Raw genomic sequence first — 144,179 nt, forward strand, 5'->3', positions numbered from 1 at the left:
AATTAGAGCAATTCCGAATATTAGAGGATTATGTTTTAACCAACTACTTTACATTTTAATCACATTTTATTATGAACTATAATATATATTGAGGAAACTGTACAAAGCAGGCATTTACAACTCAATCCTTTCTCATATAATGAACTTCTGTTCAATGATCCTCAAGATCAAGGAATAAATAAAGCCATCAACCTAAAAACCTCATTCAGACTCTGTCATAATCACTACAACTCTCTTCCAAAGAGAATCTGAATTTTATGGTAGTTATTTTCTGCTTTTCTCTATAGCTTTACCTCCTTAGAATGTGTCCTTAAACAGTATGATTTATGTGTACCTGATCTTTTACGTTACTTGGAGTAATGTAGAAGTGTTCTACATTTCTCTTCTCAGCATTGTGTTTATGGGAAACATACATGTAGTTCTAATTCATCCATGTTTATCTTTCATAATATTTCATTGTTTGACTTATCATAATTTATCCATTTTACTTTTCAATGAGTTTGAGATTATTTTCAGTTTGAGATATTACAAATAATGATGCTAAGCATATTTTTGTATATGTTGCTTGCTATATATGTGCCTACACTTTTAGGTAGAGATGTGAGAGTAGAATTGCTGAGTCATAAGGCAAGAATATCTTCAATTTTGGTAGATAATATCAAACTGTATTTCAGAGTACTTTAAACAATTTATATTCTTATCAGTACCTTAATAGAATTCCCATTGCCTACATCCTTGACAATATCGGGTATTTGTGTGTGTGTGTGTGTGCGCTCATGTGCATGTTTCTTAAATTTTAGTGGCATCTCATAATTTTAATTCGCACTCTGTTGATTACTAATGAACTGAGCGTATTTTATATGTTTATAGACTTCTTGGACATCCTTTTCTGGGGAAGGGAAGTTTAAAGGTCTGGCTCAATTTTATCCCCTATTTTCTGTTGGGTTGTCAGGCTTTTTCTTGTTGATTTTTAGTTCTTTATTTTTTCAAGAAGCCAGTTCTGTATCAGCTGTATGTTTTATAAGTGTCTTATACTGCTACATCTCCTTTGCCATTCTTATGATGGCATATTTTGATAAACAACAGTGAAGTAAAAGGTTGACTAAATGAACTACATTAAAATTAGGAACTTTTAGGGCCTCCCTGGTGGCGCAGTGGTTGGGAGTCCGCCTGCCGATGCAGGGGATACGGGTTCGTGCCCCGGTCTGGGAGGATCCCATATGCCGCGGAGCGGCTGGGCCCCTGAGCCATGGCCGCTGGGCCTGCGCATCCAGAGCCTGTGCTCCGCAACGGGAGAGGCCACAACAGTGAGAGGCCCGCATACCGCAAAAAGAAAAAAAAAAAAAAAAATTAGGAACTTTTATTGTCTCAAAAAAATGAATTGGTCAAAAATTCTCACAAAATATTAGCAAATCAAATCCAACAGCATATTAAAAGCATTATTCACCATGACCAAGTAGGATTCATCCCAGGAATGCAAGGGTGGTTCAACATAAGAAAATTAATCAGTGTAATTCATCACATTAATAGAACCGGGGGAAAAACACATGATCATCTCAACTGATGTAGAAAGGTCATTTGATAAAAATCTAACAGGCTTTCATGATAAAAACTCTGAGAAAAGTAGGACTAGAGGGAAAATTTCTTAACATGATAAAGTTTATTTATGAAAAATCCATCATACTCAATGGTGAATAACTAAAAGCTTTCCCTCTAAGATCAGGAATGAGACATGGATTCCTGCTTTCACTGCTGCTAGTTAACATTTTTCTGGAAATTCTAGTCAGAGCTAGTAGACAAGAAAAATAAGTAAAAGGCCTCCAAACTGGGAAGAAAGAGGTAAAACTATCTCTATTTGCAGATTACATGATCCTATTTAGAAAGTCCCAAAGAATCCACAAGAAAGCTACTAGAGCTAATAAATGAATTCAACAAAGGTGTGGGGTACAGGAACAACATATGAAAATCAGCTTTGTTTCTATACACCAGCAGCAAGCAATCTGAAAAGGAAATTATGGAAGCAGTTCTATTTACAGTAGCATCTAAGAGAATTAAATACTTAGGAATAAATATACTAAGGAGGTGAAAGACCTGTACACTGAAAACTACAAAACATTGCTGAAACAAAATAAAGATCTAAATAAATGGAAAGATATCCCATGGTTACAGCTAGGAAGACCAGCATTATAAGATAATAATACTACCTAAAACCATCTACAGATTACATGCATTTCTATCAAATTTCTAACAGCCTTTTTCACAGAAATGGAAAAGCTGAACCTCAAATTCATATGGAATTGCAAAGGGCACTGAATACCCAAAACAATCATGAAAAAGAATGAAGTTGGAGCACTCACACTTCTCGACTTTGAAACTTACTACAAACCTACAGTAATTAAAACAATATGGTACTGGCCTAAGGGAAGATATATAGACCAATGGAAAAGAATAGATAGCCCAGAAGTAAGCCCTCATATATATGGTCAATTGATTTTTGACAAGCGTGCCAAAACCATGCAACAGAGAAAGGACAGTCATTACAAGAAATGGTGCTGGGAAAACTAGATATTCACATCCAAAAGAATGAAGTCGCACCTTTACCTTACACCATATACAAAAATTAACTGAAAATGAATCAAAAACATAAACAAGAGCTAAAACTACAGAAAATCCTGACTTAGAATTTTTTGACTTTACGATGTTATAAAAATGATACTCATTCAGTAGAAACTATACTTCCGATTTTGAATTTTCATCTTTTTCTGGGCTAGTAATATGTGGTACCATACACGTTGCTGGGTAGAAGCAACAAGCTGAAGCTACCAGTCAGCCACAACATCCTGAGGGTAAACAACCAATATACTTACAACCATTCTGTACCCATACAAACATTCTATTTTTTACTTTCAGTACAATATTCAATAAATTACATGAGATATTCAGTACTTTATTATAAAATAGCTTTTGTGTTAGATGATTTTGCCCAACGGTAGGCTAATGTAAGTGTTCTGGGCACGTTTAAGTTAGGCCAGGCTAAGCTATGATGTTCAGTAGGTTTAGGTGTATTAAATGCATCTTCAACTTACAATATTTTAAATTTACAATGGTTTTATTGGGATATAACCCCACCATAAGTCGAAAAAGATCTGTATAAGATTCTTGTAAGAAAACATCAAGGAAAACCATGACATAGGATCTGTCTGTTGATTCCATGAATTTGACACCAAAAGCACAGGCAACAAAAGAAAAAAATATATATATATAGGACTTCATCAAAATTAAGAACTTTGTGCATCAAAGGACACTATCGAGAAAGTAAAAAGACAACCTACAGAATGGAAGAAATTGTAAGTCATTCATTTCATAAGGGATTAATATCCAGAATATATAAAGAACTCCTACAACTCAAGAACAACAAAAATAAACAACCCAATTAAAAAATGGGAAAAAGACTTGAATAGACAGTTTGCTAAAGAAGATATACACATGCCCAATAAGTACACGAAAATATGCTCAACATCATTAGTCATTAGTGAAATATAAATCAAAACCACAATGAGATAACGTGTCATGCATACTAGAATGGCTATAATTTTTTTAATGGAAAATAACATCTGTTGGTGAGGATCTTGAGAAATTGAAACCCTAGTGCATTGCTGGTGGGAAAGTAAAATGGTGAAGCTGCTGTGGAAAAAGGTTTGGCATTTCCTCAAAATATTAATCATAGAACTACCATATAACCCAGCAATTCCACTCCTAGGTATGCATCCAAATACTTTAAAGCACAGACACAAACAGACATTTGTACACCAATGTTCATAGCAGCATTTTTCACAATAGTCAAAAGGAGCAAACAACCCAAGTGTCCATCAACAGATGAGTGCATAAACAAAATGTTGTATATAAAATGGAATATTATTCAGCCATTAAAAAGAATGAAATTTCTCTACAAATAAAAAATGCTGGAGAGGGTATGGAGAAAAGGAAACCCTCCTACACTGTTGGTGGGAATGTAAATTGGTGCAGCCACTGGAAAACAGTATGGAGGTTCCTCAAAAAACTAAAAATAGAGTTGCCATATGATCCAGCAATCCCACTTTTGGATGTATATCTGGACAAAACTATAATTCAAAGATACATGCACTCTTATGTTCATAGCAGCACTATTTACAATAGCCAAGACATGGTCGCAACTTAAATGTCCATTGACAGATGAATGGATAAAGAAGATGTGGTATATATATACAATGAGATACTACTCAGCCATAAAAAAGAATGAAATAATGTCATTTGCAGCAACATGGATGGACCTAGAGATTATCATACTAAGTGAAGTAAGAAAGAGAAAGACAAATACCATATGACATCACTTATATGTGGAATCTAAAATATGACACAAATGAACGTATATACAAAATGGAAACAGACTCACAGACATAGAGAACAGACCTGTGGTTGCCAAGGGGGAGGGGTGGTGGGGGAGAAATGCATTGGGAGTTTGGGATTAGCAGAGGCAAGCTATATATATAGGATGGATACACAACAAGGTCTTACTGTATAGCACAGGCAAGTATATTCAGTATCCTGTGATAAACTATAATGGAAAAGAATATGAAAAAGTATATATATATATATATATATATATATATATATATATAATATATATATATATATATAAAAGACTGAATCACTTTGCTGTACACCAGAAAGTAACACAACATTGTAAATCAACTATACTTCAATGAAAAATAAATGAAAAAAAAGAATGAAATTTCAATATATGCTACAACATGGATGTACCTTGGAAACATTATGGTGAGTGCAAGACTATTCACTTAGACCTATGTGTAGAGGTCTGCCCCTCTGGCATTATGGTTATGAGGTGGAGGGGGCTTAGGGCAGAGGCCAGCTGATCTCCACTGGTTGGGTCAACTTAACCACCTGGTTTTTCACTGTCTTTCTAGTGCTGGATGCTCCCTTATGGGCATGAAAATGAGAAAAAGATCTGCCTACTTCATGACCACCCCAATAGATACATTCATATGCTTATTTCTCAGACCTCCTTGACCATGATCTTCCATTTATGCTCCTTCCAGGCAGCTGTCCAACCAGCCAACATATTCAACACTACACAGGATTCTACACATATTCTAACCTCAGGCTGCTTATTCCTTCACATCAAGTTGACCAAATACACTGTTTAAAGCTATGTCCATTGGGAGGGTTTCCCCTCACCAATGTCTTTAAGGCCCACCCTGGAGTGAGGCTATAATGTAATCTAGTAGTAGTAGCTAACTTTCAGCTTACACCAACATATTGAGCCAACTCATCTGTGAACCAGGCCTATAGGGGATCCCCCATAATGCCATTGGAGAAGTCCTTAGAGCAGCAGCAGTAGGTATAAAATAGGTCTGTGCTACCTATTTGAGTACCTTTCTTGACTGTCCCAGGCCCATTTTGAATATACAACTTTTATCATTTGATGAATTCCTGCTATGCCCTCTTCTGCAATTTTATGACTTGGTGGATCAGACAGTACCTGGTAGTGAAGAATCATTGTTGCCTCTATGATGAAAGGGGTTTGTAGTATTATCACCTTGGACCTGCGTTATGTTCTGCAGAATAGCCACATGATTGGAGTCTCTTGGAATTATGTCGTGACAGAGAGCAGATGAATATATACTGCTCCAAGTGAAAGCGAATCAATTCTCCTCCTTCTTGATGGAGTTAAAATGAATGTATCTGATGTATCAGTAGCCACATGCAAAGTCCAGGGGCCATGTTGATCTGTACTGGTAAATATAGCATATTAGACAATATAACCAATGAAACTTTGATTAGGATTACTATTTCTTGAAGTTTACAGTAGTCTGATATCTGTCATATTATTGATACCTCCATTTTTTTGCATGGAACAGGCTGATGACCCTGCTTCCTTTAATTATTTGAGCACGACTCTAATCTCTTCTTGTCCACTTGGGCTGTGTTATTACTTTTGAATTGCAATTTTTTCTGGATGAGACCATTTCAGGCACTTAGACTTGACCTTTACTACCATCATGACTCTTAAAATGAGTGTTCTGATAAGTTCTGTGTTCACCTAATTTATTCACTCAGGGACTGGTGAAATAACCACAAAGCTGTTACATAGACCCACTGGATCCGCTGTGAAATGGTCTTGGGCCAGAATGCCATCTATGATCTGGCCTCTGTAGCCTCCACTCTAACAAGGGGGTCATAATGTTGTTTTTGAACTGTGTTATTGGTATAAGCTCATACCCTGTATCCAACAGCCTTTGTTCTGAGTATTCTCCTTTCCTCAGTGTATGTAAGGGTAAATGGCCATAGAAGTCTCCTTATGCAATACCTAGGAAAATAGCTACTGTATATACTTACTGTGATATGTCCTCCCCTTCAAACACTGGGCTCTGGGTCTAAAATCTGTCTCAGTTTTGGTAACTGGGCAAAGGATTAGGATTTTGCATTGCAGCAGCTGACCAGCCTCTTGCTCTCCTGATTTTGCCTTTTTGGGGGCAATCATTTAAGTGTTACTTTAGACGTTATACATTTTTTTAACCTTAAATGCTTCACAGTGTCTTTCCTAAGAACAGGAGTCTTATTTTACCCAACTGTAGTACAATTATCAAACCACAAAATTTAATATTGATTCATTACTATTACCTAATCCAGAGTTCATATTCGAATTTCATCAACCTCCCTAATAATGTCCTTTATAGCTCTTTTTTTTTTCTTTCCTAGTTCAAGATTCAAGATTTAAATCAGGGATCACATACTACATTTCATTTTCATGTCTCAGTTCCTCAGCGTTTTGTTTTTGTTTCTTTCATGGCTTTGAAATTTTTGAAGAGTACAGGCCAGTTATTTTGTAGAACGATCCTCATTTTAGATTTGCCAAACTTTTCTTATGATTAGATTGATATTATACATCAATGTGATGGCAGGAACATCACAGAAGTGCTTTTGTGTCCTTCTCAGTACTTCATATCAAGAAGTACATGATTTCTGCTCATCCTGTCATTGATGGTGATGTGAACATCGCTCATTTGGTTAAAGTGGTATCTGCAAGGTTTCCCACTGCTAAGATAACATTTTCCCCTTTGCAATTAGTAAATAATGTACGCAGATTCTTTGAGACTATGTAAATATAGTTTTCCTCATCAAACTTTTACCCACTATTATTAATATCTGTGTTTGATTCTTGCTTGAATCAATTATTACTAAAATAATGATTTTCTAATCTGGTCATTCCTTCTACATTTACTAGTTGGCATTCTACTGTGAGGAAGAGCTTTCCCTCTCCTGTATTTTTTTCAATTATTATTCATATCCTTAAGGACTCAGATTATTGTTTCATTCAGTGGTTTATATTCAGCTATTATTATTATTTTATTATTAATTTTGCTGCTTTAAAATTGTCCCAGATTTGGCCAGAGCAAGCCCTTTTGAACTCATTTATGTGTTCTTCAGACATATCTTTGTCATTCATTGTGGACTTCCTCCTTTCTATTACAACAAAATGTTCCTGGCTCATCTTGAACATTCCCTGACCCAGAGCTAGATTTGCCATTTTTCCAAGAAGTCCAAATTCTTCTAGTAGATAATGCTATTTAAAAACCAATATTTGGTCTCTAAATGTGCTCATTGTTACTTTGAGTGTCATTGCTTTTAGTTCCTCTCAGCTATCTATGTCTATATTTATATCTATACATATATATTTATATGTATAGGTATATCTACATCTGTATCCACATCTATATTCACATCAGTTTTCACATACCTATACCAACATCTATATCATTATCTATATCTTTATCCATGTATTTAAACCATCAGTTCAAACTGTAATTCCATTTTCAGTTCAGTACTACATGGTTCACCCTAGTCCTCTCCTTTACATATTTGTAACTCCCTTTTCCAGCAGTGATAAACATGGCTCTTATTATCTACAATATATTTACTGATTTGCTTGATTCTGGAATGTGCAGGATATAGTTTCAGAATTATACCACTGCAAAAATCAAGCCTACTAACTAGAATTCAATTATTGTTTGAAATTTAATAGTCAAAATACTATACTAAAAAGTTATGTAATTAATCTAAAACATGGGTTCATTTACTTCTATTTTGATTCTATTTTAGAGATTTCTCCACATCCTTGTTTGTTTTATTTTGTTTAATTCATTTCTTTTCATTTTATATTTCCAGTACCTAAAATCTTGACATGGTTCTGAGAGTTAAAACTATACAAAAGGCATACTCAGATAAATTTTACTCACCTTCCACTTCTCCAACTCTTCCATCACTTTCTCATCCCCTGCAGGTAATCAAGTCTCAGTAGTTTCTGCTTTACTTTTTTCTTTTTCCAAAAATAAGGAGATACCTGTATACATGTCTATATTCCTATTTTCTCTTCCTAATGCACAAAAGGGAGCATGCGGTACATATTCTTTTGTATTTGTTTTTTCCCCCTGACAGTGTATCCTGGAAATCACTGTATATCAGTTTAAATATACCTTCCAATAAAGAACTCCACTGTGTGTATGTACCATAAATTATTTATTTAATCTTCTCTATATAGATACATCATTTCCAATGTTGTTGAATAAGAAACAAATGCAATAATGAAAAGACTTGTGCTTTTTTTCTTTTTCCTTTGCTTTTCTCTATCTCCTCCTTCTCCTCCTCCTGGCATTTTTGCAGTGTACCCTCTGGATAAATTTCGGAAAGTGGTACTTCTGAGTCAAAGGGTAAAGACATAAGTACATTTGTTAAATTTCACCAAATTCCCTCCCATAAAGATTGTACTATTCTGCATTCCTACTAGCAGTATATGAGAGTGCCTGTTTTCCACAGTCTTGCCAACAGAGGGTGCGGTCGAGCTCTCAAATTTTTGACAATGTGATATGCAAGAAATTGCCAGTGTGTGGTTTTAAATTACATTTTCCTCATTATATGCAAAATTTAGCATATATTTAGAAGCTTAAGAACTTTTATGTCTCTTTAAAGTTGTTTTGAAATATAAAATTGTTCATGTTTTCTTTCCTGTTTTGTCTGTAATTTTTACTTTGGTGGTGGTTGTTAGACTTCATCATTTAGATTTCTTTATTATAATATTAATAATTTATCTCTAACATATGCTGCAAATATTTTCTTTCAAATAGTAATTTTCCATTAACTTTGCCCATATTTCTTTCTTGCTTGCTATGAAATTTTTATTTAATTTTAAGCGATAGAATTTATCCTGTCTTTTATTGAGTCTGGACTTTGAGTCATAGCTGAGAAAGTTGGTTTTTCAGGAGTTTGGACAGGCTACTAGTGAATCCTTTTCTCAAAGAGTCTTTGTTGGAGAATGGAAGGGAAACAACCATTTTGTAGATGACATATGTTGTTGCTGATCTGCTGACTCACTTCATTGGCAGGAAGCAGCATATAGACCTGCAATCGCTCTACCTTCCTTGAATTTTCCACATTTTTTTCTAACTCCTGGGCCAGCGTGTGTTCATGGGTTTTCCAGCCTGTTTGTGATCTTCCCTCCCTGACTGCCTTCCCTGTGGCCTTCACGTTCTAGCATCAGATATGGAGACACAGACTTAAAAAGATTGTTAATACAGCTCCCACAATTGGGATAGCCAATTCCCTGTAATAAATCTGTCTGTCTATCTATCTATCGATCGATCGCTCGATCTATGTAATCTACTAGTTCTGCTTCTCTGGTTGAACCCTCACTGATTCAGAAATGGCTTCCATTGTAAATTATTTTGAAAAAATGTCACAAGACTTATTCCTGTTTGGAGATTCACAACAGATGTTATATTAAAGTCTCTAAGACAACCTAGAATAAAGAAAACTCATTCTTTTCATCACAGGATTGCCACACTATGTGACTTACTATCAAAACCACTTACCTAAAATTGATTCATATCTCATAGAGCCAGTTTTCCAAATAAAATTTGTGTAGAAAAAAATATATATAATCAAAATGAGATGGGTTTAATCATAAAAGGGTTATTTTCAGTCTTTCCCAACACTGAAACAAAATGGCCATAAATTTTGGATAGTCTTTCTTATTAATAAAAAAACAAAAAACAAAATAAAACTAAGCCTCTCTCTAAAGGTTTATCCCTTTTGGTCTATGATCAATAGAGCTGAAAAATGAATCACTATTAATTTGCCTGTCATTTTCCCATTAGTATTAGCTAAACCCACAGTAACCAAGAGTGCTGGCCCCTGAACGAATGTTCCAGTTGTCCTCTCTCCATAGATAACCAGCAAAGAGGGCAAGTGGGGGTTAAAATCAATTCCAAACTCTTCTAAACATCACTTGCTTCATGGGTCAGAGCTGCATCTGTCTGGAGTAAGGACCATCTTTTCTAATTAACACAAAAGCTCTGTGCTCCAAGATGCATGACTATGGGGATGTGCACACGTGGAGGCATGTCTGTATCTAATCCCAACAAAGATGACATGTTTATTTGTCTCAAATGTACCTAAAAAGTCAATGAAGGTTTTATTATTATTTCCATTTTGCTGGTAAGGAAATTGTGTTTCTGTGAGGATAAATTTTCTGCAGCTAATAAACTAAGTCCAAGCTACATTTATTCTTTTCTAGCCTTTGGTTAATTCTTCTTCCTGATTGGAAATTAGAGTGACATGTGCCTGTCCAGACACCTAGAGCTAGTCTCTCATTGGTTCCCCCTCTTCCCGTTCATCCTCCGGACAAATTGCAAATTTAACGTCCTGTACGAAACAGGAGGTTAAAGGTGCTGATTCTCCAAGTGGGGAGATTGTTAGTAAAGCGGCTGGAATGGCGAACCCGAGCACCAGGAGATGAATAGATGAGGTGCATTTTAGAAACCTTTCCCGATAACACAGTGTACCATCCTCTGGGTTTCCCATGCATGTTTTAGCTGTAGGAAGATTTAATAGACTGTCTTCCTTCACTACGTTGCCCATATGCACTGCATTTCTTCATGTGTTACGTTTTTTAATTCTTTGTAACTTCTTTCTTTCTGGATATCCTCTTTAAAATCTAGATTATTATCCCACTGTGACAAATAGGAAATTAATGTCTTTTATTCTACTGTGTATTGTTCAAATGCTCACTATATATGTGACATGTATGCCCTTCAAAGTTAATTCTGTAATTTTTTTGTGATGTTTATTTACTTCTTTTTTTTAACATCTTTATTGGAGTATAATTGCTTTACAATGTTGTGTTAGCTTCTGCTTTATAACAAAGTGAATCAGCTATACGTATACATATATCCCCATATCTCTTCCCTCTTGCTCCTCTCTCCCACCCTCCCTATCCCACCCCTCTAGGTGGACACAAAGCACCGAGCTGATCTCCCTGTGCTATGTGGCTGCTTCCCACTAGCTATCTATTTTACATTTGGTAGTGTATGTATGTCCATGCCACTCTCTCACTTTGTCCCAGCTTACCCTTCCCCCTCCCCAAGTCCTCAAGTCCATTCTCTATGTCTGAGTCTTTATTCCTGTCCTGCCCCTAGGTTTTTCAGAACCTTTTTTTTTTTTTTTTTTAGATTCCATATATATGTGTTAGCATATGGTATTTGTTTTTCTCTTTCTGACTTACTTCACTCTGTATGACAGACTCTAGGTCCATCCACCTCACTACAAATAACTCAATTTCATTTCTTTTTATGGCTGAGTAATATTCCATTGTATATATGTGCCACATCTTCTTTATCCATTCATCTGTCACTGGACACTTAGGTTGCTTCCATGACCTGGCTATTGTAAATAGAGCTGCAATGAACATTTTGGTACATGACTCTTTGAATTATAGTTTTCTCAGGGTATATGCACAGTAGTGGGATTGCTGGGTCGTATAGTAGTTCTGTTTTTAGTTTTTTAAGGAACCTCCATACTGTTCTCCATAGTGGCTGTATCAATTTACATTCCCACCAACAGTGCAAGAGGGTTCCCTTTTCTCCACACCCTCTCCAGTATTTATTGTTTGTAGATTTTTTGATGATGCCCATTCTGACTGGTGTGAGGTGATATCTCATTGTAGTTTTGATTTGCATTTCTCTAATGATTAGTGATGTTGAGCATCCTTTCATATGTTTGTTGGCAATCTGTATATCTTGTTTGGAGAAATGTCTATTTAGGTTTTCTGTCCATTTTTTGATTGGGTTCTTTGTTTTTTTGTTGTTGAGTTGTATGTGCTGTTTGTGTATTTTGGAAATTAAGCCCTTGTCGGTCGCATCATTTGGTTGATCACCGGAGTTTGATAAGGAGACCATATGTGCGTGGGTTTAAAAATATAAAAAGAATGCTGTTAGACATGTGGGATATGAAGAAAAATGAACGTTCCTAGTGCCATTTATTTTATTATTTATTTCTAAGTTCATAAACTCTTAAGAGGTTTTAATGACATTGTAGATCTTTGAATATTGCAGACTTATGCAAATTAGGATCCTAGATTTTAATATTCTATTCTGATCTATTTTTTTCAGTGATTCTATTCAGAGTTAATTAGAAAAAGCTTAAAAGTGGTAATGAACAAAAGTTTTATTTTTATTAGAATTACACTGAAGAGTTAGCATATAGTGCAGATTTCTTTCATTGCAAAGTCGGGGATCAGTGAATCTATTTCTTAGTCACTTTTTCAAATTAAAATTATATATTAATTGGATTGTGATCTACTATGAAATATTTTATATCTGGGTTTAATCACAATGCAGAGAAAAATTTCAAAAATAGGTATCTTTTTGATAAATATTTCGATTTTGATTATATCTTTGATAAAGTATATTGGCACATCAAAAGTTCGAAAGTGTTCACATGGCACAGCCATTTTTTAACATTTAATATCATGTGGTAAACAATGTTTTTAAAATTATGTTGATTCATTATGTTCAACTGTGTTCTAGAGTTTTAAAAGTGTTCATTGGGGAAAAAAATTAGCCTTTTAGATGTAAACCAACCGAGAATAAGAAATCTTCAAAAAAAAAAAAAAAACTGCAGTGACTACAATAGAGATAAGTTGGATATCTGTTTGTTCTTTCATGTCCAGCATCTTTTCCCTTTTTAGGATAACAGTACTTCAGTTTCCTTTTTGGGGACACTATCTTTCTTCTCTCTCACACAGCAACTTTCCCCACCATTGATACCTCCAACATCATGGGGTCCAGCAAACCATATAGCCCAAAAAGCACAGATGCTTGCACTATAGCTTAGACTTGCTGCAGAAACTTCTTTTTCTCTGGGCCCCACTCAAAGCTGGCAGATTTTTGTGTCACCTAGTATATGGGCTGAAGCAGTACTAGGTATGGAATATGTTTCCTACAGAACCTGAAGAAGGGAAGCACTGCACTTCTCTTTTACTTTGGGGGATATGTCTTGGCACTGGATCTATAAAAATCATTTAGATATTATGGTCCTCTGAATCTTCCTCAGATTTATATCCCATCCCCTGGATTGTACATATCTTACCAAGGTGCCCACTGTGATAGTCACTTCTTTGTTATCCTGCCTGATCAACATATCATTGATGTAATGAATCAATGTGATATTCTGTGGGATATCCAGACAGTGTAGAGCTCTTTAGACTTTATTATAATAGAGAGAGCACTAGAGTTAACATAGCCCTGAGGCAAAACTGCTAATGAATTCATTTGTCTGTTCCACATGAGTTCAAACAGTTACTGATCTTCTTTTCTGATTAAAATAGAAAGAACACATTTTCCAAATCAATGGTCACATACCATGTACCTGAGGCCATATTAATCTACTCTAACAATAATACCATGTCCAACACAGCAGTTGCAATCAAGACTACTACTTGTCGAAATCTGCAATAGTCTACAGTCATCCTCTTGGATCCATTCAGTTTCTGCAGGGTCCAGACTGGTGAATTAAACAGAAATAAAATAGGGGCCACCATCCTTGTAGCCTTTAGATCTTTAAAGGTAGCACTACTTTTCAGCATCCCCTCCAGATACACTGGTGTTTTTGATGTACTCTCTTGGCCAGAAAGGAGAGGCATTTTCAGAAGCTTCTATCTGGTTTTTCCTACTATGATAGCACTTTCCTCAAAAATGTGCTAAACTCAAACCATCAAAGTATGGAAAAATCCCATAAAAAGAAAGATATCATTACAAATAAATAATTGCAGCACTATACACTGATTTTCCCATTAACTCTAAGCATCAAGGTGTATACCTTGTTAAAATAAACATTACATATAGTGTTTATGTGTATATATACCTATATACGTGTGTTTGTATATAATTTCCTTTGCAGAACCTGAACTGGAGACTAAACCCATTATAACATTTGCTATGACACCAACTTTACACAAACAATATTGAGCACTCATTCAAGTAATTTCAGATCCCACATTCAGGCATATAAGTGTAGGTTCTTACATATATTTTTCAAAAATTTCATCTTAAGAGTGAATATTTATTGTTCCATGTGTTTTTTCTCTTATCTGATATTTCAGAACACTTGGAGTAGTCTCATGAAACCTAGAGTCATTCAATGGAGAGTTTTGGATGGTGTGGTATGTGTGACTTGAGACAGTGTTGGAATGCCTGGTCTATGTTGTCCACCCAAACACTTTAATATATATGGCTTAACAATATTGCAAGCCTGATTTCATTTTAATGCTGCATTAGCTGAGTGAGCATGATTTATTATGGCAGAGTGTAAATTCAACTATTGAATCTTTAACAGTAAATAATGAACAGCGTTTGTAATCGAGAACAATAAAGCACTATGTTGATAGAGGCAGAATTGAAATGATGACAAAATATAGCAATCTACTATCAGACAACATAATTAAAGTTTAGCTGTGGGATGCCTGAATTCTGTTATTTTAAGATGATTTGGGTGTGTGAGTGTGTAAGCTAGAAATGATTATTCTCTACTGGACAGCAGTGATTTGGCTTCTTATTATAAAAGAGTAGCTATATAAATTTTGTTTAAAAGCATTGCACATATGTATTAAGCTTTAGCACTAAAACCAAGAGTCATTTGGCAAGGAATCCAGTGACCTGAGAATGGAAATGTTGATGATGGACCATAAGCATTTGAGGGGCCTGCCAGGAGACATGCCTGGAAGACTGTTTTTTGCTTCACCTAAGCTTGCCCTGGACACATAGGAATTCATTTGGGTTATTTTATACCAGCTGTTTTCTAGCTGGCAAATGGGTTGTCATATAGCTAGAATCTGCAGAATAGTCCATTGTCACCAGGGGACCTGAAGGATATAAAACTGCTATGAGAATGACAATGCTAATTCCAGTGGCATTTCCCACAGCTATGCCTGCCTATCAGGAACGTTGGGAGATCTGTAAAATCCTCCCTGGGGTCAGGTACTATCCTGTTTTTCGTAATCATTTGTCTCTTCTCCATTAAATAAATTTACATTCTATAATTTGTGGCATTTTTTCACACCATTCTGAGAGTTTCAGCACAATATTTAGCCACTATTAATTTTTAGTTTCTTCATGGATAAAATAGAGATAAACCATGTGAAGAAAACAGGAAGTAATGGATGAGAGGCTTGACCATAGTTCTTCTGGCACATGGTAGAAGCACAATACATGTTGAATATTCAGTGTCATTACTTCTTCTGATTAACAACTGTAACAATATAGGTATAGTAGTAACTTTTGGGATGTCAGCTCAGTTTAAGAGAATCCCCTTCCTCAACGGAGCATTGCCCCAACCCCTATATCTAGTTGTATGGGCAGCTGAAACATTGGTAACAGTGCATGTTATCTTTCTGTGTACTATTGATTAGACCAGTATTGGACACGGGGCCTGACCTGAGTTAATCAGATTCTCCTAGGAATGTGAAATTCCCATGCAGTTAGGTTCTGTAAACGCTGGAACTGAGAGACTCATAAATCTTAGAGGAGGAGACTTCTTCAGTCTTATTTGCAAAAAGTCACAAAGAAAATGATGTTCAAGATAATATGAATGAAGCAGATGGAGAAGCAGAAAGAATGGAATGGAAGAGGGTCACCCATATGCCTATAACTTTTTAAATTCCCTGTTCTGATTTTCCCTTAGGGGCTGACTCCCTCTGATTTGGGGATAAATCCCAGTATCCATCCTGTAAAGATACATTGTTGCATAATTTTATTTTAATTAATTTATCTTTGGCTGCGTTGGGTCTTCGTTGCTGTGCATGGACTTTCTTTTTAGTTGCGGTGAGCGGGGCCTACTCTTCATTGCCGTGCGCGGGCCTCTCATTGTGGTGGCCTCTTTCGTCTTGGAACACCGGCTCTAGGTGCGCGGGCTGTAGAGCGCAGGCTCAGTAGTTGTGGCGCACGGGCCTAGCTGCTCTGCAGCATATGGGATCTTCCTGAACCAGGGCTCGAACCCATGTCCCCTGCATTGGTAGGCGGATTCCTAACCACTGCGCCACCAGGGAAGCCCCTGTTGCATAATTTAACTGGAGTTATTCCCCATTATGTGCGTTCAAAAGAAATTTAAAGACAGAGAAAGACAAATACTGTATCTTTTCACTTATATGTAGAATCTAAAAAACAAAGCAAACAAACAAATATAATAAAACAGAAACAGACTCACAGATTCAGAGAACAAACTAGTGGTTGCCAGAGGAGATGGGGATTGGGGGATGGGAAAAATAGGGGAAGGTGATTAAGAGGTACAAATTTCCAGTTATAAAACAAATGTCACAAGGATGTAAAGTACCGCACAGGGAATATAGTCAATAATATTATAATAACTTTGTATAGTGTGTAATCTATAAATGTATCAAATCACTATGTTGTACACCTGAAACTCAATTATACTTCAATAAAAAATAAATTAAATGAATAAATTAAAATTTTAAATTTTAAAAATAAAGCAAAAAGTGAAACAATGTCTACCAGATTGTATCATTTACAGCATTAATATTTAAAATTACTTATATTTTACTTTATTACAATATGATATTAAGATCTACATGATCAGTATGTAAAAGACTTAAAACATTTTAGTAACAGTACCTATTTAATTGGTTATATTTTATATCTAAGAAATTAGCAACTGCAGAAAAAGTTGATTGTTTAACTCTGAGACCAAAATAAAGTCTTTTACTTGAAATATAAGTACAAAGTAAAATAGAATTGCTTCAAAATTATGTTAGCACTCTTGTTAAGAGACATATAGTTTTTCATATATTTACTAATGGTAAAATATATAAGGTTTAAATTAAATCATTTTCTGTGACATACAACATATAAGCTATTTTTTCCTTAAAACAAGCAACTTCTTAGCCATATTAATTTGAGATAAATTATTTCTTCAATTCTAACACATTTGTCTGAATTGTATCCATATTCTATCCATTATCTTGGTAAAGTTACTGAAGTATTTAAATGGTGATTAACACAAATCAAAGAGGAAACAAAAACTAAAAATAATTCATTTAAAGCAATAAAGAAATAGGGCTCGAAAAAGTATACCAAAAATAATACAGTGAAAGAAATACTGGAATGGCTCTTCAAAAGAAAATTAAATTCAGTATAGCAAAGAAAATCATGATTATTTGTGAAAATACCTGCAGAAGACGACTTCCACTGAGTTAACACCATGGTTCACATGCAGCAAGAGTGCTGGATCTTGCCTCTGTCATGGTAGGTTAGTATTCAAAGTGAAAACACTGTGAAGCCCAGTTGGAGATTAAATAATTCTCTGTTAAGTAATCATAGATCTTGTTGAAGAGACTCAGCCTATCTTAGAAGACTCTATGAAAAATAATGACAACCACTGAAACCACTGAAGCTCTTTTCTAGAAAATAACAGAACAAATCTCAGAGGAAATTGTGTATTCCATATAGGAAAGGATTCATGAAAAAAATTACTTTGCAGTAAGTCATTCTTCATTAATTCTTGTATCACTCAGGTCTCACAACACTGTATTTTCAGAATTATTGAAGTTTACTTTTATCCAGTACATAAAAACCAAATCCACATTATTTGTTTGCTATTCTGATGTAAGCTGTTCTGAACTGTTTAATTCTTCCTTTTTGCCTTTATAAACAGCATAGTAAGCAGGAGTATTTTGTCATAATTTAAAATACTTTCAGTTGTATTGATTTTACATTGCTCTGTATTTCAAGTTCCTAATGTCTTTTTTCCAGTTTTATTGAGGTATAATTGACCTATTACATTGTATAAGTTTAAGGTGTACCACATAATGATTTGATATATGTATATATTGCAAATTTATTACTACAGTAACTTTAGTTAACATCTGTCATCTTCCATAATTACAAATTTTCTTTCTTGTAATGATAGCTTTTAAGATCTACTTTCTCGAAACTTTCCAATATACAATACATATTGTTAACTATAGTCATCATGCTGCACATCATGTCCCCAGAACTTAATTATCTTATAACTGGAAGTTTGTACCTTTTGACCACCTTCACCCAATTCCCCCACCCTCCACTCTCCCATCTGGCAATCACCAGTTGTTCTCTAGTTATATGAATTTTTTTTTTTAGATTCCATATATAACTGATATCATACAATATTTCTCTTTCTCTATCTGACTTATTTCACTAAGCATAATGCCCTCAAGGCCCATCCATGTTGTCACAAGTGGCAGGATTTCCTTCTTTTTCTGTGGCTGAATAACATTCCATTTTATATTTACCACATTTTCTTTATGCATTCATCAATGGACACTTAGGTTGTTTCCATGTTTTGGTTACTGTAAGTAATGCTGCAATGAACAACTCAATAGCAAAAAACAAACAAACAAAAAAACCAAATAATCCAATTAAAAATTGGTGAAGGACCTGAATAGACATTTTGCCAAAGAAGATATTCAAATGGCCAATAGGGACATGAGAAGATACTCAATATCACTAATCATCAGAGAAATGCAAATCAAAACTACAATAAGGTATCACACTTCCCACCTGTTAGAATAGCTATTATTATAAAGACAAGGGATAGCAAGTGCTGGTGAGGATGTGGAGAAAAGGGAACTCTTGTGCACTGTTGGTGGGAATGTAAATAGTTACAGCGACTATGGAAAACAGTATGGAAGTTCCTCAAAAAATTAAAAATAGAATTACCAAATGATCCAGCAACTCTACTTCTGGGTATACATCCTAATCTCTTTTTTAATATATTTCTGGTCCCCATCCTAGATTTAATATTGCCAAATGACATCATTTTTTATACCTGTGTTCTTGCTGCTCAAAGTCCCTTCATTTTCTCATTTGATGTTTCTAATATACTATAGTTTGGGGAATCAGAAAACCAAATTACTGTCATTAGAATGTTGGGTATGATATGAGGAAATGGACCCTCTTTCAGCATCCAAGAGGTTTTCTAGGGTTAAAGTGCATGAAAGCAGGTAAAAGGGCTATATCTTGACTTCTCAGAAAATTTTTAAATTTAATATTCTTATTGTTGCTTAATTAGGAGTAGTTTTCAAAGGAAAAAAATCACTAGAGAAATGATGTGCTAGTGGAGAAAACAATTTACTGAAATCTAGAGAAAAAATTCACACAACAACATTTGAACTTGGAAGAATATGTTACTGGGAATTGGAAATAGTGTATAGTTCTTATTTGTCAACATCTTAAAGAGTATCTTCTATACCATAATAATGCATGTAATAACTATGACCTCATTAAAGTTGTAGCACAACTAATGCTTCTGTATCTCTTCAAAAATAAGAGCATACTATCTCTTTGTCACTTTGTTTATATCAAGCGCATGCCTGCTTTTCTTTTCTCTGTTGCACAGAGAATTTTCCTCAAGGAACTCAGAAGGTAGTGCCAAATTAAGTCAGTGTCCATCAATCTTAATTCTACCAAATCTAAAGAGATTAGTAAAAGGTTTGGAAAATGCACCTTTGGAAAAGGTTTGGAGGCCCCTGGGACTTCATCCAGTTTCAAGAGTTTGAGATAGATGTGTAACATTCTCTGAACTTAAGTCTGCCCTATCATCTCACTGTTTGCTTGTTTTCCTCAGAGCACTACTCCTCTAGTCTCTCATTCTTCAGTCTTGTTTAGCTCCATCTGTGGTGAGAATTCAGGTTATGTCTCTCTTATTTAAAATGAGGTACAGGATTATTCAGTAAATATTCATTGTGAAACGTGCCTGCAAGAAACTAGTCCATTAGAACCCCTTGCTAATGCCCCATAGCAAGTGTCTTACTGTCCTAGTTATCTTGATCCGAATATACAAGGGCAGTGCTTTGCCATTTTGGTAGATGTACAAGGATGAATTTAACCTACATATTCCAGCTCCAGTGAAGATCTTCCCATAAAGAGGGATATGCTTCAGTGTTTCCAAAATCTACAGGACTCCAAATCCATAAATTTCAAAATACTAGTATAATATATAACATAACAAAATACTAGTACACTGTATAAAATTATATATATATGACTTTAGAAGAAAAATAAATAATTTTCAATCTCACGAAGCATTCACAAAGACTTCCTTAATTTAGTGGCCTCTATACAGCTAAAATTTTTCATCTAGGGCCAAATGGTCTCTTCTTTCAGTTACAAAATATCTTTTGCATATTGGTTGCATCCTATGAAACATAATATTCCAAGTCTGATGAACTCCAGTCATAATAATTTCCTTGCAAGAGGGGATGGTAAGAGTGAATAATGTGGTTTTAGCTCATTTCAATGATTATGATACACTTATGTGCAATGAGATTTTGCAAAGTATGTACAAAATCCCAGACAAGAGCATCCCCAGATAGAACTCAAAAAGAATCAGGTCCAGCTTCACAACCATCTGACTCTAGACACCTTGACCCAATATGTATATCTAATCTAAATTTTCTTAATGGAAGCTGTGTATGAGTTTCCCATAATGCTTCACAAAAAAATTCTCCTAAAACTACTGGTTAAGCATTCTTTCTTCTTCCTAAATTTCCACACTCATTGAAGTTGCTGAGACAAACGACACAACCTCTTTACCTTAGAATCTACTCTTCAATGCTCTCCACTGAATTTGTTCACCATCAGACTGCTTTTTATTTATTCCTCCATTATCCGCTATCTCGCAGAGGCATGTCCAGAATTTATGCCTCTGCTCACCAAGCATGTAATACCATGTAGAATGAATATTTGTGGAGGGACGCAAGGGAAGGTCCCTACACTCACTTTATCAGTTTCTCTTATAATTAATATCATGAAAAAATTGGTGAATAGAATTCTCCACTTTCGGGGCTTCCCTGGTGGCACAGTGGTTGAGAGTCCGCCTGCCGATGCAGGGGACACGGGTTCGTGCCCCAGTCTGGGAGGATCCCACATGCCGTGGAGTGGCTGGGCCTGCGCGTCCAAAGCCTGTGCTCCGCAACGGGAGAGGCCACAGCAGTGAGAGGCCCACGTATAGCAAAAAAAAAAAAAAAAAAAAGAATTCTCCACTTTGTTGTACAATTTAGAGACAAAGATTTTTGTTAAATGATTTTCCTTGTGTTTCTCAAATTATATCACATAGCATTTTTAATTCATTCATTCACAGTATTTTTACAGAGCTTCTGCAATGTGCATACCTTAATGCTAGTCACTGAAGAAGATAGATATAATAAAGTGAAAGATGTGATTGTGGTCTGCATCTTTCAGGCACATATTGCTGAGGTGAAGAAATAATGCTGTCTTGAGTAAGGGCAACTGAAACTGGTAGTTCAGAGTATGAACGTGACATAAAATCAAGAAACAGTCTGCTATTATAGTGTACACTTAGGAAGTTTTCTATTTAGCTAGCACCTTAATGCCCTAAACTGTGCAAATTATTGTTATGCATTGAATTTCATTTCCAAATATAGAATGGAGGAACAGTCTACTATGCATGGAAGTTAAAGACACAAGGTTATGTTTTTTCTACCTTAAGAAAGAGCAGCCCCCAAAACCAATATCTTCATAGTTGATATTATTGTGAGAGTGTGAAAAGCTGAGGGTAGAAAAAACTTGTTGGCTCTATGTGAATGTGAAGAGTAGTATGTTGTTTGAATCTCTGCTGGAAGGGTTCAGTGAAAGTGCTGTCATATAGAAGATATCAGAGAATATCATAAAATATCACTGTGTATAGTTATTAAAAATTTAGCCAATTAATGAGAAATTGGAAAATATCAACCTTCCGTAGCTTTGTGGAAAGGTGTAAATGCCAATCAACACCTGCTTAGTTGTTTTTGTGTTATTGTATGAAAAAAATTCGAGATAAATCTCCCAACATGCAACAAATATAACAAATAAATTCCAAATGGTCACAGAGTGCCTTTAAACTCTTACGGCCTTTAAAGCTATCTAACCCTCTAAGCCCTCAGCTGATAACAGCACACATTTCATATCCACTCATGACAAAATAAAAATGTGTACCTATGGCTATTAATGTTGATTGATATATAGTTGAAATGGTTGTGTTCCAACACACTGTACTTCAGAAATACACTTTATACATGTTGTAAGTCTGTGATATCACTTCTTGTTCTATGATTTCTGCTTCTGGCTCTATGAAAACTTCTTGGTTAAATCTCCACTAAATGATGTAAGACTGGTGTCTTTTTGCTTGAATTAAAGCCTCCAAATATATTTTGTGTGATTTTATATCATGTTGAACTTCATAATGCAGGCTATGAATAATTCACTTTGATTGCATAAAAAGCATCTAAAGGTGAATAAGTGAATAACTAGAATGATGCATTTTAAATATGGTCCCTGGGCACTTTAAATTCCTAGGCTGTCTTTTAGGCCAAAAATAAAGTGTAAAATCGTACACTAAGGTTTGAAAGGTTATCATCCAGATATCAAAAATAAGGACAAAAGTGTGAAAGCAAAGCAGTTAAACAGGAGGTAACCACTCCAAAAAAAATGTACAAAATAATAAATGTAAGGTAATAAAAATGCTAAAATTCACTAATGAGAACATAAAAATTAAAACAAAAAGGCTATATTTCCCTTAAACCAAGAAGAAGGACTGCTGCCCTGGGCCCTACGGAGTCTCAAGTATCACAAAACAAAACATTTCTTAGAGGACACCTAAGTGTCACTGTCACTTGTAAGTTGGTTAGTACAAAAAAATACATTAAAATGTAATTACATTTTCAAAAGTATATCTAAAATTTTACCTGTTTTAAATAATTTTGAGTTTCATTAAATATAAAGTGTGGGTTGTCTTTTACCTTGATAGATAATTTTGAATATACTAGGAGAAAAATATTTTAAATCATAAGAAAATAATTTTAATTGTTTTATTCTTACATTTCATAGCATTCATATTTTCAGTGTAAATATTTCAAATTATTTACACTTTGAATGCAATTACATCTTTTCATTTGGTCATTTAATATAATACAGATTATGTGAAAATTCAGTTATAACACAACTAGTAATTTTGCTGATATAAAGGCAAGACTATATATTTTATAGAATAGATGTAAAAATAACTGATGAATTATTATGTTTTTATTTATTATATTTATTTTAAACATCGCTAAACTTTCTACATGTAACAGTAATAATTACATTTTTATTATCTTTGTTATTTTGTGATTCTTAGTCATATGAAGCCCAGAGCTTAACACAAATTTTTTTGTATTTATATTTTTTAGATTTATTGAGGTAACACTGGTTTATAACATTATATAAGTTTCATGTGTACAACATATATTTCTACTTCTGTGTATACTACAGCATGCTCACCACCGAAAATTTAGTTTCCATGCATCACCATACGGTTGATATTGTGCCATGTGTGACAACGTGGGTGGACCTTGAGGATATTATGCTAAGTGAAATAAGTCAGACACATACTGTATGATTTCCCTCATATGTTTTGTATCTTTTTGAAGTTAAGAGAGCAGCATAGGTTAGCAGTTCTTTTAGCTTGAATATTTAAAAATATTAGGGCATATGGCATTAGTCCTCTATTTATACTCTTGCTCAGGGCTTCACAAATGATAGGGGTGGGGCTGCAAAATGACAATATTTGTTTCCAGGAAAATGGCAAGATTATGGCATGCTTTTCAAAAAAACTGACAGTATCTTCCTGTTTGGCACTTTGGAAATACATAATTTGTATTTAAATATAATTAATCTGCAGAAAACTTTTCAAAACAGTTAAAGAACTTGAGAGGACATATGACAAATATTTACAATTATACTGTCAATTTTTACTTATGAAGTTACTATCATCTATCATCTTTTATTTTCTGTATATTCCTTTATTCTTTTCTGTATTTTCTGGATATTCTACAATAATCATTAAGGGTTTTATTAATATAATTAGAACATGATTCAAATATTCTGCTGTTGTATTACCAATATTTATATAAATCCAAGTATTTCAGTTTCTGTGACCCTAATGGTCTTTATTTATTTGAATAGTTCATTTCCTTAAGCAAGATAGTTAAAACAAAAACAATACTTTAAGCAGTGGTTATATAAAATGTTTTGTTCTCCTTCCATTCCTATTAACTGATCATAAAGAGTATTTGAACAAATTGAATGGAAAAACAACCTTAACTTTATGTTTTCCTTTTCTTCTTTCCACTCCTCTCCTCTCTCTCCTTCAGTGTGTACTAGGATGTCTTCAACAAATTGGTCACAAACCCTTTCTTGACTTTCTTAGAATAAAATAAATACATATATATATATACATATATATATATATATATATATACATACATATATATGTGTGTGTAGATATATATATATATATATATATATATCACATCTTTTTTGTGTTAATAGGAGTCTGATAAAGTAAAAATACATGGAGAAATAAGGTGATTGATTTTGATTTTACAAATTTCTATGACACTTGGAATCATGTTAGATGCTACAGATATATTTTCAAAGATGTTTCTTTAGCTTTAAGATTAGAAAATGTAAAGTTCACATTTCTTAGAAGCTTTCATTCTTAACCAAAAAGCTTTCAACATCACTCAAAACAAAATATCAACGTATGTAACCAACAGTGCAGAATTTAACTGAATATTTGTCATGCCTATGTAACCACAGGGCTTTTGTGATCAAATGTTTTGGTATTTTTATCCATGCCTTTCTTGGGTTATTTCTGCACATAACTAAAAATAAATTGTTAAAACTAAGAAATAATAAAACTGGTTTTCTAATGGTGGTGGTGAGGATGATGCTTATACTGATATTTAGCATGGTAGTATGGAGGAGGAAATTGGAGGTGGTGTGGTAAAAGTAGTGTACGTTTTTGGGTGGGATGATGGACTGTTAGTAACCAGAAGCCCAGTCAAGGCAGATAAGCACAGAATATATGAGTAAGGAGTTGGTGTTTATTTGGCATAACTTCATGGATTATTAGAACTGGAAAGAAAAGTAGTCACCCATCCTAACCATTTCATTTTATTTATACTGCTGTTTTTTTTAACCATAATATAAAAGAAATGTATCCGTAATATAGAAAATAAAGAAAATGATGGGGCTCTAAAAAGGAAAGGAAAATTACACATAATTATATAATCTAAACTTATTATTGTTAATATTTCAATCTAGATTTTTTTCTCTCTGTATGTGTATGAGTGTTTTTTTTAAAGTAGGGCCAAAATGTATATATTTATATCTACATCTATCTATCTATATGTATATAATTGTGTATGTGTTTTTTGGAAACCTGAGCTTTAATTAAAGTCTTGTTGTGGACATTCTTATAATGGACATTTTTACTATTCAACATTTCAGTTGTATGGGTACACTTGGCCTAATATAAATGCTTGCCACCAAAGGTGATGATTACTGAATAAAGAGCTCTACACAATTTACTATATGAAGTTTATAGGTCCTTGATACTGAAACCAGAAAAGAACAACATAAAAAATAATAAAAAATTATTGGTGAAACTCCCTTTTATGATATGTATGCATACAAAAACATTAGTAACTAAAATTGATAACACTGTAAAAATCATGACCTAATAGGATTTATCTCAGAAAGGCAAAGAGAGTTCCATATTTAAAAACCTATCACTGTGATTCACTATATTAATGCATGAAGCAGAAAGACCAAATAATCATTTTTTTCTTTTTCTTTTTTTTTTTTAGAGGTACCAAAGCCTTGGGTCAAGACCAAATAATCTTTTAATAGAAGAAAAGGAAACTTTTGATAACATTATCACATGTATGTTAATTAATGCACTTAGTAAACTAGAAACAAAGAAATTTCCTTAGACTGACAAAAAGGCATTCAAAATATTAGAAAGGCAGTTAAGAGATCAGAGGCATTCTCACTGAACACATGGATAAGTTCAGATTGGTTCCATTACTGCTGGAATCCATCATTATTCTGGATGTCATATGTTAGATAATAACAGGACAAATAAAAATCATTGTCTCCGTGTGTCAGATATTTGCCTATAAAAATTAAAGAAAACCAGTGGAGACATTATTAGAACGAACCAATTACTTCAGCAGGTATGCTGTATTCAAGATCAACTTTAAAAAATCAATACCATTACTTTATATCAAAAATAACCAAGTAGCATTTGTGGTAGGAAAATAAAACCCTTTACAAAAGTAATACATTTTAAAAATCCCCAGGAATTTTAACCTAAAATCTGTAACACTTTTTATATAGAAAACATGTAACATGTTTGAAGTGCATAAAAGAAGGCCTCAATAAATGGAAAACTAGGTTTCCTGGATAAAAAGGCACACTATTTTTAAAATGTCAATTGTCTCTTAATTTCTTCAAAATTCTATGTATGCCCAATCATAAACCCAGCAGAGTACTTAACGAACAGAGTAAGTTTATATGGGGGAGTAAAATTATGTGTTTAGCTATTTTTTTAGTAAAATAAGAACAAATAGAGGAATTCAACCTACAGATAGAAAGGTATTTATAAAGTGATACAAATTAAAATAATGTTTTGTTTCATAGACCATTTAAGGAGAATTATGAGTCAGGAAACACCTATGCATATGTGGACACTTGCTATATGAGAGAGGTGGCATCATAAACATTGTAGAAAGCAAACACTATTCAATAAAGATGTTGGAAGATCTGGCTTTCCATTTGGGAATAAAAAGACATACATTCCAGGTGGATTAAAAAGATGTACATTCTAGGTAGAAAAAAGTTTTAAATAAGTATTTAAAACAGATTAAAAAAATTAAAAATAAAGCAGATGAAAAAATACAAGAACTCTTTTATAACCTCATATTAGGAAGGATTTTTTTATAGACCAACACACACACATACAACCAAATATATTTGAAAAAATAGATAAAATTTAGGTTATTATTTTAAAGATAAAAACTCGGACCTCCCTTCCGAACAGCAAATTCATGTATGAGTTCCCCTATCACACCTCTGCTCAAAACTCTCCAGTATTTCCTGTCTCTCACACAATAAAAGCTAGAGTAAAATGACCTTCTGGCCCTTTATTATGTGGCTCCCTGGTACCTCTCTCACTTCATCTCCTACTGTCATTCCCTTCACAGTATCCATTCCAGCCACACTGGCATTAGATACATTCTCATCAGTGTCATTGCATTTCATGTCCTCTCTCTCCTCCTCTCACTGCCCTCTGCCCAGATACAATTCATTATATATATATAACTATATATGTAATTATATTATATATATAATTCATATAATTCATTTTTCCTCATCCTTTCAGATATTTGACTTTTGTTACATTTGTCCTTCATTAGTTGCCTTTCTTGGCAACTCTATTTAAAATCCCTCTAGGCTATTGTGGATAATGCTGCAGTGAACATGGGTATGCAGGTATCTCTTCAAGATACTGATTCCTTTGGATAGATACCCAAGAGTGAGATTGCTGGATCATATGGTAATTCCATTTTAGATTTCTTGAGGAACCAGTAAACTGTTCTCTATAATAGACTGTATCATTTTACATTCCCACCACCAGTGTTTAAGGGATCCCTTTTCTCCACATCCTCGCCAACATTTGTTAGCTCTTGTCTTTTTTTTTTTTTTTTTTTTTTTTTCTTTTTGCGGTATATGGGCCTCTCACTGTTGTGGCCTCTCCCGTTGCGGAGCACAGGCTCCGGATGCGCAGGCCCAGCGGCCATGGCTCACGGGCCCAGCCGCTCCGCGGCATATGGGATCCTCCCAGACCGGGGCACGAACCCGTATCCCCTGCATCGGCAGGCGGACTCTTAACCACTGCGCCACCAGGGAGGCCCAGCTCTTGTCTTTTTTATTATAGCTATGCTAACACATTCTTGACTGGAGACGTATTATGGCCACAGGTGTTAGTTTCTCCAAAAATCCCCCAGTCAATAATGTGCTAACAGGGCTGGGAGGAGGGGGAAATGGGGTGATGTAGATCAAAGGGTACAAATTATCAGTTATAGGAAGTATAAGCTCTGAAGATTAATGCACAGGATGGTGACTATAGTTTAAAATACCGTATTAGACACTTAGAAGTCACTCACAGTAGATCTTAAGCATTCCCATGGCAAAGAAAGTTAACTGTGTTAATTATGCGAGGTGGTGGATGTGTTAATTATCTTGATCTTTGTAATCATTCTACAGTGTATATGCATATCGAATCATCACATTTTACACCTTAAATATATACAATTATATTTGTCAGTTATTCCTCAATAAAGTTAAAAAATAAATAATTAAATCCCTCCAAATCTCCATATCACTTGCTGTATCCTTTCTATAGCAATTATCGCAATGAATTTTTATATCTTTTATTTTTTTGTATTTTTATTTTCTCTATCCAAACCTCCCTGAGACTGCTGCTAGAGTATAAGCTTCATGAGAGCAGATGTTTTATGATGTTTATTTCCATGTCTCTAGCACCAAAGACAGAGCCTGACAGTGACTCAGTACATTTTTTAAATGAATGAATAAACAAGTATCACTGGGGATATCAGGAGAGAAGTGGGCAGGACATGATGGATAGAATGATTTCTATAAATTGTCTTATTACGTTCAAAAATAGACAAAGTGAATATAAGAAACTGTATTTAGTGGTTAATTTTGTATGGTAAGAAAACAGACTTTTTGTACTTTCTTATACTTTTACAGTTTATAAAAATGAAAAATGACTCAAAAAATGAGATAAAAATCATTACTGGATACCAAGGATATGCACACACTTGAGATTCTTAATCCATATTGACACTCAGCAAATGCAGCAACCTTTACTTCCATCTGGTGCCAGCATTTCTTGCAAACTTATCTTTAAACCAGACCTACATATTTTTCCTCTTCTGTTGTCTAGTCATAAGGAATTTTCCATGACACCATTCTCCATATTGGTTAAGAGTAAGGTAGCAGGATGCTAACGCACATATATGGAATCTAAAAAGACAGTACTGATGAACTTAGTGGCAGGGCACGAATAAAGACGCAGACGTAGAGAACGGACGTGAGGACATGGGGGTCGGGGGAGGGGAAGCTGGGACGAAGTGAGAGAGTAGCAATGACATATATACACTACCAAATGTAAAATGGTTGCCTAGTGGGAAGCTGCTGCATAGCACAGGGAGATCAGCTTGGTGTTTTGTGACGACCTAGAGGAGTGTGATAGGGAGGGTGGGAGGGAGGCTCAAGAAGGAGGGGATAGGGGGATATATGTATACATATAGCTGATTCACTTTGGTGTACAGCAGAAACTAACACAACATTGTAAAGCAATTATACTCCAATAAAGATTTTTTTTTTAAAAGATTAAGGTAGCAAAAAGGCAGGAATGAGCAGTAGAAAAAAAATAAACCTCTCTCCTCTTGCGCTGCAATTTCTTCCTAGTGGCTTCTATTAGCCAAACTCCACCAGAGTGCAGGTAGCCCAGGTGATGAAGTCTGCAGGCATCAGCTTGACAGAGAGGGATGGAAATTTGTTGTGGCGGTGTGTGTGTGTGTGTGTGTGGGGGGGGGGATGAGTGTGAATAACCATCACAAATTGAATCTGTTGAAATTTGGTGTTATATTGACTCAACTCTTGAAACTCTATCAATATAAAGTTAGAGAGTATATATCTTAAATAGCTAATATTATAATAATGTCATTTCTATATCTGTAGTTTGCATAAATTTTCCTTTATTCAAAAATAACTGGCATGTGTGAGGAAGGGTGTGAATTTGAGAATAAGAGGAGTGGAGAAAGAAAGGTTGTTTCACTGATTTCAATCAACTGCTGTCAAAGATACTTAGAAAATAATAAACAAATACCATGTTAAGTTTCCAGAGCACTCTAACCTGGATAGTTATCAGGTTAGAATCAGTGACTCATTAGGTTTCCCAAAGAGCAATGATCTTTCCATGATTGATGTTTCTCCCATGAGACAACATACTTCTTCATCATTTAGTTAAGTACCTGGTCGAAAATACTTAGAACTTTTGGATTTCCATACACTCTAGAAGTTATTTTTAGAGCCCTATAGTTTTTGCTGATGACAAATTATTTCCTGTAATTCTCACAATGCTAAATAAACTTAAATTAATTTTCCTGCAGGATAGTCTGAACAAATAAAACTCTGCACTCTTTCCTTTTCTGAACATTTATCTTGATTTATACTTTCTAGAAAGATTCTTTATGTTATAAACTCTTCCTTTTGAAGATAGTGTTTTCAGAACATGTTCCAGAGATACTTGCTTTAAATCTACTCATTGTCTTGATCTGATATCTATAGCGTGACATTTTTGTTTCATGCAAATTAATCTCTCATGCTATAGTTTATGAAATGCTGAGATGATCATATTTATTTTATAAAACTCAAACAAATTTTCAAGCAACTTTCATTTGGTAACTATTGCCTTGACATAACAGGAAAAGCCAGTTTCTAAAAAGAAGGAACTATAGATTATTTTATCTAATATTGCACATTAGAAAATAAATAACTTATTTTTATCAAGCACATTCTTCAGTATTCACACAATGTCTTCTTATCCATTTATTTTATTTTACCATATTTGAAACTTTATTCTGAAATATATGTATGTGTGTATATATATATATATATATATATATATATATATATAGAGAGAGAGAGAGAGAGAGAGAGAGAGAGAGAATGAAGAATGAAGAAGTAGGGCTTCCCTGGTGGCGCAGTGGTTGAGCGTCCGCCTGCCGATGCAGGGGACACGGGTTCGTGCCCCGTTCCGGGAAGATCCCACATGCCGCAGAGCAGCTGGGCCCGTGAGCCATGGCCGCTGAGCCTGCACGTCTGGAGCCTGTGCTCCACAATGGGAGAGGCCACAACAGTGAGAGGCCCGCGTACCGCAAAAAAAAAAAAAAAAATGAAGAAGTAGAAATCAGTGATTCACCATAAAGTCAATACTTTGTAAATACTGACGTAGATCAAAAATACAACATTGCAGCGGTATAGAAGTCTCTCTTTTTTTTTTTTTTTTTCCCTCGGTACGCGGGCCTCTCACTGTTGTGGACTCTCCCGTTGTGGAGCACAGGCTCCGGACGCGCAGGCTCAGCGGCCATGGCTCACGGGCCCAGCCGCTCCGCGGCATGTGGGATCCTCCCGGACCGGGGCACGAACCCGTGTCCCCTGCATCGGCAGGCGGACTCTCAACCACTGCGCCACCAGGGAAGCCCTAGAAGTCTCTCTTTTGCCACCTTCTTGGTACAACCATCCTGTGTCACAAAAACAGCTATGCTCGTGTCATTTATAGTAATCATCTGCTTACTTTCCTGCATAGTTTTACCACATAAGTAACCATTCTTAAATACTTAAGTTTAATTTTGTGTTTTCTTTTTATAAAGATGTTATTGTAAGGGATCTTTGGTTTTACATTATATTTTTGAGATGTGTCTGTTACTGCATGCAACTGTATCCATTTTCATTGCTGTATAGTTTTCTTTATAATAGTATATAAAAATTTTTTTCACATGACTCGATTTGAAATTTGGGTTAGCTATAGTTTGCATTTTATAAATAATGTTGTTAAGACTATTCTTTTGCATGTCTCAGTGCACAGGAGGAACAAATTTAAGCACTGAGCAGTCCAAACCTCTAATTTAACAGATCTAGACACTAATTACTTATGTAGTTAAATAAGAAAGTCAAGGTTATTTTTTGAAATTTGCTATGTTTTAGAAGGAAATATTTTAACATCCAAAGTATACTGTTGTTTTTAGCCATTTTTGCCTTCCCTATTTCCCACATCTGCCAAATTTTCCTACTCCTTTACTCCTCTGCAGGGAGAATATTTTTTTTACTTTCCTTTGATTATATTTTGCAGAATTACTACAGTCATTGATAATATAATTGATAATTTGCATTAAATAATATTTATATTTTGAAGAAAATTAAGTACTTTTTATTTTCTTTACGTGCAGGTAGATATCCTTCATTCCCAGCTTTGAGAAAGAGGCACGTAAACATCCCATAATGCATGAGTGATATGCAATAACGTCAGAGGAGAGAACATTACTTTCTGACCTTCACACAAATTCTCCTATGCCCCACTGCTAGAGGGCTGAGAGCTCTTTAAACTTTGTGACCTACTAAGCATGGCTCTAAATGTCATTCTTATTCATAGCAACATTTAATGCTTTCCTGGATTTTGATACACTATTTACCACAATGATATATTGCAGAATTGAATTCCACAGCTTGATTGTGTGCTGCATAAAGAATTGTGCTGTTCATCAGTCTAAAGTGGAATGTGATTCCTTCTCATTGAGAGTCAGCTTGTTTCTATGGTATGAGAATGGGAAGAGAAAACACCTTATGTTTTCATTAAAACATTCATTACTTTTATAGCTGTTTTTCCTTTTCATAGTTTACTTCTATTAGTAAGTAAATCACACTATAATGCCTTCCAGACATAATTTTTATATTTATTTTGGCCTTTTTACCCAGCATTAACATTTGGCCTGATTTTAATTGGTCACATTTTATATAATCTTCAATATAAATTGACTACTGAGTGAAACTGTTGCTCAGAAGAAATCTAGAAGCACTGCAAGGAAAAGGCATCAGCATTATACAGTTAGGAATAAATCAGAATTGAAAATTCAGAATTTTTAAGTTCTGTTTATATGAATGTTTCATATTGTCTTTTCTCTTCCTATATCCGATAGAAAATTAGAACATATTTTCTTCTACCTGTTTAATTACATTAAACATTTTATCTCATTTAAAACAAATATATATTCATCAACATTGAAATAAATTCTTGGATAATATTTATCTTTTACATATGTGAAAATCAATGCAAATATGTTCATGTTAACTCTAAATCTAAATGGCCTCACCTTGGGTATTCTTTGCGAAGACATTTAGGGGTAGCACCTCTGCCCATGAAACTGTTTCAGGAGCACTTTTCTAATACCAACAGAAAAGGAATATAATTATTTTAGCTACCCACCAAAATTGTTTGCAACACTGTTATTCTTTGAATACTGAATTTAGGACCAGTGGTTTATGCACATCCTAAAATACTTCTTATATATAAAGCCAAAAGAAAACAATTTTTTAAAGTATTAAAAATAGGAGACAAAATATAATTGATGAATAGTGTCCACAGTAATACTGATACTCAAAAGAACAAAATGGCTGTAAGAATTTTGTGAAAGTAAATAAACTTAAATAATTAATTTTTGCACATAAGTTTAGATGATATCAAGAGCTTATTACTTTGTGCATGTGTTTCTTGTGGGATTCTTTTCATATATTAATTCAGACATGCTTGCCTTAATCTTTCTTATTATAGACTATTCTACGACAGTTAAATCTAGAAGGCTGCTAGGTGAACTTCTTATAGCAAACATATTGCTTTTCATCCATGAAATAATGTAATGGCTTAAACAAATCAAATGTGTGTATATTAATAATCATATCAAATCTTTAACCCCTCCAGACTACAATGATATAGTAATTTAACAAGAATTGTTTTGTTCCTCTACAAGCCTGTCAGATCTAGGTTTTAATTATCTTCTTACCACCTCTAGGCCTTTTCATATTCACACAGTATGTAAATTAATGTAGTCTCTCATTTTGAAAGAGTTAAGGGATAATACTGTCCTAGAATATTTCTGTCTTACCTTTATTAACCAGATATCTGCCTTCCTGTAGAATGTAATTCAAAAAGAAAATATAGAAACTTATTAATAATTCAAGAGTTAAGATGAGTAGGAAAAAAATCCTTGCTCTCAACAAAACAAACACAATCCTTAGGGTCATCAAAGTGTAACTGAGGGAAAATTAGTTTAAAAAAAGTTTTTTTACAAACTTCCAAAGTGAAAGTAATTCTGTCTTCATTTAAATAGATTTCTTTGTTCAACAAACATTTTTTAAGGACCTACTGTATGTTAGGCACTGAACTGAAAAGACAAAGCTCCTATCTTTGTCTGATTACATCTTACACGCTAAGGGAGAGACAAAGAAAATAAATAATTAAACATATGTAATATATCAGGTAGTAGTAAGTGTTGTATAGAAAATGAAATGAGGTAATGGATGTAGTGAATGAGGGAGAGATTCTAGGGAAATAGTAGAAGCCTTCTCTTCCTACATGAAAGTTGAGCAGCAATCTGTAGCAAGGGAGTGAAACATGGATATCTGTGGGAAGAACATCAGAGATTGTTAAAGCTGATTCCAAGGTTTAGAGTCTGATCAGTTAAAATGATGGAATTACCACTAACTGATTTAAGAAAGACTGAACAAGAAGAGCATTGGCAAAAATCAGGAGTTTGGATTTAGGCACATTAACTTTTAAAGTGCCTATTAGACATCCCAAGGGAAATATCACTTAGACAGCTTGATATGAGACTAGAATTCTAGTGAGACATCTATATTAGATTATAAATTTGGTAGCTATCAACATATAGGTGGTATTTGAAGCCATAAGTCTTGATGTGATAATGAGGGACTGGGTAAAGGAGCAGAGAGGAGGTCCGAAGGCCGAGCCCTGAAGCTTTCCAGTTGGTGGAATCTAGAAGAGGAGGAGGATATAGCAAGAGAAACTGAAAAAGAGCACTTATGTGATCAGAAGAAAACCAAGAAAACGTGTTGTCCTGGAAGCCAAGTGAAGAAAGTGTTTGAACTAAGAGAGAGTGAACAATTGTGTCAGATGCTCTTAACTAGTCAGTACAATAAAGATTGTGAATTGACCATTGGAACTGGCAAAGTAGAAGCCATGACAGAATGTCACTAAAGCTATTTTGTTTTTTTAGTCGTTTGGGTAAAAGGTTGATTAGAGTGGGTTCGAGAAAGGACAAGAGGAAATGAGACAGGGTATAAATAGCTTTTTTTGAGTATCTTAATGTAGAGAGGGGCAAAGAAATGGAGAAGAAGCTGTAGAAGGATATGAAGTTGAAGGAGTTTTGTTTGGAGTAGGAGATAGTACAGCCTGTTCATGTGCTGATGAGAAGTATCCATGAGAGAGGGAAACTCAAGAAAGAGGAAAGAGAGTTATGTCTTTGAGTAGGCAAGAGAGAATGGGATCTGGTTCACACGTGTAAGGGTTAGCCTTGGATAGCATCAGTAACCATTCTTTGAGAGCAGTAGGAGGGAAGGGAAAGGATATAGATCCAGATGAAAGTAGAGTGGTTAGATCGGTAAGTGTGGTGGTAAGAGTGGAATCTTTTATCAGTTATATTTTATGTCATCAGGAAATAAGAAAGGTCATGATCTGAAAGTAAAAAAGAGAAGGAAATATTCATGTGAAGAGAGAAGAAATAGTTATCTAAGAAAGGACAACAAATGCATTAGGGAAATAGGGTATAATTCCCTTTGGACTCATGCATTTATAATGAGATCCTGTTAGCACCTTTATGTGTTTTTGTATTCAGGTTTAGCTACTTAGGTGCATATGTGAAATAGGCAGAGAATTATATTTAGCTATGGTTGGGGTTTTGTCAGGCAAGTAAAATGAAGAAAGAGGGGACAAGGAAACAAAGTGTATGTGAGGGCAGCTAGGCTGGATAAGGCTGACGGTCATGATTGAAGGGTTAAGAAATAGGGAAAACACGAAGGTCATTTGATTGATGGTCTCATAGAGTTGTGTAGTTCTGGAGGTCAGGTTATAAGATGGAGGGAATGGGAAAGAAAAGAGGCAGTGATCAAAATGGATGCATGGAAATGAGATTATTCAGTGAGTACAGATATGTTTTATCAACTATGAGAGGGAGAGAGAGCACAAGAGTGCAGATTGACTTCTTGTTTTTAACATCTTTATTGGAGTATAATTGCTTTACAATGGTGTGTTAGTTTCTGCTTTATAACAAAGTGAATCAGCTATACATATACATATATCCCCATATTCTTGACTTAGTATTTGAGCCAGGAGATGCCTGGGTCATGGTTCAGCATTGGATTCATTGGTACAAAGACCTCTGGTTTCAGGTACCACAAAACTCCATAAGACTGTGCAAATTCTTTCTGCTTTTCAGTCAAGGCTTTTTTGTCATTTTCTAAGAAAAACGGGTGTAGGGGAGAATTGTTAGGCTGAGTGAATTATCATTGTATTTGTGAGTCTTTTAGAATTCATTTTGTTTTGTCTGCTTACACCTTGATCAACAGCTTGATAGCCAAACCCAGCATTTGCCCTCAAGTAGCATCTGCCCTCAAGTAGCATCCTTGGCTCATTGTCACCTGAAGAAGGGCTCCTTTCTCTGGAAATGACCTCATTTAAGCTTCGGTGCCTCTACTCTTTGATAGTCCTTTAGAAATGTACGGGTTCTATTTTATCTGGATTTATCTTGATGAACTATGGGAGCAAAGATATTCTTCATCATTTTACATCCTATACAGAATGGAATTCACTATCCATGTTTTCAACTTCTTGATGCATGTTGCACCATAATCAGAATATTTTAAGATGAGCTTAATCAATGCCTGGTTGAAGAAAACCAAAGAAATCTTTTCCTTAATCTTCTAAATGATCATGATCACATTTCCCCTGGACCTCCATCCATAGTGTTCAGTATATTTGGAGGTACATATCACATTCTGCCTTACTGTTACCCCTCTTGTATTATTCCATGTAGAGAATCCTCACAATTTGGTGTTCAATGATCCACTTTTTGTATCTAGAACTGCTCATCACCTCATCTCTTAGTGTACCTGATACAGTGTTTTGGCCATGATAATCAGATTTCTAGATTCTTCATCATCATGTTTTTCATCTGAATGTGTTCATGTTTATTTATAGTTCTGCAATCTGGCATCTACAGCTGGAAAAATCCTTCCATATTCAAGAACCATGAAGTCATATTTCATCTCTTTACCTGGTCACTCCACTTTATGATGTCTAACTTTCATAAGTTTAAACTGCAATGAGAGATTTTGGTTTCGTTTCATATTGAGCTTCTAGTCAAATAAAACACTTGGGTCATCTTCATGTGGAAAAGAAAGCAGTTTACTCTAGCCATCCCCCTTTCTGTTGTGGGGTGATAAGCAAGATGAACAAAAAGTCAAGATTTTATCCCCATTGTAATTTACTTTGTTTTACAAATCATAATTACAGTCTATGGTGTCCTATTAATTATTATGGATTTTCATCTAATATATTACATATTTACCCACAGTTTTAAAAATGGAAAATTTTTAAAGCATATTTTATATGCTTTATTTTGAGACTTCAATCTTTCTCCCTCATTTGTCTATCCCTTTAGCACAAGTAAACAAAGAAAATGTTTTAAAATACTATCTTGGTTCATCATGTTTGTACATTTCATAAAAGTGTGATTGATTGATTAGAAAGTTTATAGGTCTGCTCTGGTCCTTTTAAAAATTGAAGACTATTAATATCCTTTCATAAAGTATTGTATAAGCAAGCACAATCATTAAGCACATGTATTCTACACTCACAGACCAGGAACTAAGTGGACATAACTGCTTGCCGTGTAATCATTGTCATAGAAGTCGGAAGTCAGTTATACAATAAGAAGTAAATACATAGTCTAGTTTATCATTGTAATCTGGTATGGCATATCATTTTAGTCATAATTGTGAGTGCTTTGCATCTGACTTTGAAATAGGCCTAAATATTTAAATTAAAAATACCTGCTCACTTACAACTTTGGATCAAGTGACCAAATGGAAATACAAATTAAATTTTAGGTTTGATGAGCAAAGCAAATAAACTTGACTATTTAGAAATTGTTAGCAACTACTAATAGTAACTGGTAATTAGACTTTCTCATTTTCTTTACAAAGAGATTTTGAATATCTCATAAAGTTGCAAGATACGTTTCAAAATTTTCCTCCCAAACATAATTTTAGTTGGCTTAGAAGCTTATTTATTGATAAAGTTAAACCAGTATCTAATCAAAGAATATGCTCAGTTGTTATCCATTAATATGTATGTATACACATATATATGCATATATATTCTTACTATTTTTTCAATATTCTGAATAGGTTAAATTCAAGAATACATTGAAATTTAAAGACAAGCTATAAAATGACTGACAATTAGCAGTGTCTTATCTATATGAGTTTTATTTTTTTCAGACTATGTAACAAATAAAACTCAGAAATAAAGGTAAATTATGAAGTTAAAATGGCAAACTGACTGCAGTTGTCAATCATTATGCCATTTTTTAAGTTATATTCATCAAAACAACCCTTACTGTCTGACTTTGTAATAATAAAATATTATTGATGTGAACTTATAAGATGCATTGATATTTTTTAAAGTGATTTGTTTTAAACATTGTGGATAAGCATGTGATTTCATTACAATAAAATAAATTTGAAACTATTTCTTCTCTACTTCCCCTCTTCCTTTTGACAAGTCTAGGCCCTCATAGCTTGTTATTTTGAATGCACTTTTTTTAGTACAGGCTCTGGACGTGCAGGCTCAGTGGCCACGGCTCACGGGCCCAGCCGCTCCGCAGCACATGGGATCTTCCCGGATCAGGGCACGAACCCGTGTCCCCTGCATCGGCAGGCGGACTCTCAACCACTGCGCCACCAGGGGAGCCCTGAATGCACTTTGTTTATTATACAATTTTAATTATTTTAAGATCAATTTAATTTTAAGTTATTTCTTATGTGCTGTAATGTCTGTGTTCAGCTAAGCACTGAACAAATATTAGGCTTCAATACTTTTTTTATGAATAAATGATAAAACCAGATTACTCATTTTTTATCTTTAACAATTATTATTAAACCACTAACATTTTCCTGTCAGCAACGTGCATATAAGTCTGCATCGTGAAGTTCATGACTTGAGTTATGTTGATTGATATTTTCTCCCCATTTAAACTATTGCCTTCTTGAGGACAGGGAACATATTAGCATTTCAGTCAGATGCAGTTGAAGGGACACTAATCTAAATGTTTCAAGACCAAGACACAAGCTTTAACTTCACTACAGTATGATACTTAAAGAGTTTCTTAATTTCTCTGAGCCTTAATTTCTTCTTTTTTAACCTATCAAAAGAGAAATATAATATGTGCTCTGCTTTCTTGATATAGATAATGCAATGACTGAATAAAATAATACATATAAAAGAACTTTTCCATCTCTTAAGTATCGTGAAAAGAGATGTTGTTTAGTTACTGTTATGTTTTCAGTTACAGTTTCTAAAAAGAAAGAGGAAAGGACAGAGAGATACAGAGAAGAAACAACTTATTCTCTTATTTTTACAAAATTAAAGAGTATCATAATCCTTTAAATCACTACTCTAAACCAGTCTCCTAAATGGAGAAAAGGAGGGTAATGTGGAGGTTGAAAATGTGGGAGTATTTTTGTTGTCATGATATCTGAAAAGTACTGCTGTGTTTATTGGGGTGGGTGGCTGGGAAGCTAAACTTTTTGCAGCCTGCAGGATAGTACCACACAAAAGAATTATCCTGCTCAAAATGCCAATGGCTGTAACAAGAAAATATTTTTGAAACACATTTTTTCATATTTGATTTCAATAAGTTGAATCATATACCAGTACCTGTATTTTTAAATTCCAGATCAAAAAATCAGCATTTATAATAAACCAAACATAGTCTTAGCGATATGCTTATGTGATAAAATACTTTATGAAAAATCTAACATAACCTTTTAAATTATATATGTATATAATGCTAAAGCTTTTATAAGTATTTCTTAATTAATTATTGATGGTATTATATAGCCCTAATTTTATAATTTGAATTATGTCTATTTCACCTTAATCTTTGGTATATACTATAGGACTATTTTAACATCAATGTAATATAAAATCCTGGAGCAAAATATACTTTATTTGAAATGAAGCTTGGTGCCTAAAAAGAGAAAAATAATTAAGATTTCTGATATTATTTTGTCCCAGGCAATTGTAAAACTTTCTCTAAAATTAAGAAAGAAAAGGGGACTTCCCTGGTGGTGCAGTGGTTAAGAATCCACCTGCCAATGCAGGGGACACGGGTTCTAGCCCTGGTCCAGGAAGATCCCACATGCCACGGAGTAACTAAGCCCATGTGCCACAACTACTGAGCCTGCGCTCTAGAGCCACGAGCCACAACTACTGAGCCCACGTGACACAACTGCTGAAGCCCACGCACCTAGAGCCCGTGTTCCACAACAAGAGAAGCCACCGCAATGAGAAGCCCGCACACCGCAAGGAAGAATAGCCCCCGCGGGCTTCCCTGGTGGCGCAGTGGTTGAGAGTCCACCTGCTGATGCAGGGGACACGGGTTCGTGCCCCGGTCCGGGAAGATCCCACATGCCGCGGAGTCGCTGGGCCCGTGAGCCATGGCCGCAGAGCCTGCGCTCCGCAACGGGAGAGGCCACAACAGTGAGAGGCCCGCGTACTGCAAAAAAAAAAAAAAAAAAAAAAAAGAGTAGCCCCCACTCACCGCAACTGGAGAAAGCCCGTGTGCAGCAACGAAGACCCAACAGAGCCATAAATAAATAAATAAATAAACAAACAAACAAATAAATAAATAAATAAATAAAATTTTAAAAAAAGAAACGAGTATTTTTCCCTCATTATTACTTGAGGCAATTTTTTTCTCCTTTTATTTATTTTTATTTATTTTTTAACATCTTTATTGGAGTATAATTGCTTTACAATGTTGTGTTAGTTTCTGCTTTATAACAAAGTGAATCAGCTATACGTATACATATATCCCCATTTCTCCTCCCTGTTGCTTCTCTCTCTACCACCCTCCCTATCCCACCCCTCTAGGTGGACACAAAGCACCGAGGTGATCTCCCTGTGCTATGTGGCTGCTTCCCACTATCTATTTTACATTTGGTAGTGTATATATGTTCATGCCACTCTCTCACTTCGTCCCAGCTTACCCTTCCCACTCTCCGTGTCCTCAAGTCCATTCTCTACATCTGCATCTTTATTCCTGTCCTGCCCCTAGGTTCTTCAGGATAGAAGGATGAATCCAGTGGCTTGCTTTCACACTGGAAGGATGTCTTTGCAAGTAGAAATTGATCTCCGCCCCCCACAAATTAAAAAGTGCCTTCCATGGCTAACTGTTGAAATCAGTGCATTCATTATATACCATCAAATTGTTCACCATCCTTTGCATTTGGACAGAACAAGATGTCTGCCACATAACTTTGCAGGGATGGTGCTCAGGTTTGTGATTCCTCAGATATAAATTGTCTTTAATCCTCCTTTTTGCCATTAATGTGACTCCTCCCCATGCCATAGCAAGATCCATACACACCACTTTATCAAACTCCCTATTGTTTGGAGACAATATATTTTGAAATTTTGTAGGTAAAGTTGTAGTTTCTTCCTAATAAAATTTCGATAATAACACCTTACAATTTCCACTACTTTTAGGAAAGAAAACCACTAGATTAATTAGTTTTCTTCTTGGATTCCAGTAATGGCTTATGGGGTTTTTTTTAATCAATTGCTTTTGAGACAGATATTATTTTTTTTCATTTACCTGATATTTACTTTCAAGGAAAGTACTGCTCATTTCCATGCAATTCATACCTACTTATAGTGATTCAATCCAGAAATTTAAGGGGTGGAATACAAAATACTAAAGAATATTAGTAATGGTAGAATATGGTAATGTTATCATTTAGGAGTAACTTTGCTTAGCTTGGCCCTTATGTGCTCTGCAAGTTTGATTTAATTGTAAAGGGGGAAATGAATAAAAATCATAGGCTTTTTGTATGAATATGAGTGGTTTATTCTTTTATTATGTGACATCTTGATTAAAATACTTTTATTTGTCCCAACTCTAACGTTACAAGTTTAATTTTTTGAAAGACTTGCAAAATCAATCTTCTTCCCTCTGTTGCTTTTTTATGTGCAAATCATGAGAAGATAAAATTCAAATGAAATGTTTCCAGACCTAGGGACTTGGTCATTTCCTCTTCGTATTTGGTAAACTGACCTTTCATTTTTGGGTCATTTCCTCTTTTGTATTTGGTAAACTGACCTTTCATTTTTCCTTACAGGATACAAAATTTCCAGGAAAATATACAATAATATACAATTAAAAAGTTATTATGCTGATTAAATATAGTATGTATTAAATACACTGATTTAATTTAGAATAATACTCATTTCACCATATCCATTGTTGTGCTTACATTGCACATGTTTGCCACATCTGTTCTCCAAATTGTTTCTTGCAATGCATTTGCCTTATTTATTCCTTCTCAGCTCTTTAAAATCCCCCATATCCAAGAAACAGTTTCTGTTGACAGCCCATTTTTGGCCAGATAAACAACTTTTTATTATGATATATAACCTCTTTGTGGACATTTTCTTAAATCCATGTCCACTCTACAGCACTGCAAATTCTGCAGCTGATAAATGGAATTTCCTTAGTATATTCAATGCACAGTGAAGGAACCAACCAAAATCTTTGATCTGGTAATTTTATTTTCTAGTCCTGAGTACACCACCAAATAAGTAACCCTGAAATTTTACTTGTCCTGATTGAGGTCACTTCCCTTGTTTCTAAAATGTGGGAATTAGCCATTGTGGTCCCAGCTTGTTTACTTACTATCCTGAGTATGATTTTGTTTTCTGTTTCTGTTTATTCTTTTTTTATTATTGAAAATTAGAGACATACACAAAGGTAGAAAACAATAAGCCACCTCCAGCCAACAACACAGAAAACACTAAAATAGTTAAAGCGTCCTGTGTGCCTTTCCTCAAACACTTACCCTCCTTGTTCACCAGAAGATACACATTCTTGAATTGCATGTTTTCCTTCTTGCATGTATGGATATATATATTCTTAGTATATGCATATATATTCCAAAATAGTATATTGTATTATTTAATTACTTTCATATTTCAATATTTATATACAGTATGAAACCTCCTACCTTTTTTGTTCACTCAACTTTTTAACTTTAAGATTCCTATATAAATGATAGATAGTTCATTCCTTTGATTGATATATATATATATATATATATATATATATATATATATATATATATAACTCAATAGTGTAAATATACCATGATTTATCTTCTCTCATGTTGATGGGCTTACAGGTTATTTTGAATTTTTTCATTATTATAAACTGCTGAAATAAGACATTCTTGGATATGATGGTTTGTGGTTCATAGCCTTTGAATTACCTCTTCCTAACTTCTCCCTCTTTTCTATTGGAAATTTGATCTTTTACTTATTGATTAATAGAAATCAGCAAGTTATAGGTTCTAATTTTTATTCAGTGATATATTTTGAAGAATTTTTTTTCTAGTCCGAGCCTTGTCCTATAATGTTGTTAATGTCATCATCATTTCTTCATATTAAAAATTTTTAATGTGGTTAAATTAATCAGTCTCTCATTTTATGTTCTTAGAATTTTGTGTCGCTTTTTTAAGAAATCATTTTCTACCTTAAAATAAGCCATTCTCCTAAGGTTCAGAAGTTTTAAGATTTTTCTGCTTCTTGTACTTAAGCCTTTAATCTACGTGAAATTAAATTTTATGTGTAGCATGAAATGCGTCTCACATGCTGTAAGACAGTGATATAATTTTCGTTGTCCCATGTGAATAATCAATTGCCTTGACACCACTTATTCAATAATTTTTCCATTTATGATCTGCATGTCCATATATGTCTACCCCTGTGTCAATTATATAGTGTTACAAATGCTTTGGGTTTCTTAATTTTCTTGCTATCTTATATGGGTATTCACATACTCATAGTTTTTAATCCATAAATTTATACTGACTACTCTTGATCTTTGCACTTCCATAAGGATTTTGCAGTTAGCTTGATAATTGAAAAAGGATGTTAGAATTTTTTTTGGAATTGTGTTGAATTTAACAAATATTTTGAAGAGGAATGTAATCTTTCATATACTCAATATTCTCATCAATGAACATGGTATATCTCTCCATTTATTCTTATGTAACTTTTGTCTTTCAATAGTCCTTTGTAAATTTTTTTAAAGTTCTCATATATCTTAACTTTTGAGATTTATTCTTAGGCACCTTATTTTTTGTTGTTGCCATTTAAATAACGTTTTCTATTACATTTTCAGCTTCCTTATTTTTGGCCTATATTGAGTTTTAGTATATTGATTTGCATCTAGCAAAACTGCTGAACATTCTTACTAGGTATACTAGTTTGTTTTAAATTGTATATGTAATCAGTAATATCACTTTAAAATAAGAATAATTTTGTGTCTTTATTTCTTTTTTAATACTTCCCAGTTTTTTCTTCTACTATTGAATTCTCTAGGAGGTCCAGCACAATGTGTAAAAGTAATGATATAATCCTATAACTATAATCCGTGTGTATTTGACCAAGTTTAATAGGAATATTTCTTAAATTTTATAATTAAGTTTGATCATTACATAGGCTTTTGGTGCATAATTTTTCTTGATTTATGGATATTTTATTCTATTCCTGGATTATATGAATTTTTATCTTTAATGAATATGGAATCATTTCTTCTGGATTTATTTTGATAATCATATTTTTCTTATTTAATTTGCTAATATAGAGAATTACATTATTAGATTTTCTGATGTTACTATTACTCCCTAACACTATAATGACAATTTTATGAATTCACAAGGAAGAGAAGAAACTCATTAAAGGCTTCATTATCCGGCAGGTCATTGCTGTGGGCAAACTACACCCGACCCCACTGAGGAATTCAGAGAGACCAGCATAGAACAAGCCTCAAAGTTATCCCAACCAAGGAGCAAGGGAGTTATCCCAACCAAGGGGCAAGGGCGTTGTAGTATTTAGCCTCAATTTCCATCTGTCATTGGCTGAGGGTAGCTCCCATTGTGATTAAATCCCTGGCATATGATCCAGATGACCCACACACAGGCCTCAAGTGGATAGTTGTAGGTGTTTTCTCTGAGCAGGATCATTGCTTTTCAGCTTCAGGGAATGATGGTCACTTTAAATCAGGGTTTCTCAACCTTAGAAGTATTGACACTTTGTGCTGGATAATTCTTTGTTGTAGAGTGCTATCCTGTGCACTGTAGGATGTGTAGCAGCATCCCTAACTTTTCTTACTTCAGTGCATTGAAAGCAGTTAACAGCAATCAACCAATTTCATGAGATGTATGATTACCACTGTCTTCATAGCTTTCAAATGCAAGTACTAGAGCTGCTACATAATCAAATATATACTCTTTGCCCTATACCTTCTCAAATCTCCACATATAAGATTTTTTTGCATTATGAGGCTAAAGGATTATTACTACTTCACTTACTACTAGCAGTATGGTCCTTGTTACCATCTAACCAGTAATTGATCCAATTTCAGAATTCATTCTTAGAGTCTGCTTCTTAAAACCACTGTCATGTCCAACTGTCTTAGTTTGGGTTTCCCCAGCTTTAGATTCTGAGATAAGAATTTGAGTGAAAGTAGTTTCTGTGGAAGGTGATCCCAGAACCTGGAAACCCTGGTAGGGGAATGAAAAAGTGAGACAGGGAAGACAATGAACCAGTAAATTATTTATTATGGAGCAGCTAACTCATGAATTATCTTGTGCTCAATCCATCTGGGTAACTAGGCCCCACAGTTAGCTGCTCAAGGTTAAAGGAGGCTGTGGTATTTATCCTCTAACTCCCACTGTCCTAGGCGAATGGGAGACATTAACTCTCTGGCACTCCAGACCTGTCCCATTCACAGGCTGAGAGAAAGCCCTCAATGGAGAGCTGCTGATGCTTCATTCAGTGATGTACTGAAATGGTGAGTGCAAAATGGACATGGGCAAGGCACTGACAGCATTGGCTACTCTCCTCCACTGTCATTGGACCTCTCTTTCTAATGCACAAATCTGATCATGTCATAGCTCTGATTAAAAAATGTTAAATGCTTTCCAAAGTCTTATAAGAAAAATAAATCCAAATACTAAAATAAAGTGAAGCATACGAGACTCTTTAAAATCATTTCCAAAAACCTAATAAGATATATTCTAGATAAGTCCTTTTTCTCTTTGCTATTCACTTTATTGTGTGACTTTTTATTTAGCTTTATTTTTATTACCTAGCAAACTTAAGTTCTTTTCAATGGAGAGAGTTAGAGAAGAACTCCATATAACGAGACTAATACAAGATGTGCTATTTTCTGTCAGAGATTTTGTAGGTCCAATAGACACCCTACCCTCTTATCTAATGATTACAAGTGATCTGTATGTATAATTCAAAAAGTTAGAATTTTTCAGGAGTATCAAATATACTATACTCAAATACAGATCTAATTTTTGATGTATCTAATATTATTTCTTTTCTATAATTTATTTCAGTAAAATCATTCTCAGTTTGTATAAATGGGAATCATTGCTTTCAGTTCCTCAAAAGCTGGGGGTGGGGTGGGATGGGGAATATATTCAATGAACTCCTCTCCCCACCCTCACTTACGTCCTCAAATCAGTTTATATGCCTTGGTGTGTGAGTTGCTCTTTTAGGTGGCTCAAAATAGTACTTCTCCTAATGCCTTTTTCTACTGGTAATAGGCACTACTGAAGTTGCTTTGGCGATGAGGTTGTTTCTCATATTCTCCCATAGCACATAAAGTCCTGCTAGCGAGTTATATGACTAAGGATGCTGAGACCAGGCTTGATGAGTGGGGTAATGAGTAGACCTCATATTGCCAAGATTCATTCACTGCCTTGTTTTGTGGGGCTAAGAGTTTCAAACTACTTCTTACTTTCATCTGTGGTTTTGACCATAGTGAAAAATCAACACACTTAAGTCCCTTTGGGGAAGTTACTTTGTCAACCGACTAATGAGCTTCTTGTTATATATTCTTTTGCACATTACTTCAATTTTGGATTTCTGAATGGAAGTTTTCCAATAATATTGTACACTCGAATAATGTGAAAATATTCCAAATCATTTATATTTTCTTTTATGTCTACATTTTAAAAACTACAACATTTCAATTTATATTGGGTAGGGTACAAATGAATGGAAAGTATAGGAAAGAAATATACCAAAAGTGATACTAAATGTTTAGGATGGAGACTGTATTGGAAACCACCCCATGGGCCTCCTAATTCTTTTCTTCAAAAGCCCACCCAAACATTCACTTTTATGATTTTCTCTTTATTGTTGCTCTATTACAAACCACAGCACCTTGCATTTTACCTCTTATATTTGCTCTAAAATAAAATCAATATGCACAGTAAAAAGGAACTTCTTGTATGGTTCTTTTATTGACAATTTTCTAAGAATTTTACAAGTGTATACCATCTATTTCTTTAAATGTAGCTATATATCTCAATATAAGAAAGCATGTGGAAGATAGGTTATTATTAAAAATCCTTCATAAATATTTTGGTAATAGTATATTGAAAAATGCTTTTGTTTTTTCTTTTGGAAAGACATTGTTAAAGACTTAATTCAGGGTTTTATGGTGTGGAAATAAATACATGTTTGTGTCTACGTAATATAATTATGTTTTGGAAAGAAATTTGAAAATAAAAAAATACTTGAGATATAACACTTTAAAAACATGAGGATAAAAATGATCTTTTTAAAAGTGCAAGAATGTCATGGCCTGGAAAGAGCAATTAAAAGATGGACAGGCCATCATTGTGTTAAGGTTAAATTGTTTGAAAAGAAACTCCCCATGGTCTACAGAAATCTATTTTGTTCCTGATTATTAAAATTCTCTCAGTCCGCAACCAAACATTTAAAACTTGATTTTTTTCAGCCCTCTCTCTTTAGCAGCAAGAGAAGAGCTAGAGTGTGGGAATAAAACTGCAAATAATACTAATACCCCCATCTTCATGGGACAGTGTGGAGATGAACAGGGTGTTCCAGGCTGAGGGACAGCATATGCAAAGGCCTAAGGAGAAGGGAAAACATGGCTTATTTGAGCAACTGAAGCTATCGTGATGATGTATGTTTGTGGATGAGCACTGAAAGAAAATGAGACTAAATAGTAAGCATACATGAGATCATGAGAGGCTTTGCATGCCGTATGAAGAGGTTTAAAATTTATCTTAAAGGTAACAGGAAACCAATAAATATGTACAGCTTTTATATGTTAATTAAACTTCAATAAAGTAGTTTAAAGAAAAAGAATGGGGAATGTTGAAAGAACACAGTAGCCAACCTTAAAGAGTTCCTAATAGTTAAAGTTGGAATATTTTGTGCAAAAAAAAAGAAAAAAAGATAGTATTGGATTTAAACCCATAGAATAAAATGAATATCCATAAGTCCATCCATATAGATATAAATAAATCACCAAATAAATAGAGAAAAAGAGAGCAGAATTTATGAGAGCAGAATTCCAACTGATACATGTAGAAAGAAAGAGGGAAATAGAAAATTCACTATTAAGTACACACTATGGTAACGATTAATGTACATCAGATCCACTGATGGATACTAAAAATAGTGAAAGTTTGACGAGAAACACAATTTGTGTAGTCTCAGATTATCTCCTCAAAAACTATTAATTAACCACACAGAGAGATAGTAACTTTACAGTGGAAATACCTGAAAACAACTACCTTAACCAAATAACCACGAGTAACATGACCAATAATAAGGCATGGTGACATAATGAAGCCCTTGAGATGACACACAAAGAAAGGCACAAGATTATGTCTGTGGTATTCTTGCCAAAAATGTATAACCTCATTCAAATCATAAGAAAACATCAGGCAAACCCAAACTGAGGGCCATCTGCAAAGTAACCAGTACATATCAATAGTACCAAGATCATAAAAGACAAAGAAAGACTCAGGAACTATCAGAGATTGGAGGAGATTAAGGACACACAACAACTAAATACAATGTGGAATAGGACATTGGATCCTGGAACAGAAAAATGGGAACTAGTGGAAAATTTGGTGAAATTTGAATAAGAGTTATAGTTCAATGAATGGTATTGCACCAATATTAATGTATTGATTTTAATTATTGTTACATAAAATGTTAACTTTAGGAGAAGCTGAATGAGGGCTATATGGGAATTCTCTTTACTGTTTTTACAATTTTTTTGTAAGTATATAATTAGCTCAACATTAACAATTTAAAAAATACAATTGACTCTTCATGGTAGGAAAGGAAGCAGAGATGACCATTGCCTGAAACATAGTGACCTCAATAAATAATTGTGAAATGTATGAATAAATAAAATAATGAAAGACAATTTACCTAAATCCCAAAGTTCTACCTCAGGTGAGCAGTGACCCAAAATTCTGTAATAAAAGCGATCTGTTTCCTAATTTATTTCAGAACAGAAAATCTTAAGTCAAACATCAAATTTAAAAATGTATTAAATCTGAAGGTGTTAGTTCTCTTAGAACAAGCAAAGTACATAGAACAAATGGAACAGCAGCTTTTATGTTGGAGAAAGACAATACCATTTTATCAAGTAGGCCTCAAACAGAAAAACAACAATAAAAACCAGAATGAACAAATGGAGCAGTGATGTGTTTAATCCCTGAGATAGATAATTAGAAAAAGTAATTTTAATACCTGTACTTAAATAGTTCATGGAAACACAGATATTGAGATCCAAAAATAAGTGCAAGTGCCGACCTAAAACACCCAGTAGAAAGAAAAGAAACTGAGAATTTTGACATCTATTGTGTTTTATTAGCACAGTGAAAAGAAGGAAAATGAGAACAATAAAAAAAACCCAAAAAGGACGTTTAAGACCTCAAGTTAAGGCTGCTTATGGAGGTCTGAAATTATGACTATATAAAACTGAGCTTCCCAGTGTGTCCGCCACAAGCCTTATGTGGTTATTTTGCACTTGAAATCTAGCTAGTCCAAACTCAGTCATGTTGTAAGTGTAAAATGTATACTATATGTTGAAGATTTACTATGAAGGAAAGAATGCGAATTATCTTATGAAATGTTTATATTGATTACATGTGGAATGATAATATTCTAGAGATATTGGGTTAATAAAATTAGTAATTAATTTTACATAATTTTTTACTTTTTGAAATGTGACTAGGAAATTTTAAATTACTTTTGTGGTACACATTTTATTTATGCTTGCATTATATTTCTATTGGATAGCACTTATGCAGAAGATGAAAGAAGCTGAGTAGGGAAGCAGTATTTTCAGCAGCATTGAGCCTTATCAGTAAAACTCTAGCATTTCTTTCTAATATTTTTTTAATATTTATTCTTGCATTCATGCTTTCTTTTAAATTTCCACTGGCACCACCTTTTCACTTCAGAACTGAAGTATTCATCATCTATCTATTAATCCCTTAATTCAAGAGATGATGTTCTGGAGGAATATGATGAAGCTGTTGCTAAAATGTCTGATTCTGTAGCCTGCCAATCCTTCAGGCATGAGGAGACTTGACTTCTAGAGACAGATCTCATGTGGCGTATTTAAATTCATCTCTTTCAGTGTCCAGCATAGAATTATGTTTCAATGTCTCTCAAAAGATTCTGTCACTTTTGCTAGGCTAGCCCAGTTTCTGGGGGGTACAGGACAACAGGAACTCAAGGGAAAAAATAACTTTATTCCTTTTTGTCTTTATACCCTATCTGCCTTTCTGTTCACAAATCCTAATGAGACAGAACATGCCCATCTCAATGGCTCTCTTTTATTTTTCTCCATTAAAATCCAGACCACAGGCAGTCCTGATTAATCAACTCTCTTTTGTTGCTTTTCACTTGGCACTGCCTGGTCCTTCCATGACAAGGGCCTTATAAGCAAAATAAATTGAGACTTAACAGTTCATACTTAACACATCTCATTTGAGTCCTATATTACTTATTATCAAATTCTGTGGGCTCATTACTCTTGTACTCTGAGCTAAATCATTGAGGATCCAAAAGAGGTTTTATTAATATGGATTATAACTATCTATAGTTATCATTTAGAAATTAAAATGGAGAAATTTTAAAAACACTTATCAATTGATATAAAACGACAATAATAAACCCCTTAAATTTTTACAACCCTTTCATGAAAAATAATATCTATATTTTTAAAACAAAAATTAGTGAGAAGTGGGCTTCCCTGGTGGCGCAGTGGTTGAGAGTCGGCCTGCCGATGCAGGGGACACGGGTTCGTGCCCCAGTCCGGGAAGATCCCACATGCCGCGGAGCGGCTGGGCCCGTGAGCCATGGCCGCTGAGCCTGCGCGTCCGGAGCATGTGCTCCGCAACGGGAGAGGCCACAACAGTGAGAGGCCCGCGTACCACAAAAAAAAAAAAGAAAGAAAAGAAAAATTAGTGAGAAGAGTGTTTTTCAAAATCTCTTAGTCTGGCTTAATAGAAGACAATGGGCCTATCATATCTGCTTCTGCATTTAAGCTGCTGCGACGTTTAGTTTGGGCTGATGCATATAAATAAAATCTGGCTTCATACAAGTATAAAGTTTGAAAAGGGAGGAGTATTTTAATAGTCTTTTCAAATAATTATATGTATACTTCTTCAGCACTACACTCAAATAGGCAAGTGGCAGTTTCTTAAAGGTTAGATGTGAAGTGAAATTTGAAACCATTATCAATGCTCTTTTTGTTCTTTGCTACATTATAATCTTGCATGCTAGATCTTTTGACTTCACAGCCTCCCTTTAAAGAGTATCATGGATTCCACAGACCATACTTAGAGAACTGCTTTCCTGGACATCCTCAGTTCCTTTCTCCCTGAATGACACCCCTTTTATGCCTAGGTTTTCAATGTAAAGGACATTTCCCTCAGTATATACATAGCATAGAAAGATCTTGGTCAAAAGCAGACATTTTTTTATCATATCACTTCTCCCATAAAAATCGTCCTTCTCAAAGCAGTAGGTCTTCTGGTGACCCTTTTGAAAATTTATTTATGTCAGAGAATCATTTCTATGAAATAGATCAAGGAGTGGAATGAGTAAGTTGTCAAGATTATAAATATTAGTGTAAGTGGTCAATGAATAATTACTAAATATGCAAATTTGATTTCACACATTTGTAGTTTTCACTAACTAATTCCCTATCTCTTGATTATAGTTGTTAGCAAGTGAAAATATGGACTTATTTAGGTTTCCTGGTATGAAAAATAATGAGTTAAAAATTCAGGCATTCACAAGAAATTCAAGTACAAGAGGATTTTACTTACTGATGAATTTTAATAAAGTTAGATGACCATAACTTATTTATACATAAGTCCCTTCTCATACCTAGAATTGATTTATAGGTAGTCTTCTATCAAAATGAGTTCATTCATAAATGAACTCCTTTAATGACATGATGAATCTCTAATTTATGAATTTACTCTTATGTATTGTGTATCTTTAATATTGACATACAAATCTTGCTTTTAATTATTTTACTGTTTTATAATTATGCAGTAATCCTAACATTTACGAGTTAGCGTTCTTTATCCACATTTTCTAGGGGATGAAGGAGTACAGATCCAACCTTTTCTTCTATCTGGCCGTGGTGCCAGGCATGACTCTTGTGAATTTTTTCTTTGATTTGGCAAAGATTTATGCATGGTCCACTCTGACCCTGCTATGGGCTGGCTATACCAAGAGACACATCTGCTTTGGGCTATCATATTTGAGCCATTCTGTTAACTCCCTCACCAGACTTTTCTAATTGTAGTTGGCTTCCTTTGGCTTTTTTCCACAGGGAGAGAATGTGCTGGTCTGGCTGACCTGACTCTCCAATCAAGTTGACAGTTGTGTTTCTTATTGTAAATTAATAGATCAGCATTCAGGTTTACTCTGAAATATCCTGGGAGTTGCTAAGCGTGGGCCAACATCCCTAAGTCTGATCAACACTAAAGCACTGAAAACATTGAGTTTCTAGACCTGAATCACAATAAATGCATTAAGGAATTTCCACTGGGTGAGAGCCCTTAGCAGCCAGTTCTCTCTGTTAATACACTTACATATCAGAATGTCGTTTATTACTTTTCACATATGTTTGAGATAATATCCATAAGTGAGATATAATAGATGGCTTGAGTTCACTCTTTTTTTTTTTAATTTTACAAATTTAATCAGTTATACATATACATATGTTCCCATATCCCCTCCCTTTTGCGTCTCCCTCCCACCCTCCCTATCCCACCCCTCCAGGCGGTCACAAAGAACCGAGCTGATCTCCCTGTGCTATGCGGCTGCTTCCCACTAGCCATCTACCTTACGTTTGGTAGTGTATATATGTCCATGCCGCTCTTTCACTTTGTCACAGCTTACCCTTCCCCCTCCCCATATCCTCAAGTCCATGCTCTAGTAGGTCTGTGTCTTTATTCCTGTCTTACCCCTATGTTCTTGATGACATTTTTTTCTTAAATTCTATATATATGTGTCAGCATACAGTATTTGTCTTTCTCTTTCTGACTTACTTCACTCTGTATGACAGACTCTAGGTCCATCCACCTCATTACAAATAGCTCAATTTCATTTCTTTTTATGGCTGAGTAATATTCCATTGTATATATGTGCCACATCTTCTTTATCCATTCATCCGATGATGGACACTTAGGTTGTTTCCATCTCCGGGCTATTGTAAATAGGGCTGCTATGAACATTTTGGTACATGTCTCTTTTTGAATTATGGTTTTCTCAGGGTATATGCCCAGTAGTGGGATTGCTGGGTCATATGGTAGTTCTATTTGTAGTTTTTTAAGGAACCTCCATACCGTTCTCCATAGTGGCTGTACCAATTCACATTCCCACCAGCAGTGCAAGAGTGTTCCCTTTTTTCCACACCCTCTCCAGCATTTATTGTTTCTAGATTTTTTGATGATGGCCATTCTGACTGGTGTGAGATGATATCTCATTGTAGTTTTGATTTGCATTTCTCTAATGAGTAAAGATGTTCAGCATCCTTTCATGTGTTTGTTGGCTGTCTGTATATCTTCTGTGGAGAAATGTCTATTTAGGTCTTCTGCCCATTTTTGGATTAGGTTGTTTGTTTTTTTGCTATTGAGCTGCATGAGCTGCTTATAAATTTTGGAGATTAATCCTTTGTCAGTTGCTTCATTTGCAAATATTTTCTCCCATTCTGAGGGTTGTCTTTTCGTCTTGTTTATGGTTTCCTTTGCTGTGCAAAAGCTTTGAAGTTTCATTAGGTCCCATGTGTTTATTTTTGTCTTTATTTCCATTTCCCTAGGAGGTGGGTCAAAAAGGATCTTGCTGTGATTTATGTCATAGAGTGTTCTGCCTATGTTTTCCTCTAGGAGTTTGATAGTGTCTGGCCTTACATTTAGGTCTTTAATCCATTTTGAGCTAATTTTTGTGTATGGTGTTAGGGAGTGATCTAATCTCATACTTTTACATGTCCCTGTCCAGTTTTCCCAGCACCACTTATTGAAGAGACTGTCCTTTCTCCACTGTACATTCCTGCCTCCTTTATCAAAGATAAGGTGACCATATGTCCGTGGGTTTATCTCTGGGCTTTCTATCCTGTTCCATTGATCTATCTTTCTGTTTTTGTGCCAGTACCATACTGTCTTGATTACTGTAGCTTTGTAGTATAGTCTGAAGTCAGGGAGCCTGATTCCTCCAGCTCCGTTTTTCGTTCTCAAGATTGCTTTGGCTATTCGGGGTCTTTTGTGTTTCCATACAAATTGTGAAATTTTTTGTTCTAATTCTGTGAAAAATGCCATTGGTAGTTTGATAGGTATTGCATTGAATCTGTAGATGGCTTTGGGTAGTAGAGTCATTTTCACAATGTTGATTCTTCCAATCCAAGAACATGGTACATCTCTCCATCTATTTGTATCATCTTTAATTTCTTTCATCAGTGTCTTATAATTTTCTGCATACAGGTCTTTTGTCTCCTTAGGTAGGTTTATTCCTAGATATTTTATTCTTTTTGTTGCAATGGTAAATGGGAGTGTTTCCTTGATTTCACTTTCAGATTTTTCATCATTAGTATATAGGAATGCCAGAGATTTCTGTGCATTAATTTTGTATCCTGCAACTTTACCAAATTCATTGATTAGCTCTAGTAGTTTTCTGGTAGCATCTTTAGGATTCTCTATGTATAGTATCATGTCATCTGCAAACAGTGACAGCTTTACTTCTTCTTTTCCCATTTGGATTCCTTTTATTTCCTTTTCTTCTCTGATTGCTGTGGCTAAAACTTCCAAAACTATGTTGAATAAGAGTGGTGAGAGTGGGCAACCTTGTCTTGTTCCTGATCTTAGTGGAAATGGTTTCAGTTTTTCACCATTGAGGACCATGCTGGCTGTGGGTTTGTCATATATGGCCTTTATTATGTTGAGGAAAGTTCCCTCTATGCCTACTTTCTGCAGGGTTTTTATCATAAATGGGTGTTGAATTTTGTCAAAAGCTTTTTCTGCGTCAGTTGAGATGATCATATGGTTTTTCTCCTTCAGTTTGTTAATATGGTGTATCACATTGATTGATTTGCGTATATTGAAGAATCCTTGCATTCCTGGAGTAAACCCCACTTGATCATGGTGTATGATCCTTTTAATGTGCTGTTGGATTCTGTTTGCTAGTATTTTGTTGAGGATTTTTGCATCTATGTTCATCAGTGATATTGGCCTGTAGTTTTCTTTCTTTGTGACATCCTTGTCTGGTTTTGGTATCAAGGTGATGGTGGCCTCGTAGAATGAGTTTGGGAGTGTTCCTCCCTCTGCTATATTTTGGAAGAGTTTGAGAAGGATAGGTGTTAGCTCTTCTCTAAATGCTTGATAGAATTCGCCTGTGAAGCCATCTGGTCCTGGGCTTTTGTTTGTTGGAAGATTTTTAATCACAGTTTCAATTTCAGTGCTTGTGATTGGTCTGTTCATATTTTCTATTTCTTCCTGATTCAGTCTTGGCAGGTTGTGCATTTCTAAGAATTTGTCCATCTCTTCCAGGTTGTCCATTTTATTGGCATAGAGTTGCTTATAGTAATCTCTCATGATCTTTTGTATTTCTGCAGTGTCAGTTGTTACTTCTCCTTTTTCATTTCTAATTCTATTGATTTGAGTCTTCTCCCTTTTTTTCTTGATGAGTCTGGCTAATGGTTTATCAATTTTGTTTATCTTCTCAAAGAACCAGCTTTTAGTTTTATTGATCTTTGCTATCGTTTCCTTCATTTCTTTTTCATTTATTTCTGATCTGATTTTTATGATTTCTTTCCTTCTGCTAACTTTGGGATGTTTTTGTTCTTTCTCTAATTGCTTTAGGTGCAAGGTTAGGTTGTTTATTCGAGATATTTCCTGTTTCTTAAGGTGGGATTGTATTGCCATAAACTTCCCTCTTAGAACTGCTTTTGCTGCATCCCATAGGTTTTGGGTCGTCGTGTCTCCATTGTCATTTGTTTCTAGGTATTTTTTAATTTCCTCTTCGATTTCTTCAGTGATCACTTCGTTATTAAGTAGTGTATTGTTTAGCCTCCATGTGTTTGTATGTTTTACAGCTCTTTTCCTGTAATTGATATCTAGTCTCATAGCATTGTGGTCAGAAAAGATACCTGATACAATTTCAATTTTCTTAAATTTACCAAGGCTTGATTTGTGACCCAAGATATGATCTATCCTGGAGAATGTTCCATGAGCACTTGAGAAAAATGTGTATTCTGTTGTTTTTGGATGGAATGTCCTATAAATATCAATTAAGTCCATCTTGTTTAATGTATCATTTAAAGCTTGTGTTTCCTTATTTATTTTCATTTTGGATGACCTGTCCATTGGTGAAAGTGGGGTGTTAAAGTCCCCTACTATGATTGTGTTACTGTCGATTTCTCCTTTTATGGCTGTTAATATTTCCCTTATGTATTGAGGTGCTCCTATGTTTGGTGCATAAATATTTACAATTGTTATATCTTCTTCTTGGATTGATCCCTTGATCATTATGTAGTGTCCTTCTTTGTCTCTTCTAGTAGTCTTTATTTTAAAGTCTATTTTGTCTGATATGAGAATTGCTACTCCAGCTTTCTTTTGGTTTCCATTTGCATGGAATATCTTTTTCCATCCCCTTACTTTCAGTCTGTATGTGTCTCTAGGTCTGAAGTGGGTCTCTTGTAGACAGCATATATATGGGTCTTGTTTTTGTATCCATTCAGCCAGTCTGTGTCTTTTGGTGGGAGCATTTAGTCCATTTACATTTAAGGTAATTATTGATATGTATGTTCCTATTCCCATTTTCTTAATTGTTTTGGGTTCGTTATTGTAGTTCTTTTCCTTCTGTTGTGTTTCTTGCCTAGAGAAGTTCCTTTAGCATTTGTTGTAAAGCTGGTTTGGTGGTGCTGAACTCTCTCAGCTTTTGCTTGTCTGTAAACGTTTTAATTTCTCCATCAAATCTGAATGAGATCCTTGCTGGGTAGAGTAATCTTGGTTGCAGGTTTTTCTCCTTCATCACTTTAAGTATGTCCTGCCACTCCCTTCTGGCTTGTAGAGTTTCTGCTGAGAGATCAGCTGTTATCCTGATGGGGATTCCCTTGTGTGTTATTTGTTGTTTTTGCCTTGCTGCTTTTAATATGATTTCTTTGTGTTTAATTTTTGACAGTTTGATTAATATGTGTCTTGGTGTATTTCTCCTTGGATTTATTCTGTATGGGACTCTCTGTGCCTCCTGGACTTGATTAACTATTTCCTTTCCCATATTAGGGAAGTTTTCAACTATAATGTCTTTAAATATTTTCTCAGTCCCTTTCTTTTTCTCTTCTTCTTCTGGAACCCCTATAATTCGAATGTTGGTGCGTTTAATGTTGTCCCAGAGCTCTCTGAGACTGTCCTCTGTTCTTTTCATTCTTTTTTCTTTATTTTGCTGTGCAGCAGTTATTTCCACTATTTTATCTTCCACCTCACTTATCCGTTCTTCTGCCTCAGTTATTCTGCTATTGATCCCATCTAGAGTATTTTTTATTTCATTTATTGTGTTTTTAATCGATGCTTGATTCGTCTTTAGTTCTTCTAGGTCCTTGTTAACTGTTTCTTGCATTTTGTCTATTCTATTTCCAAGATTTTGGATCATCTTTACCATCATTATTCTGAATTCTTTTTCAGATAGACTGCCTATTACCTCTTCATTTGTTAGGTCTGGTGGGTTTTTATCTTGCTTCTTCTCCTGTTGTGTGTTTTTCTGTCTTCTCATTTTGCTTATGTTACTGTGTTTGGGGTCTCCTTTTTGCAGGCTGCAGGTTCGTAGTTCCCGTTGTTTTTGGTGTCTGTCCCCAGTGGCTAAGGTTGGTTTAGTGGGTTGTGTAGGCTTCTTGGTGGAGGGGACTACTGCCTGTGTTCTGGTGGATGAGGCTGGATCTTGTCTTTCTGGTGGGCAGGTCCACGTCTGGTGGTGTGTTTTGGGGTGTTTGCGGACTTTTTATGATTTGAGGCAGCCTCTCTGCTAATGGGTGGCGTTGTGTTCCTGTCTTGCTAGTTGTTTGGCATAGGGTGTCCAGCACTGTAGCTTGCTGGTCGTTGAGTGAAGCTGGGTGCTGGTGTTGAGATGGAGATCTCTGGAAGATTTTCACCGTTTGATATTATGTGGAGCTGGGAGGTCTCTTGTGGACCAGTGTCCTGAAGTTTGCTCTCCCACCTCAGAGGCACAGCACTGACTCCTGGCTCCTCAATTTTGGATGATTCGTTGTCTATTCATGTATTCCACAGATGCAGGGTACATGAAGTTGATTGTGGAGCTTTAATCCGCTGCTTCTGAGGCTGCTGGGAGAGGTTTCCCTTTCTCTTCTTTTTTCTCACAGCTCCTGGGTCTCAGCTTTGGATTTGGCCCCGCCTCTGCGTGTAGGTCGCCGGAGGGCGTCTGTTCTTCGCTCAGACAGGACAGGGTTAAAGGAGCAGCCTCTTCGGGGACTCTGGCTCACTCAGGCCGGGCGGGAGGGAGGGGCACGGAGTGCGGGGCGAGCCTGCATCGGCAGAGGTCGGCGTGACGTTGCACCAGCCCGAGGCGCGCCGTGCGTTCTCCCAGGGAAGCCGCCCCTGGATCCCGGGACCCCGGCAGTGGCAGGCTGCACAGGCTCCCGGAAGGGCGGTGTGGACAGTGACCTGCGCTCGCACACAGGCTTCTTGGCGGCGGCAGCAGCAGCCCCAGCGTCCCACGCCCGTCTCTGGGCTCTGTGCTTTCAGCCGCGACTCGCGCCCTTCTCTGGAGCTCCTTTACGCGGCGCTCTTAATCCCCTCTCCTCGCGCACCAGGAAACCAAGAGGGAAGAAAAAGTCTCCTGCCTCTTCGGCAGCTCCAGAGTTTTCCCGGACTCCCTCCCGGCTAGCTGTGGCACATTAGTCCCCTTCAGGCTAAGTTCTCGCCGCCAGCCCCAGTCCTCTCCCTGCGCTCTGACCGAAGCCCGAGCCTCAGCTCCAGCGCCACCCGCCCCGGCGGGGGAGCAGACAAGCCTCTCGGGCTGGTGAGTGCCGCTCGGCACCGCTCCTCTGTGCGGGAATCTCTCTGCTTTGCCCTACCCAGGTATGTGGGGAGTTTCTTGACTTTTGGGAGGTCTGGGGTCTTCTGCCAGCGTTCAGTAGGTGTTCTGTAGGAGTTGTTCCACGTGTAGCTGTATTTCTGGTGTATCTGTGGGGAGGAAGGTGATCTCCGCGTCTTACTCTTCCGCCATCTTACCCGCTATCTGAGTTCACTCTTATGTAGAAAAAAAATCACTATTTCCTTATAATGGATAGTGTTTTTCTTTAGATAAAGCTGCTTTGAATAGGCTTACTGTATCTTCAGTATAACAAGGAAGCAGACTTAATTGCTATTCCCCAGGAAGGATTTCAAAACAACTCATACTCAATGCATTATGATTTTTTAAAGTTTTTTTCTTTCTGTATTATTGCACTGGCTGACTTGAGATAAATTTTAAAATTTTGTCTTGAGAAAACTGCAGTAATTATTTGTGCTGAGACAAAATATAATCAGGTTTTCTAGAAGTGGGGATAATCCAAGAAGTAAATAGGAGATATTTCCTTTTTCAGACCATCACCACTAAAGACTTAGTATTAATACTAGATAGCATTTTGCAGTGCACAAATGCTTGTAACAAATATAGCACCAGATTTCTCTTAATACAGCCTGACAGATGAAGAGAGCAGATATTATTTCCATTCTAGAGGTAAGGAAACAGAGGCCCAGAGTAGTTCCATGACTTTTCCAAGTTCACATAGCTAGTAAGATCCAGGTGGAACTGTGTCTGTGTTTATGAAGAAGCCACAGAACAACAATTCAAATGCATTATAAATTGCTGCTACGTTGTAATGAGTTAAAATAATGTATAATCAAATTACTCTTACCGTACATACTTTGGTTTATTAATGGAGAAGCATTAGGTGAATTGTCACTAGAATCTTGTTTTTTCTTGTTTTGCTGAATGTGTGGCAATTTTGTGTACTGTTTTATCTAGATCTCCCAGAATTCCTTCCAACAAAGTGGGGATGCTTTGTTGCTTCATCAGAATGTATACATTAAGGCACAATCAAATGCTTTGGATGCATAAAGCATGCAACTTTCTGAACGTTACTAGGAGATGGTAATAATACTACATAATATTACAGGTTCTTCCCCTCTCCCCCTACACACACCAGTAGGAATTCAGATTAATTCCTTTTCACATGACCCCTATCAAACAGGGGAGAAAGTATGGTACATTTATAATGGCTTACACTGTGTTATCAAGTAAGTTTCTGACTGGAAAGAATTTCTACTTTGACAAGCATCAGTGGAAACCAGATCCTTCCCTTACAACATTGTGTGACTGATGAGTGGAAGAATTTCCCACAGCCTAGCTCCTGGTTTAAGACATTTCAAACCTTGTTTCTCCTCCCCTATCCACAAACTTTCAATCCTAAGCTCCTTAGAGCATGTTCATGTCACAGTACTACTTCTGGTCCTTCATATCCCTGTCACAGCTGCACTGGGTCAGACAGAATGGGGAACTATAGGAGTTTTCTTGGAAGCCATTGCTATATGGATGGCTAGAAAGAACTTTTCTTGAACATGGCTAAAAATCACATAAATATATCCCAAAGTAAATCTTTCCCAACTCACCTTCACCCTAGTCATATCCCCAAAGTTTTTTGGCCATACTATTGGAATAGACAGGAAGGAAAATGTGACAGAAGACATGTCACAATGGAAAGAAACAGTGACTACAAAAAATAATTTAATTTGGGGCCTCCCTGGTGGCGCAGTGGTTGGGAGTCCGCCTGCCGATGCAGGGGACACGGGTTCGTGCCCCGGTCCGGGAAGATCCCGCATGCCGCGGAGCGGCTGGGCCCGCGAGCCATGGCCGCTGAGCCTGTGCGTCCGGAGCCTGTGCTCCGCAACGGGAGAGGCCACAGCAGTGAGAGGCCCGTGTACCACCAAAAAAAAAAAAAAAAAGAAAAATAGTTGGATCCATAGGAACTAAATCTTTTGATTTCCTGACCTTAGACAAGTGAACCAATAGGAAATAAGCCCCTACTTCTGATGTAGTAGCAGTGAGAGGAGACAGGTCAGTGAAGAGCAATCCCAGTGGAGGAAGATTATTTTAGGAGGATTGAGTCCTGTTCACTGACTAGAAATACTGCAGTGTGTAATCCTCTTGTTCAGATCAAGCTTTGAGACTTCCAAAAGTTTTTAGAAAATGTAACCCAAGTGGGAGCTCTAAGTCGAGAAGCCATGGGAAAAGAGAATAACATGTACACAGCACCCTCAATAAATAGATCTGTTCCAAGACCCTGACATTTAGGACTCAGTATTCATGGTCCTTATGGATAGACTAAGGAATAGTGGGATATACTGCAGTTTTGCCCCCTCCTTCCTGTACACATGTAACCACATTCTCCATCACATTACTATAACTTTATTCCTGTAACAAAACTAAATTAGCAATCATTCTTCCATGTAAAAGTAGAAGACACAACACTTACCTTTTGACTTAGAACAGGTTGGAGTTGAGCTTATATTAATCCCATGATGATAGATAAGTTACAGTTTATCTCCACGTGGTCTCTTGCAGCAGGGTGATCGTACTTCTCACATGGAAGCTCAGGGCTCCAAGCTGAAAGTAGCAGAAACAGCCATAAAGCAATAAAATTGCCTATTTAGCATTTTGGTCTTTCCCAGTGTCCCAGGAGAAGCTAACTGTGGTGGCCAAGAAACCTAGAAATCTAAGTCCTTGGAGAAATACTTGTTTATATGATAACTATCGAACCCTCTACATTAACCTCAGAGGTCACAGCCACAACCACATCCTCTTAGCTGAAGTACTTAAAGGTACTTACATGATAAGGGGATATTGAGGGACATACAGAAAAGATGGCAATATGGAGAACGGAAATTGTGTTTCTTTCCTGATCTGATTACCTATTGTTACATCACAAATCATTACAAAACTAGTGACTTGCTAGAACAATTTATTATTATCTCTTAAAATATTAAAGGTCAAGAATTGAGGCAGGTCTTGGCTTCTCGAGGCTTCAAGAGGATAGAAGTGGTAGCTGCTAGTCCTCTGAAAGGTTAGGACTGAATGTTTGTGTCCCCCCCCCCCAAAATTCATATGTTGAAGCCACAATCCCCAAAGTAATGATATTTGTAAGTGGGACTTTGAGGAAGTAATTAGGGTTAGATTAGGTCATAAAAAGTGGAGTCCTTATGATGAAATTAATACCTTTAAAAAGAGGAAGAGACACAAGAGTTTTCTCTGTCCCTGCCATGTGAGAATACAGTGAAAAGGTGGCTGTCTTCAAGCCAGGAGGAGGGTCCTACCCAAGAACAGAATCTGCCGACACCTTGATTTTAGACTTCCCAGACTTTAGAACTGGGAAACAAATTGAGAAACAAAATGTTTGTTGTTTAAGCCACCCTGGGCATAATATTACTTCTTCCATATTCTGTTGGTCAAAGTAGTCACAGGCCAGCCCAGATTTAAGGGGAGGAAATATATACTCAACTTCTCCTTGGAAGTACGACCAAAAAATTTGTGTTCATCTTTACTTTACCACACCTCTCTTTGGTAGAGATTGCTGAAGCCCTAAAGTTAGCCCTAGCACTTGGAGTCATGATGTCAGAATCCTTCACAAAGTCAGAATTCTTAAGGATGGCACTCTCACCAAAGACTTCAGAGCTCTAACACTGATTATAAAAGCCTTAGGTATACCCTGATTAAACATGAACTGCACCAGACCCAAGCAGCTATACACAAAGGCATTGTTCTATTCGTCCTGAGGGGAATTGAACTTTGGTAGAGGAAAGTGTTTAATTATGCAGCTTTTTCCTGGGAACCTTTGGAGACAAAGTTTAAATCTTCCCATTTATAAAAATATGTGGGGGCTTCCCTGGTGGCGCAGTGGTTGAGAGTCCGCCTGCCGATGCAGGGGACACGGGTTCGTGCCCCGGTCTGGGAAGATCCCACATGCCGCGGAGCGGCTGGGCCCGTGAGCCATGGCCGCTGAGCCTGCGCATCCGGAGCCTGCGCTCCGCAACGGGAGAGACCACAACAGTGAGAGGCCCGCGTACTGCAAAAAAAAAAAAATATGTGGGAGAAACTATAAAGGATCCGGGGAAGATCAACTGAAAAGATTAAAGGATAGGAAATTACTTTTCTGAAAAAAAATGGAGTTCAGGCTATTGAGCCATAACAAAGGAAACTATCCAAGCTTAATAGACGTCTTGAAGTGTAGAAGAGGATATCCTCAGAAGGAAATTAAGCAGTTGCTCTGCTTAGAAAATGCTACGGCAAGAAGAAATGACCCAACAAAATAGATGAAACAGGAGTAGGATCTTTCTTTCTATGAGAGAATCAAAGAGCTTGAAGGCAGATGTTTTAAAATTAAGAGGCTTTACTGGTTTTTGGAGTTAATGTATTATTATTGAACTCTACTGCTTTAAATTAATGGGAAAAGTAAACTAAGTAGCAAGATGAAAGAGGAGGGAGGAAAATCATACAAATGTGAAGTGGCCCCTGACATTAGGCTGTTGACAGTCTATTTGGGAAGACAACAAGTGTGTGTTAAATGAATAATTAAAGGTAAGACAAAATTTATAGACATAGATGAGCCCCCACCTGGGAAGAGTGGCCCTGATTGGCCTGCCCCAGGCCCATATCTATTTTACCCCTATGGAATATTCATTCTGTCTTCCTTTTGGTTGCTTCGGAGGCTTCCCTTGCCTTTTACTGTAGGAAGAGTTATGGAAAGAGGAAAAGGGAAGAGACTTTCTCTTGAATTCTTTACAAATGCTCTCCATTAATTCACTGCACTGCAAAACACCCATGGGCAAAACAGGAACTGCAGGGGGGAGGGGTTGTCAGTCATTCTAGCAGTTACGGAAAAAACTGATGAAATAGAATTCATATTTTATGGCAAGAAGAGAAAAACTTAAACAAAATTTTTTTTTTGCCTGCTTGGGCCTCCTCCCTCTCCTTTAGTATTATTTAGTTTGTATTGTGCATCTGCATTAACCAGACCTCGTTAGCAGATAACCTTCCTTCTTTATCTTGTAAGGGGCCACAATGACCCACAGCCCAGTATTCACTTTGTACATGTAGATCTGGATTGTGTAAACCATCAATAATACGTCATTTAGCATATAACCCTTTTCTCTCAAAAACTTACATAACTGTGCTTTGACCTGTAATGGGCTGAACAGTCCCCAGAGTTTACTGAAAGACGATCTCCCAGGTTATAATCCTTAGGTTGGCTGGAATAAAATTTTCCATTTCTTTCTTAGATTGACTATTGATTAATTTTTTCATCAATAGAATCAATAGAAAGAAATAGGGATAGAAAAAGCCAATACGTATCCCTCCTCCCAACCTAAATTGGTTGCATCTTCACAAACCAAGGAAGTTCAAACCTCTCCTCAATCAATAGCAATCTTTTCTCACTCTTAGCACACCCTAGCTCACATCCTGTTTCTCACTTTTTAGATCACAGAAGTGTCAACCTACTTTTCCGTTACTTCTATCTTAGCCCCTCCCCTATGGGATACACTTGAATCACCACCCAAAAACTTGTGGTAGGGAAATTATAACATTTTTAGAGGTAGGGGAGAGAACAAAGCAGATTCTCTGTTTCTACTACCAAGCTTCTGGAGGTGCAGTAGGAGGTATGATGAAAGGGGAAGTTCTTTACCAGGTTTCCCACAGAAATAACAAAAGCTACACGTTATTTAGTGGTTTCTGTGTACAAAGAGCTTTATATATAATTAAGATTGTGAACCATAAGAAAATTGCCAATTTTGTAGGTTTCCAAAAGTTGAATCTTGAAATTTTTCATATGGTTCAACCTACAAATATTATATAATGCTTTAATCCTTATACTAACTCTCAGAAGAGGATATTATTATCTTTTTGTACTTAATACATTTAACAAAACGGAGGCCATGAGAGTTTAAATTACCTGATGAGTATCACACAGATAGTAAGAAAAGGAGCCACCATATTATCAGAATTTTATTCCATTCCCAAACCCCATCTACTATCCCCATTATACCTTGTGTTCTGTTGATACTCATTGCTATTTTAAGTCAATTATGTTTTATTTTGCATACCTTTGTAAAAGCTTCCTCCTATCTTAAGCATAATTTCTATACTATTTTTAAATTAGAAAATCTTACTAGAGTTAAACGTTTATTTTATTCTATTTTATTTATTTTTAACATCTTTATTGGAGTATAATTGCTTTACAATGGTGTGTTAGCTTCTGCTTTATAACAAAGTGAATCAGCTATACATGTACATATATCCCCATATCCCTACCCTCTTGCATCTCCCTCCCTCCCACCCTCCCTATCCCACCCCTCTAGGGGGTCACAAAGCACCGAGGTGATGTCCCTGTGCTATGCGGCCGCTTCCCACTAGCTAGCTGTTTTACATTTGGGAGTGTTTATATGTCCATGCCACTCTCTCACTTCGTGCCAGCTTACCCTTCCCCCTCCCCATGTCCTCAAGTCCATTCTCTAGTAACTCCGCGTCTTTATTCCCGTCCTGCCACTAGGTTTTTCATAACCATTTTTTCTCTTTTTTTTTAGATTCCATATATATGTGTTACCATATGGTATTTTTTTTCTCTTTCTGACTTACTTCACTCTGTATGACAGACTCTAGGTCCATCCACCTCACTACAGATAACTCAATTTCATTCCTTTTTATGGCTGAGTAATATTCCATTGTATATATGTGCCACATCTTCTTTATCCATTCATCTGTCGATGGACACTTAGGTTGCTTCCATGTCCTGGCTTTTGTAAATAGAGCTGCAATGAACATTGTGGTCCATGACTCTTTTTGAATTATGGTTTTCTCAGGGTATATGCCTAATTGGGATTGCTGGGTCGTATGGTAGTTCAATTTTTAGTATTTTAAGGAACCTCCATACTGTTCTCCATAGTGGCTGTATCAATTTACATTCCCACCAACAGTGCAAGAGTGTTCCCTTTTCTCCACACCCTCTCCAGCATTTATTGTTTGTAGGTTTTTTGATGACGGCCATTCTGACTGGTGTGAGGTGATACCTCATTGTAGTTTTGATTTGCATTTCTCTAATGATTAATGACATTGAGCATTCTTTCATGTGTTTTTTGGCAATCTATATATCTTCTTTGGAGAAATGTCTGTCTTGGTCTTCTGCCCATTTTTGGACTGGGTTGTTTGTTTTTTTGATATTGAGCTGCATGAGCTGCTTATAAATTTTGGAGCTTAATCCTTTGTCACTTGCTTCATTTGCAAATATTTTCTCCCATTCTGAGGGTTGTCGTTTGGTCTTGTTTATGGTTTCCTTTGCTGTGCAAAAGTTTTTAAGTTTCATTAGGTTCCATTTGCTTATTTTTGTTTTTATTTCCATTTCTCTAGGAGGTGGATCAAAAAGGATCTTGCTGTGATTTATGTCATAGAATGTTCTGCCTATGTTTTCCTCTAAGAGTTTTACAGTGTCTGGCCTTACATTTAGGTCTTTAATCCATTTTGAGTTTATTTTTGTGTATGGTGTTAGGGAGTGTTCTAATTTCATTCTTTTACATGTAGCTGTCCAGTTTTCCCACCACCACTTATTGAAGAGGCTGTCTTTTCTCCATTATATATTCTTGCCTCCTTTATCGAATATAAGGTGACCATATGTACATGGGTTTATCTCTGGACTTTCTATCCTGTTCCATTGATCTATATTTCTGTTTTTGTGCCAGTACCAGACCATCTTGATTACTGTAGCTTTGTAGTCTAGTCTGAAGTCAGGGAGCCTGATTCTTCCAGCTCCGTTTTTCTTTCCCAAGATTGCTTTGGCTATTCGGGGTCTTTTGTGTTTCCATACAAATTGTGAAATTTTTTGTTCTAGTTCTGTGAAACATGCCGTTGGTAGTCTGATAGGGATTGCATTGAATCTGTAGATTGCTTTGGGTAGTATAGTCATTTTCACAATGTTGATTCTTCCAATCCAAGAATATGGTATATCTCTCTGTTTGCATCTGTTTGTATCATCTTTAATTTCTTTCATCAGTGTCTTATACTTTTCTGCATACAGGTATTTTATCTCCTTAGGTAGCTTTATTTCTAGGTATTTTATTCTTTTGTTGCAATGGTAAATGGGAGTGTTTCCTTAATTTTTCTTTCAGATTTATCATCATTAGTGTATAGGAATGCATGAGATTTTGGTGCATTAATTTGGTATCCTGCTACTTTACCAAATTCATTGATTAGCTCAAGTCGTTTTCTGATGGCATCTTTAGGATTCTCTATGTATAGTATTGTGTCATCTGCAAACAGTGACAGCTTTATTTCTTCTTTTCTGATTTGGATTCCTTTTATTTCTTTTTTCTCTCTGATTGCTGTTGCTAAAACTTCAAAAACTATGTTGAATAACAGTGGTGAGAATGGGTAACCTTGTCTTGTCCCGGATCTTAGTGGAAATGGTTTCAGTTTTTCACCATTGAGAACAATGTTGGCTGTGGGTTTGTCATATATGGTCTTTATTATGTTGAGGTATGTTCCCTCTATGCCTACTTTCTGCAGGGTTTTTATCATAAATGGGTGTTGAATTTTGTCAAAAGCTTTTTCTGCATCTATTGAGATGATCATATGGTTTTTCTCCTTCAATTTGTTAATATGGTGTATCACATTGATTGATTTGCATATATTAAAGAATACTTGCATTCTTGGGATAAACCCCACTTGATCATGGTGTATGATCCTTTCAGTATGCTGTTGGAGTCTGTTTGCTAGTATTTCGTTGAGCATTTTTGCATCTATATTCATCAGTGATATTGGCCTGTAATTTTCTTTCTTTGTGACATCTTTGTCTGGTTTTGGTATCAGGGTGATGGTGGCCTCGTAGAATGAGTTTGGGAGTGTTCCTCCCTCTGTTATATTTTGGAAGAGTTTGAGAAGCATCGGTGTTAGCTCTTCTCTAAATGTTTGATAGAATTCGCCTGTGAAGCCATCTGGTCCTGGGCTTTTGTTTGTTGGAAGATTTTCAATCACAGTCTCAATTTCAGTGTTTGTGATTGGTCTGCTTATACTTTCTGTTTCTTTCTGGTTCAGTCTCAGAAGGTTGTGCTTTTCTAAGAATTTGTCCATTTCTTCCAGGTTGTCCATTTTATTGGCATGTAGTTGCTTGTACTAATCTCTCATAATCCTTTGTATTTCTGCAGTGTCAGTTGTTACTTCTTTTTCATTTCTAATTCTATTGATTTGAGTCGTCTCCCTTTCTTTCTTGATGAGTCTGGCTAATGGTTTATCAATATTTTTTATCTTCTCAAAGAAATAGCTTTTAGTTTTATTGATCTTTGCTATTGTTTCCTTCATTTCTTTTTCATTTATTTCTGATCTGATCTTTATAATTTCTTTCCTTCTGCTAACTTTGGGGTTTTTTTGTTCTTCTTTCTGTAATTGCTTTAAGTGTAAGGTTAGGTTATTTATTTGAGATGTTTCTTGTTTTTTAAGGTAGGATTGTATTGCTATAAACTTCCCTGCTTTTGCTGCATCCCATAGGTTTTGGGACGTCATGTTTTCATTGTCATTTGTTTCTAGGTATTTTTTGATTTCCTCTTTGATTTCTTCAGTGATCTCTTGGTTATTTAGTAGTGTATTGTTTAGCCTCCATGTGTTTGTATTTCTTACAGATTTCTTCCTGTAATGGATATCTAGTCTCATAGTGTTGTGGTCGGAAAAGATACTTGATACGATTTCAATTTTCTTAAATTTACGAAGCTTGATTTGTGACCCAAGATATGATCTATCCTGGAGAATGTTCCATGAGCACTTGAGAAGAAAGTATATTCTGTTTTTTTGGTTGGAATATCCTATAAATATCAATTAAATCTATCTTGTTTAATGTGTCCTTTTAATCTTGTGTTTCCTTATTTATTTTCATTTTGGATGATCTGTCCATTGGTGAACGTGGGGTGTTAAGGTCCCCTACTATGATTATGTTACTGTCAACTTCCCCTTTTATGGCTGTTAGTATTTGCCTTATGTATTGAGGTGCTCCTATGTTGGGTGCAAAAATGTTTACAATTGTTATATCTTCTTGGATTAATCCTTTGATCATTATGTAGTGTCCTTCTTTGTCTCTTGTAATAATCTTTGTTTTAAAGTCTATTTTGTCTGATATGATAATTGCTACTCCAGCTTTCTTTTGATTTCCATTTGCATGGAATATCTTTTTACATCCCCCCACTTTCAGTCTGTATGTTTCCCTAGGTCTGAAGTGGGTCTCTTGTAGACAGCATATATACAGGTTTTGTTTTTGTATCCATTCAGCCAGTCTATGTCTTTATGTCTTTTGGCGGGAGCATTTAATCCATTTACATTTAAGGTAATTATCGATATGTATGTTCCTAGTACCATTTTCTTAATTGTTTTCAGTTTGGTATTATAAGTCTTTTCCTTCTTTTGTGTCTCCTGCCTGGAGAAGTTCCTTTAGCATTTGTTGTAAAGCTGGTTTGGTGGTGCTTCATTCTCTTAGCTTTGGCTTGTCTGTAATCATTTTAATTTCGCCATCGAATCTGAATGAGATCCTTGCTGAGTAGAGTAATCTTGGTTTTAGGTTTTTCTCCTTCATCACTTTAAATATGTCCTGCCACTCCCTTCTGGCTTGCAGAGTTTCTGCTGAAAGATCAGCAGTTAACCTTATGGGGATTCCCTTGTATGTTATTTGTTGTTTTTCCCTTGCTGGTTTTAATATTTTTCTTTGTATTTAATTTTTGATAGTTTGATTAATAGTTGTCTTGTGTTTCTCCTTGAATTTATCCTGTATGGACTGTCTGTGTTTCCTGGACTTGATTAATTATTTCCTTTTCCATATTAGGGAAGTTTTCAACTCTAATCTCTTCAGGTATTTTCTCAGTCCCTCTCTTTTTCTCTTCTTCTTCTGGGACCCCTATAATTTGAATGGTGGTGCATTTAATGTTGTCCCAGAGGTCTCTGAGACTGTTCTCAATTCTTTTCATTCTTTTTTCTTTATTCTGCTGTGCAGTAGCTATTTCCACTATTTTATCTTCCAGGTCACTTATCCATTCTTCTGCCTCAGTTATTCTGCTATTGATTCCTTCTAGAGAATTTTTAATTTCATGTATTGTGTTGTTCATCATTGTTTGCTCTTTAGTTCTTCTAGGTCCTTGTTAAACGTTTCTTGTATTTTCTCCATTCTGTTTCCAAGAGTTTGGATCATCTTTACTATCATTACTCTGAATCTTTTTCAGGCAGACTGCCTATTTGCTCTTCATTTGTTTCCTCTGGTGGGTTTTTACTTTGCTCCTTCATCTGCTGTGTGTTTCTCTGTCTTCTCATTTTGCTTAACTTACTGTTTGGGGTCTCCTTTTCACAGGCTGCAGGTTCGTCATTCCTGTTGTTTTTGATGTCTGCCCCCAGTGGCTAAGATTGGTTTCCTGTTGTTTTTGGTGTCTGCCCCCAGTAGCTAAGGTTGGTTCAGTGGGTTGCGTAGGCTTCCTGGTGGAGGGGACTGTTGCCTGTGTTCTGGTGGATGAGGCTGGATCTTGTCTTTCTGGTGGGCAGGTCCACATCTGGTGGTGTGTTTTGGGGTGTCTGTGACCTTATGATTTTAGGCAGCCTTTCTGCTAGTGGGTGGGGTTGTGTTCCTGTCTTGCTAGTTGTTTGGCATGGGTCGTCCAGCACTGTAGCTTGATGGTCATTGAATGGAGCTGGGTCTCTGCGTTGAGATGGAGATCTCTGAAAGATTTTTGCTGTTTGATATTATGTGGAGTTGGGAGGTCTCTGGTAGACCAGTGTCCTGAACTCGGCTCTCCCAGCTCAGGTGTTCAGGCCTGACACCCAGCCAAAGCACCAATACCCTGTCATCCAGATGGCTGAGAGTAAAAGGAAGAAAAAAAGAAAGAAAGGAAGAATAAATAAGTAAATAAATAAAATAAGGTTATTAAAATAAAAAATAATTATTAAAAATTAAAAAAATTAAAAAGTAATTAAAGAAAAGAAAGAAGAGAGCAACCAAAACAAAAAACAAATCCACAAATGATAACAAGTGCTAAAAACTATACTAGAAAAAAAAATACAAAAAAAAAGGGACTGACAGAACCCTATGAGAAATGGTAAAAGCAAAGCTATAGAGACAAAATCACACAGAGAAGCATACACATACACACTCACAAAAAGAGAAAAAGGAAAAATATATATATATCGTTGCTCCCAAAGTCCACTGCCTCAATTTGGGATGATTCGTTGTCTATTCAGGTATTCCACAGATGCAGGGTATATCAAGTTGATTGTGGAGATTTAATCCGCTGCTCCTGAGGCTCCTGGGAGAGATTTCCCTTTCTTTTCTTTGTTCGCACAGCTCCCGGGGTTCAGCTTTGGATTTATCCCCGCCTCTGCGTGTAGGTCGCCTGAGGGCGTCTCTTCCCGCCCAGACGGTACGGGGTTAAAGGAGCAGCTGACTTGGGGGCTCTGGCTCACTGAGGGAGGGGCACGGAGGGCGGGGCGAGCCTGCGGCGGCAGAGGCCAGCGTGACATTGCACCAGCCTGAGGTGCACCGTGTGTTCTCCCGGGTAAGTTGTCCGTGGGTCACGGGACCCTGGCAGTGGCGGGCTGCACAGGCTCCCGGGAGGGGAGGTGTGGAGAGTGAGCTGTGCTTGCACACAGGCTTCTTGGTGGCGGCAGCAGCGGCCTTAGCGTCTCATGGCCATCTCTGGGGTCCCCGCTGATAGCCTAGGCTTGCGCCCGTCTCTGGAGCTCCTTTAAGCGGCGCTCTTAATCCCCTCTCCTCGCGCACCAGGAAACAAAGAGGGAAGAAGTCTCTTGCCTCTTTGGCAGGTCCAGACTTTTTCCCGGACTCCCTCCCGGCCAGCCGTGGTGCACTAACCCCTTCAGGATGTGTTCACGCCGCCAACCCCAGTCCTCTCCCTGCGCTCCGACCGAAACCCGAAACCCGAGCCTCAGCTCCCAGCCCAGCCCGCCCCGGCGGGTGAGCAGACAAGCCTCTCGGGCTGGTGAGTGCCAGTCGGCACCGATCCTCTGTGCGGGAATCTCTCCGCTCTGCCCTCTGCACCCCTGTTGCTGAACTCTCCTCCGTGACTCTGAAGCTTACCCCCTCCACCACCTGCAGTCTCCGCCCGCGAAGGGGCTTCTAGTGTGTGGAAAGCTTTCCTCCTTCATGGCTCCCTCCCACTGGTGCAGGTCCCGTCCCTATTCTTTGTCTCTGTTTTTTCTTTCTTCTTTTGCCCTACCCAGGTATGTGGGGAGTTTTTGCCTTTTGGGAGGTCTGAGGTCTTCTGCCAGCTTTCAGTAGTTGGTGTTCTGTAGGAGTTGTTCCACATGTAGATGTATTTCTGATGTATTTGTGGGGAGGAAGATGATCTCCCCGTCTTACTCTTCCGCCATCTTGAAGGTCTCCCCAAACCTTTAGATTCTAAAGTCTTTGTGAATATAACCTCCTGAAGTTAGACACTCCCTCATACAAGGAAGTATATGGATCCTGACAAATGATCTCAAACAATAACAAAGTCAATGAAAGACAGAAAAAATATTGGCCACAGATACTGAAAATTTAAGATTCCTGCCTGCTCTGGGTTATATAATTATATAATAAAGAGGCATCCTGTCTGCTGAGACTCAGATTAAGTTATCCATCAGTTTATTAGGTCAAAATGGTGTGTGTAGGTGGCTGAGCTCTGGCATTCAGAAAGAGGGGAGAAAGATCTAAGCTACAGGCAATAGAAATGGGCTTCAAAGAGATCTGAGAGCAGGCAATGAACAGGGGCCCATACAGATATATCTAGTTCTTAATACAAAAGAAGAACATGTGATTGAGGTTAGTGGTGGTAAGGAAGTGGTTTTAACTATGCAGTATGTAGAAGTCCAATTAGATATAATTTCATTAGGATAAGGCAATGTCCTCTTCATCTTTGAATCCCTAACATGGTGGCTTGTTCATAATGGGTGCTTAATACACGGATGATGAATTGAACTGGTTTCTAAGCTACAAACTCTTCATGACAGCAGAGGTTAAAATTTAGCTACTGAAAGGGTCCCTCCTTTCTGTTTGGCAGCAGCCATCAGGTGAGCCGAGACGGGCGCTTACAAGTACATCCAGGAGCTATGGAGGAAGAAGCAGTCGGATGTGATGCGCTTTCTGCTCAGGGTGCGCTGCTGGCAGTACTGCCAGCTCTCAGTGCTGCACCACCCCCCACCCCATCCGGCCCAACAAGGCGTGCAGGCTGGGCTACGAGGCCAAGCAAGGTTATGTCATATATCGGATTCATGTGCACCGCAGTGGCCGCAACCACCCAGTTCCTAAGGGTGCCACCTACAGCACACCTGTCCACCATGGTGTCAGCCAGCTCAAGTTTGCTCGAAGCCTTCAGTCTGTTGCCAAGGAGCAAAGTGGACGCCACTGTGGGGCCCTGAGGGTCCTGAATTCTTACTCGGTTGGTGAAGATTCTACGTACAAATTTTTTGAGGTTATCCTCATCGATCCATTCCATAAAGCTATCAGATGAAACCCTTACACCCACTGGATCACCAAACCAGTCCACAAGCACAGGGAGATGCGGGGGCTTACGTCTGCAGGCAGGAAGAGCCGCAGCCTTGGCAAGGGCCACAAGTTCCACCACAGGATCCGAGGTTCTCGCTGCTCAGCCTGGAGAAGGCGCAATACTCTCCAGCTCCACCGCTGCAGCTAATATAAGTAATGTTTGTAAAATTCTTACCTAATAAACAGTTTAGGACATCCATGTCTGCTTAAAAGTGTTTTTTAATCTGTCTGTTAAAGCTAGCTGTCTGCAGATTGTTTGATTGAATGCATTGTCAAATTCTGAAAATTAAAGTGGAATAATGTTTCAAGACTTTAAGTGATGGTGTATCTTGTTTCTAATAACGGAAATGCCTTTGTTTTTGCTTTATTAGGGAGTTGATATGTCCGTGTTTAAAATGCTGTTTGGTACAATAGGTGTAAAATTCTGTAGAAGAGGAGTGCAGAAACTAGCCATGTAGATTTGTTGGTGCATGTGATGAAACCTACAGCTTTATTGGGTGATGCAATGCTCTGCTGGTTTACTCTAAAATGGCTGTTTTATGGAGTTTGGCAAGGACAAACTTTAAATTGGTTTTCCTTGGAAATGTAAAGGATGTCATGATCCTTTATCATGATCATATGCAGAAAAATAAAGTTGACCAAGGCCCACATTTTTAGACTTAATCTACTATTCCATATATGTAACTGCTGCTTCCAAAAGGCGAAAAGTAAAGGAATGCCACCATTTTTTATGAGAATCGAATAAACCTGTTGCAAGATGTTTCTCTTACAAATTGAAACAAATCCTGGTTAACCTAAATTAAATTGCCTTGGCCTCCATGGTACCACTGAAGTTCACATAAAAGGTGGGAGCTCCTGGTTCAAACCCATGACTCTGTGACTTGTAGAATGCTTAACTTTATGCAAAATAGTCATTGTATTTACACTAGTGTATATTGAAACTGATGGAAATTGAACATTAGGTAAATGAGAAGGGAATTTTTAACCCTAAGGTTTGTAAGCTAGTGATGCTAGGATTGGGAAATTGGTGTTCATCAGGTACCTTTCAAGTGTGGGAGGATAGAAAAGGCTTGGATCAAAATTTTAAATGTTTTATTTGTAGTATTAGTTTGTGACCATTATGAAATCTAAGCCACCTTGGGGAAAATAGGGTTGGTTTTATTTAAAAGTAGCATTGCTAAGTCTAATCAGTGTTATCTTGGGTCAAGCCACTTTATCCATTGCCATAAGGCTACTAAGAAGAGTCATGTAGCTGGTGTCAATACAAGTTCAATTGGTTTCTGGAAAAAAAAAAAAAATTAACTACCCTGTGCATACATTTTAGGTTCCAGAGTCTTGGTAAGATGTGAGAGAGAAGGGAAAAGAATTAGGAACTGAGTGCCAACTAGTTCCTATACCTGATCCTTGCTCCACATGCCTCTTAAATGAATAAAAATGTCATGAGGACAAAAAAATAGAAAATCTAGCTTCTAACTGTTGTAACTGAGTTTCAGTTTAAGTTATAGTTCTGACTAAAGAGAATAGTTTGTAGTGCCAGTGCTCAGAAAGAATGACTTATTTAGATAATATAGTATTTTAAATTATTTATTTAAAGGCAAGACTTTGATTCATGTCATGCTTTAAGGCCAAGTTATGGTTCTCACAAATTTTGCTATGGACAGAGGTAAACCAGATCAGCTAAAAGCTTTGAAGCTTGATTTAAAGAAAAGAGATTTATGGAAAGAAAATCTTCTATATCTGAAAAAAAATGAGCAAGATTATTAAATTATTTTAGGGAGTTTAATGCTCTTTCTTATGACATAAGCCTTAGTTTCAAAGAACACCTTCTAAGTTATATCTGGTTTCATATATATATGCCTCACATATATGATGGTTGTTCATTAAAATAAACATATTTTGGTAAATAAAAGCAGGCTTTTTTTCCCCATAACCAAATATATATTCCTGAGTTCTCTAGATGTCCTATTAATAGAAGAGATATAAATCAGTATTTTCTGCTGCCAAGGTTGTCATCTAGTGCTAGAACAAACAAACGCAGAGACATGATGACAGGGGAAAAGAATGCAGGACAGATAATTTGACAGTATCTCAATATCTCATATAATACAGATCCAATTTATTCCTATACTTATTTTTCTTAAGAGAGTAATTATTTCAGTTTAAGTTGTAGCCCACATTTTATCTCAACTCAGAGGCAGAAAAAAGAATAGGAAGTCATAAGATTTCACTTAACAAGAGTCTCCTCTCTTCAGGATTTTGCCAGGACTGAAAAGGATTTTAAAGAAAGTATGTCACCAAATTACTAGCAGTTGAGTTGTATGGACAAGTGTGTTCCCACAGAGGAAATTTACCATTCTGTTCTTTAGCAACTATTTTGTTCGGGCCTTTTAGGATGAAAAATAATCCTGTCATTCTGGTAGCTGAGATGGGCCCATCGACCCATTTCTAGTCTATCTCTTATTTACTGTGATAAATTCTATGCAGGAGAAGAAAAATCAAATAAACTCCCAGGTGTCTTGATATAGCATAGAAGCCCATGTTGTGTGTGTGTGTGTGTGTGTGTGTGTGTGCATTTCAGTTGGGATAAGAACGTACCCACTCTTTCTCATGCTAAAAATTCACTTTCATTTGCCTTTCATTTCAACTCACTGGAATTCACAGTTTTCAGGCAACATACAGACACATCAAAGTTAAAGTGTTGAAAACATAGACCAGTGTAAAATACTTAGAATAAGAGACAGATACTGGACCCTCTTTAGTTAAATAAATATACAAGCTATTAAAATACAGAAGCCATTAGAGCATATCAAATGAAATGTCTACTTGTTGAGAAAAAAATAAAATACATATTGTACAAGAAAGTCATTGCCTAGAAAGCAATATATAAATGTGTATTAAAAGTATTTTTCCTTGTTATTCACCTCTACATAAGCATATTTGAAACTACTTTGTATTAAGTATAAATGGGTAGTGTACCTGCCACTTAAGGTAGGAATTCCAGTACGATTTGCCTTTTATAAGTAAATTTGTTTCTCTGTAACAAAATGGCCTAAATTGATTTAGGTTCTTCAAAGTGCATATTGTATTACATTTTATTTTGGTCAATTCTACACCCAAGAGTGAATGTCCAAAACATGAAAGTTCAGTGCATTTGCAATATAACAATTGAATATCGAAAGAGTCATGTTCTAATATCAAAAGGTCAAATTATAGAAAAGTCTAGAAAAATGTGAGAAATGTGTCTATGGTTCTTTCTTAAGGCTAGTGGAACTTTGGGTAAAATTTTACCTTTTATTTTGTAATAAACTTCTTTGGCATGAAATTAAGTGCCTGTTGCAGACAAGAGTTTTCAAATGAGAGAAAAGCATTTTGAGCATATCTAAATTTAAGAAGAAAGAATGTTAAGCAATAAAAACTACCAGAGGAGTGTGTGTGTGTGTGTGTGTGTGTGTGTGTGTATACATATATATATAAAGAGAGTGACTGATTGATTTTTTTCATTCAAGACCAAGTAACTCTCTCAGGCTATGCAATTTTATGTGTGTCATCAGGAGAAAACCAGTTTGTACTTCTATTTCTACAGGATGATAAATAGGCAGCAAAATATAAATATATGCAAATAAGTAAATAACTGAAAAGAGGAAATTAACCCCTGCATATGATACCTATCAACACTTCATATTCATCCCTTAATTATTTGATGTTTGAAGGTTATTCAACATGAGCAAAAGCTACTTAATAGTATATAACAATTATTAGGAAGGCCTCTAAGTTGTATCCAAGTACAACATATGTGGTAGACATGGTGATGTGATACCCAGATCACTATGGAAGGAAAAGATCTGTTGCCCAGCTTTTGGGAGGGAAGTCAGCAGACAGCCTCCAGCTGTCCGCTCCTTCTGGTTTTACCTCATCTGCAGAGATTGGCCTTATTTGAGGTACACCATTCTGAGGGCAGCACACATCTGGTGGCTGGGTCAGACAAGGATATAAAGACCTGACCATTTTGGCCTCAAACAGGACACTATGATGAGCAAGTGTTGTTCCAGAACTCTCCACCAGGTTAGCCAGGTCTGTCGGGCCTGCATTTCACTTTGACTTCATCCTCTGACAATCCTCCTTCCTCTATCTCCCTTTACAAATGTTGATTCCTAATAAAATAGCTTATACCACAAACTCTTTCTCACATCTGCTTCTGGAAAATTCAATCAGCAAGAGTTGGCACCAGGACTGATTTGAGAAAGCAGGCAATAAGATGGTGTTTTGGAGCTAGATCACTCACCATCCAAACTTCTATGAAGACTCCTGGTGGCAAGTACAGCATGGAGAGCTCTTGTCACAAGGTGGCTATTAAATTGTTAAAACCTTCACTGCTGGTGAGTTAGTAGTGTGTACCAATGGAAGGGAATGCCCTAGAAGGTGCAATGTACCTGGTATGTGATAATTATGAAGAAAATATTAGATAAAAGGATAAAGAAGCACAAAAAATGTGCTCAACATCATTATTCATTAGGGAAATAAAACTCAACCCACAATGAGATACCACTTCATATCCAGTTAGGATGGCTATAATGAAAAATACAGACGATAATAAGTATTGATAGGGATGTGGAGAAACTGGAACGCTCATATTTTGCTGATGGAATGAAAAATGGCCCAGTCTCATTAGAAATCAGTTCCTCAAAAATTTAATCATAGAGTTACTATTGATATATGACCTTGAAATCCCATTCCTAGGTATACTCCTAAGGAAAGGAAACAATATGTCTACACAAAAACTTGTACAGAAATGTTCATAGCATCATTACTGATACAGCCAAAAGTGGAACCAACCTAAATGTCCATCAACTGATGAATGAATAAATAAAATGTGATGTGTTCATACAATTAAATATTATTCAAGAATAAAAAGAAATGAAGTACTGATACATGGTACCACATGAATGAACCTTGAAAAAATATTATACTAAATGAAAGAGGCCAGTCACTTAAAACCACATATTGTATTATTTAATTTATATCAAATGTCTAGAATAGGCACATTTATAGAGATACAAAGTTAGTTAATGGTTGTTAGGGCTGGGAGCAGCAGGTAGGGTGGTGGGATGATTGCTTATGGGAGTGGTTTTCTTTCAGGGGTACAAAAATATTATTAAGTTAAATCATGGTGATGGTTGTACAACACTGTGAATATACTAAACAATATTGAATGTAGACTTTATAAATGGATGAATGATATAGTATGTGAATTATATCTCAATAAAGTTGTTAAAAGATTAAACCCACTCTGATCTGGGAATGCAGGGGTTTCTCTCATGGACAAAAAAAAAAAAGATAATGGGATTGGATGGCTATAGCTAAGTGCCACTGTCCCAGTACAAAATGATAACAAGCAGCTGAGGGGGAATAGCAGATAATTGAAAGCCAAGTGTGAAAGTCCACGAACATCTTTGGTAGCATAAAGAAGAGATGGCTAGAATATAGAGGCCTTGGAAAAACACACAAGTTCACAAGAAATAGGAGATAAACCCTGCAAAGATGCAGAGCCAATGACAGCCTTAAAATTTTAGAAGTCCTCTAGTCAGGGCATGCTGAGACATTCCCTCCAATGTAAAAGGCAAGCAGGTCTCTTCAGGTTCTAAAAGCAGCATATTCCACACTTAGGAATACTGCTCCCACCCAAATATTGTGTAGCATGAAAGGCTGCCAGCTTTGAACAGGAAACAGAGAATAAGAGGGCTCTGCAGCAGTTCAGTACCGCAGTGCAAGCAGCCTTTCTGCTTAGGCCATAAGATTTGGCAGACGCTATCACGTTGGAAATATCAACAATGGGAAAAAATGTTGTGTGGAAATTGTGGCAAGCTCTAGTAACAGAATCACAATACAAGATCCTGGCAGTTCTGAAACATAGCATTGCCATCAGCAACAAATAATTATATTCCTTTGGAAAAACAACTTCTGGTGGAGATGGAATGATTGCCCGTAGGACACCAAGTCACCATATGGCCAGAGCTGTTCATCATGAGTTAGAACCTGTGAGAGTCACCAAATCATAAGGTTGGATAAATCCAGCAAAAATCCAATGTAAGATGGCAGTGGTACATCCAGTATCGAGCATGAAAAGGAGTAGTGGCCAGAAATAAGCTGCATGACAGGTAACCCAGCCCCCCATCACTGTCAGCATCACTCTCAGCTCACTCCTATGGCTACATGGAAGAAGGCTATATCATCATCTGAAGGAGAAGAAAAAATCCCAAGAATGGTTTACACATTGTTTGGCTTAGCATGTGGGCACAAGTTGAAAAGTGGGTGGTAGTTGAATTACCACCTCACACAGTAATGACCTTGAGAGACAGTGGTAAAGAAAATCTTCCCAGTGAACAGAGCTTAAGGCAGTTCACCTAGTCATACCTTTTGTGTAAAAAGAGGAGTATCCCAAGTTCAAAGTTTATACAGACTCATGGACAGTAGCAAATAGTCTGGCCAGCTTGTCAGGGGCCTGGAAGGAAAAAGAGTGGAAGGTTAGGAAAAAGAAGTTCTAAGGTAGAGGCATGTGGAGGTACCTACAAGAATGGGCATGAAGTGTAAATAGAAGGTCTTTGTATCACTGTAACACTCAAAAGTAATCATCCACCGTGGTAGAGGCACTAAACAGCAAAGTAGACAGTGACCTACCCAGCCAGTTATGTTGGCCAGCCCTTGTCATCAGCCATCCTCTAATAAACATCTTGTCTCCAAACGCTGTGGCAGCAACTGCTCCTGCAGAATTAAACTTGGGACAACAAATTTAATAGCAATAGCAATTTTAATTCAGATTCAGACACATGTGGTAGTAATGCACACCATTATATTCCTTTCAATTGGCAAAACACCCTCCTAGAACATGAAAATGTCACTATTACTTAGTCTAAGTTCACTTTTAAAGGCATTTTTAATAATTACGATATTACCAAAGGTAAACATTCAATTTTCACATTTTTACTGTCTTTGAGATACCATGAAGGACATTAAAAATTGTTTGATAACAAGATGATCTAACCAAAAATACCTATAATATTTTGACCATTCAAGTTGAGGGAAGTAGCTTTGGTACAGAAAAAGTTACGTTTGACTTTTTTGACTGCTTTTATTCTTTTTTACACCTTTGAATTGGATACTTAAAAATATTTCAAAATCACTTGCACAATTCATGCAGAAGGATTTACATTTCAATTTCTTGACTCAGTTTTTTTCTATACTACTAATTTGAATACTTGATAATATTTCAAAGCCATTTACCAAGTGAAAAATAACATTAAATTAATATATTTACGTGTTATTTAGGTCGGAGTATTTCCAGAGGTAAGACAAAATTAATATTGGTGTTTAAATTCTCCATATTCCTTTTCTCACCAAAGTTCATCATGCACTCCCTTTAAAGGATGCATTTGGCAGATGAAAAGCACAGATGACCTGTCCCAAAGCACATACCTAATGGTTGCATCTGGAGCTGATGTTATTTTCCTGGATGCATTAGCATTCAGCTGTGTGATAAGTATCAACTGCCTGGGATTTCTAAGCTTTGTAAACTTGCTTGGGTGATTTTGCACTTCTAGTCTTCAACTGTTTATCGTGTTCTTATGGCACTTCAGTCAGAATTCTTCCTCTAAGTAAAATTTTATGATAGAGAAGGGGATGTTTCATCATATCACAACCTGCATTTTCAACTTTTCTGCATGAGTGAGAATGACAATTTGAAAATAAGCCACAAACAACTAGACCATTTTTCAGAATCAGGAATGGTGGTGGCATAATAACCAAACATTTGTGTCAATAATCAGATATGAAGTTTGCAAAGTCAGTCATTTACCATTATTTATTAATATAAAAATAAAATAGCTTGCATTTATATTGCACATTGCACTTAACAAAATGCTGTACATACATCATATCAATTGATCCTCAGAAACAACATGTGATCTTTGTGGGGTTTTAGTGCCTGTTTTATAGAAGGAAGTACTGGTACCCAGAGAAACTATAATTAAAACAGGGGAATTTAATATAAATAACTATTAAGCTATGATAAAAGAATAATTGTAAGATGTAAGAGAACTCTATATGGTGTCCTGTGGCTGAGGAGACAGTACCCAAGGAGATAACCAACTTGGAAGGGGACCTCCTTCCCCAGGGCAAGCATGCAGATTTCATTGGAGAAGATGGAGTTGCAGCTCGCTGGATGCCAAAAATTTTGCTGGTTTCTGTAGGCAGAGCTGAGTCCATAGTCACTGGTCAAGCAAACAAGCAACATAAGGTGGGTGGGTGAATGGGTGTGCAGAAAAGAGTGTGGGCATCAGTGCTAAAGAAAGGCTGGGACCATACGATATTAGTGTTGGGAGGGCTGGGAGAGGTGATCAACAGGCAAAGCCAGAGCTGTAAAGTCGCCAAGGGACTGCCTGTTCTTCACATCTGGCTGGGGCGGATACCACCCGAGGTCCTCAAACTCACACGTCTGACTAGTGACACAGCCGCAGGAATCAGCAGAAATTCCTTTCTCCTGCAATGTCACGACAGCGACCTCTAGTGAGAAAGCTTAACATCGTGTTCACCACACAGGAGAAATGCTTAAAGAATTCTGTCCGTTATTGCAGAGTAGGTATTGAAGGGTGAATCTGGAGCTGATAAATAATAAATTAATACAGTCATGACCTTGGGTGAGGCAGCTTTTTTGGCAGAGGGTAGGTCTTGGAGAGGGACTTGAATGTCTCTATGACACTTCCAGCCCCTGGGGAAATGAATGCCTGTGTTTTGAAGGGGAAATCTGAATGGCTCACCACAGTAACCATTACAACCATTAATCTATAAATCAGTGCTAAGAAGCTGTCTGAACTGTGATATATATATATATATATCCCCTTTAAGATAAGTTAACAGGCTTTTAATTTTAATTATTTCCCTCAGTGTTGTTTTCTCAAGCCTTCTTTTATTCACCAGAGTCACCATTAAAATCTTTGTCCTGAATATGGAATGTATTAAAATTTAATAATAATACTGATAATTATCAAATCACATATTGTTTGCCCTGGCAATCCCTAAATTTCGTAATAAGCTTTCACCAACATTTCCTTCCTTAAAGTTGTCCTTCTTACAGAAAGCTTGGTATAGCTACTGTGCTGCTAGAGACCATTATTTTCAACTGACTGGCATGAATGGCAGTTAGCCAAATACCATGAAGATATTTTCAAGATGCTTGTGATCAATAATCTTTTTTTCATGAGCTGAAAAAGGAATCACTGCATATGCCTTGTGTATTATAAGTGCCCTGTTTCATCTATTTTTCAGATTAAGGAGAATTTTTTCCAAACAAGCGTGATTATTTCAGAATTTGAAGGGGATAAAATCGAGGGATATTTCTCTTATATACTAATTAATGCAATTTCCACTAAATGATGCTGCCTCCCACTGGCTCTATAATAAAAATAATTATCTGTGTTCACTCCTGCAACTTCTTCTGCAGTCACCCAGAGGATTAAGGATGCGTTCCACACTGCAAACATGGAGTTGCAGCCTTGCGTTTTGCTTCTGTTCTGGATCTCTTTTGGTGTAGGCACATACATGGTATATTTATTTCTCTCTTTTATTTGTATAAGTCCTCTTCGTTGGCTAAAACGCTTAATGCTTACACACCACTTTGAAGAAAGAGTCCAAATATCTAGGCATAATAATAAAGACTCTTGAGTTATGGTAACTTTTCCAGTTTTAGCTCCTCAGGAAACAATTTTCGTTTCAATGCCTGGTAGACCTGAATATTCTCTCACTCCTTTAGGCCTCTGTACAAGTTATTGCTTCTGTTCTGAATGACTTCCTCCACCTGAAATATTCATACACATATTCACTGATCAGCTTCATTACTAGGTCCTTTATGAAGTCTGCCAGTCTCCCCTTACCTACTCCTTACTCCCCTCTGTTCCTATGGCATTTAAAAACCATCTCGGTTATAGCGTTCCTCATGCCTTTTTGTATACTTGGCTGTCTCCCCTACTAATTTCTAATCTCTTTGAACACAGGGTGCAACATATTCTATTGTTGTCCAGATTGCCTCTACCAAGCCAGGCACACAGCTGTGGTGTTGGTATTAACTTTCATTACTCTTCACTGGAAGACTGCTCTTGGCTAACTGGAGCCATCACACCTGAAGACACTAGGAGGTTATAGCCCCCCTTCCAGCAGCTCTAACAAATGACTTACTGATATTAGGATGTAATAGCCTACCCCCGCTACCCTGTCTGTAGACTGGCAAACCCCTGTGTTGAGATTCATACTCCTCGTGGGATCAAGCTGAGGCTAAACTTCTCATGAAACCATGTCTTTGCCTAGGTTCTTCATCTGACATATTCTGCTTTCCTCTCTCCTTAAAATTTTTCTCCTGAGATCACTCCCTCAACAAGTCTTCTTGCTGAAGAATCTCCATTCCTAATATGCTGACATACAGGGATTTTCATCTGCAAATATTTGTAAACCTGGGCCTAACCTAGTGCTGTTAAGGCATAGCACACAAGAAGTTCGCTTAGTGGAAGGAATTGAGTAATTAAATTAAGTATATTTGATTACTCCTGTCTTTCCTGCTTCATTGCCATGCTGCCTGGCTTCTCTCTCTAAATTCCTGGTCCTGAGAAGAGGGTGATGCCTCAGTGGGCTCCTGGTAAATACTTAGTTTCAGTTGAAGTTACCAATCTTTGAGATCCCAAGCCATATTTTTGCTTCTTAGGTTTTAAATGAATGATTTTCTTAACTCCTTTTCTATCAGTTAGGCCCAGAGCTATCTGAATTATGTGATCAATGTGTAAATCACACATAAGCAAACATTTTTAGGAAGTGCCGAAGAGTAAAGAAACCATCACATTGTAAATGGCTTACATCAAAAGTCAACTTTGGTGGTCTTAAGGTTTTATCCAATCCACAGATATGTTTTATTGGATGCATACACCGTTTAAAAATTTTTAGACCTATTGCCAACACAAAATTCCAAATTCAAGATTTTCACTCACACATAAATTGAAAGATCTCTGATTATTTTCCTTCAATCTTTATGAACAATCTTGTTCGCCATAGTCCTGGTTACTCATTATTGTCTTACATCCAACCCACTTCTTTTTTTTTTTTTTTAATTATTTATTTATTTTGGCTGCGCTGGGTCTTAGCTGTGGCACGCAGGATCTTCATTGCGGCCTGTGGACTTTTTAGTTGCGGCATGCAGACTCTTAGTTACAGCATGTGAACTCTCATTTGCGGCATGCATGCGTGATCTAGTTCCCTGACCAGGGATCAAACCCGGCCCTGCATTGGGAGCTCGGAGTCGTACCCACTGGACCACCAGGGAAGTCCCCAACCCACTCCTTTTTTAAGGGATTTCTTTGACTGCTTTAAATACTTTGGTTTGGGACCCCCTAAGAGGTACTTGGGAGCATATATACAAGGACTGTTTTCAATCCATTTCTGAATCCCTAGCATTTAGCACAGTATCTGCCAATATAGGTGCTCTGTGTTTATTAAGTTTACTGTTTAAAGGGGAAGGGAAATATCTTTTGGGAAAAAAACTGCTTTTCAACCCAAAGTAAGAGTCCTATAAAATACCCTTACTGCAGCAGAAAGAAGGCAGGAGTAATTGAGAGATGTAACAGAGGAGAGGTGCTTGGTTTACAGTGGCAGTGGCAGTTCCAATATCATACAGATGAGCACAACAGCAATTAGGAAGAGAAGTAGTAACAGTGACTGACCTAGTAGTACAGTCGATTAATTCTGTATTCAGGAAGAGAGATTTAAGGACTGAAATGAAAGCAACTGCAAGCAGAAGGACACTGACAAATTACCACAATTAACATTTCTGATAGCCTAAAGCAACTAGCACAGCATGATAAAATGTGGAGCATAGAAGTTACAACAGGTGAGAGATACAGACCTCAATAGAAGATTGAGACCTCAATCTTGATAAAGGCTCTATAATACCTTCTGGCTAAGGCAGCACCAACATCCCATTAAGAAATAGAAAACAAACCCCCCCACAAAAATGAATTAGTTCAGGCTTTACACCAGATATATATTGTATAATTTTCTGCACTTATTTATGACTAACTTTACTACTTAACTATATACATGTGTATACACACAGACAGACATATGCACACATACAATAAGGATTCTCTCAGCAGAACTTTTAACAATTTTATTTTCAAATAAATATTGAAAGGATGAGCTTCAGGCATTGTTAGGGAAATATAGTTAAAATACATGAACCCAAATGTATATAGCATTCAATAACCTGGTGTTAAATAGGATAGACTAGAAAGTACATCACTGACAAAAATGCACACTACTGTTACACTGACTGTCTCCCCTTCTAGTTTCTGTTCCTTATATTATGTTCCCTCTGCTTATACCGCATTCTTTTTCTGTTGTCCAGCCATCATTTGCCATAGGTCACTCTTACTGCTTTTAAGTCATAGCCAAGGCAAAGTTGCTTATTTAAGCCATCTATCAAATTCTGCAGCTCTCCTTTCAGAGAGAGAACCATGAGCTTCTTTTTAATCACACAGATACCAAATAAAGGTATAAATTAAATATGCTTGTAATTAAGGAGGAAGTTCATCAGTAGGAAGAATAGGCATGGGTAGTGTAGAAGTCATTAGTGCAGTTTGCTAAGCACTTCTATACTTTCAGGTACATGTTAGGATTACATTTCCCTGACACTGATTAAGTGTGGCATAGATTCATGGATTCATCTGGCCAATAAAATATGAAATGGAAATGAAATATGCCTCTTCTGTGGCAGATTTAAGAAGCAAATTCTCTTCTCTCTGTCAAGACTATCATGGAAGAAGTTGTTGAGAAGGTGCTTTAATCAGTCTGGGTTCCTGAGTGTTTACAATGAGCAGAGTCTTTTTTTTTTTTTTTTGCGGTACGCGGGCCTCTCACTGTTGTGGCCTCTCCCGTTGCGGAGCACACGCTCCGGACGCACAGGCTCAGCGGCCATGGCTCACGAGCCCAGCCACTCCGCGGCATGTGGGATCTTCCCAGACCGGGGCACGAACCCGTGTCCCCTGCATCGGCAGGTGGACTCTCAACCACTGCTCCACCAGGGAAGCCCATGAGCAGAGTCTTTAGTTCCCTGTGTCATATAGCATGAGTGAAAACTAAATTTTGTTGTCTTAAGTCACTGAGACTTGGGGTTTGTTTGTTATAACAGTATAACTTCACCCATTCTGCCTGACACAGCTAGTTAAGGTGCAAATAGCTGTCGTAGCAAAACTCTGCAGTGATGTACAGGCAATTAGAAAAAAATTGTTTGATATCTCAGCTCAGAATTTGACAAACGTGTAAGCTACAGGTGACAAACATGTAAACTAGGGAGAAATCTGCACACAAATAGTATTGGTCCAGACAACCTAGGGCAATGAACTTCAAACTGTGCTGGGGTGATGATCTCTAGGGATTTCTCTGCATCTCATCAGAGATCACCTGAGGGGGTTGAGGGTGGGAGGGAGTTATCTGTAGACTCTAATCAAACAAAGCATCTGTTTCTGAGATTATCTGAGATAATTTGTTTACAAATGGGGTTTCCAAATACTGCATTTGAGGAAGGGATCAGATGGTGAAATAATATTGGGAAAACATGCTTTTTAGAGTAATAGATAACATAAAATGTGGTCAGTGATACATATCAAATTTCTCACCAGTTGCTAACTATACCATGCTCATTCATACCTCAGCATCTTTGCATGTGTGAAACACACTTCCTCTCCTTGCCAAGCTCTATCTCACAAACTGCTATGCGCTCTTTAACATGCACATAAAATGTTGCCTTCTCTGTAAAACCATCCCAGATGCACTTTTGGGAATGTGAGTGTGCAAGTGCACACACATACAGACTAATCTATGCCATTCTTTCCAGTCTCTTATCACATTATGGTGTTTGTAAATTGCTCTCCTTTACTAGATTATGAGAGGTTGACAGAGTCTAGAAAACATAAGTAGTTTGGAATGGCTAAAAGAATATTTAAACAATAAAACTTAGTTTAGTTTACTTAATTCATTTTGCTGTACGGTTTTAAGCAAATTGTCTAACTTCAACTAAAAGTTCCAAGTCTTTGCCATATTCTGTCTTAAGCATTTAACATAAATTCCCATAAGCTATAAAATTAAATGTTGTCCATATGATTTACTACCAAAATTCCATAGTTGAATAATTTTTTGCTATTTCTGTGCTTGAACTATAATTATAAAAGAGGATAAACAACCCAGAATAATAAAAACTAAAGCCTTTGCTTATATTATTTCAGATACTCCTTACCTTTCCCTACTGACAGAAAGACCTCTAACCAATTCTCTTTGCCTTTCTGTTTTGACTTTTATAAGTTTTTGCTCTTACTGTAAATTCTTTTCTTTGTACATTCAGCAAAAACACTTAATTTTTCAAAATTTACCAACTACAGAAACTGTCACACTGGATTCCATTTACAGACACCTCTACAGGTGAATAAAATGTTTAAATTTTGTAAATAACAATATTTTTAAAAGGGCGATTTATTCGGGAAAGGGTGCAACGAATAACAGTAATTTTAATATGCACCTATCAAATGAGAAAGGCAAAAAAAAGTTTGTTTTTTTATTCCCAAGTACTTACAGGAAGGAAAGGCATGAGCAGACCATCAACATCTTGTTTTCATTTCAAAACATAACAAAGGTATTATGGTCTGTATTCCTCCTTCCTCCTTAGAAGTGATTCCATCAGTGGGGTTTTTATATTCTACTATATAAAGAAAAATTAAAAAGTGTTAAGGTGCTATATTTTAACTCTTAGTTTCAAAAAGTAAATACTTATTCCCAAAGAACACCAGAAACCTACCTCACCTTCAAAATTGTCTTGGCCTAGGGTCAAACTTCAAGTACATTGGTCAAAGCAGAGAGTTTAAAAACACAGCTAATTAATATATTGATTTATGCATTTATTGAGTTTGGTTTTTCTGAAAAAATAAATAGAATGTCAAATTAGTAAGAATTACAAAGCTGAATAAAAGTACATTTTTGGAGAAGGCAGTGTTCTATTTGGGATGCTGTATTTATGGGGGAAGTGTTTTTTCAGATGTTCAATAACTATGTTTAAATTATGATGACATTGGACATCAGTAATTACATTTGTCCCTCAAAGCAATGTAATTATTGCTAATAACAACTTGCAGTGACTAAATTCTAAAAATTCAAAATACATTTTGTTTGTTTATTCTATACTTTAAGGGCTAATACATATGACCGTGCTTTGATTTAATTATTTCAGTAAATATTTGTGGACATCTACTATACATCAAGTATGGTAAGTACTGGTAAATTAATGATCAATAAGTCCTTTCTAACTTCAGGAGCTCGATAAAGAGATAAATAAAAATCAGCAATTGGGTGATATTTGCATTGTAGAAGTATGCACAGGTCCAGTGGTGTCCCAGCAGAGTAGGAAGGAGTATACTGTAGCACTGTGGCAAAGTCAAGTTATTCAAGATGGCTCTAGAAAAAAATTGAGGAAGACTGGGGGAGTGAGAGTAGGACAAAGAAGCGAAAGGAACCTTTGGGTAAGCAAAGGCCAGGTATGAAGCCTTATCAAGGTGTTGGGAGGCTGTCCGATGGCCACTGGAGGGCTACTGAGGAATGTTAAGCAGAGGAGTGGTAAGTCATGATCACAGATGCTTTTTAAAGTGATCACACTAGTGGCAGTAAATGTCCCAATATATGATGGCAGTGGGATAGCGGTGGTTTAATTTCTCTTTTTTCAGATTTTCTATACTGAATCTGTATGCTACTTAGTAATACTTGGTAATACAACTTTCTTTAAGTGGTAAAGAGGACTTACCTTTAATTGTCTGCTTTTCCCATTAGAAAACAAACTTAACCAAAACTGAGCTACATACATCTTGTTCACTGCTCTAATCCCAGTGCTGAATACATAGAAAATAAATATTTGTTGAATTAATGAATGTCAGTTTGAATGGAGACAAGAGAGATTAGTGTGTTTTCAGTATATAACTTGGTGAATATGATTTAGGATGCTACCGTGTTTTTGGTTGGGGTGACTGATGCAATTAGTAAGTATAGAAACGCAGAAGCAGCAGTTGGGTTTCAAGAGAAAAATAACATACAGCTTTGAACATTTTCTGAATGAGTTGCCTATGGGAAATTAGAATGAAGGCATCCAGTAAGAAATTGGTTAAAGAAGTAAAGAATACAAGGAGGGCTTCCCTGGTGGCGCAGTGGTTGGGAGTCTGCCTGCCGATGCAGGGGACGGGGGTTCGTGCCCCGATCTGGGAGGATCCCGCATGCCGCGGAGCGGCTGGGTCCGTGGGCCGTGGCCGCTGGGCCTGTGCGTCCGGAGCCTGTGCTCCGCAGCAGGAGAGGCCACAGCGGTGAGAGGCCCGCGTACCGCAAAAAAAAAAAAAAAAAAAAAAATGGCACTCAAGTAAAATGAGGGCATGAAAGAAAATTTTGACCTTTGCATTTTCTTTTCTTTCCTTTTCTTTTTGTTGTATAATTTCAGGCTTAGAGCAAAAATAGTGTAAAGCTCTCCCAAATGTTACATTTTTACCACATTGGTTTTGTTATTCTCTGTTTATCTGTAAGCCTGTATCTATATATGTGTGTATCTATATATCTACATACAGTTGACCCTTGAACAATGTGGGGGTTAATCTGCAGATAATTTATAGTTTCTACATATCCCCAGATTCAACCAACCACAGACAATTTAGTATTACAGTATTTACTATTGAAAAATATCCACATGTAAGTGGACCCTCACAATTCAAACCCACGTTGTTCAAGGGTCAGTTGTATTTTTTCTCAAACTTTGAGACATTTGAGAGTCAGTTGCAGTTATAATGCTTTTAAATACTTACAGTGTGTTTTCCCAAAAATAAAAATATTCTTTTACATAACTGTAGTACATTTATCACAGTCAAGATATTAACATTAATATGAAAAAAACTTTAAACAAATTATGCCAATTAACTCTTAGTGTCCATTACAGAAGATCAAATCTGGTGTAGAATCCAATCCAGGATTACAATATAATTGCTCTATCTCTGTTGGTTCGAAAACTTGGGAGGTTCCTGGGTAAAATATGAAACTGGCCCCCATACATGGAGGGCAAAGAGAGATAGAAGAAAGAGGCAACCACTCCAGATTGGTAGGTGGCAGGTTTAAGCAGCAAGGGCACTTGTCCACAAGGCTTGTCTTAGGCACTGCAAGATGACTAGAACGCCACACCTGACCACCAGAATCTTAAAAGTCTAAATAGAGTCCTTAACAGGGTTCAGTCATGTATACTGTCCAGATGGTCTCAACAGCACATTGCTCTTTTAAGCTTACATCCTTGAAAATGGCTCCCACTGTGGAAACAGTGGGTGAAACATACATATTCCTAGGACAGGGGAGGGGGTGAGGGGCCTCCAGTTGCCCGGGTTCAGCTTTCAGGTCAACTGGCGATCACATTCTCTTGATGACCTCCTCCAACGGTCTCAAAAATGTTGACAATTTTGAGGAGTATGAACCATATATTTTCCAGAATGCCCCTCAGTTTGGCTAGTGTAAGCACCTTCAAGTTGGTGCCTATGTCCTTTTGATGTGTTCCTATCAATTCTCTAAGCAGTCCCTTACTTTATGGCACAGCAGAATGTTCCAAGCTCATCTTGTACCTTCCCTTGCAATCAGCCATTCAGCCAAGGAATCCTTGCTCCTTTTAGTGAACAATGGTATTTAAGAAGCAAGATGTAGCCCTAGGTGTGCTCATTGCTGCTACCTTAAATATGCTTACTGTTAACCCAGTTCTCGAGAAGCTTATTGCTTCTGGGTTCTCTCAGTAGATATTATTAAGTCATATATCTATGTATATATCTATTAAATATGTATCTATCTCCCTACCTACCTACCTACCTGTCTATCCATCCATCCATGCAGCTATCCATCCACCTATATATACTTAAAACTATGAGTTTATAATTAAATTTCTCATTCCTTGATCAGGTTAGTGATCTAACATTATATGATAATGTGAGAGCTAGATTGCAAGCATTTTTAGCTACTAGCTCAACCATTGTGATAAGAATTCCTTTTCCATATATTGTGCATAGAGAAATCTGGGTAGGCAATATCCATTGTCTTTCCCTAGTACAGCTGAATGTACCAACCATAACTTTAAAATAAGCCTCCCGTTATTGGTTCTGCACTTTTTGTGGACTTCAGGACCAAGGCCTATTCCCAAGCACATAGATGGAAAATGGATGTGGACCCCTCGAGTACTGTATGGCTTATCCTTGTCTTTGGCCTACACCCCTTGCGTAAGGCAATGTGAGTGTGGATATAATGACTTCTATTCCTCAGTCCCTCTGCTGTTTTTGGCATTATGAAATCAAGGAAATGCATTTCTTTGGAGATTGTTTTTCATAAGTCTTTTGAAGTTTCTAGTGTTCTTTCTTTTTTTTTAACATCTTAATTGGAGTATAATTGCTTTACAATGGTGTGTTAGTTTCTGCTTTATAACAAAGTGAATCAGCTATACATATACATATATACCCATATCTCCTCCCTCTTGCATCTCCCTCCCACCCTCTCTATCCCACCCCTCTAGGTGGTCACAAAGCACCGAGCTGATCTCCCTGTGCCATGCGGCTGCTTCCCACTAGCTATCTGTTTTACATTTGGTAGTATATATAACTCCATGCCACTCTCTCACTTTGACCCAGCTTACCCTTCCCCCTCCCCGTGTCCTCAAGTCCATTCTCTACATCTGCGTCTTTATTCCTGTCTTGCCCCTATGTTTTTCATAACCGTTTTTTTCTTTACATTCCATATATATATGTTAGCATACGTTATTTACTTTTCTCTTTCTGACATACTTCACTCTGTATGACAGTTTCTGTGTCCATCCACCTTGCTACAAATAACTCAATTTCATTCCTTTTTATGGCTGAGTAATATCCCATTGTATATATGTGCCACATCTTCTTTATCCATTCATCTGTCGATGGACACTTAGGTTGCTTCCATGTCCTGGCTATTGTAAATAGTGCTACAATGAACATTGTGGTCCATGACTCCTTTTGAATTATGGTTTTCTCAGGGTATATGCCCAGTAGTGGGATTCCTAGGTCATATGGTAGTTCAATTTTTAGATTTTTAAGGAACCTCCATACTGTTCTCCATAGTGGCTGTACCAATTTACATTCCCACCAACAGTGCAAGAGGGTTCCCTTTTCTCCACACCTTCTCCAGCATTTATAGTTTGTAGATTTTTTTGATGATGGCCATTCTGACTAGTATGAAGTGATACCTCACTGTAGATTTGATTTGTATTTCTCTAATGATTAATGATGTTGAGAATCCTTTCATGTGTTTGTTGGCAATCTGTATATCTTCTTTGGAGAAATGTCCATTTAGGTCTTCTGCCCATCTTTGGATTGGGTTGTTTGTTTTCTTGATATTGAGCTGCATGAGCTGCTTGTAAATTTTGGAGATTAATCCTTTGTCAGTTGCTTCATTTGCAAATATTTTCTCCCATTCTGAGGGTTGTCTTTTCATCTTGTTTATGGTTTCCTTTGCTGTGCAAATGCTTTTAAGTTGCATTAGGTCCCATATGTTTATTTTTATTACCATTTCTCTAGGAAGAGGGTCAAAAAGGATCTTGCTGTGGTATATGTCATAGAGTGTTCTGCCTATGTTTTCCTCTAAGAGTTTGATAGTTTCTGGCCTTACATTTAGGTCTTTAATCCATTTTGAGTTTACTTTTGTGTATGGTGTTAGGGAGTGTTCTAATTTCATTCCTTTACATGTAGCTGTCAGGTTTTCCCAGCACCACTTATTGGAGAGGCTTTCTTTTCTCCGTTGTATATTCTTGCCTCCTTTATCAAAAATAAGGTGACCATATGTGCATGGGTTTATCTCTGGGCTTTCTATCCTGTTCCATTGATCTATATTTCTGTTTTTGTGCCTGTACCAGACTGTCTTGATTACTGTAGCTATGTAGTATAGTCTGAAGTCAGGGAGCTTGATTCCTCCAGCTCCATTTTTCTTTCTCAAGATTGCTTTGGCTATTTGGGGTCCTTTGTGTTTCCATACAAATTGTGAAATATTTTGTTCTAATTCTGTGAACAGTGCCATTGGTAGTTTCATAGGGATAGCATTGAAACTGTAGATTGCTTTGGAGGGTATAGTCATTTTCACAATGTTGATTCTTCCAATCCAAGAACATGATATATCTCTCCATTTGTTTGTATCATCTTTAATTGCTTTCATCAGTGTCTTATAGTTTTCTACATACAGGTCTTTTGTCTCCTTAGGTAGGTTTATTCCTAGGTATTATATTCTTTTTGTTACAATGGTAAATGGGAGTGTTTCCTTAATTTCTCTTTCAGATTTTTCATCATTAGCATATAGGAATGCCAGAGATTTCTGTGCATTAATTTTGTATCCTGCTATTTTACCAAATTCATTGATTAGCTCTTGTAGTTTTCTGGTAGCATCTTTAGGATTCTCTATGTATAGTATCATGTCATCTGCAAACAGTGACAGCTTTACTTCTTCTTTTCTGATTTGCATTCCTTTTATTTCTTTTTCTTTTCTGATTGCTGTGGCTAAAACTTCCAAAACTATGTTGAATGATAGTGGTGAGAGTGGACAACCTTGTCTTGTTCCTGATCTTAGAGGAAATGCTTTCAGTTTTTCACCATTCAGAACAATGTTGGCTGTGGGTTCGTCATATATGGCCTTTATTATGTTGAGGTAAATCCCCTCTATGCCTGCTTTCTGGAGGGTTTTTATCATAAATGGGTGTTGAATTTTGTCAAAAGCTTTTTCTGCATCTATTTAGGTGATCATATGGTTTTTCTCCTTCAATTTGTTAATATGGTTTATCACATTGATTGATTTGCATATATTAAGGAATCCTTGCATTCCTGGGATAAACCCCACTTAATCATGGTGTATGATCCTTTTTATGTGCTGTTGGAGTCTGTTTGCTAGTATTTTGTTGAGGATTTTTGCATCTATGTTCATCAGTGATATTGGCCTGTAGTTTTCTTTCTTTGGGACATCTTTGTCTGGTTTTGGTATCAGGGTGATGGTGACCTTGTAGAATGGGTTTGGGAGTGTTCCTCCCTCTGCTATATTTTGGAAGAGTTTGAGAAAGATAGGTGTTAGCTCTTCTCTAAATGTTTGATAGAATTCGCCTGTGAAGCCATCTGGTCCTGGGCTTTTGTTTATTGGAAGATTTTTAATCACAGTCTCAATTTCAGTGCTTGTGATTGGTCTTTTTATATTTTCTATTTCTTCCTGGTTCAGTCTTGGAAGGTTGTGTTTTTCTAAGAATTTGTCCATTTCTTCCAGATTGTCCATTTCTTGACATATAGTTGCTTGTAGTAATCTCTCATGATCCTTTGTATTTCTGCAGTGTCAGTTGTTACTTCTCCTTTTTCATTTCTAATTCCGTTGATTTGAGTTTCTCCCTTTTATTCTTGATGAGTCTGGCTGATGGTTTATCAATTTTGTTTATCTTCTCAAAGAACTAGCTTTTAGTCTTTTTGATCTTTGCTATTGTTTCCTTCATTTCTTTTTCATTTATTTCTGATCTGATTTTTATGATTTCTTTCCTTCTGCTAACTTCGGGCGTTTTTTGTTCTTCTTTCTCTAATTGCTTTCAGTGTAAGGTTAGTTTATTTATTTGAGATATTTCTTGCTTCTTGAGGTAAGATTGTATTGCTATAAACTTCCTTCTTAGAACTGCTTTTGCTGCATCCGATAGGTTTTGGGACGTCGTGTTTTCACTGTCATTTGTTTCTAGGTATTTTTTTGATTTCCTCTTTGATTTCTTCAGTTATCTCTTGTTTATTAAGTAGTATATTGTTTAGCCTCTATGTGTTTATATTTTTTATAGATTTTTTCCTGTAATTGATATCTAGTCTCAAAGCATTATGGTCAGAAAAGATACTTGATATGACTTCAATCTTCTTAAACTTACCAAGGCTTGTTTTGTGACTCAAGGTATGATCTATCCTGGAGAATGTTCCATGAGCACTTGAGAAGAAAGTATATTCTGTTGTTTTGGGATGGAATGCCCAATAAATATCAATTATGTCAATCTTGTTTAATGTATCATTTAAAGCTTGTGTTTCCTTGTTTATTTTCATTTTGGATGATCTGTCCACTGGTGAACGTGGGGTGTTAAAGTCCCCTACTATGAGTGTGTTACTGTCGATTTCCCCTTTTATGGCTGTTAGCATTTGCCTTATGTATTGAGGTGCTCCTATGTTGGGTGCATAAATATTTACAATTGTTATATCTTCTTCTTGGGTTAATCCCTTGATCATTATGTAGTGTCCTTTTTGTCTCTTGTAATAGTCTTTATTTTAAAGTCTATTTTGTCTGATATGAGAATTGCTACTCCAGCTTTCTTTTGATTTCCATTTGCATGGAATATCTTTTTCCATCCCCTCACTTTCAGTCTGTATGTGTCCCTAGGTCTGAAGTGCTCTCTTGTAGACAGCATATATATGGGTCTTGTTTTTGTATCCATTCAGCCAGTCTGTGTCTTTTGGTGGGAGCATTTAATCTATTTACATTTAAGGTAATTATCGATATGTATGTTCCTAGTACCATTTTCTTAATTGTTTTGGGTTTGTTATTGTAGGTCTTTTCCTTCTCTTGTGTTTCCTGCCTAGAGAAGTTCCTTTAGCATTTGTTGTAAAGCTGGTTTGATGGTGCTTCATTCTCTTAGCTTTGACTTGTCTGTAAACGTTTTAATTTCTCTGTCGAATCTGAATGAGATCCTTGCTGGGTAGAGTAATCTTGGTTGTAGGTTTTTCCCTTTCATCACTTTAAATATGTCCTGCCACTCCCTTCTGGCTTGCAGAGCTTCTGCTGAAAGATCAGCAGTTAACCTTATGGGGATTCCCTTGTATGTTATTTGTTGTTTTTCTCTTGCTGTTTTTAATATTTTTCTTTGTATTTAATTTTTGATAGTTTTATTAATCTCTGGGTTGGCATGATTCTCCTTGGATTTATCCTGTTTGGGACTATCTGTGCTTTGTGGACTTGATTGACTATTTCCTCTCCCATATTAGGGAAGTTTTCAACTTAGTCTCTTCAAATATTTTCTCAGTCCCTTTTTTTTTCTCTTCTTCTTTTGGCACCCCTATAATTCGAATGTTGGTGCATTTAATGTTGTCCCAGAGTTCTCTAAGACTCTCCTCAATTCTTTTCATTCTTTTTTCTTTATTCTGCTCTGCAGTAGTTATTTCCACTCTTTTATCTTCCAGGTCACTTATCCGTTCTTCTGCCTCAGTTATTCTGCTATTGATTCCTTCTAGAGAATTTTTAGTTTCATGTTTTGTGTTGTTCATCATTTTTTGTTTGCTCTTTAGTTCTTCTAGGCCCTTGTTAAAAGTTTCTTGTATTTTCTCCATTCTATTTCCAAGATTTTGGATCATCTTTACTGTCATTACTCTGAATTCCTTTTCAGGTAGACTGCCTCTTCCCTCTTCATTTTTTTGTCTGGTGTGTTTTTACCTTGCTCCTTCATCTGCTGTGTTTCTCTCTGTTCTCATTTTGCTTAACTTACTGTGTTTGGGGTCTCCTTTTCACAGGCTGCAGGTTCGTAGTTCTCGTTTTTGGTGTCTGCCCCCAGTGGCTATGGTTAGTTCAGTGGGTTGTGTAGGCTTCCTCGTGGAGGGGACTGTTGCCTTTGTTCTGGTGGATGAGGCTTGATATTGTCTTTCTAGTGGGCAGGACCGCATCTGGTGGTGTGTTTTGGGGTGCCTGTGACCTTATTATGATTTTAGGCAGCCTCTCTGCTAATGGATGGGGTTGTGTCCCTGTCTTGCTAGTTGTTTGGCATAAGGTGTCCAGCACTGTAGCTTGCTGGTCATTGAGTGGAGCTGGGTCTTAGCGTTGAGATGGAGATCTCTGGGAGAGCTTTCGCTGTTTGATATTTTGTGGAGCTGGGAGATCTCTGGTGGATTAATGTCCTGAACTCGGCTCTCCAACCTCAGAGGCGGGAGAAAGAAAAAGAAAGAGAGAAAGAAGGGGGGAGAGGGAGGGAGGGAGGGAGAGAGAGAGAGATAGAGAGGAAGGAAGAAAGAAGGAAGGAAGGAAGGAAATAAATAAAGTTATTTAAAAAAATTTTAAATTATTAAAAATTAAAAAAATTAAAAAGTAATAAAAAAAGAAAGAAAGAAAGAAGAGAGCAACCAAACTGAAAAACAAATCCACCAATGATAACAAGCACTAAAAACTATATTAAAAAAAAAAGACACACAGAACCCTAGCACAAATGGTAAAAGCAGAGCTCTACAGACAAAATCACACAAAGAAGCATACACATACACACTCACATTAAGAGAAAAAGGAAAAAAATGTATATATCTCTATATGAAAGAAAAAAGGAAGAGAGAAACCAAATCAATAAACAAATCTACCAAGGATAATAAACTCTAAGTACTAAACTAAGATAAACATAAAACCAGAAACCAGTCAGTCACAGACAGCAAACCCCAAGTCTACAGTTGCTCCCAAAGTCTACCACCTCAATTTTGGGATGATTCGTTGTCTGTTCAGGTATTCCACAGATGCAGGGTACATCAAGTTGATTGTGGAGATTTAATCCACTGCTCCTGATGCTACTGGGAGAGATTTCCCTTTCTCTTCTTTGTTCACACAGCTCCTGGGGTTCAGCTTTGGATTTGGCCCCGCCTCTGCCTGTAGGTCGCCTGAGGGCATCTGGTCTTCACTCAGACAAGACTGGGTTAAAGGAGTGGCTGATTAGGGGGCTCTGGCTCACTCAGGCCGGGCGGAGGGAAGGGTACGGAGTGCAGGGCGAGCCTGCGGTGGCAGAGGCTGGCGTGACGTTGCACCAGCCTGAGGCGCGCCATGTGTTCTCCCAGGGAAGTTGTCCCTGGATCACGGGACCCTGGCAGTGGCAGGCTACACAGGCTCCCAGGAGGGGAGGTGTGGAGAGTGACCTGTGCTCGCACACAGGCTTCTTGGTGGCTGCAGCAGCAGCCTTAGTATTTCATGCCCATCTCTGATGTCTGTGCTGATAGCCGCAGCTCACACCCGTCTCTGGAGCTCGTTTAGGCGGTGCTGTAAATTCCCTCTCTTTGCACACCCCAAAACAATGGTCTCTTGCCTCTTAGGCAGTTCCAGACTTTTTCCCAGACTCCTTCCCACCTGGCTGTGGCTCACTAGCCCCCTTCAGGCTGTGTTCACACAGCCAACCCCAGTCCTCTCCCTGGGATCTGACCTCCAAAGCCCAAGCCTCAGCTCCGAGCCCCCGCCCGCCCCAGCGGGTGAGCAGAGAAGCCTCTCAGGCTGGTGAGTGCTGGTCAGCAGTGATCCTCTGTGCGGGAATCTCTCAACTTTGCCCTCTGCACCCCTGTTGCTGTGCTCTCCTCCGTGGCTCCAAAGCTTCCCCACCACCACTCCCCATCCCCACCAGGGAAGGGGCTTCCTAGTGTGTGGAAACTTTTCCTCCTTCATAGCTCCCTCCCAGGCGGGGCGGTCCTGTCCCTATTCTTTTGTCTCTGTTTTTTCTTTTTCCTTTTGTCCTACCCAGGTACGTGGGGTGTTTCTTGCCTTTTGGGAGGTCTGAGGTCTTTTGCCAACATTCAGTTGGTGTTCCATAGGAGTTGACCCACTTGTAGATGTATTTCTGATGTATTTGTGGGGAGGAAGGTGATCTCCACGTCTTACTCCTCTGCCATCTTGAAGGTCTCCCCAAGTTTCTAGTGTTTTGGTGTTCCCTATTTTTATTGTTGACGTGTTAAAAAAAAACTTTTTCTGTATGGCCTTGATTATTTTAATGGGGTTCGTTCAACATACTTCTTATGCACTTTCTTAGTCATTTTATCTAGGTTATGCTGCAGTAACAACCCACAAATCTTCATGATTTAATGTAACAAATTTTAGTTCTTGCTTATGTTTTGTGGCCAATGTGGGTCATCTGGAGGTTTTGCTCATTGTACGCATTCAGCAAACCAGGTTGAAAGACTCTTCATTTCATCATAGCTCATCATAGCTCATCATCACCTCTAAGAATATGTGCAGAATCATACACTTATTCTTAAGTATTTTGCCCAGAAATGGCATATATCACTTCCACCTACATTTTGCTTGTAAAGCAAATTACATGGCCATACCTAAGTTCAATGAGGAAATAAAGTTTAACCCTACCATGTACCTGCAGGAAATATTTGATGAACTTCACAGATGACTACTACAATCTTCCTTCTTTCCACATCACCAATTTCTCTGCATCCTACCGGCCAAATGGATTTATTTACTCTTTCCTTGAGAAACAATATATAAGTTCTGTCTAGTCCAATAAAACTTAAAGTCCAATTGATGATCAGTAATTTCTACTACAGCAGATGATGTGTAGTAGTCTACGTCAGGTTCTGATTTGTCTCCTCTTGATTTGAAAACTTATGGCCAAAGAGAAGGTTATCTGCCCCACACTTAACCAATATACACTGATGGAACAGGGATAGGTTGTGTACAATAAATATTCCTATTTAAAACATAGAAGAATGGGAGGGTATGCAGTAATCACTTGTCTATTTCAGTTCTGAAATCTTATTGGGCAGATTATAGAAAGAGCTTCTACACAATCGGTGCATAATATTCCTCTATTAGGCTCCATTTCTGCTCCCTAAGCCACTGTTCTCTGGAGCCATTGGTTCTGCCCAAGAGATCCTTCCCTTTCTGTTCTCCTTTGCCTTAGAGAATTGGGCATTGGAGAATATGCTCTCCCTATTCAATTTTTTTGTTTTTTAGTCTTCTTCTTATTCATATAAAGTTCAAGAACCAAGTGTGATTTTAAATCACAAACAGTCTTTTTTATTCAAGACTGTCTCAAGAACTTGGCCAGCTTCTTACTGTTTGATTTCAGAAAGGTCCATGTGCCAACAGTCACACCCTCAGTTCTTTGATAAGCAAAACCTTTCCATTTGCTATTGTTCTTTGATGTTTTCCATTTTCATTGAGAAATAATTGACATATATCACTGTAGAAGTTTTAAGGTGTACAACATAATGGTCTGATTTATATATTTTGTAATCTTCTTTGATTTTTAGACCCTGTGCTTATCCTTCTGGACTTAATTGCTGGTACCGTGAGAATATGACATTATTCTTTTCCTAAGACATTTTGTTTGACTGAAAGGCATTTCTTGGTACTGCAGTCTTCATTGTGAGGCTCAGATATTTACTCTGAGGTAATCTGTTCCATTCCCATGTTTCAACAATTTGTGTGATGAGCAACTCTTGATTGGATCCTTCATGCAATTCTGAGTTTCAATCAGCCCTTTTTTGCTCAAAGCATTTCTTAAACATTTCTATTACTGTTTGGGTTTGAGAATCACTTGCCTTTTTCAACCCTACAAGTCCTTAAATTTGAAGATTTTCTCTATGCTTTTTCATTCTTGCTTGCAAGTCATCCAGTTATTTTGGGAGCTCACCTATGTCTTAGTAACACCCCAACCAGCAGCAACCAACACTTACTACTAACATTTTTATTTTCTTTTCTTCCCATGGGGCTACAGATTCATTAGGCAACTGACCTAATTTTTTTGTCATTGGAGTTGAGAGTTTTACCAAATATTTTTCCACTGCATAATATGAATCTCCTTCCTTTCATTTTCCAGTAATTTCTTAGCTCTTTATTGCCTTGTACCTAAGGTATTTTAGGGGTTTTATTATAGGAGCACCGTACTCTTTGAAAAACTTCACTGCCATTAGGATGGGCAAGATTATACTGCAGTAAAAAACAACCCCTGATCCAACTTAAAAACAAAAAAAAAGTTTATTTCTTATACATGGTACATGTCAAATGTAAGTTGGCAGGGGGTCTCGGCTTACTATACCTCCACAGGGAACCCAGCTAAGAGAAGCACCATCTGTACTCTCATGATCAGTTTAGCAGGGAAAAGATAAAGGGGCCTATCATGCACTTGCTCTTCAGGCTTCCTCACTGAAATGTTACATGTCACTGTCATATTTCACTGACCAAAACAAGTCACTTGAGCATGGGGCAGCAAAGTGGGTCTACCATGTGGCCAGAAATTGAGTAATGGGATACATTTGGTAGACAGCACTAGTGATTATCACACTTTCTTTTACTAATTAATTCATTTTTAAGAGAAGTCAAATCCTTGCATTTGTATTGACACACAGCCATGCATGGTACTAGTATACCTTACTGAATGATGCTCACTCAGTTCATTTAAAGGACATGATTGGTTAAATGTAAATACTAGGTTGATAACAATGAAGCAGTGCAGTTCAAAAACTGGAAAGAGTGTTGCTAAAAGATTCAAGAGCCATCTCCTGAAAAATAAATAATAATAATTGTTTAATAGGGTGATAATTTAATATTGCTAAGATGCAAAAGGTTTTTCAATGGCCTTAAAATTAGAAACATTAAATGTACACATACACACATACATATATATACATATATATGCACATAACCACACACCTATGTACGTATATGCATACACATATATGTAAAACAACATTTGATGAGAAACCTTGAGAGGAAGAATATTGTTGAAATATGTGTATTAAAAATTCAAAATACTGTGATGTTTACTATCATCACAAAGAAAATAAATATAATTTGAGAGAAGTACATTCTGGTATATATGAGAGCATGGTAAACAAATAATATTCTGAGGTGAATAATGAAGATGAGCAAAAGCTCTCAGTTATTTCTCAATCAATATATTATTTGCTTCTTGTTGTAATAAATTAGAGTTCCACTCTTCATTGTTTACTCAGAAGGAATAAAGACTCTTCTGAACCACAAACATTTAATAATACCAAGCACTAACATTAAATGATCAAACTTGTTATATCCTCCTATTATAAGGAATTATATATGTTTTTCAATATTCTTTAAATAAATTAGTAGCCTTACACATACATATACACACTCATAGATAGCTAGTACATATGTATATATTATATATGAATTTATAAATATAATTTAGAGTCTCTTAAAGACTGTCTTATGATACACATTTATTAAGATTTAAGAGCACCAGCTCTGGAACAAAACCGCCTAAGTTCAATTCTGATGCCACCATGTCTGTCTGTGTGGTTATGCTCCTGTGCTTCAATTTCCATATCTGTGAATTTGGTATCATAATCATCTTTCATTTAGTTTGTGTGAGAAGCAATTGGGTCAATAAAATAAAGCACTTGAAATAATAACTATATCATAAGAAGTACTTAATATCTGTTAGCTAATATCAATATTTTTAATGCAAATGCTACAGGCAGTTTATGATTACCTTTCTTTTTAAACACTGCTTAAAATAACAGATGTCTTTAGCAAATTCAATGCAAATGCAGTGCAAAGCCTTGTTCTTCTACATTGTTCACTTGATAATGTCCATGAATACACAAACAGGCTAGTAAGTGCAAACACTGGTCATGAATCTGTTGCTTATTTCATCATTGTTCATGTGGACATGTTAAGTTTATCTGCTTGGCCAGATGTCAATGTTCAATGGATTCTGCTAAAAGAAGAAATAAAATGAAAAATGCTACAGACTATTCAAGCATATGGGCCAAATCCCTAGGTAGAGGACTTTGTGCAACTTCAATACTATGGCTCTACAAAATTCCTTGATATATATATAAATTCTATATAATTGTGTAATAAAATATTATATGTAATTGCATCATATGTATATTATATATAATTATACTTATGCATATTATATATATGAAATATAAGTACAATGTGTTTTAAGTTATCTGGTCCAGTTTTATGGAGTCAGGTCAAAATCAGAAAATTATCTGCCATTTCCACACTTTCCTATCTACATATGTATTATAGTAAAGAGCACTATGGTAGAGTTGAAGGTAAACCAGAGATAGATAAAAAAAAATTTTGTCCTAATCATATAAGATACAAAACTCATGTAATCAGGTACTTTATTCACCACCTACACCACTTCAAATGGCTCAATAACTTGAATGATAAACAATCAACAAGGTGCTCAGATGTGATAATTCATTAATTCAAACATAACTTCATGAGGGTAAAATTCTGTGACTCATCTTTGTTTTTTAATCTACTTAGACCATAATCAGACCAAGAAATCTTGTCATTTTGTCCCGCAAACCTAAATCTCTACAACACAGAGCAATAATCTAGAACATTTTTTCTCCTTCTGAAATGGGATATAAATATATCTTGAACTAACTTAAAATATTTGTATATAAAAATGGGAAGGTGATTTTCAGGTTTAAAAATGGACATAGGGTTAGATTGAGAATTTTGTGTGCTGACTCAGAAAGGCAGCTGTGATTTTACTTTGTATATATTTCAAACAGCTAAGAAGCAGGGCATGAAAAGCTAAACATGGTACCAGCCATGGGAATGTTTACTTAGAAAATATTTAAAATTTTTTCATTTCCTTGATCTGTTCTAAAGGAGGTAACGTATTCCTTTAATTAGTTTTTATTTCATGCTATCCTATAATTCTAAGAATTTATACAGAATAAGTTAAAAGATACAAATGTGTCTCTTCCAATGCTATGAATCAAATTAATGGCATTTCAAAATTTATAACAATGAGTGGTAGCATAAGGATGCTGGAATAGGAAGCCCCAGATTCTCCTTCCTCCCACAGAGACACTATTCAACAACAATACATGGACCAATTCCCTTTATAAGAAATCCAAGAATCATTTAAGAGGCTTCTGCATGACAGGTGAACACAAAACCAGCCACATCAAAGCTGTTAGGAAAATTTGTGGCACATTCTCACCATAGTCTCTTCCCCTGGCATAGTGCCATGTGATCAGGACGAAACTTCCAGATCCCAGCTACTCCCTGGTGAAAGAAAGGGAAGATTGGATTTTATGTCCAATGATCTGACTTTTCATTGATGCTGCCTGAGGGACTGGTTTATGTATAGCATGACTCAGGGCACTGACAGGACTCAGGATACTCTAGGTGTCTGAGAGTGGCTGAAAACAAGGAGGTAGGCAACAAGCTGCTGCTTCAGAGAAACAGTAGTACAGCAGAGAGACACCAGAGAGATAAAAGATTATGAGCTCCTCAAAAAAGAAATGAGCAAATCCCTCTAATTAGGAATCTACACACACAAGCCCAGAGAAAACACGTACACAGAAAAGGTTAGAGAGATCCCCAGAATGTGTAGCACATTAAAAGAATCATACACCAGGGACTTTCATAGTGACGCAGTGGTTAAGAATCCACCTGCCAATGCAGGGGACACAGATTTGAGCCCTGGTCTGGGAAGATCCCACAAGGCACAGAGCTACTGAGCCCGCGTGACACAACTACTGAAGCCCATGCACCTAGAGCCTGTGCCCCACAACAAAAGAAGCCACTGCAACGAGAAGCCCGCACACCGCAACGAAGAGTAGCACCCGCTCGCTGCAACTAGAGGAAGCCCACATGCAGCAACAAAGACCCAACGCAGCCAAAAATTAATTAATTAATTAATTAATTTTAAAAAAACATACACCATAATATGGTAGAACTTATCCCTAGGCTGAAAGGATATTTCTGCATATGAAAATCATGTGATACACCACATTAACAGAAAGAAGGATAAAAATCGTATGATCATCTCAATAGATTCAGAAAAAGCATTTGACAAAACTCAACTCCCTTTCGTGACAAAAACACTCAACAAACTAGGAATAGAAGGAAATTACTTCAACCTAATAAAGGCTATATATGACATGCCCACAGCTCATATTATACTCAATGGTGAAAAACTGAATGATTTTCCTCTGAGATCAGGAACAAGGCAAGGACAACCACTCTCACCACTTCCACTCAACATACTACTAGAAGTCCTAGCCAGAGCAATTAGGCAAGAAAGTTAAATAAAAGGCATCCAAATTGGAAAGGAAGAAGTAGAGTTATCTCTGCTTATAATTAACATGATCTTATATGTAGAAAACCCTAAAGATTCCATGAAAACTTATGGTTACCAGCGGGGAAGGGTGAGTGGAAAAGATAGATTGGGAGTTTGGGATTGACATATACACATTGATATATTTAAAATAGATAACCAACAAGGAACTACTGTTTAGCACAGGGAACTCTGCTCAATATTCTGTAATAACCTAAATGTGAAAAGAACTTGAAAAAGAATAGATATATATATATGTATAACTGAACCACTTTGCTGTACACCTGAAACTAACACAACATTGTTAATCAACTATACTCCAATATAAAATAAAAATGAAAAAAAAGATTCCATGAAAAAACTGTTAGAAATAGTAAACAAGTTCAGTAAACTTGCAGGATAAAAAAGGAACATACAAAAAGCAATTGCTTTTCTATACACTAATAATGAACAATCTGAAAAGAAAATTAAGAAAATAATCATATTTCAGTAGCGTCATAAAGAATCAAATACTTACGAATAAACTTAACCTAGGAGGCAGAAGACTTGTACATTGAAACTACAAAATGTGGCTGAAGTAAATTAAAGAAGACACAAATAAATGGAAAGGCATCCAATGTTCATGGATTGGAAGACTTAATATTGTTAAAATGCCCATACTACCCAAAGCAATCTACGGATTCAATGCAGTGTCTATCAAGATCCCAATGGCTTTTTTTCTTTTTACAGAAATAGAAAAAACAATCGTAAAATTCATATGGAACCACAAAAGATCCCAAATAGCCAAAACAATGTTGAGAAAGAAGAACAAAGCTGAAGGCATCATACTTACTGATTTCAAAACGTATTATAAAGCTACTGTAATCAAAACAGAATGGTACTGGCATAAAGACAGAGATATAGTCCAATGGAACAGAATTGAAAGCACAGAAATAAACCCACACACATATGGTCAATTGATCTTCTACGAGTGTGCTAAGAATACACAATGGGGAAAGGAAAGTGTCTTCAGAAGATGATCTTGGGAAAACTGGATATCCACATGCAAAAGAATGAAATTGGACCCTTATGTCACAACATACACAAAAATAAATTCAAAATGGATTAACGACTTAAATATCAGACCTGAAACTGTAAAACTTCTAAAAGAAAACATAGGGGAAAGCTTCATAACATTAGTCTTGGCAATGGTTTCTTGGATGTGATACCAAAAGCACAAGCAACAAAAGAAAAAATAGATAAGTGGGACTACATTAAACTCAAAAGCTACTGTACAACAAAGGAAATAATCAACAGAGTAAACAGCAACCTACAGAGAAAATATTTCAAACTATGTATCTCCTCAGGTGTTAATATCCAAAATTTATAAGGAACGCCTACTACTCAACTGCAAAAAACCACAAACCCTCAATTAAAAATGGGCAAAAGACCTGAGTAGATATTTCTCCACTGAAGACATACATATGGCCAACAAGTATGTTAAAAGGTGGTCAACATAAATAATCACCAGGGAAATGTAAATGAAAACAATCAGATATCACCTCACATCTGTTAGGATGACTATTATTTAAAAAAAAAGAAAAAAACAGAAAGCAAGAGTTGGTGAGGATGTGGAGAAATTAGAACCCTTGTACACTGCTGTTGAGAATGCAAAATGTTGCAGCCACAGTGGAAAACAGCATGGAAGTTGCTAAAAAATTAATAATAGAACTGCCATATGACCCATCAATATATAAAGAAAATATGGTAGCAACCTAAATGTCCATCAATAGATGAATGGATAAGAGGATGTGAGATCATATATATATATATATATATATAAAACACACACACACACACACAAACACACACACACACACCATGGACTATCACTCAGCCATTAAAAAAAAAAAGAAATCTTGCCATTTGCGACAACTTGGATGGCTCTAGAGGGTATTATGCTAAGTGAAATAAGTCAGATAAAGGCAAATATGATATGATTTCACTCATATGTTGAACCTAAAAAACAAAAGAAACAAAGTGAAAACAGACTCAAAGATACAGAGAACAAATGGATGGTTACCAGAAGGGAGGGGGATTGGTGGGGGAAGTGAAACAGGTGAAGGGGATTAAGAGGAACAAATGTCTAGTTATAAAATAAACAAGCCACAGGGATGTAATATACAGCACAAGGAATATGGTTAATAATATTGTAATAACTTTGTGTGGATACAGATGGTTACTAGATTTAACAAGGTGATCATTTCATAATGTATGCAGATGTCAGAGCACTATGTAGTACACCTGAAACTAACATAATATTGTATGTCAACTATAGAGAAATATAAAATGAATAAATACATACATACATAAATTAAAAAATATAGTGTACACATAAAATGAAATATTATTTAGCCATAAAAATGAAGGCAATCCTGTTATATGCTACCATACCACTTGAATGAACCTGGAGGACATTGTGATAAGTGAAATAAGCCAGTCACAGAAGAAAAATAAATGTTGCATGGGGCTTCCCTGGTGGCGCAGTGGTTGAGAGTCCGCGTGCCAATGCAGGGGACACGGGTTCGTGCCCCGGTCCAGGAAGATCCCACATGCTGCAGAGCGGCTGGGCCCATGAGCCATGGCCGCTGGGCCTGCATGTCCGGAGCCTGTGCTCTGCAACGGGAGAGGCCACAACAGTGAGAGACCCGCGTACCACAAAAAAAAAAAAAAAAAATTGCATGATTCCACTTATATGAGGTAACTAAAATAGTCTTATTCATACATGCAGATAGTAGAATGGTGATTGCTGGGGGCTGGTGGGGAGAGGCAAATGAGGAGCTGCTGTTCAATGGGTATGAAGTTTCAGTCATGAAAGATTAATAAGTTCTAGAAATCTGCTGTACAACAGTATGTTTATAGTTAACAATACTGTACTGTACCTTTAAAATTTGTGTAAGAAGGTAGATATCATGTTATGTGTTTTTTGCCACATTAAAAAAGTATAACAATCACTGAAAGCAATGAAATATTACAAAATTAAACAAGAGCAAAAACAAAACACACACACACAAATACATGCGAGGTTCTAAACAGCAGTGTTTCTGAAATATTTATTTGGAGAGGAGAAGCATTATTTAGCAAATCTGCATAAAACTTTCCCAAAGATATGCCACCTTTTCAGCAAAACAAGTCTTTCCAAAGAGATGTCCTGAAATCTGTTATCCTGCATATAATAATAGCAATATTATTTATTTCATTTAGAAAAAAAAGCAAATATGTTTACTTTATCTTGGCTTTTTTTCAGTCCAATAAATATAGATGTATTTTCCAATTCTAAAATTTTACTCTTATCACAGGTTTTTCCTATGACAAGTAGTTTTGAAAAGTAGGAAATATATGTCTGGGTACATGTCAAAAAGAAGATATTAGGTTTTAATTAACTATAATTATGAGATTAAAATAATTTTGGGGGCCTCCCTGGTGGCGCAAGTGGTTGAGAGTCCGCCTGCCGATGCAGGGGATACGGGTTCGTGCCCCAGTCTGGGAGGATCCCATATGCCGCGGAGCGGCTGGGCCCGTGAGCCATGGCCGCTGAGCCTGCGCGTCCGGAGCCTGCGCGTCCGGAGCCTGTGCTCCGCAACGGGGGAGGCCACAACAGTGAGAGGCCCGCATACCGCAAAAAAAAAATAAAATAAAATAAAATAAAATAAAATAATTTTGGATTTATACATAACTTCATAGTTTATCCTGTGAATATATCTATAAAACTTCACCAGAAAACAATCTTTAACTCAAGCGTGAAATCATGAATTTCTATATTTCACTGTGTTCTCCATAGTTTTCTGTACAACTGTTCAAGTGTTCCTTCTTTTATCTTCTGTTGAAGTGTTTTATGGAGATTAAAGCTTAACTTCAGGACTTCAGGTTAAGCAAGAGAGAATGAAATAGCTTGGAAGCGATAGAGATGTGTGAAAATATAAGCTGTTTCTACAGGCTTATGGCAAAGCAGGAGGATTGAAAATTGAAGCTGAATATGGCGTCTTAACCAACACAGTAGAGTTTTGCTTTATACATCCAAATCTCTTTTAGAAGATGTTTGTTTTTTGAGAGAGTTCTGGTGTCAGAGAAATTACTTGAAACTTAGAAATAAGGGAAAAATATAGATGGCATGTCTGTTCAATGTCACATGGTACTGAAGGCCATCCAAGGATTATGTAATGGAGTGTACTTAGTTCATTTTTAATCTTTTTAAAAATAAATATATGTGTATGTGTGTGAATAAATTAGTTGAATAAAATTAAGTTTACAATCATTATTTCTGTATTTTCACGAAAGACTTAAATTTACTTGTTGGAAATTTATACCTACACTAGTGGTCATCAGAATAATATTGTCGAAATATTCATATGGAAATAAACTTTTGTTTTCTTTCCCCCAGAGAGTTAATAACTTTATATTTCTCCTAAAAAAATCTATACATTCTTAAAAATACACATATTAGTCAGAAAACATTCCTACTTTGAGAATAAAATCTAATTGGTTAAAATTCTTAGGAAGAGGGTAGTTTACAATTTCTTGTCATCCCTGGCTCTGAGTTCAGATATTTAGAAATAAATAGAGATAGGGATATATTCAGTTATTGACATGACTTCTCACTGCTTGACTATATCAAGATAAGAAGTATTTATTTATTACCTAACAGATATGTTATTATTATATGCAACTAACCACACACTCACAAGGGCAGAAGTGGACCTTTCTATTTTACTAATGTTTTGGACTCTTTTTTATTTGAATGTAGGTTAAATGATTCACTCTTTCAACTTAAAAGGCATTATACACAGGTGTACTTATTGAAAATAGAAGACACCTGATGAAAGATAAGATCCAAATAATTCATAGCTAAATAAACATTCATGAAATTTGTAAAATGCACTAATATTATTTGACAGGAATCATTTAATTCTACACTTGCTATTGAATAGATTTTCTCTCCATCTCTTAAAATCTCTCAGTGTAATTCTAAATATAAATCTACTAAATATTGACTATTGGGATTTAGTATTCATGTTCTACCTCTTTCATCTCTTCCCAAAACTAGACCTTGAAATCAAGTTGTCTCTTTCAAAAACTGTAATCAAGAAGGAGTTAAAAACAAACACTGAATGTATTAAATAAATTGAATTTTCTTTTGGAGAAGGAGAATAAAACGATCAGTTTGCTTGAACTTTTACATTTAAACAGTTGTGTTATTATCCTATAATAGAATTTCCCAAGTTAATATAACAAAATACATAATATAAAGAAATATTATCTAAAGGAAAAGAATGTTTTTTTAAAAAAACATTTTTATATAAATACATTAATTTTATATTTCATCTAATTTATCAATATTTTAATATACTCTACAGTTGACAATTTGGCTTTTTTTAAAGGTTGATTTATTATTTATTTATTTTATTTTATTTATTTTTGGCTGCGTTGGGTCTTAGTTTTGGCACGCAGGATCTTTGTTAAGGCATGCGGGATCTTTTGTTGCAGTGTGCGGGCTTCTCTCTAGTTGTGGCGCACAGGCTCCAGGGCACGTGGGCTCTATAGTTTGTGGCACACAGGCTCTCTAGTTGAGGCGCGCGAGCTCAGTAGTTGTGGCACTTGGGCTTAGTTGCCCTGCATCATGTGGGATCTTAGTTCCCCGAACAGGGATCGAACCCATATCCCCTGCATTGTAAGGCGGATTCTTCAGCACTGGACCACCAGGGATGTCCCTACAGTTGACAATTTGGTTTTTAAAAGTTTGGTATTCCAATAAAAGTATCTAATTAAAACATCACAAAAAGGAAACATTCACAAAGTTTTTTTGAAACCGTACTCATCTGCTTGCCTCACAGTTGGCAAATTGCTTTCACATTCGACATCTCTTTAATTTTTATCCCCACAAGCTATCTATTAGACAGTTTGGACAGGTAAAATTATCACATTTTTACATTTTGGATAAATTGGCTCAGGGACAAAATGTATAAATGACTTATCCCAAGGTCACTGAGCAATCAAGTGGCAGAGCCAGAACTTACTCTCCAATTCAGATCTCATATAGAGGGGCCTATAACACAGAATTTATGTTTAGAAGTGTTTTATTATCGTAGCATGTTACCTTCTTAAAGAATTGGTAATTCATCTTTCCCCTAATACATTAGAGCATGCAGTTCTTCTATTTTATTCAACTTACTAAAAATATTTCATAAGTGATAACAGACTTTATATGAAGTCAAACTGTTCTATTCCACTTATGCTTGGAAATATGAACAGCTGTTTGAACGCACATGTGAAAAATTTCAATTTCTGTATAAGGGAGAATTCTGGTGATTCTAAGGATAAGAGAATTCAGTCACTTTTACCTTTGCAAAGGGAAACTGCTCTGGGAATTACTTAAGGTGGTTAAATTACATAGCTTCCCCCCCACAATATGTCAACGATAAAGAGATTAAGACTTCATATGCAAGCTTTGTCTTCAATGTAAAATGACAGTAACTGACATTTAAAAACTGTATGGTACAATACGCTACATGACACAGGCAGAAACTTGTACAAGCTTTGGAGCCTAGCTCCTGCACATATTTGCTTCACTTGTCTATTACAAGATCTGGAGTGTTTTTAGTAGTTGAAACTTTTAAATATTGTCTATGAGAATGCAAAAGCATTACTTGAGATAATACTATAGAAAATCAAATTAAGGACAGAGTACATATTACTTTTTACTTCTGGTCCTCCTTTAAAACTGAGTAGGTACTCCCAAAGTGTAACATTATATGAATCAGTTACCCTATTTGCATAATTTGCTTTTCAGTACAAAGTAACAGACCCTGACCCAGATTATCTCAAAGTGAATTGTCAGCAGGCCAAGAAAAAATTGAACAGATGTATGTCATTTTTCAAAATTAGGCTTTCTTTGACAATGATCATTCTTTTTTTAAAAAATAAATTTATTTACTTATTTAGTTATTTTTGGCTGCATTGGGTCTTCGTTGCTGTGCACAGGCTTTCTCTAGTTGTGGCAAGTGGTGGCTTCTCTTTGTTGTGGAGCACAGGCTCTAGGCACGCGGGCTTCAGTAGTTGTGGCACGCAGGCTTGGTAGCTGTGGCTCACGGGCTCTAAAGCACAGGCTCAGTAGTTGTGGCACATGGGCTTAGTTGCTCCGCTGCATGTGGGATCTTCCTGAACCAGGGCTCGAACCCGTGTCCCCTGCATTGGCAGGCGGATTCTTAACCACTGCACCACAGGGAAGTCCAACAATGATCATTCTTGATGTTCTAAGATAATAAGAATCAGTAGAAAGACTTTACCAGGCATTTTCTTACATAAGTGTGTTTACAGTTTACATAGAAGCAGAGGGATGATTGACAAAAAGGATGAAAATCCTTTCTAATTTCATGAAAGGAGTTTGAATATAAATACACACACACACACACGCACACCAGTTGCTTGAAGTCTAAGAATATAATATATTATTCCTCTTTGCTAAGCATGTTAGAATATCTCCCATTTTAATCCTGTGTATAAGTTTGGACAATTTTCATGTCCATTCCCAGTTTTTATATATTGTATTTTTGAAGGCATAAAAAAGATAATCATATTTTATAAAGAACGATCTGTCTGTTCAATTAATGCCCCATGCTAAATTTGAAATTTACATCCTACACACCAGTCTGGTTACAAAATAATTAATTTGATTCAGATGTTTAATTAAGCATGCCAAGGAGGCTTTAGTTTTAAGAGGGAAAAAATGAAAAAGTCGCCTTGGAAAAGCCTGGAGCATATTTTGCAGAGCATCTTGGAACAAACAGTTTTAACTAAAGACTTAGTTAGCCTATTCCTATGATGATTTCATTAACAAGTCAAAGTCCTCAGACCCATGAGGCCTATGACAGAGAATACTGTAGTAGCTAGATGTAGGACACATAGAATTTGGATTTTTTGATCAAGTTGTAATAAATATCTTTAATTAAGCAGGCTTTTCCTAGGGACTTAAAGGAAAGGAAAAAAAGGCACCTCATTTATTTTTGAACTATTGCTTCTTCATTCTATGTTAATTGAAAATATCTTTTATTTATAGATATTATTATGACTTCCATAAATAGTCAATACATACATTGTGTACATATTCACTTTCTTTGTGCTGTATTGTGTTCCACAAACCCTATTCATTAATCTTCAAAACTATAATTAAAGCCAAGCCTTAATTTTTCCCCTTCACTAGCACATTTTGTTGTAAGCAAAAGAATGAAAGAGTTGAGCTTATTGTGATGATTAATTTGATCTTCATGTCAGTGATAAGTTTACATTTGTCCTCACACAGAATGAAGAGAAGTCAGGGGACATTCACAGAAATGGTGTAAAAGCAAACTTAAATTTTCTAAAATACAGTAATCATTAGACAACCTGCAATTGCTTTTCTTTTTTAAATTTTCATTTACAAGAATATTTTATGTAGAGTTGTAGTCTCTGTTAAGAAGTCAGGAAATGTCAAATTGACTGACAATGTTCTCATATACCAGATTTACAGCAATATCTATGCTCAGGTTTTTTAACAGGCAGCAGCTTTGTACAAATCCTTACAAATTAATCATGGATACCAAGTCAAGGGCTGAATCTCATTCAGAAATATTCAACTAAGGGAAGGAAGGTGAATACCATGATGGAGATGGAGGGGAATGACACAGTGTCAGAATATCAGGACTGGGGTAGATGTTTCCAATCTTAGAGTTTCTGAGTTTCTTATATGCTCTATGTCTTCACCCTGACTCTCTAAAAGCCAGTGAAAAGCCACTGTAGCTAATGGCAGAATGCTCTATCTGCCATCTGATACCTAATAGAAAAAAACCAAAAAAAAGTAAACTATTATCCTATTGGAACAGCTATTCTTGGCATAACAGTGGGTTTTGTGGCCATCCTCTATCTTCAAAGATGTCTGAGGATCTGAACCTAGTCCAGTCTTCCTTGCAACACTAACTCAAGGAATTTATGGGTGCATGTGAGATCCAAGAAAGTTCTCCTGAACACTATGAATCAGACCAAGCACCTTTACTTCATTGTCAAGGGGGTTTATCAAGTGATGTGTAACTAGTTTTTGATGAGGCAGTTGCACTGAGAATAGGAGCTACTTTTTTTTACCTTGAAGGAGCTACGTGGCTTGCAGGAAACAAAAGTTGCAGAGTGCTCATAGACACTGAATTTCCTGTACTGAAGTAGTCTGTGCCAATCCATTCTCATCTAGTGTGATCACACATGTTCTAAGGGTGAAGTGACTGAGACATTAGAAGTTGTGTTTACAAATCACAAGATCACCACAGTGTTGCTGTGTGTATGCTATGTTGCTCCCTGCCCAGTATCCCTTCTTCAAAAGAGTAAACTTGATGTCGGTTAAAGGGTGCTATGTCTTATGAGCTTGATTGTCAGTCCAAACTTAGACCACTCCCTCTGGTTGACCACATCTATTTCACTGTGCTTCCACTTCATGTTCAAAGTGTATCTCTGGCTTCCCTGTTACAGTATGACCCTAGTGTTTTGGGGTTTTTTTCTACTTCTCTTACTGTACTTTTGGTTTTACTTCAAAAGCCTCTGTCCTGGGCTTCCCTGGTGGCACAGTGGTTGAGAGTCCACCTGCCGATGCAGAGGGCATGGGTTTGTGCCCCGGTCCGGGAAGATCCCACATGCCATGGAGCGGCTGGGCCCATGAGCCATGGCTGCTGAACCTGCACGTCCGGAGCCTGTGCTCCGCAACAGGAGAGGCCACAACAGTGAGAGGCCTGCGTACCACAAAAAAAAAAAAAAGAAAAAGAAAAAAAAAAAAGCCTCTGCCCTTTCTTCTGTCCCCTAAGTGTATAAATTTGGCACTGAGGTGGATGGATCAAAACTGTCAGACTTATTATACACATTTGGATTTGCATCCTAGCTCTGAAACTCAATGGCTGTTTTCTCCTGAGAAGATCAGTTAACTTCTTGGAGCTTCACTTTCTTATTGGTATTCTAGGTCTTCTATATCTCATAACGTCATTTAAATTACAAAACACATATAAAGTTTTTTTAAATGCGTAAATGGTTTCATGAATGAGAACAAACCCAGTAAATATATTGGGTTGGCCAAAAAGTTCACTCAGGTTTTTCCCGAATGAACTTTTTGGCAAACCCAATACTTATATGAACTTATATGTTGCAAAAATTAAGAATGACTGTATTCAACCTTGGTATCTTACAAAACCTGTGATGAAGGACCCCAGTATATGTTAAGGGCATATGCTGTGCCAAATATTTATGCAGATTATATCACACAAACCATCAATAAAGACACTAAATTCATTTTACATAGGAAAATCAGAAGCTCTGAGTGGTTTTGTTTTTGTTTTTTTAGTAATCTACACATTATTAAATATAATTGCTAGGAATTAAGGACATTTTATCAACTTTATCAAGAGCATTGTATTAATACCATCATATTTAATCTTTAACACAAGTCTACATGACGAGTACTATTATCCCATTTCACAGATAAAAGAAATGGGTATTTAAAAGAATTAATAGCATGTAGCAAAGCAAGTATTGGAGTCTAAATTTGTCTGACTCTGTCACCTAATCTATGACAGAGGCAAGAATATACAATGGAGAAAAGACAGCCTCTTCAATAAGTGATGCTGGGAAAACTGGACAGCTACATGTAAAAGAATGAAATTAGAACACTCCCTAGCACCACACACAAAAATAAACTCAAAAAGGATTAGAGACCTAAATGTAAGACTGGACACTAGAAAACTCTTAGAGGAAAACATAGGCAGAACACTCTATGACATAAATCACAGCAAGATCCTTTTTGACCCACCTCCTAGAAAAATGGAAATAAAAACAAAAATAAACAAATGGGACCTAATGAAACTGAAAAGTTTTTGCATAGCAAAAGAAACCATAAACAAGATGAAAAGGCAACCCTCAGAATGGGAGAAAATATTTACAAAAAAGCAACTGACAAAGGATTAATCTCCAAAATTTATAAGCAGCTCATGCAGCTCAATATTAAAGAAACAAACAACCCTATCCCAAAATGGGCAGAAGACCTAAATAGACATTTCTCCAAAGAAGACATACAGATGGCCAAGAAGCACATGAAAAGATGTTCAATATCGCTAATTATCAGAGAAATGCAAATCAAAACTACAATGAGGTATCACTTCATACCAGTCAGAATGGCTATTATCAAAAAATCTAGAAACGGGGCTTCCCTGGTGGCACAATGGTTGAGAGTCCGCCTGCTGATGCAGGGAATACGGGTTCGTGCCCCGGTCCGGGAAGATCCCACATGCCGCGGAGCAGCTGGGCCTGTGAGCCATGGCTGCTGAGCCTGCGCGTCCGAAGCCTGTGCTCCGCAACGGGAGAGGCCACAACAGTGGGAGGCCTGTGTACCACAAAAAAAAGAAACAAAACAAAACAAACAAAAAAACATCTAGAAGCAATAAATGCTGGAGAGGGTGTGGAGAAAAGGGAACCTTCTTGCACTGTTGGTAGGAATGTAAATTGATACAGCCACTATGGAGAACAGCATGGAGGTTCCTTAAAAAACTAAAAATAGAACTACCATATGACCCAGCAATCACACTCCTGCGCATATACCTGGAGAAAACCACAATTCAAAAAGATACATGCACCCCAATGTTCATGGCAGCACTATTTACAATAGTCAGGACATGGGAGCAACATAAACGTCCATCAACAGAGGAATGGATAAAGAAGATGTGGTACATATATACAATGGAATATTACTCAGCCATAAATAAGAATGAAATAATGCCACTTCCAGCAACATGGATGGACCTAGAGATTGTCATATGACTCAAGTAAGACACAGAAAATATCCTATCATTTATATGATATTGCGTATATGTGGAATCTTAAAAAAAGGTGCAAATGAACTAATTTGCAAAACAGAAGTAGAGTCACGGATGTAGAAAACAAACTTATGGTTACCAGGGGATTAGGGTGGGGGGGGGATAAATTGGGAGATTCGGATTGACATATGCACACTACTATATATAAAATAGATAACTAATAAGAACCTGCTGTATAGCACTGGGAACTCTATATATAAAATAGATAACTAATAAGAACCTGCTGTGTAGCACTGGGAACTCTACCCTGCAGGGGCCTATATGGGAAAAGAATCTTAAAAAAAAGAGTGGATATATGTATATATAAAATATATATACATATATATATGTATATATAAAATTGATTCACTTAGCTGTATACCTGAAACTAACACAACATTGTAAATCAATTATACTCCAATAAAAATTTATTAAAAATAAATAAATTTTCTGACTCTAAGGTCTATAATCTCTCAATTAATAATGCCACCTCTAATTAATTCAGAGAACACAGTATGTAAGTAATATATACCTGATGAATGCACATAGATTACTTTTATAGTTTGCTTTGTTGGTGCAATATTTTATTCTCTCACCCTTTAGAGGGGGTACAGTATCAATCAACTTGTGGATGACAGGAAAATATCTGGCTGATATTACAACCACCTTTTATATTAAAATAATTTATGATAGAGAATTTCATGACAACTGGGAACCCCTAAAATTAATATAAATTTCAGAGTGTTAAGATCAGGTGTAACAAAGGAAAAAAATATTCTGATGTAACAGTTAAGATTTTTTTTTTTACATCTTTATTGGAGTATAATTGCTTAACAATGGTGTGTCAGTTTCTGCTTTATAAAAAGTGAATCAGTTATACATATACATATGTCCCCATATTCCCTCCCTCTTGCGTCTCCCTCCCACCCTCCCTATCCCACCCCTCCAGGCGGTCACAAAGCACCAATCTGATCTCCCTGTGCTATGCAGCTGCTTCCCACTAGCTATCTACCTTATGTTTGGTAGTGTATATATGTCCATGCCTCTCTTTTGCTTTGTCACAGCTTACCCTTCCCACTCCCCATATCCTCAAGTCCATTCTCTAGTAGGTCTGTGTCTTTATTCCTGTCTTCCCCCTAGGTTCTTCAGGACATTTTTTTTTTCTTAAATTCCATATATATGTGTCAGCATACAGTACTTGTCTTTATCTTTCTGACTTACTTCACTCTGTATGACAGACTCTAGGTGCATCCACCTCATTACAAATAGCTGAATTTCGTTTCTTTTTATGGCTGAGTAATATTCCATTGTATATATGTGCCACATCTTCTTTATCCATTCATCCGATGATGGACACTTAGGTTGTTTCCATCTCCAGGCTATTCTAAATAGGGCTACTATGAACATTTTGGTACATGACTGTTTTTGAATTATGGTTTTCTCAGGGTATATGCCCAGTAGTGGGATTGCTGGGTCATATGGTAGTTCTATTTGTAGATTTTTAAGGAACCTCCATACTGTTCTCCATAGTGGCTGTACCAATTCACATTCCCACCAACAGTGCAAGAGGTTTCCCTTTTTTCCACACCCTCTCCAGTGTTTATTGTTTCTAGATTTTTTGATGATGGCCATTCTGACTGGTGTGAGATGATATCTCATTGTAGTTTTGATTTGCATTTCTCTAATGAGTAAAGATGTTCAGCATCCTTTCATGTGTTTGTTGGCAGTCTGTATATCTTCTGTGGAGAAATGTCTATTTAGGTCTTCTGCCCATTTTTGGATTGGGTTGTTTGTTTTTTTGTTATTGAGCTGCATGAGCTGCTTATAAATTTTGGAGATTAATCCTTTGTCAGTTGCTTCATTTGCAAATATTTTCTCCTATTCTGAGGGTTGTCTTTTGGTCTTGTTTATGGTTTCCTTTGCTGTGCAAAAGCTTTGAAGTTTCATTAGGTCCCATGTGTTTATTTTTGTCTTTATTTCCATTTCTCTAGGAGGTGGGTCCAAAAGGATCTTGCTGTGATTTATGTCATAGAGTGTTCTGCCTATGTTTTCCTCTAAGAGTTTGATAGTGTCTGGCCTTACATTTAGGTCTTTAATCCATTTTGAGCTTATTTTTGTGTATGGTGTTAGGGAGGGATCTAATCTCATACTTTTACATGTCCCTGTCCAGTTTTCCCAGCACCACTTATTGAAGAGACTGTCCTTTCTCCACTGTACATTCCTGCCTCCTTTATCAAAGATAACGTGACCATATATGCGTGGGTTTATCGCTGGGCTTTCTATCCTGTTCCATTGATGTATCTTTCTGTTTTTGTGCCAGTACCATACTGTCTTATTACTGTAGCTTTGTAGTATAGTCTGAAGTCAGGGAGCCTGATTCCTCCAGCTCCGTTTTTCGTTCTCAAGATTGCTTTGGCTATTCGGGGTCTTTTGTGTTTCCATACAAATTGTGAAATTTTTTGTTCTAGTTCTGTGAAAAATGCCATTGGTAGTTTGATAGGTATTGCATTGAATCTGTAGATTGCTTTGGGTAGTAGAGTCATTTTCACAATGTTGATTCTTCCAATCCAAGAACATGGTACATCTCTCCATCTATTTGTATCATCTTTAATTTCGTTCATCAGTGTCTTATAATTTTCTACATTCAGGTCTTTTGTCTCCTTAGGTAGGTTTATTCCTAGATGTTTTATTCTTTTTGTTGCAATGGTAAATGGGAGTGTTTTCTTGATTTCACTTTCAGATTTTTCATCATTAGTATATAGGAATGCCAGAGATTTCTGTGCATTAATTTTGTATCCTGCTACTTTACCAAATTCATTGATTAGCTCTAGTAGTTTTCTGGTAGCATCTTTAGGATTCCCTATGTATAGTATCATGTAACCTGCAAACAGTGACAGCTTTACTTCTTCTTTTCTGATTTGGATTCCTTTTATTTCCTTTTCTTCTCTGATTGCTGTGGCTAAAACTTCCAAAACTATGTTGAATAAGAGTGGTGAGAGTGGGCAGCCTTGTCTTGTACCTGATCTTAGTGGAAATGGTTTCAGTTTTTCACCATTGAGGACGATGTTGGCTGTGGGTTTGTCATATATGGCCTTTATTATGTTGAGGAAAGTTCCCTCTATGCCTACTTTCTGCAGGGTTTTTATCATAAATGGGTGTTGAATTTTGTCGAAAGCTTTCTCTGCATCTATTGAGATGATCATATGGTTTTTCTTCTTCAATTTGTTAATATGGTGTATCACGTTGATTGACCTGCGTATATTGAAGAATCCTTGCATTCCTGGGATAAACCCCACTTGGTCATGGTGTATGATCCTTTTAGTGTTCTGTTGGATTCTGTTTGCTAGTATTTTGTTGAGGATTTTTGCATCTATGTTCATCAGTGATATTGGTCTGTAGTTTTCTTTTTTTGTGACATCTTTGTCTGGTTTTGGTATCAAGGTGATGGTGGCCTCGTAGAATGAGTTTGGGAGTGTTCCTCCCTCTGCTATATTTTGGAAGAGTTTGAGAAGGATCGGTGTTAGCTGGTCTCTAAATGTTTGATAGAATTCGCCTGTGAAGCCATCTGGTCCTGGGCTTTTGTTTGTTGGAAGATTTTTTATCACAGTTTCAATTTCAGTGCTTGTGATTGGTCTGTTCATATTTTCTATTTCTTCCTGATTCAGTCTTGGCAGGTTGTGCATTTCTAAGAATTTGTCCATTTCTTCCAGGTTGTCCATTTTATTGGCATAGAGTTGCTTGTAGTAATCTCTCATGATCTTTTGTATTTCTGCAGTGTCAGTTGTTACTTCTCCTTTTTCATTTCTAATTCTATTGATTTGAGTCTTCTCCCTCTTTTTCTTGATGAGTCTGGCTAATGGTTTATCAATTTTGTTTATCTTCTCAAAGAACCAGCTTTTAGTTTTATTGATCTTTGCTATCGTTTCCTTCATTTCTTTTTCATTTATTTCTGATCTGATTTTTATGATTTCTTTCCTTCTGCTAACTTTGGGGTGTTTGTGTTCTTTCTCTAATTGCTTTAGGTGCAAGGTTAGGTTGTTTATTCGAGATGTTTCCTGTTTCTTAAGGTGGGATTGTATTGCTACAAACTTCCCTCTTAGAACTGCTTTTGCTGCATCCCATAGGTTTTGGGTCGTCGTGTCTCCATTGTCATTTGTTTCTAGGTATTTTTTAATTTCCTCTTTGATTTCTTCAGTGATCACTTTGTTATTAAGTAGTGTATTGTTTAACCTCCATGTGTTTAACAAGTAATATTTTTAAATGCTTCTTTGAGAAATAAAGCTGCTATTTTACTGGATTATATAAAGAAAAGTCTGCTACAACACTGACCATAATCTTTTGAAACATACGACAATTAAAATATTGCAGGGAAAATAGGATAGTAGACAATTACATTTCAGAAAGGAGTGAGATGACAGAAAGTATAATTTGTTTGACTGGCATAGAAAAGGTTGAATGTTGTAAAAAAGCCGGGAATAGATGTTAAAAAAAAAAAAAAGACCTTATAAGACAAAGGAAAATAATACTAATTGTTATGGGTTGAACTGTATCTCCCCAAAAGATTTGGTGAAGTTCTAACCCCAGAAACCTTTGAACGTGACCTTATTTGGAAATAGTCTTTGCAGATGTAATCAAGTTAAGATGAGGTCATTAGGGTGAGTCTTCATCCAATATGTACTTGCAAGAGGGAAATTTCAGACACGCACAGACAGGACAATGCCATCTGAAAACACAGCCGCACAAGAGAAGAAAACTATTTGAAGGGGAAGGCAGAGATTGGGGTAATCCTGCCACAAACTGAGGAACACCTGGGGCTACCAGCAGCTGGAAGTAAAAAGGAAGGGTCCTCCCCCAGAGGCTTCACGGGAAGTAAGGCCCTGCCAAAATCTTGATTTCACACTTCTAGCCTCCAGAACTTACAGAGAATAAATGTCTGTTGTTTTAAGCCACCAAGACTATGGTACTTCCTTACAGCTGTCCTAGGAAACTAATACACTATTTTTAAAATCTTCATTGAAAAAAAAAAAAGTCAAAAAAAACCCCCAAAACCCTCCATACTTATCTTTTCATAGGCCATAGAGTGTACAGAGTTGTTTTGGAGTGGAGAGATGTGTGAAACTCTCAATTTTCACTCTGTAAATATCTTAACATGGGTATGTTCTCATTCTTGACAAAGATTTGAAGTGAGAATGAAAGTTTTTTCACTGTTTTATAAATCTGTGATAACATGATTTTTCTTTGTCTTCAATGATAAATATGAATTTTTTCTTCATTTCTCTGTTTGTTCAAATCTTGACAAACTAAGAGCAAAAAAAGATTGAGCCAACCTATATTTTCCTCTAAATTACCAAGATTATTTGAAGCTTTAGCCTCAGTTATTTGATAATTGCTTCAAGGTCACATTTCACTTTGATATGGGGTCCTGGCCAGACAGAGCATGCCTCCAGAGTACTGCAGTTTAAAAAAGCATGATAACTTATTTGTATAAGTTATTTATTGCTATGTAACAAATTACCCCAAAAGTTAATGGCTTAAACCAACAACATTTTTTATCTCACAGTTACTGTGAGTCAGGTATCCAAACAGGATTTAACTGGGTCCTCTGACTTTAGGTTTCTCTCAAGGCTGCATTCCTCTACAGGCTCAACTGAGAAGAATCTGCTTCCTACTTTATTCATGTGGTTGTTGGCAGGATTCAGTTCCTTGGGGGCTGTTGGATTGATGCCTTAAGTCCTCATGACCTATTAACTGGAGGCCTCCCTTGTTTCCTTGCCATATGGGCCTCTCTTTGGAGTATCTCACAACATGGAATCTTGTTTTATCATCAAGTGAGAGGGCAAGAGAGAGTATCAGCAAAAAAAAAAAAAAAAAAAAAAGTTCCAGCATGATGGAAGGCACACACTTTTGTAACCTAATCACACAAGTGACATCCTATCACTTTTGCCATATTCTATTCATTAGAATAAAATATTCTAATAATTATAATTCTATTCATTAGAAGTCACTAGGTCCAACCTATCCTCAAAGGGAGGGGGTTACACAAGGGTATGAATACCAGGAAACTAGGATCATTGGGTTCCATACTAGAAGCTATCTACCATATTATTGTGGGGTCAAATGATAAATATGCCCACTACCATTAAATGATGATATATCTATTTATTGCAATAACAAGTAATTTATAATAAATAGTTTCTCATAAGCTGAAATCAATAACTAGGTATAATAATCTTATAAAAACACTTTGCAATCAATAATAAAGAAATTACATAAATTGTAATGAAAAAGTAAAAGAGAGTGAATCAGAATTGCAAGTTAGTATTTTGGAAAATTCATATATCAAAACCAAATACTTAGCCAGCAGTTTTACATATTCTGTACTGGATAAGAAGCAAAAGCTTTGAAGTCCTATATACATGGGTTCAAATCTAGAGTCTACCACTTACTAGTTCTGTGACTTTAGACAAGTTATTTAAAACTTCCGAGTTTCTACTTCATCTGTAAAGTGAGGGTACTAATGCCTGCATATCAGATATTTAAATCTGATCTTACATATAAGGTGTTTAACCTGAATAAATAATAACCATTTTTTTACTATTTTAGGATGATCATTTGCTCCGCAATGAAAGAGAGAGTTATAATTAGAACAGAAGGAGTGTTTCAATATCAGTTAGAATATAATTATTGATATCAAAAGTAACACTGGGCAGAGGTATAAGCTTCATTTATGGCAAGAAAACATACAAAACGATCAATGAACTGGTGAAAAACTCTGCATATAAATGGAAACAAAATGCGCTCAAAGTACAAGGAATAAAGTTGGGGAACAGACAGAACATTCAGGTATAAAAAGACAGGACCATGAAATTTGGCAGTGATTCCTGGCAAAGATATCCTTCCACCCCAGGGATTGGTTTTATTGATACTCACATGTGTATGACAATTTTTGACCTATTCCTTCCTAAAGATTCAGCTTGAAATCTATGGCGTATTGGTTGCCTCCATGAGTCAGTCCAATTCTTCATCTTCTCTGTATCCACTCCATTGGATTTCTTTCACTAGTAAGCAGTGGGACATAGGGGATACTGTAAACATTCTGAGTGATGAGACAGTGCCAGAGAAGGATATCTACCCACTTTCCCCTCATATGTGCCCTTCATTTGGTTTTCTGTGGACTTATTGGCCCATGAACATGACTCTTCAAAAGAATAGTAAGTACATATGTCTTACTATTTGCCAAGCATTTTTATGAACAACACACACACACACACACACACACACACACACCCTACATATTATTTCTGACTTTATGAGTTATTATATCATTTGTATAGAAGAGAAATCTGAATTTGAAAAGTTAAAAGATATGCCTAAAATCATAGAGGTATGTAAATGGCAGATACTGGGTTTAAACATAGGTCTTCTGACTCCAAAAGTGAATTTCCACTGTAATCCTTACTGCCAATAAAATGCTAGAATTAGCGTCAGATTAGATTGATCCAAAAGGTAATCAAATCATTTAAGCTAATGAAAGTTTTAAATGACTTTATGTTCATTTTCATTTTATTTATGTGTGTTTCCATGTTGAAAAAATATTTTCACACAACACAATATTTCAACACAATGTAATGGATGTTGCACACTAATTATTGTGGCTCATCTGGTAAAGCCAGAAAACTCAGGTTCATAAGCACAATCATTAGGTCTGTTTCTTCATATGTAATATGATGAGCAAGAAAATGCAATAATAAAATTCTACTTTGTCTCTGAATTTCTAAAACTCTTAAAAAGATAAAATTATATTTTCAGTCTCTTTTCTAATACATTTAGTGTGTTCTTTTAAGTAAAGCCAGGAAAGAGTAGTCTATACATGTATATAATATAAATAATCCACAAACACATATTTCCTGCGACTGAATAAATAAAGTGAGCTAGAATAGCTTAAAATGATTTTGAAAAAAGAAGAAAGTTGGAAGAACCATACTACTCAATTTTAAGAATTGCTATATAGCTACATGTGATATTGACAGAGACACATAGATCAATGGGACAGAAGAGAGAACCAAAAAATAGACCCATACAAATATGTCCAACTGATTTTTCCCCAAAGTGTAAAAGCAATTCAATGGAAGAAGGATAGTCTTTCCAACAAACAGTGAGTGAATAGACATCCTTAGGCAAAAAAAAAAAAAAAAAAAAGAAGAAGAACCTCAACCTAAACCTCACATCTTATACAAAAATTAGCACCAAATTTTTACAGACTTAAATATAAAACTATCAAAATTTTGGAGGAGAACACAGGGAAAAAATCATGACCTAGGGTTGGCAAAGATTTCTTAAACATGACAATGAAAGCACAATCCATTAAAAAAAGATAACTTGAATGGACATGACCAAATTAATTTTTTCTTTTTGATTTGCAAAATACCCTGCTAAGAGGACTAAAAGACAAGCCACACACTGCTAAGAATATTTGAAAAATCACGTATCTTTCAAAGGACTCATCAAGTATATAAATATATCAGATCAACACGTTGTACACCTCAAAGTTACACAATGTTTTATGTCAGTTATATCTCTATAAGAGTGAAAATAAAAATAATATATAAAGAACTCTCTAAATATAACAGTAAGACAATGAACAATCCAATTAGAAAATGGGCAAAGGCTTGAATAGACACTCCACCAAATAAAATGTCTGGCATGGACTTTCCTGACTAATGACTAATGAAGCAGAAGATGAAAAAGTTTTGGAAAATATTTGCTATGCTGATACGGGTACCAACTTTTTATTTCTCCTCTTTCTTCATATTCCTGCCTAGAAGACGTATGTAATGTTTGGAAATGCAGTATCCATCTTGAAATGAGAAAGACAAAACTCACTTGATCAGGATGGTGGACCAAAAAGATATAAGAAAACTGACACCCTAATGATACTATTGAGTTACTATCATCCTTTTCCCTATTTTTAGAGTTAAATTTCCTTTCTCTCTTGAATATTTTCCCATGGAAAAAATGTAGAAAATAAATACATTGGCAATGTGAGTTTTCTGTATTGTTTGAGAACATTCAATTCTGCTATAGAGGGCAAGAAAACAAATGGAACAGATGAAACTCATAAAGTGTTAAGCATAGAGATAAGCTAAGCAAGTAGCTTATGAAATACAGGTGAAGCTCATAGGATTTGTTAAGAATCAATAATAAGTAAGCAAATATTTTGTAAGCCATAGGTAAACTTCATAAGTTGTGTTAAATTTAGGTAGTAAGTGAATAACTGGCTGAAGAGTCCAACTCCTGCTGTGCAACATAATGCCTATAATTAAGAACACAATACTGTGCACTTAATTATTTGTTAAGAGAGTAGATCTCATGTTGTGCTCTTACCACAATAAAAAAAAATGAAAAGGTAAAAATATAGAGACAGTAAAAAGATTAGTATTTGCTAGGGGTTTTAGAGTGGGGAGAGTGGATGATTAGGTAGGGGATTTTTAAAGCCATGAAACTATTCTGTATGACACTGAAGTGGTGGATGAATAACAGTATGCATTTATCAAAATCCATGGATTTGTACAGCACAAAGTATGAACCCTAATGTAAACTATGGACTTTAGTTAAAAAATTTTAAATATTGTGTCATCAATTGTATCCATTGTACTACACCAATGCAAGGTGTGCATTGCACACTTCGCACTACAGAAGTCTTCATTAAAGAAAGGCAAAGACAAGAAACACACTGGAAGAATATGGGCAAATCACATAACAGGTAACAAAAGTGAGTCCAGAATATATAAAGATTATTTTCAACTGAAGAAGTAAGTGGAACACAAATAACCAATTTGTTTAAATGGGCCAATATTTGAAGAGATATTTCACAAAAGCAGAAATATGAATGACCAAAAACACATGAAATGATGCCCAAAACCATTAGTTAACATGAAATGCAAATTAAAATGAAAAGAGTAGAACGCTTTCGCCCTGAAGAATTGCTGTAATAAAAATTCCAGGAAATAATAAGCATAGTAAAAATGTGACGTCACAAAGGACCCTTATATATTGATGATGGGAATGTAAAATTTTGCAGCTACTTTGGAAAGCAGTATGACAGTTTCTAATAATTATTTCTTTTTTTAAAAAGTAAATTTATTTATTTTTGGCTGCGTTGGGTCTTCATTGCTGCACACGGGCTTTCTCTAATTGCGGCGATCGGAGGCTACTCTTCGTTGCGGTGCACGGGCTTCTCATTGCGGTTGCTTCTCTTGTTGTGAAGCGTGGGCTCTAGGTGCGCAGGCTTCAGTAGTTGTGGCACGCAGGCTCAGTAGTTGTGGCTTGAGGGCTCCAGAGAGCACGCTCAGTAGTTGTGGCGCACAGGCTTAGGTGCTCCGTGGCATGTGGGATCTTCCTGGACCAGGGCTCAAACCCGTGTCCCCTGCATTGGCAGGTGGATTCTTAACCACTGTGCCACCAGGGAAGTCCCTCTGATAATTATTTCTGATAGGATACAGCAATAGCAGGATTAATAAACGACACAAAAGAAATGAAAACTAATATTCACCTAATAACATGGACACAAAAGTTGTAGCAGCATTATTCAGAACACCAAATAAATGAAAAGGAAAAAATGTCATTCAACTAGAAATTATATATAAAAAATTACATCCAAACAGTGGAATATAAATCCATGGAATACAAATCCATGTTCACAGATTAAGAGATTCAATATTGTTAAAATGTCGGTAGAATCGGGTCTACAGATTCAAACAATCACTGTCAAAATCCCATTTGAATTTTTTGCATAAATTGACAAGTTAATGCTAAAATTAATATGGCAATGCAGAGGTCTGAGAAGAGTCTAAACAATCTTTAAAAAAGAACAACAAAGTGGGAAGACAAACACTTTCCACTTTCAAAATGTACTACAAGCCTATAGTAATCTAGAGAGTGTGGTACTAGCATTAGGATAGAAATATAGGCCAATGGAATGAATTCAGATCTATAAATAAACGCATATATGTTGATTCAGTTGAATTTCAGCAACATTGTTAAGCCAATTTATTGCTGAATGGTGGTCTTTTCCAAATGTGATGCTAGGAAAATTGGATGTCCACGTGCAAAATGTGAATGCAGACCCTAAATTCATAACAAACCATCAACTCAAAAAGGACCATAAACTTAAATGTAGATGCCAAAATTTTTGGAAGAAAACATACTTGCATATCTTTGTTCCTCTGACATTTGCAATGACTGTTTATAAACGATACCAAAGCACACTGAAAAAGAAAAGAGAATATTTTGACTTCACCAAATTAAAAAACTTTGAGCTTCAAAAGTGAATATCAACAAAGTACTCAAGCCCAGACTCTATGATTTCACATTGTCTATATAGCAAAATCAGTATATCCTAACCTCTAAAGTAAAATGCCATCAAAAGATCACTTGTAACTAGCAAGAGGACAGTGATGTGAAAGAAAAGAACTTAGATGCTGAAGCCTTATACCCTGGATTCCAAAATGAGCTCTACCACTTACTAAGTCTCACATTGGGCAAATAATTTAATATTTCTAGGTCTCTATTTTCTCACAAAATTAAATAGGACCTATTTTTGTGAGAATCAAATAAGAAAAAGAAAGAGAAAATAGGAAGACTACAAATAACTCAATTAAATATGGACATTAATAGACCTTTCACTCAAAAAAGATATACAAATGGGAAAGAAGAACATGAAAGGACTCTCAAGTCCGTTAGTTTTTTGGAAAAATGCAAGTTAAAATACCAAGTAGATACCAATTCACACCCACTATAATGGTAATAATAAAACAGCATGTTGTTGAGGATGTAGAGAAACTGGAAGCCTCACATATTGCTACTGAAAATATAAAATGTTACAATAACTTTGGAAAACTTTGCCTGATAATAAAATGTTAAACAAACATTTAGTACAGGATTCTGCGTTTGAAAAATTAATTTCTATCCAAGTTAGAGACTTTTACCAGAAGTTTTATAGTATGTTTATTCATAATAGCCAAATATCCAGAAAAGGAAAATCAAAGGAGACATAAAGTAGCATTAAAGAACCTGAAAAACATTAAAGTAAGTGAAAGAAGCCACTCAAAAATAGCAAGTATATAAACTGTCTAGAGAAGGAAAATATACAGTGAATTAGTGTTTCCTTGAAGCTGTGAGTGGAAATGAGAAGTGACTGGAAATAGGTCCAAGGTTTATCTTTGCTATGGTAGCATCATTAAAAATTAGATTTTGGAGATTAATCCTTTGTTGTTTCATTTGCAAATATTTTCTCCCATTCTGAGGGTTGTCTTTTTGTCTTGTTTATGGTTTCCTTTGCTGTACAAAAGCTAAATAAATAAATAAATAAATAAATAAATGGTACTGATGAACCTAGTTGCAGGGCAGGAGTAAAGATGTAGACATAGAGAATGGACTTGAGGACACGGGGTCGGAGGGAGAAGCTGGGTCGAAGTGAGAATAGCATCGACATATATACACTACCGAATGTAAAATAGATAGCTAGTGGGAAGCAGCAGCATAGCACAGGGAGATCAACTCGGTGCTTTGCTGTGACCACCTACAGGGGTGGGATAGGGAGGATGGGAGGGAGGCTCAAGAGGGAGGGGATATGGGGACATATGTATGCATATGGCTGATTCACTTTGGTGTACAACTGAAACTAACACAGTGTTGTGAAGCAACTATCCTCCAATAAAGATCTATTTTAAAAAATTAGATCTTGGTGATGGTATACAACGTCTATATTTATTAAAATTCATTGAATTTTACACTTAACTACAGTGAATCTTATGCTATATAAATTATATCTCAATAAAATTTCTAAAATATCAATTCCATTTCTTTCTACCAGCAATGTAAAATCAGAAATAGCAATTGAGAAGACATTATCAGTGTCAATAGCATGAATCAGAAGAGAATAATTGATGTAAATAAATAAGTATAGTGGAACTTGTACACTGAAAACTACAAAACATTACTGGAAGAAATTAAAGATGATCAAAATAATTGGAGAGACATTCCATGTTAACGTATTCAAAGAGTCACTATTGTTAGATGTCAATAAGCCTAGTAGATCTAAAGATTGAACCACATCGTTGCCAAAATATCACTCAGCTTTCTTGAAGAAATTGGCAAATTGAGGGTAAATTTCATACAGCAATCTAAAGGACCCAGCATAGCCAAAATAATCTTGAAATTTAGAATGATTTAGAGAATTTAACCAATTACAAAACTTACTACAAATCCACAGTTATCTTAATAGTGTAGTAGTACCGACTTTAGAATAGACAGGCAGATTAATGGAACAGAATTCAAAGTCACAGATAAGTCACAGCCTGAGGAAAATAAGTGCTAATCTTAGATAAGACAACTGTGTCCAGAATACGTAAAGTACTATTTCAACTCTAGAAGAACACAAATAACTCATCTAAATGTAGGCAAAAGATTTGAATAGAAATTTCATCCAAGAAGATATGTGAATGGACAAAAAGACATGAAAGAAATGGGGTGATGGATACATAAAAAAAATTAGGTTTTAGTGAAGTTTTCACAACTTAGTATATTTATGAAAAGTTGAACTGTACCCTTAAAATTGGAGAATTTATGGCATATAAATTTTACCTCAATAAAGTTGTAAAATAATTGCGTTTCTGTACACTAGCAACCTGAAAATGAAATTGAGAAAACACTGAAACCTAGAGTTAGGAATTTCTTGTTACAAAACTCATTCGTATGTGCTACTTTTATTTCCAATATTGGAATCACATTTCTGACTTGGTGTCTCCTTCATTCATTTATTCCTAGACTGGAACACAATATTATTATTATAGCCTAGATTTTTATTGAAGCCAAATTCCTATGACACTGAATAAAGAAAATGGAGGTTTTATATCAGTGTCAATATTTGCATTTTAATAGAATATATATTTTTTAACTGATATATTTTTTAAATTTTTTGTAATTGGGCACATACCCTATAGTGACTTCAAATATTAGGATGTGAGATAGTGCTTAGTACATGTATTTCTGATTAGCAGTAACATGATTCAGGATCCGTTGGTGTCACAAAATTATCATTTAACATTGTCTGGAATTATACACGTTAAGAGGTTAAGTTAAATTTAGGATCATTCAAAGATTAACCTGTAAAATGCTTTATTTATTCAGTTAGTTTTATCAATGTGTTAATTTGTATGCTTAATCATACTATAGAATAATTAATATTTTGGTTTATTTTTACTTTATTCTTTGGATCCCAGATGATGATAAAACCACTACAGGTAGCTCTAATACAGAAGGATACTGAACTTCAACCCTAATCAATTTTTATATCAAAATCAACCTAAGAATGAAGGAATTTAGCTAAAGAAATCTGGCCCATAGCATGCCCTTTCTGTGGCTGTGTTTTCTTCACCATCCCTCCTTCATTGTAGTTCACCAATATCTAAGAGCCTTAAAATCGATTTTATTAGAATACGTGGAACTTTTGATTACAACATGCATGCCAAGAATTCAGTACATTAACATATTAGCTCAAGACTTTTATTTAGTAAAGCTCTTTACATAACTTTACCTTTTGAGTTCTAACCCCAAGACTGAGAATAGCTATGTCTATGTAATTTCATGAAAACACACACACACACACACACACAAACAATATACTGTATTACCAACAGACTAGGTTCGTAAGGCAATTATATACAGTCTGATCATCTTCACTGCAGGTTCTGCATAGTCATTTTAATTTTTTTGTCAAATCGTGAAAATCCTTAGTGCTTATGACTTAAAACCTTGGAATAAACTCCCTCTTCTCAAAATCAGGTTATTACCTACATTTCCGTTCTCTTTATAAAGAGATTAACTCAAATGCCTTCTGATTTCCTTGGGGGTTTTTTGTTTTTTGTTTTTTTTTTTTTGTTTTGTGGTACATGGGCCTCTCACCGTTGCGGCCTCTCCCGTTGCGGAGCACAGGCTCCGGACGGGCAGGCTCACCGGCCATGGCTCACCGGCCCAGCCGCTCCGCGGCATGTGGGATCCTCCCGGACCAGGGCACGAACCCACGTCGCCTGCATTGGCAGGCGGGTTCTCAACCACTGCGCCACTAGGGAGGCCCCTGATTTCCTTTTTACTGTGGATTTTTTTTCATTGTTTTTGCATTTATGCCTTTGCTCATATTTTCTGACTTGATGCCTTGTTTGAGTCTCTGCTGCTCTTTTTCTCCTTTCAATACACAGTTCAACAGCTTAAGACTTTTTAGAACAACTTAAGAATTTTTTAGAACTTTTATATATAATGCACACTCAGTAGTCTGTGTGTGTAATATAACAATATTTTTGCACAAAAGAAAAGGCACTTGGGCTTCCCTAGTGGTGCAGGGGGTAAGAATCTACCTGCCAATGCAGGGGACATGGGGTCGTGCTCTGGTCCGGGAAGATCCCACATGCCGTGGAGCAACTAAGCCCATGAGCCACAGCTACTGAGCCTGCGCTCTAGAGCCCACGTGCCACAGCTACTGAAGCCCACGTGCCTAGAGCCCGTGCTCCACAAAAGAAGCCACCGCAATGAGAAGCCCATGCACCACAACAAAGGGTAGCCCCCACTCCCCGCAACTAGAGAAAGCCTGCATGCAGCAGCAAAGACCCAGCACAGCCAAAAATAAATAAATAAATAAATAAATCTATTTAAAAAAATAAAGAAAAGGGACTTGTTTAAGACATACAAATAATTGGAAATGTTTTAAACAAATAAAGAGTAACTTATTTACACAGTATTCTCATTTAATTAGGTACTCATTGTTTCCAAATAAGACTAATCTGATTCTAACTTATTATCAATATCTATAAAGTATACAGGATATATTTTATTTAGCTTAAACAAAAAACCACAAGTTGCTTTGCTTTTGTTTTTACAGTTATTATTATTGTAATTTGGATGTATTATTCATTTGACATCACCTTGGGATGGGGAATTCCTACACTTTAGGGGTCACATTTTCTGATCTTTTCAAGTTAGTACAATAAAGATTTCACAAGTTTTAGTAGAAGAGGATTTGTGAAGCTCTGGAGAAGGATTTGAATTTAATCTGAAAATCACTATGAGACCAAAAATAATTTTGAAAGGTTTGAATTTTCACTGATTACTATTCAATAGTTAAGACATTGTCAAGAGATGTGTAAACACTATACAAACACTTTCTTATATCTATCAGCATTTTTTGTTTGTTCTGCTGTCCCTGAATAGACGAATAATGTTTAATAATCCTCCAACTCAATTTGAAATTGTTAATACTTGCTAATCGGCAGTGCTAAGATAATCAAATCCTTTGATACTATTATCAAAAAACAGTACTTAAAAGAATTTACCTAGAGGCCAACAGTATATCAACAATGTGTCTTTATCCTTGAAATAACATCGATTAGAAATGGCAAACACCAGAAATATCTACTTGAGATTCTTATACATTGATTTAAATTTTAACTCATTCACATTAATTTTCTTCATGCTAAGAGTATTACACAACAGAGCATCTAAATCCATGGAGGTCACAGATCCTTTCCTCCACAACCACTATGCATTTTCCTGCTTGACTGAGGTCAATTTGTTTGAAGCAGAGAATCACTTTTTGGTGGAGGTAGTCTGGACAGATGGCATCTCAAAACTTTAAAAAATGGCATACAAGTGGGAGTGGGAAACGGGGAGGGAAGGGAGCCTGTTATCACTTGCAGCTAGTCACATCTTTGCTTCAACACCCAAACCTCGGCTGTGCACAATAACATTCTCCTTCATGCTTTAAACCTAGGTAAGCCCAAGTAGACAAAAGTAAAGTGGAAATAAGTCTATTCAAATCTAGATAAAGGGCTTGATTTTTATATTAAATGACATAATTTGATGTGCTATAACTTAATAACCAAAGTATGTCGAAAATGGTTTTATTATAATCTTATGCAAATTAAGCCATTCAATTTATCTGGTTTTCTTCCCCATCACCAATTACACAGTATTTTACAAAGAGTTAAATAACTTTATGCATTTACTGCTTCAAAAATCATCTTTTCATCATGTCTTGTATTAATAAATGGTGAACCTTCCAAGTCCATCTTGCATGTCTTTGTGAAAAAGAGTACATATTGTCTTGCCCTATGCATAGAGATGGTTGAACGGTTTATTCTCTTCTATTTGAGGTAGAACACTATGTCATTGATACAATTTTGCATTACTCTCATAAATTTTTCACAAAATTGATAAGATAAACTGATACAAAATGTTTAAACATTTAAGTAAAGGTGTTTGGGTCAATGCAGTGTTGTTTTAAATTCACTCTGAAAAAGCAGCTGCCAGATTACAGATGATAGCTACTTGAAGTTTTATGTTATCACTGATTTAATAAAACCACACATAGAATGAAGACACTAAAACACACACATACAGACAAACAAAACCAAGACAATTTGAAATTACTCTTTTCGGTATAGGGGGCTTGCTTGAAACATAAATTAGATGCTATGGTAAATGTAGAGTGGTAGTCTCAAAATAACAGATCATGTGATCTTGACAGATGCCTTTCTTGACAGAAAAAAAAAGTTTAGAATGTTAATGAGATGAAACTGACATGTGAATTAACCTAATAACTTGCAGTCAGAAGCTGTCCTCCATATTTTCTCCACAAATTCTTCCCACTAATACTCTATGAAACCCTAAAATAAGATAGTTCATTTATTGTAAAATACCCTCAGATTTTTTTAAAAAGAGAGTTTTCTCAAAGTACCAAGAATGACTATATGAAAAAATCAGATTTTTCCTCCTAGTATTGTTACACTTGTCGAATGTCTCTAGTGACTTGACTCAAACAGATGTCCACATTTTCATTCCATATACTTTGAAAATATTACAATATATCTAAACGTGAGTTTTGAAGAAAGACTGAAGATAAGAGGAAGCTATGTCAAGAACTTTAAATGAGTAAAAGTAATTAGCTCTTTTTCATGGAACCTAAAGGGATTCATATTTTCTGAACTCTGAAGTTTGAAATTAGCATTTGAGCTATTGACTTAACTCTGAAATGTAGAAAATATTTGGCATTCTATTTTTCCCTCATACCCAAATCTTCAGATAGGGCCACATTATCACCACAAACTAAGATAGTTATTACATTTCTAAAATTCGTTTAATTTGCTATGTGATTAACAATGTTAGTCTGGGAGGGGAAAACAGTGGGTGTCATTTAGAAAAATATATTTCTAATTTCCAAAACTTTATTAAGTATCTAGTACATGTCATGGGATGGGGAAGTAGAAACACTAAAATGAATAATATATGCTTAGAGAAAACTAAGCTTTCCAAGCTAAGTTATTTAAGATATTTCAGAATGGAAATGCTTATCTTACCAAGATAGCAATTAAAATGTTCATCTAACCTATAATATGTCCAGATCAACTCTTGGCTAGCTGACCACCCAACAGGGCAAAAGTAAATAAATCCAGTTAAGGGGATTATTAATGGTAAATCCAATACTGCCATCTTAACAAATAGACTTTTCTATTATGTTTCCAAAGACATTCAAATTCAACAGATCCAAAATGAGCTTGTATTATCTTCCTTCTCAAATCCATTCTTTCTCTAATTTTTCTAACCCACTAAATGGCATCATCATTCACATTTTTGCCAAGGAGAATCAATTTTGTCGCTTCCCTTACCTCATCTGATTTACCCTTTTATCTAAAGCATCACAAGTACTTTGAATAGCTTTAGGATTTTATCCAACATTGCTCAAGCTTGAATCACTTTTTACTACAATAACCTTTTATCTATTACACCAGCATCTACTTATACTCCCTCCTAATTTAGTCTCCACATATTAAAACTTTAAACACACATTTAAAAACACACACATTTAAAAATACACACATTTGCACATGTCAAAATACACACATTTGAACATGTCACCCCATTGCTCAAAACCACTTTCTCGAAAACCCATGAAAGGTTTCCCATTCCTCTTATGACAAAGACTAAAACTCTTAACGGTGACTAAAGTCCTGTAAAAGTTAGTATTTTATATACTTCATCTCATGCCATGCTCCACACTGCTTTCTAAACTTCAACAACACTGACCTTCAAGTTTTGGAAAATTATAAGCACATACTCTGCCTGGAATGTTCTCCTATCTGTCTTGCCTGATTTTGACTTAGTTAATACATATTCATAATTCATACTTCAGCTCAAATCTAACATCGTCAAGCCTTCCTGACACATCTCTTCCCTAACTGGGTTGAGTGCTCCCTTGTAGCAATCGGGGACCAGTTAGAAAACAGAACCCACCCCAGGTAGGTAGGTCAAAAGAGGGAGTTTAATATAGGAGCCAAGTTATGAAGGTGTTAGATGAGCTGAAAGAACAAACAGAAGATGAGACACCCATGGATTCACAATTGCAGGAAGTTGCCATCATGACTAGAGCCCTGGGGTAAAGTCTAAGGAAGTAATAGTGTTACCAGATGTCAGGAGTTGGAACCACCAATACTTGAACCACAGAGGTAGAAGCTGCCCAGTTGGAGCTACAGCCAAGGAGGAAACAGAACTCTTTATGGTTAGTACCTGGTGTACCACAAAAGTTTAAGCTCCTTAGGAGAGGAATCACAGATGTCTTTTTTTTTTAAGACTAAATAGTACATGTTTTATTTTATTTATTTTTTTATTGGAGTATAGTTGCTTTACAGTGTTGTGTTAGTTTCTGCTGTACAATGAAGTGAATCAGCTATATGTATACATATATTCCCTCCCTGTTGGACCTCCCTCGCACCCCCCTTGTAACTCTAATGCCTAGAATGGTCCGCGATAAATGTGTTGAATAGAATAAGAATCATTTAATTGATCAACTAACTCTTGTGATATTTTAACCACTATAACAAAATCAATCTGGTAGTGTATTCCAGGTATTCTAAACATATTTGGGAACCAGGACCCCTTTTTAGTAACTTATGAAAGTCATGAACCCTTTCACTAGAAAAACACACATAAATATTAACAGCTTACAGTGATTTTTTGGAGAGGGGGCTCATAGACAGGCTACAGCCCATCCAGGAATTTCTTGTACTTTTAATCTAGAAGCAATAAGATCCTCTCCAGGTGGGTGTGGAATTGCATGGGTGTATTTTTGTTTTCCCAGTATCTGGGACCCACTACTGCCATTTAGTGAGAGAGGACAAGTAGTAATATAAACTTCTCGCAGAGAAAAAATTTCTCACCCCAAATTTCTGTAATAACCTATCATGAATCTCATGATGTCAGATTAAAATTATACTGGAGAGGAAAATTACTTGTCCATCAAATTCAAAATAATGTTTCTTCTTTCTCTGGTGACAATGAAATTCACCATGAAAACAGCCTGGTTTAAAAATGGCTTCTGGGGGGACTTCCCTGGTGGTGCAGTGGTTAAGAATCCACCTGCCAATGCAGGGAACATGAGTTCGATCCCTGGTCTAGGAAGATCCCACATGCCACGGAGCAGCAAAGCCTGCGAGCCAAAACTACTGAGCCCATGCGCCACAACTACTGAAGCACATGAACCCTAGAGCCCACGCTTCTCAACTACTGAGCCCATATGCTGCAACTACTGAAGACCATGCGCCTAGAACCTGTGCTCTGCAACAATAGAAGGCCCCACTCACCACAACTAGAGAAAGCCCACATGCACAACAAAGACCCAACACAGACAAAAAAAAATGGCTTCTGGGCCTACATACATGTTTCATATTTACAAATGTTTAATTTACATAACAGCTGTCACTGAGCTTTGATAAATTTACAATAGAAATGTAAATATATAAAACGCAGTATAGTAGTGAATTTTGGGGGGGATTTTGTTAATTACCTAATTCTCCATAGCAAATTATCCCCAAACTTAGTGTTTAAAACAACATTTAATGTTTAAACACTTAGTGTTTAAAACAACACACATTTATTATCTCACGGGACCTGTAGGTCAGGAATCCAGGTGCAGTTACATGGGTCCTTTGGCTCAGGAGGCTGTAATCCGACTGTTGGACAGGGCTATGATCTCATGTGAAAGCTCTACCAGGGAAGGATCTACTTTCAAGTTTACTTACATGATTGTTACCAGGATGCAGTTCCTCGAGGGTTGTTGGACAGAGGGCTTCAGTTTCTTGCTGGCTGTTGGTCAGAGGCCCTGCCACATAAGCCTCTTCGTATGGCATCTTGTTTCATCAGAGCAAGCAAGAGACAAAAGCCGAGAGAGTGCCAGATTGAGAGTAAGCAAGACAGAAGTCACAGTCTTTTATAGTTTCATCTTGAAATTGATGTCCCCTCACTTTTGCCATGTTCTGTTTGTTAGAAGCAAGCCACTAGGTTGAGCCCATACACAAATGAAAGGGGGTTACACAAAGGCATAAATACCAGAAGGCAGGATCATTGGGAGTCATCATATTGATAAAAGGCTCTGTACCACAGGGATGAAGCCATAAAGGCAAAAGGAAATAAGTTTCTTGAAAAAATTTAAGTTATATTTGAGCTGCTTAACAGTCAATTCTTATATTCCTAGTTTGTTTTTTTAACAATTGAATTTCCTCTTCATCAAAAGACAAATATATAAATACTATCTAAGATTTCTCTCCATTCTCACTCTAGTAACTCTCACCTTCTCTGTATCTGAGCATTGTTTTTAATGGCACATTTAAGAAGAAGAGATTATGTTTTAAATGTTAAGATAAAATAAACTTGAAAATTTATTACAGAATAGTTTGACTATCTTACTCCTGGGAGTGATAATATAATTTTACTTTTGAGAAGACCTTTACAACTCATTAGCTTATGAATTATGTATCTTTCATGCAAAGAAAGGAAATGTAATCCTAACTCTTTATAGGTGGGACACCCTATATTTATTTCTCTTAAAACTAAGTAGAGGGCCTCCCTGGTGGCGCAGTGGTTGAGAGTCCGCCTGCCGATGCAGGGGATGTGGGTTCGTGCCCCGGTCTGGGAGGATCCCATATGCCGCGGAGCGGCTGGGCCCGTGAGCCATGGCCGCTGAGCCTGCGCATCCGGAGCCTGTGCTCCGCAACGGGAGAGGCCACAACAGTGAGAGGCCCGCGTATGGCAAAAAAAAACAAAAAAAAAAAAACCTAAGTAGAGATGCCTTCAGATATTTCATTACTCTTAGAGGATTAAATGGCTTAGCAAAAGTCAACTTTCTCTTCTCAGTAGGCAAATTAAAAAAGCACTTATTAATCCAGGAATCCACTCTCCAACTTGTATATACTTTAATAACAAGAAGAGGAAATTTACATTTTCAAAATGATCTTTAATTTTGTACGTCCTCCATAATTAAAACTGCTACTGTGCAAAAAAGGAGTGAGCGCTAATACTTCATTTTAATTCAAAATGCCTGCCTTACCTGGGAGTATAGGGTTAACAATATTTAAAGGTCTGTATATAACTGAGAAAGAAATGCACTTGCTGGATATCAAGTCTAAAAATATCCATCCCCAAAATAAGAGAATGGCAAAGCAGAATTGGACACGTGAGACCAGAGATTCATCGAAGATCATAGTTGGGAGTGAACTCAATTAAATCAATGGGGCCATTGCAACCAGGCCATTTATCTCTACTTGATGAGCTAACAATCCACATTCTAGGCATTTTTCTAAAAATAACTGAAAGATTTACAATAGAAGGCTTACTTGAAGTTTAAAATGTGGGGCATTTTTTAGGCTTGTTAGTTGTCTTTGAATGATTTTACATAGTCTAATTTGACATTGCTTATTACTAAAAGCCCATTGAGCCCCCTTCCCCATATACTGTATACCCTGAAATATAGTGTCTGTAGGTTTTGATGGCAAAATGGGTTTGGGGAACTTCTCGAATAAGGGTTTGAGGAGGAGCACTGGGTCGGCAGAAGAATACTGAGCAAATGCCTGTACAGGAAAAGGTCAAAATAAAGTCCAAGAGAGACAGCTACACACAAACAAAGAGAGAGAGAGAGAGAGAGAGAGAGAGAGAGAAATTGAGAGAGAAAGAAGCAGTGAAAATAGGCTTTTTTTTTTTTTCCAGTTTTGCCTGGAATCATTTCTATTCACTCCTTGTCAGAACAAGGAAGTCCAAATTCCAGACTTCCCCAGACCAATTACCATGCTATTTTAACTCCACTCAAAGAAAACAGGAGGTTATGTCCTACATATCATTCTTGCAACTTTTCAGGAAAGGAAAGGTAGAAGAGTTGGGAAGACAGATCTAGTTCTTGTTCCCTGTTACTTCTAGGAATTTAAGGGTGAGAAAAGAACACAGGCTGTGTCATCCTTGTTTCAATGAGTTGCCTACTATCCCTTTGTCCTAGGTGGTAATTGCTGGCAGAGGAAGAAAGAGAAGGACTGCAATTCTCAACTTTGCCTTTCACAACCTGTGAAGCACATAAGTTTACCTGTTGATATGGCGATAGATTTTGGCCAGAATTAAACAGGAACTAACCTAAAAAAGAAAGAAAAGCAGTGCTACAAGAAGAGAAGAGAGAGGCACAGGAGGTAAAATTAATCTCAGCAATTTTGCAGTAGTTCTTTTTTACTATGCATTGACACCTCTTTCTTTAGCCGTGAGAGTTACCTTGAGCTTTTCTGATGGAACAGCTCTATGCCATGAAAATATTCAGTTCATCATTTCTAAAGTCCCTTGAAACACTCTTTGCAGAGCATCACTGTGTCACATCCACGTAAATAGAAGAAAAAGATTAAATAATCATTTTATCATACCACAGCCCTATTGTTATATTCTGTCTTATAAGTACCTCAACCTCAATTTGTCCAAACTAATCTAACCTTTCCCTCCTAAACCTACCCTTGTTTCTAACTAAAAGACATCACCATCCACCAAGTTGGCAATTATTTTTTATTGTGTCCCCACTTGCCCTGATTGCCTTAATTCTAATCGGAAGTTCTGTTAATTAAAACCTTTAAGTGTCTCTTGAATTTATCAATTTCTCCTTACCCTCACTGCTAAAATTGTAGTTCAGATCACAACCATGTCTTCTAGATTTCTGCAACATTCTTTATTAAGATGCCTTGCTTGCTTTCCTTCTCCATTCTCCATACAATTCTAATACAGATAAGATACTGCCATGTTCATCCTTTCAAGTTTACTTAGTTTACATGATTTTTATGACCTAGTACTTACTTTTCTTTACAGCTGTGGTCCCTTTTCCTCCTGCCCCCTTGCCACCCTCCCACTCACACATCCATAATTCCAATTATACTAGAAGATACAACTTAATCATTATTTTCTCTGGGAAGACTTTCCTGATATGTCTGTGTTGTCTTGTGTGTCCTATAGGGTATTCACATTACAGGTGTTTAACTGTCTCCCTTTCGAGGCTGAAGATTCAAGAGAGACTAAGGGTGAGCATTCTTCTTAGCATTTACCTTTGAGTCACCAGCAAATTTCCTGGCTCATATTAGGCACTCAATACTGAATACTTGAAATAACTTCCTTTACTGTTCACAAATATCAGTTCCAATTTATTTTATTTATTTTATTTTTTAAAATAAATTCATTTATTTTATTTATTTTTGGCTGCGTTGGGCCTTCATTGCTGCGCGCGGGTTTTTCTCTAGTTGCAGAGAGCGGGGGCTACTCTTCATTGCAGTGCGCGGGTTTCTCATTGCAGTGGCTTCTCTTGTTGCGGAGCACAGGCTCCAGAGTGCAGGCTCAATAGTTGTGGCGCATGAGCTTAGTTGCCTCACAGCCTGTGGGATCCCAGACCAGGGCTCCAACCCATGTCCCCTGCATTGGCAGGCAGATTCTTAACCACTGTGCCACCAGGGAAGCCCTCAGTTCCAATTTTAAATGTCTAATCATTGACAGTGTGTTGGTTTGCATTTAAACACTACCACAATTAATTTTGTTAGTTGAGCATGAAATTCATTCTCTGGTATTTTCAGCTCTTGTATGCCAAAACTTAGAGGCCCACATATTTAAAATTTTATTTCTCAGGTCCAGTCTCAAAAGAGAAGTCTCATTATTCTAATCACGTCACAAAGAAAACTGAGGCAAAAAGAGGAGTTATGTGACTTACCCGAGTGACACACTGACAACCTAAAATAAATAAATCCAGGACTAATCCTCTGAATATTCTGAGTCCAATGTGATTGCTTAGCTCCTGAGTGTGCTCTTTAACATTCATGGGGGAAAATGTATTTTTCAAAACTGTTACACCCTTGAAGATGAATGTTATTTCTGTTTATAAGAGATAGGTAAATATCTTCAAATATAAAATGGCTTTAGATCGGAAACATCTAGCAAAGTTTAGAAATTTTTAAAAGTGAATTGGTAACTAAAGAAAATATACAGGAGTTAGGAAATGACTTTGGTGATCAAAGTATCATTGTAGGAAATTTTACAACTCAGGGTAGGGTACTTACCCCTGAGGAAAGTGGGTGTCCTGATCCTAGCGTTCTCAGCCATTTAAAGTCCTTTTGTTTAAGTAATAACCCATGAAAAGGTTGAGGCTGCACAGATTGACTCTGCTCTGGACTCAAGCTGTAAGTGAAACCAAGCAACTTGACCTATTTTCGCAAGAAAACTAATGAACAGCAAGGGTATTGAGAAAAGGCAGGATTACCTGGAGCACCGTGGGCTCCTGGGGATGAACCCTCTTACACAGCACTCACCAACTCACTCCAAATGCCCTTAGACCAGCTCTTCCTCCAAAGCTTCCCAGGCAGGGAGCCAATCCTCAGGTCCCTTTCTCTGAGGTTCTCCTTTGCTGCCTTCATCTCAGGAATGTGGGGAGAGCGACTTCCTGTCTCTAATGCAGTTTTCTCAGGTCTCTAAACAGCTTACCCTTTTGTTATACAGGGACACATCCAAGCCTTGATAAATTTGCATTTAACACCTAGGCACTCAGCTAAGAACAACAAAAAGCCTTCAGTTTCTTGGACCCATTCCCTTTAAAAGGGAGTGAAGTGTGTTAAAGAACACTTTTTGTTGTTGTTGTTCAGGTATAAGATTTGTAAATGAACCAATATGTTTAAATAATAACTTCACCAGGCACCGGTTTAAGTATTTCATATCTGTTACTTCTTTTAATCCCATAACAACCAAATGAGGTAGGCAATGGTTC

The 144,179-nt window shown here is 36.5% G+C and overlaps 2 pseudogenes; one reads left to right on the plus strand and one right to left on the minus strand.

Annotated features, from left to right (window-relative positions):
• Positions 1-5,557, minus strand: part of LOC132481745 (dynein light chain 1, cytoplasmic-like) — a 17,307-nt pseudogene extending 11,750 nt beyond the window's left edge.
• Positions 5,558-25,178: 19,621 nt separating this feature from the next.
• On the plus strand, positions 25,179-74,358 carry LOC132481746 (large ribosomal subunit protein eL15-like; annotated as a pseudogene).
• The last annotated feature ends 69,821 nt before the right edge of the window (positions 74,359-144,179 follow it).

Source organism: Mesoplodon densirostris, chromosome X (assembly GCF_025265405.1).
Source record: "Mesoplodon densirostris isolate mMesDen1 chromosome X, mMesDen1 primary haplotype, whole genome shotgun sequence".
Lineage (NCBI taxonomy): Eukaryota > Metazoa > Chordata > Mammalia > Artiodactyla > Ziphiidae > Mesoplodon > Mesoplodon densirostris.